Source organism: Struthio camelus, chromosome 1 (genome assembly GCF_040807025.1).
Source record: "Struthio camelus isolate bStrCam1 chromosome 1, bStrCam1.hap1, whole genome shotgun sequence".
NCBI lineage: Eukaryota > Metazoa > Chordata > Aves > Struthioniformes > Struthionidae > Struthio > Struthio camelus.
In genome coordinates, this window is record NC_090942.1 from 88,711,124 (window position 1) to 88,833,019 (window position 121,896).

The 121,896-nt window shown below is 42.6% G+C and overlaps 3 protein-coding genes across 24 annotated transcripts; 1 reads left to right on the top strand and 2 right to left on the bottom strand.

Annotated features, from left to right (window-relative positions):
- Positions 1-11,021: 11,021 nt before the first annotated feature.
- Positions 11,022-18,431, bottom strand: AICDA (activation induced cytidine deaminase). Its single transcript, XM_009687185.2, has 5 exons — positions 18,283-18,431; positions 14,647-14,794; positions 13,828-14,098; positions 13,518-13,633; positions 11,022-13,223 (listed from the first exon to the last, which is right to left on the bottom strand). The coding sequence occupies exons 1-5, from the start codon at positions 18,288-18,290 to the stop codon at positions 13,170-13,172; spliced, it is 597 nt and encodes a 198-aa protein (XP_009685480.2). The 5' UTR covers positions 18,291-18,431; the 3' UTR covers positions 11,022-13,169.
- A 7,881-nt stretch (positions 18,432-26,312) lies between these two features.
- Positions 26,313-51,570, bottom strand: MFAP5 (microfibril associated protein 5). 2 transcript variants are annotated; one of them, XM_068955484.1, is made up of 10 exons: positions 51,538-51,570; positions 41,890-42,018; positions 41,395-41,457; positions 38,582-38,629; positions 37,364-37,399; positions 35,938-35,973; positions 35,105-35,140; positions 34,311-34,398; positions 33,793-33,866; positions 26,313-33,174 (listed from the first exon to the last, which is right to left on the bottom strand). In XM_068955484.1, the coding sequence occupies exons 3-10, from the start codon at positions 41,453-41,455 to the stop codon at positions 33,053-33,055; spliced, it is 501 nt and encodes a 166-aa protein (XP_068811585.1). In that variant the 5' UTR covers positions 41,456-41,457; positions 41,890-42,018; positions 51,538-51,570; the 3' UTR covers positions 26,313-33,052. The 2 variants fall into 2 exon arrangements, with proteins under 2 accessions (XP_068811585.1, XP_068811579.1); XM_068955478.1 differs by lacking the exon at positions 51,538-51,570 and adding an exon at positions 50,688-51,007.
- An 8,292-nt stretch (positions 51,571-59,862) lies between these two features.
- On the top strand, positions 59,863-121,667 carry RIMKLB (ribosomal modification protein rimK like family member B). 21 transcript variants are annotated; one of them, XR_011143188.1, is made up of 12 exons: positions 59,909-60,516; positions 61,524-62,053; positions 68,455-68,675; positions 96,766-96,952; positions 102,408-102,638; positions 104,073-104,159; positions 106,983-107,186; positions 108,783-108,928; positions 113,654-113,834; positions 115,598-115,753; positions 121,141-121,212; positions 121,466-121,667. XR_011143188.1 is itself a non-coding variant. In XM_068955517.1 (9 exons), exons 4-9 carry the CDS (start codon positions 68,664-68,666, stop codon positions 109,244-109,246), a joined length of 1,185 nt encoding a protein of 394 aa, XP_068811618.1. In that variant the 5' UTR covers positions 59,910-60,287; positions 61,524-61,614; positions 61,736-62,053; positions 68,455-68,663; the 3' UTR covers positions 109,247-111,387. The 21 variants fall into 21 exon arrangements, 17 of the variants coding, with proteins under 17 accessions (XP_068811686.1, XP_068811632.1, XP_009685482.1 ...); XR_011143190.1 differs by having other exon boundaries at positions 59,988-60,287; XR_011143196.1 differs by lacking the exon at positions 96,766-96,952 and having other exon boundaries at positions 60,381-60,516; positions 61,524-61,614; positions 61,736-62,053.
- The last annotated feature ends 229 nt before the right edge of the window (positions 121,668-121,896 follow it).

Genomic DNA, 121,896 nt, shown 5'->3' on the forward strand with positions numbered 1-121,896 from the left:
CAAAAAATACTTTGTGCTATTATATTACTATTATTTTGTTACTATTATATCACTGCTTTTATTATATAATAATACTATATGACACAACTATATTACTGAGGCTAATACTGCAACATTTTAAGGTTTTACTCTGCCTATTTTTTCTAACCATATGGAAAGAATAGAATAAAGGGAAAATGTCTACTCTGTGGAAACTTTGCTTTTCTTGCTCAGTTCTTGCTATTAGTTTCAAGGGTGCACATCCTTCCCTTGTAATTCCATACTCTGGGGTTCCAGCTATTCCTTGCAAACTGGGAGAATGTTCGCAGAATGGTAAAAATTTCAGTGCTATTGCAAAGTACTACTTTTCCAACAGGAATCACTGAGTGCAATGGTGGTAGGAGTTACTGAAAACTCTGATCTATCGTGACAGGCAGAGGGCAAAAAGAAGATACAGGTGTGCTTGGCATAGCTGCAGTTTTCAGTTTGCAATGGAAATAGCACAAAACATCTGAATATTGAAAACCAGAATGGGAGCTCAAAGCCCCTCCCAGTCCCTGCAAGCAGGTGGCTCAGTGTGTGATCTGACCAGGCTACCAGGAAATCTGATGTTGCTGGTCTTTTAGGAGTTGCAATGTGACAGACACAAATAATTGTCTGAAGAATAAGGCAGGGACTAGTGGATGCCATGTGTATCTCTCCTAATTGATTAGTACTTATAGCATCCTTTGGCCATGCCAAGGTCTCCAAATGTTTAGCAGACAAGAGAGCCAGAAACGTTGCAGGCTGAGGAAGCAGCTCCAGCACCTGCTGTCTTAGGCAGTATCTAAAGTTGAGAGCAGCCATCTAAGAAGTGTCTCCTGCACTAGCCAAATAAAATTGCTCTAAGTAGCTATTTCTATCTACAGTATGGTTGAAGTTTTTTTCCCCACTGTCCAGGTCCTGAGGCTGGATGTCACATACTTTCTCTCTGGCCATCCTAGTGCTACATATTTGATTTCTTAGTGAGAAACTAAATCACTCATTCAACATATAGTTGAGTACACTAAAGTCTGTAACCACCCGGCAGCATAAAACTGTACTTGTAAATTACGGGTCTGCTGTATCATGTGGCAAACTGGCTTGGAGCTTCATCAACATATATGTATCTTCAAATGTCTCTGTGTTTGACTTTGAAACTTCATTATGCTAGAGAAGTTAGCTGAGCCACTTGGGAGAATCTAAAAACCACAAGTGTAAAACAACGCAACTATGTGTATCAAGAATGGCTGTCACAAAACGGAAATCTTTTACTAAATAGCTTTAAGAAAATCTGCTAGACATGAAGACTCATCCATGTCTCTTGCCATAATTATCCAAGCATCATAGGTCTCACTCACAAGCCTCGCATAGCACAGAGAGGGCTTTAACCATAGCAGTGTGAGAATTACTTAAACATTGCTATTTCATAAGAAACAATCTAAAAATGGTGGCAGCCGTGGCTGCGTTTCTGTACATCAGAATAAACATGCAGTCAGAATTTGACCTTGGAAAGGTCTGAGCTCAGTGTACTTAAAACTCCAAGTCTCTGGAGTAAGATGGCAGGTTAGATGGCCCAGGTCTTTGCAGTAGGATGATGGCATTGCTTAGGGATGAAATGAGACTTGAGTAACTAGGAGTGGAAGGCAGGCTGATGGGAGAGAACTGGCTTGAGAAGACCCAAGAGAAAGATAAGAGGCCTTCTGTGGGTAGCACTAGGTAAAGGGGTAGTCCAGAAGCTGGGGCTGTGTCAACTGCATTATCTTACACAGGAAAGAATCTGTAGCCCAGTAAGGTCTTTCCCGGGCCCACATTGCCCCGACCCTATAAAAGAAACATGATGACCAGCTCCAAATTAGCTGCTTTTTCCTGCAGTGTTGTCTGAAGGTCTGTTGTGAATCCTGCAGCTTTGCTCCTGGCAGTCCAAGACCCACATCATTGGAGCTACTGCCATGAAATAGCTTTCCTGCAGGCAAGGTAGGGAATAGTGCCTTTGCTGTGGGACAGAGAGATTATTTCTGGCAAATGGAAATGTAGCCTATTCTCCCTGTGAACTTCAGCTAACACTCAGCTGTTTAGCCCCAGACCAGAGAGCTTGAATGAGGGTGGGATGATGGCCAAGGGAGAGGAGCTGGAGTCAGGGAATACAGCAGAACAACATAGGACAAAATGATTGGGAAGAAGGAAGAAAATTAGACCCCAGAGGGAAGGAGATGCATTTGTAACACTGTGCTCCTTAGATTTCATTTAAAATGGGTGTCTGCGGCATTATCCAATGAGGAATGCCTCTGGGATTAATAATAGTAGAACAGCACTGGTAAGAATGTGATGCAGGTATGCAACCTGATGATTTTTGGACAGACATCCTGGAAGCATTTGGGTCTGCTCCTGTTCCCTCATCCTTTCTCAGAGCGATATTGGACAGTGTCTACTGACTCCTTGGACATTTTCAGAGAGCAGTGGATGCGCCACAGTACGGCCCCTTCCAGCTCCCTCTATTTACATTTTTGACTCTTAGACTCCCACCCCCAAAACAAACATTTTCATTGTGTTTTCCCCTGTAATTATCTGGTTTTTCTACTCACTCTTTTGTTTGTTTTTCCCTCCTTCTCAGAGGGGTTAATCAGTCTTGTTAGGAGATGTCCCAAAGGGAAAATCCAGTAACAACAGTTCCTGGAAAGTGAGCTACTAGAGAAGAGAAAGAACAGGGTGAGAAATGGAATACTTCTTGGCTGACATGTTCTGAGGCTCGAGCTCTCTCTTCCTAGATGAAATGTGGTTTCTGAGTATTCACTAGTCCTTTCTGAAGCATATGCAGCTTTACTGCTTTTCTAGGAGAGGAAATGAAGAGAAACTTTGCAGCAAATTAAAGGAGAGAGGGCATTTTATGGAAGATGTTACAACTGCAACTGACGTGATCAGAGTCTTGTGGCCTTGCCCCAGTACAAGTGACATTAGCCTAGGCTGGAGGAGCGAGGCAGAGATGTGCTGAGCAACAATTCTAGTCCATTAAGCAAGAACTTTGCAGTGATAATGGCACCATAGGAATAAGGGAGCAGGAGGACAGATGACAAAGGCAGAAATAGTGAAGGGGGCAGCATGAGAAATAATGTCATACATAAAGTGGGACCTGGACTTCCAAGTAAACACTGTCACAGTTTGGAGCCCCAGCCTCTCAAGATCACAGTTGGCTAGAGATAGTCTGTCACCATGGCTCAGCTCAGGTTGTGATGAGGCAGAGCTTTCTGGCATCCCCATCAACATGATGGGTCATAGTTCTGCCACTGCTGGTATCATCTCTGTGCACTACCAAGTCATTCAGCTGTGTAGAAGTGCCTATATTAATTCTTGTACGTGGCCATTTTTTTAATGAATTAGCCAGAATTCATGATCCTTTATGAAAGGTGGAGCACTTTCTGCTGATGGTAGGAGGACAAACCATCTCTGGTCCAATTAGAAGCCTGCCAGTTCAAAGTAAGTCCAGTAATTTTTTTTTTTTTACACAAATTTTAGCTGCTAGAGTGAACTTGCAATCTGCTGCTTCATTGCTGTGTTCTCAGTGAGATGTTAGGGCCCCAATGTGAGCTTACCACACCACTAGACCATGGATATAACCACAGACGGGAGCTGGTTTCACCTCACTTTCTGTCCCTTTGGACAGGTAAAAACATTGTTCTACCTTCTAGTGTAGACTGGATCTTAATTTTGATTAATAACAAGATAAAAGCATGGAGACATCAACGTCCTCTCTGCTTTGGAATTTGGATGCCACCTGCATTTGCTGCAGTGAGGAGACAGTCCTCTTGTAGGCAGGAAGATTACTTCTCTGAATCACAGAATCACAGAATGGTTTAGGTTGGAAGGGACCTCTGGAGATCATCTAGTCCAACCTCCCTGCTCAAGCAGGGTCCTCTAGAGCATATTTCCTAGAATTGCGTCCAGGCGAGTTTTGAATATCTCCAGCAAAGGAGACTCCACCACCTCTCTGGGCAACCTGCTCCAGTGCTCACTCACCCTCACAGGAAAGAAGTTTTTCCTCAGGTTCAGATGGAACTTGCCTCTTGTCCTGTCGCTGGGCACCATGGAGAAGAGACTGGCCTCATCCTCTCGACGCCCCCCCCTTCACATACTTGTACACATTGATGAGATCGCCTCTGAGTCTTCTCTTCTCCAGGCGAAACAGGCCCAGCTCTCCCAGCCTTTCCTCAGAGGAGAGATGCTCCAGTCCCTTCATCATCTTTGTAGCCCTCCGCTGGACTCTCTCCAGTAGTGCCATGTCTCTCTTGTCCTGGGGAGCCCAGAATTGGACACAGTACTCCAGGGGAGGCCTCCCCAGGGCTGGGGAGAGGGGCAGGATCACCTCCCTCCACTCTGCCTAATGCACCCCAGGAGACCATTGGCCTTCTTGGCCAGCAGGGCACATTGCTGCCTCATGCTTCACTTGTTGTCCACCAGGACTCCCAGGTCCTTCTCTCCAGAGCTGCTTTCCAGCAGGTCAACCCCCAGCCTGTCCTGCTGCCTGGGGTTCTTCCTCCCTAGGGGCAGGACCCTGCACTTGCCCTTATTGCACTTCATGAGGTTCCTCTCTGCCCAACTCTCCAGCCTGTCCAGGTCCCTCTGAATGGCAGCGCAGTCTTCTGGTGTGTCAGCCACACCCCCACTGAAAATAGTATTAATCCTATACCTTCAAAAGCACGAACAGTCCTTCAGCTACTGTGCTTAATAATAACAATGACAAGTACAACAATAATAATGGTATTTTATCTATCTCTTAGGAGGATTTGGAAGCCTCAGGGGAAACCTGCTGATCCCAAAAGTGCACAAGATTTAAAAGTCAAAAGCAGCCTTCAAAATCCCTGCTATGCTGTGATTCCTGCCCTTCCGCTCCGACCGCTGATCTTGCAGCAACCTCCTTTCCTCTTCTCCTCCACAGGCTCTGCTTATCCCTGCCAATGTTGTCATAACAAATACCATCCCAGCTGGAAAAAGAAACATTTGTTTTTTGAACCAAATTTTATTTCCATCACCATGATTACTTAGTACATACATGATTAAATCATGATTTTTTTGTCTCTAGAAACATTAAAGGGTGAGCACCGGTGAGAGGATAAAAAACTTTTTGAAATAAAGGTTAATGTTGACTATGCAACAGTCAGTTGATTAACATCTAGGCTAAAACAGATCATCAGAATGAGTAACAGGGGATTGATTTCTATGACCCCAACGCCCCTTTCTGTCCTGGTTTCCATGAACCAGCATGCAAGAGAGGGAGAGAGATGAAGCAGGAGAGAGAAAGAGAGACACACTTTGAAACCCCTCCTTGCATTTGTAAGGGCCTGGAACGTGTCTTTGCATTGTTTAGTGGTAATCTGTTTCTTATTACTGCAATGTGATGTCCAAGAACACTGCGTGCTGACCTGAAGTAATGCTGTGTGCAGCTGCGGGAATGATGTAAGTATCCTGCTCTTAAATAGGCATGTTTTAGGGGTTGTTAATAGCTGGACACTAGGAGCCATGCGCAACAAGTAATAGTATCCCTCCAGCTGACATCCTCATAAAGGGTGCCAAGCATTCTCATGTACCAGCAGGTGGCAGTCATGTCCACTTTTACACACTGTTCCAAAAACTGTCCCATTCCCCATTTCTCCTATTCATTACCCTGTTGATTCTCCTTTATTATCAAAGACCTATCTTGTATCCCTCTGGGGACTCGAAGCTTTTTCAGAGGGTACTGTGTCTGTATCTGAGGTAGCTAAGTGATAAAGCAAATGTTTGTTGTCATAGGGGTGTGGATGTGTCCCAAGGGCCTGAATGGCACAAGGTCATTCAGGTAACTGTATGCATAGAAACATAGGCTCATGTTCAGCAACGGTAATGTCCCCAGCATGTAGGTAGGCTGGATAACTCTCCAGCAGCACTGTGGGCTTCATGAAGGTGTGCTTACAGAAATGGGATACATAATTTGAGCATGGAAAAAGCACCCCAAACTGCACATCCAGTCACGGGGGCAGTTTTCTGAAGGGCAGGCCTGGCAAGAACTCATGTTTGCACCAGACCTGCTGAGCAATCTTTTGGATGCTCTCACTAATTGTAGCTGTAGTAAAGATGAGGGTAACAAGAGAACACAGAGGTGCACACTTTTGCAGAAAACAAAGTTTGTGGTAGCAGTTGTATGATGGATGGATACAGGCTCTTTAGGATACAGGCCAGGAAGGTGAGGAGGAGGAGTTGCCCTCTATGTGAGAGCAGTTGCAGTGCATGGAGCTCTGCCTAGAGTGGATGATGAGTCAACTGAGAGCTTATGGATAAGGATTAAGGGGCAGACCAATATGAGTGACATTGTTGTGGGTGTTTGCTATAGGCTGCCTGGTCAGGAAGAAGAAGTAGATGAGACCATCTACAGACAGCTAGAAGTAGCCTCACGTTTGCAGGCCCTGGTCCTCATGGGAGACTTGAACCACCCCGATATCTGCCCTTAGGGACAACACAGCAGGGCACAAGCAATCCAGGAGTCTCCTGGAGAGCATCGATGACAACTTCCCGGTACAGGTGATAGAGGAGCCAATGAGGTGAGGTGCTCTGCTGGACCTCATACTTAAAAAGAAGGAAGGACTGGTTGGAGATGTGAAGGTTGGGAGCAACTTTGGCTGCGGTGACCATGAGATGGTGGAGCTCAGGATCTTGAGAGAAGGGAGCAGGCAAAAAGCAGGATCACAGCACTGGACTTGAGGAGAGCAGAATTAGGCCTCTTCAGGGACCTGCTTGGAAGAATCCCACGGGACAGGGCCCTAGAGGGAAGAGGTGTTCAAGAAAGCTGGTTGATATTCAAGGGTCACCTCCTCCAAGCTCAAGAAAGGCCCATCCTATTAAGCACAGGAAGTGGAGCAAATGTGGCAGGAGGCCTGCATGGGTGAACAGGGAGCTCCTGGCAAAACTTAAACAGAAGAAGGAAGTGTTCAGGAGGTGGAAGCAGGGACAGGTAACCTGGGAGGAACATAGGGACATCATCTGAGCATGTGGGGATGGGTCTAGGAAAGCCAAAGCCCATCTGGAGGCTAATCTGGTGAGGGATGTCAAGGATAACAAGAAAGGCTTCTATAAGTACATAAGCAGAAGGAAGACTGGAGGAAAATGTGGGCCCACTGCTGAATCAAGCAGAGGCACCAAAAAAATGAGGTATTTAATACCTTCTTTGCCTCAGTCTTTACTGGTAAGACTGATCTTCAGCATTCCCAGGCCACAGAGACCGGGGGGAAATCTAGAGAAAGAAAGACTTTCTCTTGGTGAATGAAGATCAGGTTAAGGTTCACTTAAGCAAACTGGACATACACAAGTCCACGGGGCCTGATGGCATGCACCCATGAATGCTGAGGAAACTGGCCAACATCACTGCAAGGCCACCCTCGATCATCTTTGAAAAATCATGGCGAGTGGGAGCGGTGCCTGGGGATTGGAAGAAAGCCAGTGTCCCTCCAGTCTTCAAAAAGGGCAAGACGGAGGAGCTGAGGAACTACAGGCTAACCAGCCTCATATAAATCCCTAGGAAGATGATGGAGAAGCCAATCCTGTATATCCTTTCCAAGCATATGAAGGATAAGAAGGTGATTGAGAGTAGCCAGCACATATTCACCAAGGGGAAATCACGCTTAACCAACCTGCTAGCCTTCTATGATGAAATGATTTGCTGGGTAGATGAGGGGAGAGCAGTGGATGTTGTCTACCTTGACTTGAGCAAGGCTTTTGACACTGTCTCCCACAACATCCTCATAGGCAAGCTGATGAAGTACAGGCTAGATGAGCAGACAGTGAGGTGGACTGAAAGCTGGCTGAACAGCAGAGCTCAGAGGGTTGTGATCAGTGATGCAAAGTCTAGTTGGAGGCCAGTAACAAGCAGGTCCCCCCAGGGTCCATACTGGGTCCAATCCTGTTCAGCTTATTCATCAGTGACCTGGATGAAGGGACAGAGTGCACCCTCAGTAAGTTTGCTGAGGATACAAAACTGGGAGGAGTGGTGTTGAGAGAGAGCTGTGTTGCCAGAGAGCTGTGTTGCCATTCAGAGGGACCTGGACAGGCTGGAGAAATGGGCTGACAGGAGCCTCATGGAGTTCAATAAAGGGAAGTGCAACCTCCTGCACCTCGGGAGAAATAACACCATGCACCAGTACAGGTTGGGGGCTCACCTGCTGGAGAGCAGCCCTGCAGAGAAGGACCTGAGAGTCCTGGTGGACACCAAGATGACTATGAGCCAGCAATGTGCCCTTGTGGCAAATGGCATCCTTGCCAGCCTCTTTCTGAAGCCATGGCTGAGGCAAAACTAGTGAGACTCACAGTCTAGGGTGACACAGAGGAACAGCTACAATTCTTTTCCCAGGAGTTAATATTCTGGTTTCAGATTAATCACACTGTGGTCTTTCACAGGACACAAAAGCAAAGGCCCTGACATGTCTACAGATAGTGCTGGTTTGTCTATCTCTGCAGCCATGTTCCCGAGACTAGGAGCCCAGGGGAGCACAGGACAAAAATACCCAAATGACTCCCCATAGGCCCAGGAAGGGACCAGCTCTGGCTCAGGGTCAAGAATGCTGCACTCTTTGTGGCCCATGAGAGCAGGTTAGCTGAGGGTCAGGACCATACAGACACACAGAGCTATCTTAGATCTAGTACAGTGACAGAGCTAGTTGAACCTCCAGGAAGTGGCCTTGGGATTTATTCCCATTACCTGAGACATCTGAAGGTTGCACGAGTTGGCTGTATGAGGATTTTGGTCTCCCTTTCTCTTTTTCTGGAGTATCGGGAAAAAAAACTACTGAACTTTCAATGGCCCTGTCTCCTCTGAGGGACAAGCAACTCCGGTGCTAGATTCAGGGCTGGTGCTAGAGCTAGTGTCAGGTTGTCAAACTCTTTCAGCTTGAGTACTGGCTACCTCAAAAAACACCTTCATGAGGGACAGAGTGAACACTGTGGGCTCTCAATTAACAAATGCATGCCACCCTAACCTAATGGGCAAATTTTAAGCTTGGAAGAGAATGCACTGAACTGCATGACCAGTGTGTTCTTTTTGACTTGGTTTTGACTTGGTGTATGAATTGTAAGTGTCTGTGGCAGCAGAGCAACTTTCTGAGCTGAAAAGGATAACGTACTACCAGAAGAGATCTGCTGGGAATACGTATATGTGAGTTATTCAATAAACTACTTGTGTCATAAAAAGCATGAATGGAAGTTCATGTGGTGGAAAGTCATGAAGAACAAGGGTGTGATAAACTCACCTCCTTTGACTGAGAAATTTACATTACTAAGGAAAAGGCCACTTTGGAGACGTCAGACTGAAATACAGAGAACATTTCAGATAAGATGGTGACACTCAGCCTTTAATGGACCGAGTAGAGATTTAGTGGGAAAGTTCCCTGCAGAATCCTACGCAGCATATATTTGTTTATACAATCCATTCCACTGACCCTGCTCTGTCAGCAGTAATCTCTAACAGAGATGAAGTCAAGAAATGGGGTGATACTTTCTTACAATGCAGGAGATCTGTTCACTAGAATATATGCCTGTCAACACCTTCCTCTGAAGATGTAAGCCATATATGACAAGCTGACACTAAACAAGGCTGAGAGAGCTGGGCCTGTTTAGCCTGGAGAAGTGAAGAGAAGACTCAGAGGCGATCTCATCAATGTGTACAAGTATGTGAAGGGGGGGCGTCGAGAGGATGAGGCCAGTCTCTTCTCCGTGGTGCCCAGCGACAGGACAAGAGGCAACAGGCATAAACTGAAACACAGGAAGTGTTGTCTGAATCTAAGAGCTATTTTTTACTATGAGGGTGGGTGAGCCCTGGAATAGGTTGCACAGAGAAGTTGTGGAGTCTTCATCTCTGGAGATATTCAAAAGCTGTCTAGACATGGTCCTGAGCAGCCTGCTGTAGGGGAGTTGAACTAGATGATCTCCAGAGGTCCCTTCCAACCTCGACCATTCTGTGATTCTGTAATAGCACAGCCACAATCTCCATAAGGGGCAGGCTAGAAGCATAAGGAGTACATAACAGAATATAAGCAATAATGAAATATTCCCTATATATGTAATCTAATAAACAATTAGGAAACTATTAGGTTGAAAAAATAATGCTACTACATAATAGTCATCTTCCATGGAGTTATTCTTGATGGAGATGCCTAATGCAGTTGAGGCTGAATTACAATGCCAATTCAAAGAGTATCTTATAAAAAATGATAAAGGATTGGTATATGAGAACAGACAAAGTGCAGTTTAAAAAAAAAAAGTCTGTAGTGGCAGAGCTAAATTTCAATAGCTAAATCACGTAGATTAGCTAAACAGTCTACTCGCTGTTTAATCCTCCTTAGGTTGACATGAAACAGCCTAGGAAGTATTCTGAATACAGTGCATGTTTCTTCATACTTGCTCATTGTATTTATTCTCCTGTTGTATAATATCACCAATTTTCATGTTTTGACAGTCAATATTATTTTGACTATAACAGCATTTAACTAAAAGCCAGCATCTCAATTGCCTTTTTCGAAAATGCTATTTTTTCTAGTAGCTTTCCAACAACTTCATTCGGAAGGAGGGTGGTTTAGTATAGCCCAGTACCAGAAGTTGGAAGACAGAGATCCTTTTTCTATCTCTGCTTTTCCTCTGGTTTTGCTATGTATATTGTCACTACTTCTGTGTCCACTTTGGTCAATTACAAGTCATGAATTTGTATGATAGGCTTGTAATCAATAAATTAGTCATCTTGAACAACTTTTAGCATTTACATCACTGATTTTTTTATAGTATTTCCAAAGTAACAGTGGCCCGAGTGCTTTAACCACCTTGATCTGCTGGGTGACACTGTGAACAACTTCAGAGTTAGTTGAAAAGGATAAAGACTTTTTTTTTTAATAGGATATTGCTAATTTATCTCTTCAAAAATCAGAAGAGTTAGATTACACTTCAGTCTTTTAGGTCAGCTTTTACATCCCTCACCCAGTTAGTCTGAAAATAATGACAAAACCAGAGGCTATACACAAGACCTTTATTTATATATAAATAATGTGCACCATATCAAGGAAATATACAGCACCATGCTTGCAAATTAATGCTTTGCAAAGAACTAACACTGCTATTCCTAGCCCAGATTCCCTGAGATGAGAGTGCCTCAGGATCCTGAAGTTGTAGGAAGCTTGTGATGCACCCAGCTCTGACCTCTGCTAACAGGAAGCTAGCAGGAAGCACTGTGAGAGCAGAGCTCTCCACTGTCTTGATCCTGGCCCATCACCAGAGGAAGCATTGCGAGGAGTGACACAGGAGCCTGTAGCCTTACCCAGAAAGAGAAACAGGGTAGACTAGAGAACTTGCCCTTACCATGAAGGAAATGACAGAGCATCCCCAGAGCATGGGATGCTGACAGTAAGAGCAGGGAAAGCCTCAAGAGATTAAACCATAGAAAGCAATCCAGCTGCAATTTAAGTAGTAACAGGGTGGTAGTAGGGGTGTGGCTATCAACCAATGTCTTCGACCTCCTAAAGACTTTGTCTACAAGACCAGGCTTCTAGCAGTGCTAAATGGTTCCCCTAGTGGAAACAATGATTGTCAGACAGAAGGATGGAAGGGTGTTTTGATTTTGCACCCTACAAAAAGGTTCAGACAGGCTGTACAGCTTTGTTCATGCCAGGTGTTTTGCTGGCCAGGTCTTTGGCCAATCACCAACTAGATGTATCTAGCTAGGGTAGAGGTGGTAAAAGGCCTGAAAAAACAGGACTATGGGACTGCTAGGTTGCCTCCTGCGGAAGACAGCAGGCTAGAGAGGGAGCATATCTCAAGTCTGATTTAGGAGGAAATGCTCAGAGGCTGGAAAGTACCCCAGTAGTGGGAGCTGTGGTGTTCCACCCAGCAGTACTTCAAGAAACAGACAGTGCCTGATCTGGATGCCAATGCATTGTCTAAATGTCACAGCCTCAACCTACACGATTGAGAAATTAAGTTTAAGGGACATTACAATGTGGAAATGAAACATTTTTCCATAGCCTGAACCAATAGATGTATGATGGGAAAATATTGCAGTGGTTGGTGAGTCCTTTTCTGGCTTGATGACAGGCCCACATGCTGATCAGTACTGGCCCAGAGCTGCCATGGTTCCCAATATAGTTAACAGGAATTGAGTGGGCTTCCTATTTCTGCATGGAAAATATCTTACTGGGCGCTCAGAGTTGCAGTTCACTCTTGAAAATGTCATTCAGAGAATTTTTTACTAGTTTCAACCTCTCTCAGGGCATGAACCTGGACCTGTAGCTACTGAATCTCACTCCTTTCTGGGAAAGGGATATTATAGGGACTGGGCCTATGCAGGAGGTTTCGTGATGATTTGATGGATATTCTGATTTCAGCCTCTCCTGTAAGGGCAGCACTATGGGAAGATAATATTGTGGTAGACAAGATGGCAGATCTTTGGAAACTGACAGTTCAGTTGTGGGGTCTCTCAGCAGGTCTTTCATGAAGAGTTAGCCTTGGCTGCTGTTCATGAATTGCCTTCAGCCCACAGTCATCTTACAGAACCTGCTAGCTTCAGGTGAGGTTTTCAAGCTGAGCTAGCTGGGCTGTCCAAGCAAGGTTCTCAGTCAAACTATCCAATAACTGGCCAATTTTGCTGTTAGACATAGGCTAAACCACTTAAAATGCTGGTGGTCTTCAAGAGTCTACCTGCATCTACAAAGATAGACCATCTAATAGGGAAGGACGCTCAGTGCAGCTCTAAGAGACATGCTCCCCAAAGCCCTGGTGGTAAGTGCAGATCAGTGCAGTGTCAGTGAGAACACAGTGAAGCATGCAGCTTAGCAGTCTGTCTGCTCCTGGGCAAGGCTGAACCCAGAGCTCATGTGAGTGAACAACCTAAATTAGCTCTGCAGGGGCCAAAGGAGGGCAAATTGCTCTCTGGCAATGTCACTACAGTCCTGGCTGTTCCCAACTAGCAATGGATAAGGTGTGAATCTAGGGCAATGTGTCTTCAGAAGACCAGCCTAATTTTTCTTGGAAATGAAAAAGTAAGGATAGTCTTATCTCTGGACTTACGGCTGAAAGGAGAGATAAGAAGAGTGAAGATGAGAAAGATCTACTGTGAGGAGTAGAGATGGAGATGAAGTGTTTGTGTAATCTTCTGATTGTTGATGACTTTCACTTCAAAGTCCCAGGGTTTTAAAGGCATCTCGTAAATCATCTACTTCATACAGTGGCTGGAGGACAAAATAGAAGTGATGGGTCAGTTGTCAAGTGAGAAGAAAACTATGAAGATGGGGAATGAGGAAGGAATGGCAGGAGAGGTGAGAGGGAGAAGAGGATGAGGAGAGGGGGACATGAAGGAAGCTGAGGAAAAGAGGCATGAGAGACATGGAAGGTGAAGACACAGGAAAGGATGAAATGACAGATGGTTCAGATGGGCAGCAAGAGGAGAGAGGAACTATAGCAAGGAAGAGAGGAAAAAGCTGAGGGGAAGAGGCACTGGAAGGAGAGGGAGAAATGGCCCTCACCAAGAGGATCCGTCGGAGTTGTCTGGACAAACGGACAGAGTTTTCATGCAGCCCCTCCCAGGCTTTGAAGGTCTTTTCCCTGTTCTCCACAAATGTGTTCCAGCAGTAGAAGTAATCTGTGCAAGGCACAGGGGAGTTAAGAAGTGCTCAGGCCTGCCCAAGGAGAGGATATAGATCACTAGGATCTATATCCTAGGATGACTAAATCACTGCAATCATCTTTTCTGGCTCCTTATCCCAGCTTCTCCCCCATCTTATAGGTCTAACCCCCATAGCTTTCAGTCATCTCTTTCTCCCCTGCCCATCTCACCTTTGAAGGTCATGATGGCAATTTGGGCCCCAGCCCTGTGCAGGCGCCTCAGCCCCTCAGGCTCTGCCTTGCGATCCTCGCAGAAGTAGAGGCGGGCAGTGAAGATGCGCAGGGTCAAGTTGGGATAGGCCCGCAAGAAGTCAGCCACGTGTCGGGCGCAGTCGTAACAGGGGCTCCATGAGGTGAACCATGTGATACGGTAGCAGCGGCCTGGGTCCAGGTCCCAGGCTGAGATGTAGCGCAGGAAGAGCACCTCTACATGGCAGCCCATCTTCATGAAAGAGGGAAAGGGGCAAAGCATGAGGCAGGAGTGAAACAGGCTGTAAGGGGGTGAGGAGGAGGGAGGAATGAGTTGAGTAAAGTATGAAGGGAGGATAAGCAAGGTGGGGGATATGTCTGAGTGTTAGCGCATGGAGGAAGAAGACATTGGTACATAGGTATAGGACTGGCTAGAAAAATGCAGGGACACAGTGATCTGTAGGGATGTACAATAGAGAAAATGGATGGGGGCTGGGTAGGAAATTAGAGGGACTGGTAGAGCAGCAGGGAATATGGATATCTTGCTGGTAGGACAGTTGTGGGTAGCATAAGCTGCAGGTTTACCAGGAGACCACATCCCCCAAATGCTCTGTACCAGTGCAGTGTACATATTCTTGGACACGTGCACCAGTGCCTGCATGGCATTGCTGTTGCAGGCCTCCTCTTCCTGCAAACCAACGCAAAGTGGAGCTGCATCCACCTTAGCACAGGTGAGAACAGGAAGAATAGGAAGGAGAACAGGAAGAATAGAAGAACAGGAAATTGAGGTGTTCCTCATACCTGATTGCGCAGGTATCCAAAGTCCAGGGAGCAAGAAGTGGCACTGTCACGGCGCTTCACAACATAGCAGAGGTAAGTCTCACGCCGGCCCTTGGCCCAGCGCAGGTTCTTGAAGTTGTAGAGGAAGTTTTTCCTCTTCATCAGGAGGCTGCAGGAGAAGATAAGAGAGAATTTACATCAGCCCCATCCTGGAGCCAGCAGTTGGCCATGTCTCTGTTGAGGGCTCAGCACTAAAAATATCTGCATTATGTCCAGATCTCTCAGTACAAGAAGAGCTTTAGTAATTTGAATGGAACGGGCTAGGGAAAGGGTGCAGACATGAATGTGAGGATGAAGCAGGTGACCTTGTGAGTGGAAACAGTAAGAAGTGAATTAGTAGTGATTAGTCAAACAGCAACTACAACTGGGTGGAGTGTGAAACTATCTGCAAATATCCAAAGGATGGACACGAAGGAAGGCAAAGGATGAAGGTATCTGAGAAGAGAAGGTCTGGGAAGACGAGATGGTCTGGAGTTTGATCATCAAGAAATATTCTTTTTGCTGTATGAAATCCTAGCTAGGGAAAGATTAAAATAGACCCTCATTAGAGAGGACTGGACAGAATTTCTTCTCAGCATTGGCCAAAGGATGGAAGGATGTAAGACAGGGGGCTAGGGCAGGGTGCCATACTCTAGGTAGCAGGATACATAATGGGGGTAAACATATTGACATCTCTCCAGATACAAATGCTATTCCTCCATTGGACAAATACAGAGGCTGGCAGGGGCCTACTCCCATGCTTAGGATCCTGCTAGAGAGAGGTAGGGAGTAGGAGCACTGGGAGGATAAGGAAGTCATGACCCTCCTCTAACAGCCTGTTCTCCAAGTGGAGGTACAAAGGTAGCTGAGAACAGCTGTGTTCACTGAGGTGAAATACTTACGTCCCCCACAGCAATGCAAAACAGAAGTGAATGGGTTAAAAATAATCCCATCCTTTGTCATCTTTTCCCTCTGATAGGCTGGTGTTCAGCAGAGAGATGGGGTCAGTTGAAATAACAGGGGGCTGGATTTTCTGGGGGGTCCTCAGGGAGGTGTAGGAAAGGGGAATTTGGGGTTATTGGCAATTTCCTGATTTAAATCTGACAGTCTAAGCAAGGAAAAGTTTCATATGCAAATGCCCTTCATCTATTTGCCATTGTTGCCATAAAGCCTGAGCACTGCAGAGCAGTTAATCTGCAGATAACAGTGGCATCCTATCTACTTCTCCATGACTCTTTTCCAACGTGCACCCTCACAAATGGCCACCACACCAGAGGTGCTCATTCACATAGTCATGCACATTCTCTTGCCATTGTTACCTATTGCACAGACCTGTGTTTTGCTCTCATATAGCACTCCCAATTGTACCTCACGTGTTTCCTGTTAAAATGCTGGATTATCAGAGAGGTACAATCTTCCTTTGTATGCCTTTGCTACCCTGATTGTCTCACAGATACTCAGTCACTCACACACACAATCACTTGTTTGCACACATCCTCTTTCCTGCCATGCGGCCCTCAGCCTGCAGTGCAAAAAAACTGTCTTACTTACACAGAAAGAAAAAACATGCACATAGTCATTTATGACACTGTTTTTACACATAAGCTCTGAGAGAAGAAGATCACATGAGAGTTGTGGCATGTCTTCTGCTAACAGAAATTCCGTAGTGGAGACAAGGCCTTGCAGAATCCTGCATACACTCAGAAGGCAAAACATCCCTATTAAGCAGCTTATTCAGCCCTTCAGCAGCTTCAGGCAGTTCTTGGAGGTCAGTCACCTAAGCACTGTTCCAGTCCTGCTCTGCTGGGCTTGCAGGTTGTGTCACAAGTGGGGCACAAACTGATTTCACTACACTTCATCACCACTCTGGCATTCATGTTGGGTGTGTGGTTCCTCTTCCCATTTTCCTCTTGCACTGCACACTCCTCATCATTAGTTCTGATTTATTTCCCACTGGTATCTCTGACTCTTGGAGCTGCCCTAGTCCTCCATACCTACCACCTAGTGTTCATGCTGTTTCTCCCACTTTGTACAAACACATATGTGCACATGTATACATTCACTAAAACACATGCACACTCTGTTGCTCTGCTTTGGCTCATAAAGCTGTCAACCAGTGATGCATCTCAAGCATCTCCCTTTCAGATGCATTTAACTGCAGGAATGGCGGGGGAAGACTGTCCCTCTTAATACTGAGAGGTGCTAGAGAAGGGTCCCTCTCTATGTGTGACAGATCTCAGGGTGTTCAGAGAGAACTGCCCAGAAATCGTGCAGCAAATGAGCAAGTATGATAGGCCAGTTGGATTGCAAAACTCTTAGCTGGGGTGTGTCACAACAGGAGAAAACAGAGCAGAGAAATTGTGAAAAATGCAATCATTTGTTGAAGAACATAAGCCAGGTGAAAAACAATGAGAACTCCGCTGATGTTTCACCAAAGGCCATGTTGAAAAAATACTCTTCAAAATGTCCAAAAGTTTAGGGAAGAAGGATTTCCTTTTTATTATTTTGTGAAATTTTGGGCAAAAATATTTGCTTTCAAAATGTTTCTGATTTTTCTTCCCACTGTGCCCCCTTCTCCTCATTTTTTCTCTTTTCAATGATTTTGACTCTGCAGAGCAGTGTTTGGTTACCAAAAAAAAAAAAAAAGAAGTGAAGAATGAGAAATGTCCAAAAAAAGAAGAAAAAGAAAATAATGATCGCTTAGGTTATTTCTCAATATTAGAACAAAATGAAGACAGTTCAAGACAATTTTGAATCACAGAAGTAGTTTGTTCACCTAGAAATATTCATTTACATCAGTGCCTGTTTTACCTTCTCTCTGGAATTGACTACCCTAGAGTTTTTTTCCTAGGAAGAATTTCAGAATATGACTGGTCCAAAAAGAAAAATGAAGAAATAGATGTTACTGGGAGCATCTTAGCAGATTTGGAGTTAGGTACAAACAGGTGGTTATGTGCCTCTCCTGTAGCTACTGCCTAGCTCAAAGGAAAGCAGCAAGGATACAAGAGCTGTTATTACATCTAGGCACTGAAGTAGATTGAACAGAGATCATCTCTCCAAATCAAGATTCATGAAGCCAATGCTCAAATCAGAGTAAAGGCTTCTGGGTGTGGGAATGATATACAGTTGCAGAGAGTGATTAGTGATAACTAGGTTGCAGAGTAAGTGTAATGCAAGCAGAGATATCAGTTGTTGGAATGATCTGCACCTAAGAGCTAGGATGAGAGCAGCAGAAACAGAATGAGACAGGAATCTGGTGCAAGAGTTGAGAATGGGCAGGAACTGAGATACTTAAGTGGCACATAGCATCTAAATGTTCATCTTTCTGTTATCTCTCTTTCTTTCTAGAAAGAAAGAATGAAAAGGAACAGAGAATAATCTTGAGAAAGAGAAATGACAGAGAGGAAAAAGAATACAGGGTGACAGACAGTCAAAGAGAGAAAGTGTGACAGACGCAGAGATGGAAGATGTGAGAGCAGGACAGGGTGAAGGAGTTAGAAAGATGAGTCAGATGGAGAAAGGCAAAGGGGCAGTGAGCACCAGATGCGGAGCAGGTTAATTCTAAGAGAAAAACCCTAAATTCTGATTTGAACAAGTAATTGGAGGTACCCATTTTACCTGTCCATGACTGCCAGGGTCTCTCAGGTGATGGGATTTGCAGGGAAGCTGTCTCACAGGCTCCGTCTGTACAGCACTCTGACTTGATGTACAGAAACGTGGATTGCCCTATGTGTCTCTTCCCATTCACCACTATCTACTCCCTTGGCCTCCCCACCCCCAACAGAGTTTCAGTCAGGTGTGGTTAGGGGAGGAGTCAGAAAGGTCTCTGGAGCTGCAGGGACTGAAGAGCAAGGGGTTAGAATGTAAAGGGACATCAGTTCTGAAAGATGCTCAGCCCTCATTGGTTGCCTCCCCCCTACTGCACTTGTCATTGGGCCCTCTCAGCCTGAGAGATAATTCTGAATTAATGTCAATAATATAACGAGGCAGGAAGCATTGTCTAGTGGTTAGCGGGGGCCTGGGAGCTTGTGTACCACTAACGTGAATGTGGGCAAAACCACACTATCCCTCTGGGCCTCTGCTCATGCAGCTGTGTGGTGGAGATGATGACACTGACCGACCTCAATGAGGAGGGGGCAAAGGGAGCCTGTCCAGTATATGCACTGCCCATTACACACCCTAGTGGAACAAAATAGAGGGAACATGAAATTGTTGGGATGCTTCCACCCCTCTCCTCCAATTGCTCTGGAAAGGCCTAGCAGCTTTTTGGTGGCGTGTGGCAAACACCACAGCTGAAGAGAGGAGAGGAAATGGGACACCCAGCTCCAGAGAGAGGCCAGACTGTAATGAGGAAAAATGGAATTCTTGGCCCCAATTTGACACCTTAATACTATGGTGACTGAACCTGTATCAATAAAAAAAGAGCAATAATTAGACCAAAATCATAAAGCTGTATGCAAAAAGGCTACTGGAGAATGACTCAGGCCCCGATCTTGCTGTTTACAGCCAAACCTGGCACTGCAATCTGCAGACTGCAGGATGGGGTGCCAGGACTCTCTATTTGATATCTCATGACAGAGATGCTTGCGTTCAGCAGGCTTGTGGTTATATGCGGTCATGCCCATGTGCAGGATGTACACTCTTCGCTTCGCCAACAGAGCTCTCTGCCCTACAGCCTCCCAGCCTCTCCTCCACAACAGCTCTGCAGCACCTGCCAGAGTGGTTGTAACTTCTGCAGGGCTGAAGGAAAGACAAGACACAGGGGAGCAGCTTCAGCCAGGGAAGGGTGCTGAGGGGATATTCTAATCAGGGGAATTTAGGAGATATTCTAATCCATTTCTCCCTTAAGTGGGGCATGCTCAGTGCTAGGGCTGAGGGACAGGGCTTTTGTTTACCTTGCACTGGGGCAGTTCTTTATTTTTTCTCTGCTTGATGTACTTTTCTTATTAATTTAACTGGCTTTCAGCTTGCTAGAGCTGTGTGAAACCAGTATATGCAAAAACATGAAAAGAAGACATGAGTTGCCAGACCAGAGCGGACTGCTCTAGCCCAGTACCCTGTCTCTGACAGTGGCCAGCAATGCATGCTTCAGAAAAAGGATCTTTACTGGAAGATCTAGGGCTGGAATGTCCTACTTCCTGAATAAATGTCTTCCTGGCTCCACATGAGTAGGGGAGATGCTCGACAAATACACATTTTGTCAGCTGCAAATTTTGCAATTTTGGTCTCAACAGTTGTGGCAAGTATCCTTTTCAAGGACCTAATTCCTAGTGTTTTACTGAAGCCATAACAGTTTGCTCCTCTTGTGAATCTCTGTCCCATGTAACAGAGTCAAAGAGGACAAATGAAACAGATGTCCCTTTTCAGTCTTTGCCCTAGTATTACCCTAGTGACAAATCCCCCAGTTTCAGTCCAAGGGTCCTTCTGCCCCCCTTTCATGTTAGGCTTTTTTTTTTTTTTAATAATGCAAGAAGGATGTTTGTTACACAAGATATAGAAAATAGCAACACACCCTGGGAAACATGCTTCTTAAGATCACAACTGTTGGTATTTCATCAGATAAATTAAGCCAGCTTCAGCTGCATTCTTGTTCTGGCTCCTCATTTCCATAGCCAAGCACTTGCAGAGTTTTTTACATAAAACTTTCCATACTGAATGCAGTAAAAAAACACCTTCACAGCCAGTTTCATCTCTGCCATAAATGAAAGTTGTGGGCAATTATTTTCTCAAAGATTTAATAGACATCATATTTCATGAAATTTTTAACTAGATCCTTTTTCTGCCCCTGCCTGTGAGTGGAATTCATCCCTTCAGATTTAAAACATCAGCCCTGTTCCTTAATTGTTGAGAGTCTGTTTGCTCTGCATGGAGGTAAGAAGGAAAGAACAAAAAAATCAAATAGATGAACTATATTTATGTCATTCTTCAGCAGGGCTCTCAAATCTAAATACCTCTGTAGGCTTTCTAATGCCCTTTATTTAAACCAGTATCTTTCCTCACACTGGAGGTGTTAATGCATGAAGTCAGTGGCAACATTAGGATTCTCTTCAGGAAACTTCAGCTCTAATCTCAAGACCAGAAATGCATTGGTGTCAAAGTCAGCAAGTGGATATGTTTTTAGTGGCTCATAGCAAGTCTAGCGTTAACATTTTGAGAGTGACTCGCAGCTCCTATGGAGTTCTGCCCACAGTGGGAACTGCAGCCTCCTGCCAAGGCAAGAACTTACTCATTGGCAGATGTCACCTCTGCTTCCATAAAAGAAAATAAAGTTTGGCAAACTGCCATGGAAAGATTGCTGATCTCTAGTCTAGGGATTGCTGGTCTGGCTTCCTCGCTAGCTCTAAATTGCTAAATCTTTAATATATGGTGCGACCCTTTTCCCTGGGAACTAATAAACATGAGGAGAGATTCTGACCACTCTGATTTTTCTTTCTTTGTGCTCAGTGCACAGCTCTTTGGAGAAGAGATTGGGGGTGTGAGGGAAGGACAATTTTACTGAAGATGATTCCATCTCCATTTCTAACTGAAGCCCAGGCCAGTTAAAATAGGAAGATATTGCAATAAGGCTAGTGGGGAAGGCTAGGGATGGTCATTGTGTTGGTGTGTATAGAGTGTAATTTAGCAAGGGACACTACTCCAGCTTATCAGGATCAAAGAAGGATGGCTCAGCATCCCTTCATGTATCTTATACTTGGAACCCTGTGCTCTGTCTTAAAGTGAGAGCAGCAGAAAAACAGGAGCAGGCTGAGGAGTGGGGCTGGGATGAGGGGAGAATATCACCATCACTGTTACTAAAGATTCAGAAAGCAGAGAGCTGAGAAATCAGACAGCAAGAATGTGGTGAATAATTAAAAGTAATTATCTAGCCCCAAAGCAAAGGAAAGGTTGCTTGTTTAGTCAACAGGAAGTCATGTGCTCGTGTGTACTGATATAAATACATATTTATTTTTTCCATTCACCCCTTGCTCAGAAATCACATTTTGAAACGAGTGTCAACATTACCAGTTGGTTAGCTCTTACACTGAGCACAAGAAATGCAGCCACCTGCTTCCCGTCGCCTAAAGTGAAAACCTCAAGCAGAAAAACTTTCTCTGCTCAGCAAGTGCTGACGCACCATGGACACAGACCTGCAGAAACCTCGAGCAGGGGAATGGCAGAGAGAGTTCCTTGCAGTTACCTACAGGGAAATAAATAAGCAAGTGTGCAGTGATATTATGCTGTATGTTCTTTCTAAAAAGATTCATCACCCTATTTTGAATGAGACCCAACACATAGGTAATGTATGCCCTCACACAGCTCTGCCAGGCAGCCCACTCCCATTGTTCCAGTCCTGGATGTAAAGCAGAGCCCTTTAAATCAACTTGCCTTCTAAGACACGGGGCAAAGGCCTTGTCCCTAGACCTGCCAGCTTCTCTTGTGATGTGTCTGTGGATGCCATGCCTGGGGAGAAGGTTTTGCCAGTTGGCACAGCAAAGCACTGACTTTCATGGTGTGGAATATACAGCACCAAGGAGACAAACAAAAGCTATAAGAATGTGTGTGAGGTCTACCTGGGGTGGATGAGACTGTTGGAGGTGTGCAAGGAGGGGGAAACAAAAAAAAAGTTATTTCTTTGCATTTGCAAATGCACATTTAAAGTGAGTGCCACTGAGGCTGCATTTCTTTTAGACATGAGTAGAGATCCAAGCCCATGAAAAGAACGTAAGAGGGAGAGAAGGAAGGAATTTGCAATGTGTAGGAATGCCACTGGAGGCTTGGGTTATGAAACCTGGACCCCCACCTTGTGCACTACTGCATGCTTCAGGATTGTATATGATGCCACTGATACAGAACTGAGGGCATGGTTGCTAGGTGTGCACTAAAATCATACTTTATTATGCATTTTACTAGTAATTTGGCTTTCCAGGCTTGCACTGCAAAACCTTTACCTGGAGGCTCAACTTGCGGTTTATTTTTGTTCCACTGTTGAGCTTGTTTTGGCACTGGGGGATGAGGCAAATTAGGGTGAAACTATTGAATTGAGTACACATTTTTCAACCACAGTCCTATGAGTGCCTCTCATTCCTGCTCTGCAGCCCTCTGCTAGTCTAGCTCTGGGCTTGTTACAGTAGCTAATGACCCTTAATCCTGCTTCTGTGACCCCACAGTTTTCTTCTGTCCCTTCCTGTATTAATTGCCCCCACCATGTCCATAGGCAGCAGGAGGTCCATCGCTTGCAAAGAGTGACTGACATGCGCTGGGCTCACCACTTAAAGGAGAAAAGGGGCTGTGTTGGGTCAAGGAGTTTGAGAGCTAGTGAATAGCTTCCCCATCATACATGTGGATAAGAAATATGATTAGAGTCCAAGCACCTGCATGGACTCTCTTCAGGTGTCTTCACTAGCTCGAGCCTGTGATATGGTTGGCAGTTTGTCTCATTTACAGTAAGAAAAACACAGAGTCAGTAATCAAAACAAAATATACCTGCCCCGTGCGGAGAGCTGGAGGTAAGGGAGTACTCACCAGAGCTGCTTGCACCTTGCTGCTTCCCATAGCAGTGCATGCAGCTCCAGCCTCCAGCTTACCCTGCCCATCTCATTTGGCTTCTAACTTTGTGCTGAACAGACTCAGACAGCGTTCTGTTTTTGCACAGGGAGCTGCAGGCTGCATTCCAGTGTTATTCTATTCTCCTATATCCCAGCCCCATGGTCTGGGCACCCCAGGCCTTGCTCCCAATCACATTTTCCCCCTCCTTAGTGGAAGTCACCAGCTCTCTCTGCAATCATCTGCTAGTCACGGGGAGAAACTCTGCTTTGCACCGCAATTTTTCACAATGAGACTCACCTCCTAACTGTGGTTATGGTTTCACAGACCAAAGTTGCCTCCTATTAGCTTCTGTTTGTGCAGTTGCTGCAGCTCATGCTACTCGGTGCAAAAAGAGCTTGCACCTGGGGCCTGGGTGGTAAATCCTGATTTCAGTTTCCTTGCCCTTTTTGGAATAGTCCTTTGCCAGGAGATGCTGGGGCAGAAGTGCTTGGGAGCTCACTACAGAGCAACTTATTTCATGTTCCTTGGTTAGCTATCAAGTGCTGAGCATTCCCTGCAGTTGTACAAGCTTTCCCTGCCTGGAGGTCCGTATGAACAGTGTTCTTGAATCTAACAAAGTTTTCTTATCAACAAAGCAAGCATTTTCAGAAGATTCAAGATAGATAGCCTTTGTGGTTCTTGCCTTCTTCCTCCCCAGCATGCAGAGTTGCTTCTACGTTGTCATCGCTGGCAGCATCCAGAGGGTTGATGGGATGCCACTTCTAAACTCTACTTCTTAATGCCAAACTGGAGAAGGTCAGACAGTGGAATTAGGGTCAGCCCCTTACATCATGCTCCTCTTCCTGGGGGACCAGTGCTCTGGGCCACAAAGGACACCCCCAGGTTCCTGCTGTAAGCAGTGAAATCAGGGTTGTGAAACATTTGAGCTAGCTGCCCGGCCAGGGGAAGGTATCTAAGACTGTAAGAACTTTCCAGTTAATTTCATAGAGCTTAAAAATACTCCTTCATGGTCCAGCCAAAAGCATGGCTTCTGCTGGGATGAAAAGCAGCTCCTAGAAAGCAGAGGAGCAAAAGAGAAGGAGAAATCTGAAGGGGAAACACCCTGAGAAATTACTTGCTATTAATTATTATCATTATCAAAAACTTTAATTCACTTTTGGATTTAGACATACAGGCTTGTAGCTCAGCTTCTGCTGCCCCCTCAGATGTGCCAGGCATGGTATGTAATGTAGCACTCCCTGCATCCTCAAATGTGGCCCCAACACTATTCTTACTAAAATATACAGCACCTGAGTTCATACACAGCAGTAGTACCTTTCCCTTTGCCCAGTCCGTACTCAATGAGAGGCCTCCACGTCCACTCATTTATTCTATCATTTCCATGAAGGTACTTTACATTCTGTGAAATCATATGAGCTCAGGCTCTGGATGTCTGACTACTTTATCCTGGCTGATCCCTCGGGAAGGAGGGGAGATTGCACCCTCTGTTTCCAGACAGGAGGGTAGGGTAAGCAGGAGACCACATAACAGGAGCAGATTGGGAGTTTCTGGAGAGGAGCATGGAACTTACCTCAAACCAGGCCCCTGAGGTAACAGAGACTGGACTTCCCAAGAACACAGAGGGGACTGAATAGTTTGTGAATTACTCTGTTTCAAGAGCCACCTTCTCTAGTTTGTATTCTAGTAAAATCTAACTTTTTTTCACTTTTAGGGAGTGAAAGCCGATGTTGTCAGAAATTAGAAATCGACCACCTGTAAACTTGAATGGGGAGATCAGAAGGTGACTCTGCCAAGCAAATCTCAAGCATGCTGGAAACTAAGTGAGAAGGACAGGTAGATGTTTCAGTTATCTGGTTTTAGTGGAAGGGACAGGGAGACTAGGGAGAAGAAATATTCCACCAGTTGTGGTAGGAGCTGAAGCAGATCACTGTCCATATGCAGGTGATGAAAATTCAGCTGCACTATGGGACAATTTGGAGACTGTGAGACTGATCACTGCTCCAGAAAGGGCTGCAGAAAAAGAATGGTCAAACCTGAAAGCCACAGTCAGAGGCTCAACCAGTGACACCAATGCACCATTCTCATTTTTTGGCTGAGAAATCAGTCACTATAGAAGCATGGGAACTCAAGAAAAGGGTAAGAACTTCTAGGTAGCATAAGCAATAAGCCATACCTTGAGGCGATCTATGAAGTTAGAAAGAAGGCTCAGTGGAAAGAACACCCACACCACTTTAAAAAAGAAGATGGCAGAAGGAACTCACTCAGGCTTTCTGGGGATATGGTAGATGTTTGATAGATCCTTTGAAATGATTTGTCTGTGGTATAAAGCAAAGGGCAGCAAAGCCATTGCAAGGAGTTTCATAACACAACGCAGAAGTCAATAACATTTATATGAAAATGAAGGAAGCAAATGCATGAAATATGCATCAAGATGGAGCATATCATAAAATGGTGTCTTCAGCTCCAAGACAGAGGGACAGTCTCCCACATCAGTTTGGCAAGCCATGCTTGCAAGAAAGGATCCATAGAGCCAGGGACATCATGAATGAAAAGGGACACCTGAATGAAAGAGAGCAAAATGAGCCTTTCCAAAAGTTTCTATAGAGGGTTGAGACAACTGAGAAGGTCGCCTGGTGTTTAGCTTAGGTAATGTGTCTAGTTAGAGAGACCCAAAGCCCTTCTGGGAGTTACAGGCTGCTCACTTTTAGGGTAGGGCACAAGGATATTCACCCGAAAGTGGCTAGGTTCGTTCTATGCCAGTTTGGAAGATCATTGGCAAGACCAAAAGAGATTACAAATTGGAGGGGTAAAAATTCACCATGAAGAAGTGCCTCTGGGGACTCTCAGGGAACAGAAGAGGCAATGGGGCCTGCCAAGGCTATGAAGGTTTCACATGCCTTTCCTAAATCAAACCAAAGGGAAACTGCAAAGATATCAGGGGGTGTACAATGGATCAAACAGAAACAGTGTGGTGATGGTGCTTGGCTCAAGCTGACCTGATGAGGAAAGTGCAAGGAGTCAGGGACTGCTACATTCAGTCTTGCAGCAAGCAGAAAATAACCTTTTTGAACCTCTTTTCTGCAGCAAGGAGCAGGCTGGAGGCTAGGACAAAGCTATGCTTCGCAGTGGAAGAAAACATGTTTTATTTGTAGTAGAGTTAATCCATATGCTGCTTGCTCCAGTTGCTCTGTGACATTGGGTACCAATCAAGAAATATAGAAAGCATTTTATAGGGGGTGAATTTTCTAATATCACCTGACTTTGGTGTTGCAAGGGGAAGGTCAGAGCAGTAAGTCCCACAGGAATGCCTTGAGCATGGAAATGCTTTGCAGGTAAAAGAGATCCATTATAAGAGGCAGAATGCTCACGTTGCTAGGCTGTGCTGGTGACCGTGTCTAAAACAACTGCTGGTGCACCTGCCACTGCTGCCCCTGCCTCTAAGACACCTGCTAAGAAGCCAAAGAAGGTGAGAAAAGGATCCAAATCCTGCAAGCCTCCAGTCACCAGGGTGACTAAGCTGATTGAGTATGAAGGCAATGACTGATTCCCAGGAGCACAGAAGAACTCAACCTCACCACTCTGAAAAAGTGGAAACTGTGGAATAAAGAAGAACAACAGCTGCACCAGGCTGGGGCTCTGGAGCCCGCTGGACAGGAAAAGCACAAGAGAACTTGGTGCTTCTGGCTCCTTTAAGCTCAGCAAAAAGCCAAGGTGAAGGTGCTATGAAAGCAGTGAAGATCAAGGAGCACCTGACCGATGATCGGCACAGCCAAGAAGCCTGGGATAGCTGTGGCTGTGAAGATCCCAAGGAAAGCCAAGAAACTGGCAGCCACTGTGGCCAAGAAAGCAATCAAGAGCCTGAAGAAGATGAAAGCTGACAGGCCTCAAAAGGCAGTGAAGAGCCCAGTAGTGAAACCCAGGGCTGGCACAATCAAGGCATAGAAATTCAAAGTGGCTAAGGTTAAGCAGGTAATAATGCAAGAAGAAGTAAGCAAGTAGAGGAAAACTCTTCTTAAGAGAGATGCTGTATGAGCACATGCAGAGTCCCTGCCCCAGGGAAACTGTGTGTACATCCATGAATTGAACCATTGATTTTCTTTCTTTTTTTTTTTTTTTGCAATTTCCCCAAAGGAACATAAACTTAATTAATAATCTTTTAAATTCCTTGATTTGCAATTAAACATAAGCATCATATGAACTATGATGTTCCTTTCTGCTATTTTCTTCCACTATCTATAACTGGATTGCAAGAAAGATGGAGCCAGACTCTCCTCAGAGGACACAGCAAAAGGAGAAGAGGCAATAGACACAAGCTGCAACAAAGGAATTTCTGATTTGACGTAAGGAAAATATACTCCTTCTTAAGTGTGATGCAGCACTGGAACAGGCAACTAGGGAGGTCGTGGACTTGGAGATTTTTCAAAACTCAACTGGATAAGGTCCTAATTAACTTTGAAGTTACCTGTTCGCTAACTTCCACATAATTTTATCTATGATCCTAACTGGGAAGGTATACTATCTCGATATAGACATTTATTTCAGAAAATGTACAGTTTCATGTACATTTATTCTTACATTTAAGCAGGTGAGTTCTGCCTTTTTTATTATTTAGACACATTGAATTACATATGTTTATTTTTTACAGCTTTTTGTTAATGTCTAATTTGTGACAAGTTGTATTTGGATGGAAATTGAAATCTTATTAAAATGCTCAAAACAGCATTCTGAAAAGAGTATTTACAAGCTCTGCTCTGCTGATAACTTTCACCAGTTCAGTTGTTTGAGACACTTCAACACACTGGCAGCAAGTACATGCAGCTTGCATTTTAACTGATTTCATTTACATTGGTTTTAAACATTTTTATTTGGAAAAAAATAGGTTAATAGCAAAAATAGACAATTGTATTCATTCTTGTCATTTCAAACATGTTTTTTAATAGTTTTCCTTAAAGGACTAAAATCTAACTCTTTATTTTGTGGGGTTTTATTCCAGCTTGTTACAATTAAAAGGACAAAGGATGGGAGGAAACAGAGAGAAATGAGGCAATATGCTGAAGATCACAGAGCAGGAAGGTGAAGAGCAGATACAGAAGCAGAGTTCAGATCTCCTTTGCCCCTATCAAAGGCACTGTTCACTACTGGACACATAAGGAGAATTGCACACTCAATGCAATTCTCAGTTGGTCAAACAATGTCAGACCATGTGAAGCAGGAGTAAATGTTATGGAATCACGCACCTTAAAAATCTAAAGTCCTTTGTGATGTCAATAAAGCTATTCTTTATGTAATGGAGGTGCTCTTCTTGGATGGATTGCAGGCATCTCTCCCCTCTGTGAAGGACTAGCCCATTCCCTAGTCAGCAGCATGCTCTTTAGGAAACCCTCCAAGCTGAGAGACCTGATGACAACACACTTTGTCCACACTCTGGGTTCTTGTGCATAAGATCTATGCAACATGAAGCTTCCATGTGACGTGGCAGCCATTTCCAACAGCCTCCTTGTGGTTTCCCACAGCAAGAGCTGAGCAGTGGCATAGCAAAGGGTGGAATATGTTGGTGGTAAATACTTCCCTCCTTTCCTACTTTGCTCGTGTAACCTGGAGCCTACCCCTTAACACACACCATCACTGTGCATAAGTGACCTATACTGATATTCTCCCATCTCTGCTCTGACTGGCCACGTCCTTCCCTTTGGAAAATCCCCTGAGCTTTACAGCTTAGAGAGCCACAGTGCATGAGAACCAGAGTGCAAGATAAAAGGAGTGCTGGCATGGGCCAAGCACTACTCCCAATCCCACCTGGGGCTGCTGTATGCCACCTCGTTGAGCATCCACCCCACCTCAGTCCTCCTCACCTTGTTCCTCTGAGATGAACATGTGAACAGAGAAGAAAGACTGAGAAGAGGATGTGAGAAATAAAGGTGGAGAGCAAAGAAGAGGAGAAGAAATGGGAGGGCTGAACTCCCCTTGCTTTCTGGGTGCAGCACCTCTCTGTGTCATTGGCTCCCATTCAGGGGGGGAACTCCAGCTCCCTATGCCTAGCAAAGCAAGGTACCACTTCAGACTGGGGGCCAGGCACAAGAGCACTGGCTGCAGCAGCCTTGAAACTGACAACACTGATCGGTAACCAGGAAGGGTGACAGTAAAATGAGCAAAAACAGTCCTTGTGTGGGAAGTGACTTGAAGGCCATGTAACTTCAGCTCCAAGTTAGAAAAGTTTATGAAAATCAACCATGAACTCTAGGTCACACTTCTAAAATAGGACTCTGGCACCATTCTTTGTAGCTAGCTACACCTTATAAGAAATAGACCTAGCTGGAACTGTGTTTAAAACTATTTCCCCAGTTTACAAGAGAAGGCACCACAAGCAGGGTACTGAGAATGGGAAATGTCCAGAGATAGGAAGTTCAGCACCAAGATTGTTGAGGTTGGAATGGTGAAGGATTTAAATCAATACACGGGATAAATGCTAATGAAGATGAGGAAGACTCTCTGTGGCCTTCAGTACCATAAGAGAAGGGATGAATAAACTGAAAAAGACAACGGTGTTAAACCAGATAACATGTTGTGCTCTGCTCACACAGCCTGTGGAATGTGCTGATACCAGGACATTACAAGAACTCATGAGTCAAAGCAGGATCAGGCATGTGTGAATGGGAGCAACATCTATGGCCAGTCTGACTGAGGCTGTTATTATTATACTACTCTGAGATAGGAACGCAGCAGCATTAGCCAGGAAGAAACACTGATTCTAAGGGATAGTGTTGTGCAATGAGGTCCGTTGCATGCTTCAATCCTGAAGAACTATAGGCCACTGTTAGAAGCAGTTTAAAGGTAATTTGGGCCACAGCCACTTTTGTTCTAGAAATGCCATCTAAATGCAGCTCAGTTTTTCATAATCCTCTTGACCTAGATGTATAATTTTTAATGCGGTCAGTGGATTTTTCAGTTATCATTATTTCTGAGCTCTACTGAATAACTTCTTCTTCAGTTATGAGATGACGTATCACAGCTTTTGTTTTACTTCAGTCATCTTTCCATCTTACTTGGAGATGGTAATTCTCCACCAGAAAGGCAGGGCACATCCTCAGCGAGATGTGTTCTCAGCATGAATCTCATGGGCTAGGAGGAGTTATCCCTATGCTCAGCAGCTATCAACTGTTTGGAAAACCTAGCACAACCACCCCTGGAAAAGAAAATGCTGAGGGCAATTATCTGTAACTCTAGAAAAAATAATAGTCTCCCAGAAAGGCCTGTGATCCAGGAGTGAAGCAGGGGATGGCAGCCCAGGACTAGCTAGCAAGGAGTATAGATTCAGGCTGCAGTCAAGTCTGCCCACAAATCTGGAGGAAATACAGCTAGAGACAAATAAACCCAAACACATGAGAGTTGCCAGTAACAACAGGAAATAAATTTTCTTTTAATAATTTCTGTGTGCATTATATGGACTCTAGCATTAAAACAGTGTTCTCCTGGGAAGGAATGCCTCTTGCTGTCTCTGCTGGAAGCAAGCAGCAGAAAGATTTCTAACCATTCTCCAAACTGTATGAAAGATAAATTTCTATATACTGTACAGTAGCTATGTTATACAGTTATATATCTATATCTATATAAGCTTATATTCAACCCGAAGTACAGAGCGGAGACTCGGTCTAGCCCAATTTCCAAGAGCTCCTAATATCTCATCTCCACCCTACCTTGCTCCACACAGACAAGCTCCACAAGGCTCTCACCATAGAAGTTAGTGGCTGCCAGTGACTTGAATGGCTTTGAGATCAAGCTTGCAGTGCCCTCCTCTTTACAGGGATATTGCATATTCTCAGTGTAAAGAAATTCCTCCTCCACCCCTAGTCTCATGAGTTTCAAGTCCTCAAGAGCAGCACTGTTCTCTGTGTAGGAGCACTATGCCCCTATGTATAGGATGGAATTCCAGTCACTGCATAACTTGGAGTTCTTTCTCCTGTATAATGGATTGATACAGAGAAATTTAGCCTATCTGTGGCCAATCTTGTCCTTACATAGAACAAATCTGCCTCTGCACAGGGGTATCTTTCTCTACATAGAGGATGTAACACAGCCTCTTGCTGCATACAGCAGAAATCTGAGTTTTATGGAGAGGCTCTTACATTCATTGTTCTGCTCTTAAATAACTGAATTCTGCCTCTGCACAGCAAACTGCCCCCTGTATTGTATTACTCTGTCTCTGTGTAGCAGACTGCTGTTCCTGTAAAGCTGAATGCCAAATTCTGCAGGAGGGTGTATTATATGAAGGAGCTGAATGCCTATTCTAGCAAACTGGTTTTCTGTTAGAGCTGGGAAAAACGCTTGTCAGAGATCCTACAAACAGGGCTCAGCCCGCCTTCTGCAGTGGTGAGCTAAGCTGCTCAGCTGAGGTGCCCCACAGAATGGGTGATCATGCCACTGTGAGTCACGCAGAGTGATTAAGACACTTCAGACAGCTCTGTTCTTCCCCACTTACCCTATCCAATCTCATAGTAAAAATGCCCATATATCTGGAAAACAAAGTCCTCCAGCAGACCAGATATCCAGTGCTAGAAGAATGAACTCTTCTCCCAGCTCTTCTCCTGTGTTTATTCTCTATTATCTGCAGATATGCCCACCTCCCCACCAGCACCTGGCTCTGTGCAGGACAGCACAGCCACAGAACCTACAGGTAAACCCAAGGGTCCCAGACAATGGTTTTTCTCCCACATTCCTTCCCAGTTTGTGACTCCTTTCTGCTTTGTGCAGGAGCTCCAATGTCAGAAGGTGGGAACTCAAATGGAGGTACTGAAAGCGGACTCAGCAACTGGAGAGGGTGGAGTTAGTCAGACCAAGACAAGTCACCAGGACAAGCTAATTCATTGCCTCCTGCCCTGTCCTTCAGCCCAGAAGAATCAAGTTCCTAGTTCTGGCAGGACACACACATTCTTCTTGAGCTCTCCTGGGCTTAGAAGCTGAGGCCACCCTATTTCCTACTCCCTGGAATTTGCCTGGAATGGGCATCAAGAGATTTATTTAATGGCAGGGGAAGAATAAAATGTAGAAGAGGAGAGGAGGGAGGAGAGGAAGCATGTTGTTTCAACATAATCTCCTTTTCTTATTGAGAAAAAATATTATACCATATGAACTCCAGAATTCTTCTTTTTGGTAATATTTTTGTGTGAAAGAGGCAATGGGTTTGAGACAAAGAACTTCCCAGAGGTAGTTATAAATGAACTGCTGCCATACAGGGACAATGAGGTTTGTCTTGGATTGAGGACAGCTCAGTTCCCAGTCCTTTCACTTCTCTGAGGCCAGGAGACACAGGAGAAAGCTACCACTGTGCTACCGCACTGCAAACTCAGTGGTTCAGGAGGATTGGAGAGGCTAAGGATGATTAAGTATATCAGAACTCATACTGATGCCATGCAAGAAACCTAGGCCAAGAGTCCTAGGGCATAAAGGCTTGTGCTCCTCCACCTGAGACTCAGCTTAGGGCATCTGTACAACAGGAGAGGACTACATCCTGTCCCCGTTCTGGTCTCTCTGCAGGGGTAAAGCAAGAGAAGATGCAGCACAGTTATAAGGACCCCTGGGAAATGAGCTGATCATGGCCTGCAAAATAGAGTTTGGGAGAAAAGGGAGCATGCCACATCATCAGCAACAGATGTAGCGGGTGACAGCAGCCACCACGACAGAATAGGAGAGAGGGACTCTGTGTACTGCAGTACCTGAAGAAGAGGATGTGGGGGAAGGCAGAGCAGCAAGGAAATGGTGGGGAATCACCACAGGCAAGTGGGACTTGGGTTGTACACAGTGGATTTTCTGGGTGGATGATGATTTCTCTTCTTTCCCTTCCTTCTTCTCTTCTACTATTGGTAGCTTACAGAGCATCAGGCCTTCTGCGCTGCTGGTCCAGGAGTTGTCTGCAAGGGAGGTTCAGGGGCTGCCCAGAGCGGCGGAGACGTCGAGAAGGAAGGCCAGCCAGCTGGCGACAGATCTCATCTGAAGACATAGCAGATAAAAACATGGTGACAGAGCATCAAACCTTCCTTCAAACTCTTCACCACCAGAATAATTAGGAGTGCCTCTTTCATTCTGTCTGTAGAAGCTTTTGAATTGCTGAATCCTCATATACATGAGGCAGGTGAACAACTCCTCAGGCCTTTATTCAGTTTCTTCTGGCTTTATACATGCACAATACATATTAAAATTACTCATATATTGCTGCAGCAAAGACTGCATAAGAAATCTGAACTGGATCTTGTTTTTAGTCATGAACAGAAATATTGAGAGTCACTTTTTAACCTCAAAGGAATGTGATTTTGAATAAGGATGTGTCCAGAACTAGTAGAACATGATTCATTAATTGATCAAGACAAGGCAATGCCAAGGTAGACTCAAGAGCTATCAAACCTCTTGATAGTGCATACCTACTTCCCAGTGTTTCTCATGGCATGCATACTTGATGCAAGGCTACATTGTATTAGAGGTCCCCAAACTAATTCTACAGAATCTACTACATATGGATTGGGAGTGGGTATTTAGCTAGCTTGAAGATGGTGTTAGGTAGATGCGGCTATTCTTCTAGCCTGTTCTAGGCTAGCTTTTTCTATCACTCACCTTGCATGACCTCATTCTCCTTGCAGACAATGCGAGAGCACACCTCCTTGTTTATTATGTACATGCGACGCACACTGAACGGATCACCAGAAGCATGCCAAAGACAAGAGGAGACAACGCAGGTACCCAAGGAGACAAAAAAAGGGATAGAGGCAATGAACACGTAAGTAATCACTTGTGAGGAGGCAAATCCTGAGTTCTGTAGTTAGTCCAGAAAAAGACTGCTGTCAATAGAAAGGTAGTCTTTGTCAAGACTCCATGATATATGGCCAAATGTGTTAAATGATTACAATAATGATAATGAATATATGATCATTACAAAACCTTAGAGCTGCACAGATAACAGTTATTATGCTGCATTAATTAATCTCCTTAAAAAGGACACTCTGAGGATAGGATTCATCTCACCAACTGGTTCTCTGAGGGAACCTCTAGTCTCCAAAGGAAACAATTGCAGAACTGGACATGTTGTTTCTGAAGAGCGTTATGGCTCTTCTTAGGGACTGCAGATTTCTTACCTGGTAACACAGAGGTAGCTGATACACTGCTTCACTGGTTTATGAACAGAATAGAGGCGAGTGCAAGGGAACTGCTCTTCACGACAATCTGAGAACACACACACACACAAAGGTGTATCAAGCATCATTGGCAGGGGTACTCGCTCTGATGCGGAAAACAGAGGCCTTCACTAGAAGTCTGGAGGGCAGTACCTAGCAGCACCTCTATTTTCCATTCTCTTGTGAGAGATGGGGATGGTACAGAGAAGAAGAAAATAAGGCAGACATTTCTGAGTCTCTTGCTTCAAAAGACAAAAATAAGGGGACCTTAAGTAAAGTGCAAAACCAGTCTGGAGAAAATCCTTAATACAAGAGACACATGCTTGAAAGGGATGGACACAAATAATCAAAATGTAAATTGTAGTCATATGTTTAAGATACATATTTCTAATGGATCTGCAATCTCATGCTTCAGGACACAAAACCAGTTATTTTCTTTTGCTGGCGATCAAACCTATAGACCTATGACAGAGTTTCTTGCATTCCTCTCTGAAATACTGCCTCCTGGCTACTGACAATGACAGGATATTGACCTGGTGTGTCTGGTCTGGTGATCTGCCAGTTCCCCCCACCCTGGACATGACACCCAGTGAAAGACTTCAGTTTCCACTACTCTTATTCTCCAGTCCTTCTAATTCAAGGAATAGGATAAAGTGAATTTTCCAGCAGGCCTCAGAGAGCACCAGCCTGGAGAGGTAACAAGGTCGGTGAAAGCAAAGTCAGGGAGGAGCTGTGGACAGCAAGCTTAAATGTACCTGATGCAGCCGTTGTAGTTTCAGTGTCAGATTGAACTGGAAGACATAGGATAGCAAAGTTAGGATGATTTATCATTATTCCTTCTTAGACATCAGTTTATTTGAAACAAATAAGTGGAAAGCTCTTTCAAAAGCCCTCCATTGCAATTTCTCCTATAGAAGCATTGTTAACATGAAACAGTGAAAGAAGGTACAAACCCAATATGAATCTAGTGCTAGCTATCCAGCCAACAACGCTAAAAATCTGGCCAAGCTTTGCCATAAAGTGTTACTAGTATTGTTCAACATTACATTCTGTTTGTAATGGAATCTTGAGTTAGAAAGGAAAAGGTTGGGTAAATGTAGAGTTAGTTACTGTAACTCCCACCTAGACAAGAAGGGAAGGAGCCTGACTGACTCTTTCTAGGGGACAGTGACTTCTTTAAGAAACAGCATCCCTGGACCTACTGGTTCTTTAATGTCCATGACAGTGGGACAAAAGGAAGTTGATTTATTGTTCCCTTTGATAAAGCAACCCACATGTACCAAAGTAAAACAGTAATGTTTTATTACTTACCCAGTGATAAAATGGGAAGGAACTCAAGAGGACTGACTGCCAGACACAAGTTTTCATCAACTTTAAATAGAGGACTTGTACTTCTCTTGTTCATGTGCCATGGTGTTAACCAGAATCACAGACAAAACACATGACCATAGAGAAAAGGAGTCTTCTGGGAGTCAAAGTTCTGGGTAGGGGCAATCAGGGAAGGCAGGATTCTAAGTGCGCAAGAGACAAGGTGAGGAGAGGGAGGAAGGGCCCAAGTCATTCAGCTATGGACTTAGAATAAACTTACCAGGGCTAAGAAGGACAGGTGGTGTTACAGCTGCAGCTGGAGAAAGAGAAGATTTTTGAAATATTTTAATTTGAGTTTTCAGCCTCTTCCCCCTTCCACAATTGTGCCAACTGCTCTTCATTCCTGAATTGCAGCTATCCCACATGTTGTTCAAGTATCATTATAATCCGTGGGGTCTATTTGACTTGTCAGAGTAACAGCAAGCTTTCCCTGTGAATATACTGGGTGTCCTCAAGCTGGGGGATGCTTTAAGACAGAGATGAGTCCCATAGTGTACGCTCAAGATGAGGAGTTTCTTCTTGATCGCTCTACAATAAGCATTTCAAAGCCAAAGTCTGATGTCAAGGCTTCAAATTTAGCCAGGTTCATTTTTTTGCATTTTTCAGGTTTAGAATTAGGTTACCCACAGCCAGTTTGGTCTGGACACAGAAGGCCCTTAGCTATCCTTTTACAGACTGGCAGGTCTCACACATTGAACAACAGACTCACACAGCTCACTGTCATCTCCCATCAGGAAGATCATACACCATACATTATTATGCCTCAATTTTTCTCCTCTAGTGTTGTCCCATGTGCCAGTGACAGTCGGAGGTTGATTCACAATTGTCTAGCCAGCTGATGAGCAAAGTCACAGGGCAGAAGAGAGATCATGGAACTGCACTATCTTGGAGAATGGGACATCGCTCTCAGATCTCCTAACATAGCACACTTCCCAGGAACACCCTAGGATTGCTGCCTCTCCTTTGTTTTTTGAACTAATGCATGACTCCTCAAATCACATGACCGGAGGTATTCTCCCCTCTCCCTGCTCTATCTGGTCTCTTATCACCTCATAGGAATATATTTGAGAGTCTGCCCCAGTAGAGAGAAGCAATCACAGAGGTCAGCAGTGGGGGATTCCAAATAACAGTCATACAGAAAAAGGGAAGAGACTCCTTTTTGAGTCACTGGCCCTCTCCTGCATTACCCATTGTAAGCCTAGCAGGATAAGTCTACCTTGTAAAGCAGGATAAGTCTACCTTGTAAAGGCATACACTCTATCAACCCTTGCAGTTTTGCCCAGTAAGTGGTGAACCTGCCCAATTTTTTCCCCATTGTCATCTATTCTCTTCCTTCAGCCTTCTATGGAAGCTGAGGCTGTATGAGCTTCAGATTTCATGGCTTTCTGCGATGCAAACATCTTCAGCGAACCAAGTGAGACTGGCATTTCCTTGGAGAACACATCATTATCCACTGTAAATTCATCTCTCTCCATGGAGCACAGATAGGAACCCCAAATAGCTATGGAGGCTGGAAGAGTACTGCCAGATGTCAGAGGTTGAGAAGAGGGCTTTCTGAGCATAATGAGTATTCCCTGGGGCTATAAAGGTGAGAGCAAAGGTAAACAGGGGAAAAAAAGCCTGAAGTTGCAGACATATGAACTTACCAGAGGTGCTGATGAGAAAGTCAGTGTTAAGATCACCTGGAAAAGAGAGAATGTCCCGAGAGAGTGTACCTTGACTTTGTGCCCTCTTGCATAGCTAGCCATACATAGCTTGAACTATCTTGGCAGCCATGGTAGGCTCATGAGAGAGTGGGATCCAATCCAGTAAATACATAAACAGACACAGTGCCCCTGTTTCACCCATATTCATCCCCCTCATTAATGACTGGTCTGGGACTACATTTCTATATGGCTGCATACTGCACTAAACATTATTGAACTCTGGATTCATATTCCAACTTCTTGGACATGGCCACTGTGGACAGCTTGAGGAGAAAGAAAGACTTCTGAAAGCAAGCCATTGATGCCTCCTGCACCATGAGGACAGACAGCTGAGGCACCCGCTGTAGAGAAGGAACGAGGAAACTCCAGAACCTAGCTCTGACTGCAAAGATGCATTGGCAGCTAGAGTTTCTCTGAAAGGCAAGAGATAGCAAAACTCGGGGGTGTGTGATGGAGGGATAAAGTGTGAAGGAAAGGGATCTTTGCGGACACATTTCGGACTGGCCACAGCCACTGAACAATTTTTCAGGAAGTCCCACACATTGCACAAGACAGGAGTGTAGCTGAGATGTTTGACAGCTAAGTCAATGGCTTCAGTGTGAAGAAAAGGTAGGCCCTTGTGGTTCCTCTACATGCTGAAGCCTAATGCAAAGACATATTTGTTTTATCTTATCATGTCAGAGAAACGGAAGAAGTAAGACTCAGAGGGACAAAGCGATTCACCTTCAACAACATAGTTAGTCAAGTTCTCAAAATGAGTCAATATCCTTTCTCAGTAGCCCTACTGCTAGAGCACCCCACTCTTTGTGCATACTTTTGCTCAGGATTTTCCTGAGCAGCAGGAGAATTTCCCTAACTTCTCACTGCTAAAGAATTATCAGCTCTCATGGATCTCCCACAAACTTTTGCTGTGAATATAACTTCATGCAAATCAGCTAAGTGCTCAGGACTCCAACACTAGTGAATTACTTATGAAAAGCTCACAACACTTAGCAAGTTGTCTTCCAGGGCTTGTTTAATCTTCACTGAAAGGCAACCTCACAATGGCAGAGGCAAAGAAACAAGTAACAATATTTGCAATGAAACAGGCTGGAACTACATGGGACAACTGGGTCACATAAGCAAGTCTTTAGCGCCTAACACGCCTGTAATACTCACCAGTTACAGTTTCCAGTTCTTGCCCGTGTACCACCCATGGATACCAGTCTGCAAGAGAAGAGAAACAGAGAGAGAGATGGTTTTCTACAGGCTGGAAGGTTTGTGAAATTGCTATGAGATGCTTGTCTGTCCAGGAGACACCACTGCCCTCTGCTGAAGGGAGAGATGCTCTCCTCTTTGCCTCAGCCTCCATTGCCAGCAGGGCTTGTTCTTTAAAGACTTTTGGATACAGTGGGTCTAGATTCTATCCCTGCTGCTTGTGCCAGGGTCCAAGGCCAGGCACGGGGATGAGATTATAGTAGTTCCAGATCTGCTTCCATACTTTGCATTTCTGCAACACCATTTGATGCATTTTGAAAACAAATTACACCTTGCCTCCCTGCTCTGAAGACTTGCAAAAATCACTACCTCCATTTTATAAAAGAGGAAATGGAATCATGGAAATTGTTTACTTAGGGTCACAGAGTCAGTGGCACAGTCAGAAACAGACCGCAGAACTTGTAGCTCCTTAAGCAAGTAATCAACTAGTCCACCATCCTCCCTGGGTATGGAGCACAGAGTGGAAGATCTTTCCCTTTCCAGTCACTTGGTGCAATAGGAGACAGAGAATGATGAAGTTTTGGCTGTGCATGCTGTGTGAAAAAGGAGGAATTGAAACTTAGACAGACTGTTCATTTGTCCAAATATAAAGAGTGAGAGAGCTGCTTCCTCCAGCAGCCAGGAATAAGAAAATATTTCCTGCTAGCCGCAGAGGAGGGAAATGTCTACATAATTGGAGGTGGGATAAAGGAAAGAGTTGGCAGGAAAAATCTGGTGATCTGAGGCACTGCAGGATTGTGTGCAGGACCAGCTCAAAGCACAGTACACACTGGTATGTCTTATGAACTCAGCCTTTAGCTTTCTACTCTTAGTGGGAGCACTGCAAGAGTAAAGACTACAGGTCTGGAGCTTTAAAACCTTAGTTCTTCCTCATTCCAAGATCAGTTACTTGCAGGCTGCAGAAATATACTTAGGACCCCCACACAGTCCCACTCTGCAGCATTACATTGCTGGAATCACTGGACCTTGCTATTCCCTTCCCCACCCAGCTGCCAGCAGGGGCTCAGCTGCTGGCCATTGACCCAGGGAGAGCCAGACATGCATAATAACTTAAGTACACAGGGTAGTGCAGTCCCAAACCTTTCCTGTTCCAGCTAATCTCTTAATGGCAACATTCAGAGAGGAAAAATGAGATTGTACACTTCTTAGTTTGTTTCTTATACAAAAGGAAGGAATCAAATTCTAACTTAAAAACAAACTTTTTCTAACATTGAAAAGTCGGCTCTTACTAACCTTTTTCTTGTCTAGGAGACTACTAGAAAACTAGTCCAAATATTAAATGACAGGGCATAAGGAAGCGCAACTTCTAAATGTGAGGAGAGGAGGCAAAAAAAAGTGAATTTCAATCACTTGGATTTGTATTTGCTTGAGTACCCCTTATAGATACTTCATAAACGCTTGGGAGGAAACATTTTGTTGTCCAAGCTGCACTAACTTTACCCTTGGCTGAAAAAGCTGCCACCCTAACTCATCAAATCTGTAGCTGACCAGACAACAAAAGAGACCAGCTTGTGACTCCTGTTAAGTTTGTTGTTATTTTTATGTTAAAACAAAAATATTAGAAACCCTAGAACAAAACACACACAAGCAAGAAATCTTCCTTTCAAGCCTTCTTCATGCATCAGGCTATATCCTTTTTTTCAGGCTATAACCTTTTTTTCTCCCCTCTAACTTTGTAGGCCACCTACACGGTCATCTCTTGGATGGCTCTCATCCCTGCTTCACAGTCGTAAACACGACAACCTCTTTGTGATAACTACTATGCGTGTTCACAGGAAAAAGTGCTACCGGGAGTAGAAACAGGCTTCAGTTAAATTCCAGATGCAAGCAGTCTCTGAACACCAGAGGAGGTCCATCTGGAGCCAACCATTTCAGCTTGAGGGAAGGACTGAGGACAGTAGATTGGCATAACCTGATCTGAATGTGCAGTCGTCTGTCTCTTACAGTTTTTCCTGGGTGAAGCTTTCTCCACTCATTGGAATTAATCCTCTGTTGCTCTTTGTCCTGACTGATTCGACTCTAATGTCTGATGCTACCCTATCATTTTGTTTTACTCTATCGTTTTGTTTTATTCTGCAAATTTGATCCCACCTAAACTTTCACCAAATAAATTCCCAACAAAGATGTGAAGCAATAAAACAAAACAACAACAAAAGCAGAGAGGTCTAGACTCCTGAGCTTAGGTTTGTCCAAACAACTATACAAACTATACAACTGTACAAAAAAACTACAAAACCCTCTGGCAACTGAATGACTTGGAACTGAGGGCATTTCAGCATGAACCATTAGTGACAGCAGGTGTTTCACAACTATGACAGAAAAAGTTATGTGGAGCACTGGGAAGTGCTCTGCAGATCACAGAAACACAGGCTGTCAGCCATGTGAAGTACAGCACAGTCTCTAATAAGCATAAATCACAGCTAACACACTTTCTAAGATCTGGTCCTGGTTATTTTGCTTATCTAAATATCCCTGCTGTGCAAACCCTGGACCTCTGTCTGCTCTGACTCCTGCTGCTTACTAGGGAGTGGACACATATGGGAATGAATCCCTGCTTCCCAATCTTTTCCATATAACCTTATCTATCTCCACCATTCCTTTCCTGTTCAGCCCTTCCCCCTCCATCTACTTTCTCCTTAGGTCATTGCATGTTAGCCTCTGCAGAGAAGGGGCCAAGATGAGGAAGAAATCCTCTCCTTGGAATAAGAACTCACCAGCTGGGGACAAAGAAAGTGCTAAAAGACACAGCAGTATACAGGCTCCAGAGGTCTTCATCCCTGTGGAGTGGAGGACAGAAGTCAGAGCAAATTTAAAGCAGGAGCTGGGACACCCTTCTCTGTAGCCCAGAAACTCTCTTTGCTCGCTGCCTCCATTTCCCTCTTAAGACATTTTGTTCTTCCCAGCCTCCGTCCCACCTAGCTCTCTCCTAATCTGGCCAGTTTTACAGCTGTTGCTGAAACATTTTGGACTGAATATGGAACTCTATCTATCTGCCTTGTTTATCTTAGCACCTCCTTTCTTCCATCATTTTCTTTCCCTGTGTCCATCCTTTTTTTCATCCAGGTAGCTAACCACCTTCCAGCACCCCTACACCCCCCCCCCCCCCGGATACAAAGAAAACTTTCCCTTTGTTATCTTCCTCCATCCTCTTCTCCTTTTAACTTATTCTGAGGAATGTTGAGAGAACAGATAGGGTCCCCGTCACTTACTGCAGCCCTCAGTCTTTGCTCCCTTCAGCAGCAGACGCTCTGTCTTCCCCCTTCTGCTGTTCTCCCCACTTTGGCCACTGAGTAGATCATATACAGCCACTCCCAGAACACGTTCTACTTTCGGTTGTCCTCAAAATACAATTTTAGAGAAAAAAAAAAAGAAAGAAAAAGGAAAAGGCAGTGAAGCGGTGGGATGTGGTGTCATCATGCAGATGGAATGAGGGGGAGGGGAGCGAGGAAAGGCGGCCCACACCCTCATTCCAGAGTTTATTATAATCCAAAAGGAGCCTGCTCCTCCCATTCCCTCAGGATGGCCCAGTACCAGCAATGGATTCCTCTGTCTACATTATATATTCGTGTCCTGTTTTATTTTGCCCTTCTGTACAGTGCTGTCTTTCTCCCTCCTTTCCTTACATCACTACAGCTACCCTTCTTTTCCCACTTAGCTGCCTGTTTGCACCCCATTCCTTTAGCCCTCTTTTCTTCCTGTTTTTCTATTTCTCTCTTATATACTGAAAATCTGCAGAGCCCGCACCTGTGTTTTCCTAAAGGACATACGTAGTTTTCCAATCGTATCCACCTGAGGAGAGAACAGCCTTCCCACCACCAATTCAGAGACTTTGCAGCGCTCTGTCTGAGCAATGCCTTTAAAAAACATGTGCCCCTTAAAAAAACCACTCCATTTTGTTTTCTGTTTCCAGTCTCTTCTAGCTAAAGATAAAAAACAAAGAATAGGGGTTGTAGCTAGATTATCTGTAGTCTTTTGAGTTATTAGCCTTGCCATTATCAGCCTGAGATACATCCTGTGGAACGTCATACACATCTCTCACTATCTCTCCATTTCATTGCAGAGCAGGTAACCATGTCGAGCCCTACGATTGTACGCTTCCTGTTTGCACTGATGAACCTTAGCCTGGCTACCCCTTGAGATCAAAACTTTATACTTTAGAAAAGCAGAATTCAGGATACCAGCCAATAGTAGTACACTGTACTGGACTGTAGTACAGTGAGCTCCACAAATACTCCCTCCATTATATACTGGCTTTGGCCCATGTTTAGGAAATATGTGCTCAGATTTCCCTTGCCCAAAGTGCTCTAGAACTTGGCCGTAGTAGCAGATGCTTGAACGTGAACCACATGGGTGACTGGCAAGTCTAGACTTGAAATGCATTTAACCATTATTCTAACTACTTTTTGTCAGTCTTACATTCTACCTTTTTTTCCTATTGTTTCTGCTTTTTCCTCTATAAATCTTTTTGCATCTTTTTCCACTTCTGCCCTCTTCCCTTTCCCTCTTCCCCGCCCCCAGCACTTCTCTTGATCCTGCCTATTGCCAAATGCAAAATCTTTTTCTTCTAGAAATACTTTAGGGCTTGGGCACATCATAATTTGATTCCATTTGCCATGGTGACAGAATGAATTCTAGTCTTTCCCCCTAATATCCTATTGGATTATATTACTCCAGACACATAGCCTCGTCCAGCATGTACCGCAAGTGATGCTGTCCAGGAGGAATTCAAAATCATTCATGGAACAGGATTTAGTGCCAGAACAATGGGTGGGGACAGTGCATTTAATGAACAGTGAGAATGGACACGCCCCACCGCCCTTTACTCCAATGGGATTATTTTGTACTTCATATTGGGGTCCCTGTTGTACAAATGGTCAGTACTTAGGTTTTCAGAGTAGGAAGGACAGAGCTCTCTGTCTCTGTGTCTGCTATGATATTCCAACTAAGTGGGAGGTGCAAAGCAAGTTGAAATCCTAAGTGGTAACAGATGTATTACAAGAAGAGAATAAAAGAACAGAGACAATAGGATTGGATAAATAAAGGAAAAGGGAAAAAGCCCAGAAGGAAGACACAAGCTTTCCATGGATCACAGACAGATGGAGGGCCTGGCAGACAGCCCATCAGCTGGCAGCAAGGATGATGACATCACCCTGCAGTCAAGCGCCAGGAAGGAGGAAAGAGAGCATCCTCCCTCTATGGGCTGCGTTGGCTTGGGCGTCCTCCTGGCAGGCTGTGGAAGGGACTCACACCAGGACCAGGGTTATGTGCAATGCGGGTAGGGAACAGGGATTAGGACATGGGGCAATTTCTACAATGCCATTGCCATTCTGGCCAGTCTGAGAAAGATGGACAATAGGGGAAATGTCAGTCAAAAAATGTCAGCCAAAGGGGAGTGACATAAACTGAGGAAGGAAAAAGAAAGAGGAAGAACAAGATTTGACCATCATTTATGCCACCCTTCAAAATCCCTTGAGCTGCTTTGCCTCCAAGCACACTGCATTTTATGAATGAGGGAGTGGCAAGTCCACGAGCCCCAGTGGAATACCCTTTATCTCATATAACTCTTCTTCCAAGAGCCCTAGGATCTCCATTTCTAGTTGCTTTCTCAGTTATTTGTTTTCTCTTTGCTGCTCCTGGAATTCCTTCTCTGGGTATGAGGAGGCACTGGTTAGACAGTGCCCCTTCTTTGAGCTTCAGGGCACAATCTCAGTCCTGAAGACAAGGATATTGAAGGAGGAAGATAGAAAATGACCCAAGCTCCCTCCCTCATACAGCAATGAAAGACAGAAACCCTGCAGGGGAAAGCTGCAACGTATAGGCCTTATCCTGGTAGCTAGGTAACCCTTATTTGTTCTCAAGAAACAGCAGGCAAGGAATAAAGCCCAATAATTGCTAGTATACAGTTACTAAGGAAATCTTTACCATGTCTTAGCTACCATAACAAACCTAGAAAAGTGTTACCTGTATGTGACATAACCAAACCTAGCATTTCTTATCTAACAGTGGCTGACAATAGGTTGTGGCGGTGTTCATGAGAAAAGACTGATTATTTGCTTATTCTTGTTTCTGGTCCTCCAAAAACTCAGAGGAAAAGCACTGGTGCTGACAGGTAGCAGGAGATGGGTTGAGGGAAAAGGGAATGCTAGGCATTTCCCTGCTCACCAGAACAGCATTCTGAACTGAAGCACCATCAGCCTGTTTTACTGAAGTTAGACACTTCACACTTTCACACTTTCAGCAAATGACTAAAAGTCAGTCCACAGAAGACACTCAGAAGGTGATTAAGCAAACAGAACAACTGATGGAAGTTATAACTGCTTCCTGGTTTGAGAAATCCTCTCAGATCATTGGCTTTTTCTGGATGGCCAGATAGTAGTATAGTCAGGGTTACATCTTTCCACACAGCTTGGTTTTGTTTCCGTTCTTCTCTGTGCCTCTGTCTTGTCATTCAAGCATTGTCTTGTCATTGTTACTGTTTAATTGAAAACTACAACTCCACAGATGAAGACCTTGTGAATCCTGAAATATTTATTTGAAAACTTTCATTGATGCCATACATTTTGGTCTAGCAGTGTATTAATGTATCACCATCTCCCATAGACAGCAAGATTCACCTCTGGTCCTGGGCAAGGTTCCTTCAGAGTGCTTTTGAACTTTAAATCCTTTTTTCAAGCTGTAAGTGTGTGTTCTCCCCAAGCTGCTCAATGCAAATAGGCCACTTATGCTAACAACACACCTCTCACTTGGACAGCTTGGTGCAGATGGGAAGTTCTTGGTGAGGGAATTGTTGGCTGGGAGGCAGTTCAATATTTTATATACCAGACAAATCGCAGTGAAATAAATGGAGGTATCCTGCTGCTGTTGCTCTCTGTGGACACAGGAGGGAGCTGCAGCATATCAGCATATGAAACTCTGTTTTTTTTCTTGCATTCCAACTACATTCTTCAAGAGCTATGGTTCTGGGTCTGAAGGCCCTGATCTGGTATGAGTGCTCTCCTCCTAGTGCTCCTGTTTATTAGTGTCCCGGATCCATACCTCTTTAACCACTTTGCTTTTTTGGAAGGGAAAGGAAAGAATCTGTTATTTTTCCCACCATTCCCACCCCATGACATTCACAAAGATTGCAGGAGAGCCCTCACTACTGGGAGATTTCAATATTCAATGTAATTCTGCACCTTCCCTTCTCATTCACTTTGCTATCTTCTGCTTTGCACGCAGCCATCCTTCTCCAGCAAAGGGGAACTTGGAGACATCCATAAATACACTCCCTTTATACTCAAGGTAAAGCATTCTTCCCTCTGAAAAGTTCAGTATCACTGCCATACTATGGCCTGAAGAACTATGCCACAGTAAATAGCATGGGTGACTCATAAGGGAAACACTTCCGTACATATATACCCTAAGCTGCACTGACCCCAGTGCCTGTATGTGTTTACATAAAATGAGAAGCAGTGAGTGTGATTCAGCAAAAAGTTGCAAGGGATGCTATAGTAATGGCAGTGCAATATTTTGAATGAGACACAAAATCAGCCTTCCTGGAAATGAAAATCTCCTGGTGCATTTCACCCCAGAGATGACTGCATCTCAGCAGAAAGGCAAGCGATCCCAGCATACCTCATCTGTAAAGGTCTTGGAAAGGCATTTAAAAGCCAGTTGATTTCTTCCCAACTCTTTGTCTCACTGTCCTTCACATGTGCTCACAATAACTGCGCATTAAAGTACATCTGAGTGGTCAGAAATTAATGAACTGCTCTAAGATGCTTGAATGTACCATTTCAATAACGTAGCACTGGGTGTTCATTTGAATTGGCACTGTGAAGCGAATTTTCTTGGTACCCACACTGATGACTTCTCATTGCCAATTGTTTCCATTAATACCTAAGGTCTGACACCAACCTTCAGTTGTTCCACTGGTATATCTGAGGTTGCCAGAAGGAAGGGACATGAGTTCAAGACCTGATCCATCTTTCCCCAGTTTTTGGAGGTAAGGTCTGACTTTGTTACCAATCCATTATAGAAGTGGGAACACCACAAAGTTCAGGAACCTGTATGTGACCCACATCTGTCTGAAAAATGATCACGCTTTTTCTTGTCCCGTATATAAGAACAAGGAATTCTTCACCCCTTTATTTCCAAATCAGCAAACCAGTGGTTAGAAGGCAGGCAGCCTTGCAGTCACAAAATGCCCTAAAGGAGTCCATGAAACTAATTAATACTTACTCAACTCCTTCAAATCAGTTCCATGTTTGTGAAGAATTGAGTGCGCGTACAGCGAGTAAAGTCATCTTTGATGTTTTGTTGGTGTATTTGGCCACATGCTTCAGGCTTCGCAGGGCCAAGAAGCCTGCAGTGAGAAATTCTCAGCATCTTCCTTCTTTCCCAGCTCTCTGCTTCAGAGTTACCTCACGCTTCCTTCTCCAGTTCTGAATACCAAAATCATCTTTCCTTTCTGGTCCCCCACACTCTGTTAGGATCATTCTTCCTGGCTGTTTCACACATCTTGTAGCATCCTCCTTTCTATAAGCAGCTGAGCTGAACTATGGCTTGTCTCAAGACCCTTTTTCCAAGATTGCTCTCTCAAGGAGAAGTAGCACTTAAAGCTCAACAAATACATATATTCTCCCTGTTAGTCCAGCTAAGTGTGTCCATATAGAGTTTGGACCAAATGGAAGCACCATCTTTAGTAAACTGGTGCAAGTTTAATGTACATACAAGGCTCAGGCCACAAGTTAAATACTAGTAGCAGTTTAAGATGTGACTGGTCCTTCTCCCTTTCTCCCATGTCTTCTGACCACCACAATCCCTGCAGCGGTGTCAGCAGAATTAAGCTTCCCGTCTTAGTGTGGTGATTCTACAGTGGAGCATTAAACATAGCTGGCCAAAGAAGTCACTACTCCAAGCTGTCTGCCCCACATCTTACCCTATAAAATGTTGCCTCTACAGGTTCAGGAGAAAAAAACCTTCTCTTGAACTGCAGTTTGTCATCTAAACTATTAAACTGGCATGTATTTCTATTTAGTTCTCCAGACTATAAATGGAGTCATCCAGGTTCTGCTAAACAACTGGTTTGAATGTTCCTATTTGAAAAACATGACCTCTGACTGAGGAGTGAGACAGACATTAGGATGCAGTGAGGTCTTAAATCTACTCAAATAGATTCACCAGAGCTGATCTGGCACAGAATTAGTCATATCTGAGCTTTCCCATAACCACAGTATCTGTCTTATTGAGGTTCAGCTTTTTGTGCCATTTTTTCTTTTTGTATGCCTTTTTAAAAATTCTCATTTTATTCTCTTTTTCTCCAAGATTTTGGCAGGTTTGCCAGCCCTAACATTCCAAAACTATGAGTCATGCCCCTCCCCCCCAATACAGCAGTTTCAGAAATCACATTCTATATGGGCTATTCTGACTTTGAAATTTTGAACTTCTGAAGTGTACTTAGTACTGTGATTCTCACATAACCTCTTGATTCCAATAGTGGGATTTCAGGAAAGTACAAGATATGATATACTCATGACAGCTAGCAATACTTGAACTAGATATATCCTTTCAGTAAAAACTGGCACTAGAAAGAGGTATGTGCATGTATAGAGAGAATGGAGGTGGGAATGGTAATTAAAAATAAATTAAAAAAAAGAAGATATTCCTATAACCTTTAAACATAAACAGGGAAGGGGACAAAACTAGCAATTTTTAAAGAAATTTCCTCTAAAATCTGTAACATTTAGGAAAAGATCTATTGTCAAGTCTTTTTTTTTTTTTTTTTTTTTAAAGTGGCCACTTCCAAAATTTGCAAATTGCTGAAGTCCTTGGTGTCAACATTGACAAATGTTACCCTTCTTCTGAAAAGATGTAAGAAAGGGGAAGAACAATTGTACTGAGCAGGTATCTATAAAGAAATGCAAATGATGCTGTGCGTTAAGAAACAAATTGATAACAGTTCATATTGTGGGAAAAACTAAAAAGCACCACCTTTCCAGTTTTTATCCCTCTGTTTCCTATTCCTCCACAGGGACTGCAAAGGCTGACTTATCTTTTAAATCTTCAGTGATGTTTTCTACAGTTGACATTAGAAGAATTTGAGCAAACAAAAATTTCAGGCATTATTGCAACTACATTGATATAAATCACTGTCTCTCCTGTAGGTACAGCTGACTTTGACCAGATTACTCTAATTTTCTTCTGCCCTTCCCCATGCATAGTCACTTACTATTCTGATTTAATAGCAGATTGACATCAAGGCAAATGATATGAATATCTGTCCTAATGTGATGCATATATTTAAGGGCGTGCACTGATTTAGCTCATCTCATTTTGAAAGAGATGAAATCAGCATCAAATGTAGATCATTCGCACCAAGATAAATAGTACCTTTGCAGAATGCCTGTAAAAGGGTGACAACATTGGTAGCTAAAATACCTAATTTGGTATTTTTCTAATCATTTCTTGACTTTATCCATCAATGCGTCTGCCCTGATAAGCTCACAGGAATGCAGAGGAGGGAGAAAGCAGCTATCTTTTTATAAAGAATAATGTTCATTCATTATGTCCTGATTTGTAACTGTTCTTAGAACAGATAAGCACTGGAATTTCATTTGCACGCAGCTGTATAGAATATTTCTATCCAGATCCAAACATCCTGGGTTTGCTTGTCAAAATATCTAAACATTATTTTTTCTTATCAATCTAGCCTCTTTAGCCAGCCTTCTTTAGCTATTTACTGCATTCGTCTTCAGTTCTCTCTTTCCCCATCTGTCACCTCTGGTATTCCTCCCTTTTTTTTTTTTTTTTTTTTCATACATTCTCTGTTTGTTATCTGCATGTTCCCTCCCCTCCCACCCTTTATTTCTGCATTTCTTCCTCTGTTTCTCTTCTCTTCTGTATATATACATATATAGAGATTTTTTTTTAATTCTCCCCCCCCAACCGTGCTCTGTCTTTCTCCTGGTTTCTCTTTCTGCATAAGCTTTTCCGTCTCTGGCTTTCTCTCTGTCTCCCTGGTTTCCTCTCAGTCACCTTCACTGGAATGTTGGCAGAAACATTTTTTCCTTGAAAACAGAGACTAAATAAGTAAATGAATAAATAAAATAGCTAGAAGCAGACAGGAGGTTTCAATTCCAGAAGGGTCTGTATTCTGAGAGCTTTTCTTACTTCTTAGCAAAGGAGATAGTTACACTCCCTGCCACCCCCACCTCACAGAGAGCCAGGCTTCCCCCTCCCCTCACATGAAGACCTTGGCTGAGTGTGATGGATTGCACTGCAGTAAGGGCTGGGAGCACTGCAGGGAGAGGAGGGGGAGGGATGGAGAAAGGAGGAGACACACTGCCAGCGTCAGGATGGGAAGGATGTAGTGTGGACTGATCAAAGAGAAGAGGGGAGGAGTGGAAAATGGAGAAGTGGGGGGATGTGTGGGAGGGCGTATGTTTCTGCAGCCTGCATCATTCTGATTCTGGCTGAACAGACTGGAGAGCCAAGGTCTGAGAGAGACTGAGCCAAAAACCAGTACAAGGCAGTACGGGCAAGGCTGTCACAGGGGCACCAGGGGAGACAGAGAAAATGGAAAAGCAATGGGAAAAGGGAGAGAGAGGGAGGGAGGGAGGGAGGGAGGGAGAAAGAGAGAGAGAAAAAGCCTTAGGTGGTACAAAACTGATAAAAGAAGGCACAACTCTTATAATCTGCATTTCTTTCTGGAGCTATAAAAGGGAAGGCAATGTCAGAGATGAAGAAACATGTAAAAGGTCAAATAAGGCATACTGCAAAGCTTACTGAAGTGTATTTTCATTGAACTCTGAAGGGTGGTAACAGTATGACCTTTGGATAGAAGTGAAGTACATCAGTATCTCTGATGCTATTGGTGACAGTAAGCATGCTGGCAGTGTCTGGCTGCAGAAGCTCTATTGCTTTGTGAATTTTAGCAAGGAGGATGTGCCCTTTCTCTTGGGCACATTCAGGAATGCAGATCACCTTCTCCCCACAACACCAATTACCACCCCGAAACATCACTTGCCTTTGTTGCCTTTCATACTTCTCTTCTTCCTCTTTCTGTATTTCTTGTTTTCTCTATCTCTCCATCTGTTTCTTATTCATTGTCCAGTTTTTTTCTCCAGTTTTCTATTTCCATCTAGCTTCCTTTCTCCTTTTTTTAACACCTTCCTCCCAATTCACCTTTCAGAAGTATCATCCACCTTTCCTTCCTCTGCCTCTCCTTTTGCGGATTTTCTCCTTCTTATCCTCACGCTTAATTCTCCGCTGGCTAAACGTTATGACAGTGTATAATATATCACCCCTCCTTGCATGCCTGTTGCCTGGATCAAAAGGACAAACAGCATACAGGGCCATGGGAAAGCAGGCCCAGCACATCTTCTGCATGATGGCAAGGGGGAGGTGCCCCACACTGGTGCCAGGCACCCAGTGGAGGATACAGATGGTGAAGAAGGTGGAAAGGAGGATGAGGAGAGAAGAGGGGTGCCTGGTGATCGTGCTATCAGCCTACAGGAGGCTGTACCACCCCTGCAACTTCTCAGGGTGACTCCCTCACATCTCCTCCCCTTCCTCCAACACAGTCAGAGGCTTCTCTCACACTCCCTCCCTTTGGCTATCGCTCACTCTCTGCTCCACCCTCTCCCTCCCCTTCCCCCCCCCCCCATTGCACTGCACCAGTTGGAGTTTCCAGCTATGCTGACCTAGTTCTGACCTCTCTTCAAGGCACCTCAGCTCCCTCCTTCCTTTGCACCCGCACTGGCCACAGAAGGAAGAGAAGGGTGTGGTTAGCTCACACTCCAGAGAGCCCCCTAACCACTGCTACCATAAAGGTGACAAACCCCGCAAAAGGAGGAGGGAATTTGAGATGCGCTCACCTGCTCCTTAATCTCCATCTGTTTAACGCAGGCAAGCGGACAAGGGCAATGGATGTATGATCAGACGTGCTGGTGACAAGCAAAAGTGCTAGAGTATTAGATGAAGAAACACTCTTAAAAATTAAGTAAGTCCTAAAAACATATTCCCTGAAACACCATCTCATCCGTTTGGGTCCCATTGTCAGATACAGAAGTAAAACACCAAAACAACTGGGAGAAAGTCAGAGGCACCTTAACCTACCCTGTGAAGCTCTTTAGCTTGCAGGGCAGATGATTATCAATCTTTCTCCAATGCAGGACAGCAGTGAGTGCCTGCGAAGTATAGCTACCCTGTGGTTGCATCAGAGCTTCCCAACATGCACTGAGATCTTAAGTCATCACTGCAACAGCATTAATCAAAAGCCACCGGGGAAGAGACAAAAATGGGCAAGAAGCGGGAAAGGAATAGAAAACAGGAACAAAGGGAAACATAGACAAAAAAAAAAAAAGATAAAAGGAACCCTCTGGAAATGGAAAGAATCAAGGGACAGAATGAAAGACTGAGAAAAGCAATTGAGGAAGAGAAGGGCCCAGGCAGACTAATAGGCAGAGGGAGGCAGAGAAGGGATACACAGAGAAAGAAGCCTTTTCCCTCTAAATTATCTTTTCGATCAAAGGTTACCTTTCCCCTTTTCTCTAGCTCCTCAGTGCTATTACATGTTTCCATGAAGTATAACTGCATCTTAGCAGGCAGAGATACACTTCCTTCTTCTGGAACTGGGAGCTGATGGTTGTATACCAGGGTTTGAAGCCTACCAATTACAGAATCACAGAATCGTTTAGGTTGGAATGGACCTCTGGAGATCATCTAGTCCAACCTCCCTGCTCAAGCAGGGTCATCTAGAGCATATTGCCCAGGATCCCATCCAGACGGGTTTTGAATATCTCCAGCGAAGGAGACTCCACTACCTCTCTGGGCAACCTGGTCCAATGATCTGTCACCCTCACAGTCAAGAAGTTTTTCCTCTGGTTCAGGTGGAACTTCCTGGGTTTCAGTTTCTGCCCATTGCCTCTTGTCCTGTTGCTGGGCACCACGGAGAAGAGACTGGCCTCATCCTCTCGACACCCCCCCTTCACATACTTGTACACATTGATGAGATCGCCTCTGAGTCTTCTCTTCTCCAGGCGAAACAGGCCCAGCTCTCTCAGTCTTTCTTCCTAGGAGAGGTGCTCCAGCCCTCTAATCATCTTGGTAGCCCTCCGCTGGACTCTCTCCAGGAGTGCCATGTCTCTCTTGTCCTGGGGAGCCCAGAATTGGACACAGTACTCCAGGGGAGGCCTCCCCAGGGCTGAGGAGAGGGGCAGGATCACCTCCCTCCACCTGCTGGCAACACTCTGCCTAATGCACCCCAGGAGACCATTGGCCTTCTTGGCCACCAGGGCACACTGCTGCCTCATGCTTCACTTGTTGTCTACTAGCACTCCCAGGTCCTTCTCTCCAGAGCTGCTTTCCAGCAGGTCAACCCCCAGCCTGTCCTGGTGCATGGGATTATTTCTCCCTAGGTGCAGGACCTTGCACTTGCCTCTGTGGAACTTCAGGAGGTTCCTCTCCGCCCAGCTCTCCAGCCTGTCCAGGTCCCTCTGAATGGCAGCACAGTCTTTCGGTGTGTTAGCCTCTCCCCCCAGTTTAGTATCATCAGCACACTTGCTGAGGGTGCACTCTGTCCCTTCCCTTACTATTCATCCATCCCTTTGTTTCTGTTTGTAACTCTGCCTGCCTGAGCTTCTTTGTGTTCTTCTTTTCTCAAATTGTGCCCAGAATAAGGACAGCACAACCCTCTGACCTTCCTCAAAGTTACTTAGTCAATAGGATGCATGCTTTCCTCCCTTAAGCTCCCAAACGGTTGCTATCTGGCAAGACAAGTCTTGCTCTGGCCCTGCTAGCCCATTCCTTGGGGCAGGACTCTTCCCTGTGAGTCACTCCCTGGGGTTTTTCCAGTCCTCGCTTCAAATGCTGGGAACAACAGGATTCCTACTCCTTCCCTAGGTGAAATCTGTTCCACAAATTGAACAGATCTCTCCTTTGTCCCATGAGTTGTATGAAAAACACCTTTTTCCACCCTGGAAAATCTGCTTGCTCTCTTCCTACCACTAAGCATAAGAAATAGATGGTCACACCCTTCCCAGGCCAATTAGTTAAGCTCTCGCCCCCTCCCTAAAGAAAGACTAATCTCCATTTCAAGGTGGGGAAGAAAAAGGCACGCTAAAGGAGGAGGGGGGAACCTCTCAATAGAGACAAATCAGCAGCACCTTTTCTACGAGGTCCTCCCAACCTCCTCCGCCAGCGCCTCTGTGCCGCGTAAGCATTTTCTGATCTAGGTTAGCGGTACTACTCGGCATGGCCTGCGCTCCAGGGAGAGGTGGAGGAGACCAGGAGGAGGGGGCGGCCAGCCAGGCGGGCGTTCAGCCATTCTGACTGCAGAGACCTTGCTGCTGGGGCCGGTTCCAGCCGGCTGGCACCGGGAGCCGGGCTGCGGCTCCGCCACCACTACTGCAGGGATGAGCGCGCGCACCTGGGAGGCGCCCGCCGCGCCGCGCCGCGCCGCGCCGCGCTCCCGAGCGGCCGCCTCGCCGTGCAGCATCGCCCCCCACCGTCGCGCTCCCTGCACGCGCTGCGCCTGGCAGCGGCTCTGCCCTGCGCGCGCACCCCGCAGGCGGGCGCGCGGCAGCGCAGCTCCGCGCGGTCGCCGGGAGGTAAGTAGGCGCGTGCGCGCTGCAGTGCGCGCAGCGGGATGGGCACTCGTCTGCTCCGCCGCGAGCGCCTGAAGCGCGTGCGCAGTCACGTGCCCGCTGGCTGGCACGGTGGTGTGGCGTGACCAGAGCTATGTACGTTAGTGGATCGCAGCGCATGCGGCTAAGCGCCTGCTCCTAGCTCTTCCTCTGCGACAGGGCTCCCCTTGTAGCTCCCTGTATCTAAACCTCATTTTTACTATGCCTAGTCCGTTGCGAGTCCTGCCTTCTAAAGGTCTTGCTGTTTTCTTGGTGGCTTGCTGTCCGTGCAGGAAGGTAGCTGTCTCCTCCTAATTCAGGCCTGATTTTGCAAGTGAACAGCCTGTAGATGGAAGTGGGTTTGTCTAATGCATGGGAAATGCTGTGTGAAGAGGAGTTCAGCACTAGTTGGTGCCACAACAAGATGTAGAGTTGTAAATGGTGAAAAGGAACATGGGAAGGCCTTGTGTGTGTCGATAGGGTTTATTCAAAGGTGGTGAGGAATTAGATGTGATGAAAAGTTTCAAGTTGGGTTACATGCATTACGGGCTTGTGTGGAAAATTTGGATATTATGTTTTGGAAGGGGGCTGTATGGTGACTAGTTTTGGTGTCTCAGAGGTACAAGCCTGGAGCAGCTTGCTGAGGAGACAGAGATATGCATGGTGCTGGGCTGAAATAGTTTTTGCGTTGAGACAGTGAAACTAGCAACTGCTTGCAGATCCCTTTAGCTGGGAGACCTTTGTGCTAGCAGTAATTTCTTCATTTTCTGCTACCTTATGGCAGTTTATTGAGAACCAGAATTAATACTGCAGTCAGAACTCATCCTCAGAAAAAGAAGATATGTGAAATTCAAGATGATCTTGCCCCATTTTGCATAGCCCTTGTTTTACTTTGGGTGAAACAAGAATGATATGGCCATTTCCACTGAAAACAATCAAGAACTAGTTTCCCGTCATGGGAGCATCTGTGTTAATATGTGAACCCAAGCATTTGTGAGTGAACAAGGGCTTTTACCTTCTGATATTTTTATTTATTATTCATTCATTCAAGTGAAAAGTGCAAACATCACTGGGTGATTTAGCTGACTAAATGAGTAGCTATTGCAGACACAGGCAGCACACAGGCTTAGGTCAATTGGTATAAATAATTAGGCTTAGCAACATTTGCAGGCAAGACTTTCCACCGTTTTTCTTGTCACAGCCTCATAACACCCAACAGAGATAGCTATGAAACTTTCTGAGGTGAATAATGGAATAACGTCCTGCAGAATGGAGGCTTCAACTAAACTGCTGTTTTCCATTTTTAGTGCATTTGGTGCCAAAAGATTTTTCATAGAATCAGCTGTGAAATCTGATTTTGCATACATTAAGGCTTTGGACCTGTCCTTATATTATGCATTTCAGAGCACATGGGAAAAATTGCCAAAAAAAAAAAGGTATCAAGAATGCTTAGCATTCAGAGGCATCCATTCTTCATTAATCAGATATTACAATTATTTCTTTCCTGAAGGGTAAAACTGGCTAGTCCTCCCAACAGTTGAAACGGAGGGCACTACTAACCCTTCTGCTTGCACTATCACTATTTCTTTTTTCCTGAGAATGGATTTGTAGGTAATGGGAAAGACTTCATCTTCAGTGGCAAAAAAAAATTCTTGCCTTATTCCAGAGGAGAAGTATAGCATCTGCATCCAACTCAGCTATACTGGTATTTTTTAAGAAGAATGCTAAAAAACTTTTCCAGTAGTGGGCATACCCTGAGCAACAGATTGATACTATCTCCTATTCTAACCATATAAGAAATAGCACTTCCAGGACTCTTTCCAAACTGACTTAGTTTCAAGATGATGGGAAATTGCTCTAGAGATACACTGTCTGACCTGCTCTTTCACTGACTCCAGCATTGTTCTCACTTCAATACTCCAAGTTTGTTTGTGCTCAAGTTCAACATAGTACAACACCAGCAGCCCAATAAACAGTAATAAAAGGAATCCAGGGCTCCATTTTGCATGCAAGAGAGCTGGAAAGGCAAACGGTAGCTGGTCAAATAGATTAAATTCTTACTGAGAATCATAAGACCCAGCTGGAAAATCCTAAACGGTTTGAGACAGATCAAATGTCTTATCTTCACTGTGCTCAGTCTCTTTCCTTGCACTTATGGAATGACTGCCTCTCAAATTTCTCCTAACTGAACTCATTTTTTGCATGGCCAAAAATCTACATTTCAGGATTTCCCAGCTGTAGAGTTCTCTTCTGTCCATAAACTGTTAACCATATTTGGGATGCAGAGGTACTTGCCTTGGAGCTTGTCTAATTATAGGAATAAAACAAAAAAAAATCTAGTATTATTACATTACTGTAGTTACAACTACATAAATCCTTAGGTGGACATTCTTTCCTCTTTGCTTCATACTGTTTTTAAAGCAGCACACAATAATCTAGAAAAACTCTTATTCTGAAATAACTTTGTCCACTAGCTGATGTATAACGGTTACACACATCTTCAGTGGAGTAGTGATACTGCACTAGTTTTCTGTTAGTACATTCCTTGTGTATACAAACCCTTGCGCCTCACAATCTGAAACTACACCTTTTAGAAGTGTGAACTTGATGCACATGTGTTTTCTTTTCCAGAAGGCTTAGAACTTAGTAATTTTGTCAAATTTTGTTGCTGTCAAAGTAACAAAAATACTATCCATCATTTTGGTGTGGTATGTTTGCATTTTTTATTTATTTATTTTTAATTTAGCTTCTTGAGACTTGCCTAAAATTATCTCTTGCTCTCAGGTTGTGACACTTTTGTACAGTGTCAGGCAGATGGGAACCTGGGAGCCAGAAGTGGTCTCTGGCTTGCAGCCACGGACTAATGAGAAGCCAGAAGTACTGGCAAGCAGCCTAAACAGACAGGAGAACAGTGCATCACATGGTGTCTAGGTAAATAAGCATTTTGGCCACTAACATCATCTGTGGGGTGACCTTTTCCATGGCATATTTATTAGGCAGAAGTTTTGAGAACTGCCTAAATCACATCTGAGGTTTGGGGAGCAAAACTAGGATGTTTGGGGAACCAAATGAATATGCATACACTCAGGAAAGTCAGGCTTAGAAATGCTCAGCAATGTTTGCATTGATGAATATTTTAACTATCAGCTGTAACTTTGCAGGAAGTATGCCAAAGTGGGAGCGTATTATATAGCAGGGTGATGTATCATAGTACAAATGAATAAACATTGCAGCAGATATTCACAGAATTTATAGCTCATTACTGTGGAAAACAATCCCATCAACTGGGTACTGCATAAAAGGTTTGGATGGCATATCTTTATCCTGCAGGTGGGGGTTTCACAGCTTGTCTAAAATGGCTCTGGGTGTGTCATGTGTAGATGAACTAAATGTGGGAGGCAAGGTGTATGTAGTGCCTGTCATTTGGGGGACAGTGACAATGGTTAGGATGGAACCGTCGCATACTTAAAAGGCAGAGGAAAGCAGGCTGAATTTGCTATATTCATGACAGGATTGGTGTATGGGAGTATCACATGTGAGCAAGTGGGTATGTCTCTTATTTGAAGGGAAAAGTTGGGAACGTAACACAAATTGTTGAGCAATATGTATGTTGTTTCCTCATGACACTCAGCGAGTGTGCTGTATCTAGAGGTTATGAACGTTGGTGAGTGAGAATTTTATACAAGACAGAATCAGGGCAGTAAGCTGAATATATTTGGTTTGTGTGGTGAGACCTGGTGAGGCCAAATCTAGAGTACAGTGTCCAGTTCTGGTCTCCCCAGTACAAGTGAGACAGACATGCTGGAGTAAGGCCGGCGAAGGGCCATGAAGACTAAAGGACTGGAGCATCTGTCAAATGAGAAGAGGCTGAGAGAGCTGGGATTGTTTCATGTAGAGGAAAAGGAGGCTTGGAGGTCATGTTTTAAAAATGTATGTAAATATCTGAAGGAAGGGTGTAAAGAAGATGGAGGCAGACTCTTCTCAGTGGTGCCCAGTGACAGGACAAGAGGCAGTGGGTACGAACTGAAATACAAGAAATTCCATTTAAACTTCTTACAGTGAGGGTGGTCAGACACTGAAACAGGTTGCCCAGAGAGGTTGTGAGGCTCTATCTTTGGAGATGCTGAAGACTCGGCTGGCGACATACTGAGCAACCTGCTGTAGCTGATCCTGCTTTGAGCTGGAGGACTGGACAGAGTGATTGCCAGAGCTCCTTTCCAACTTCATCTGTTCTGTGGTAAAGAACGGAATAAAGTACAGTGTGTTATGTATATGAATGGCAATTTATGTCCCAGTGTCTGTGGGGATTTTCAGCATGTGTTGCTTGGTAAGTAGTCATATTTTGAAAGTAAATTCAACCATACATGAAAGCCTAGGAAACAGGAAGGAGAAAAGGTTACTGATGCATCAGGTGTTTTGTGTCAAAAGTGCTTGACATGTATTTTAGGGCAATGTGCTGTGAACACTGAATATGCAGCAAATGTGATATGGTGAATAAAAAGGGTATGTCTTAGTGTGCGTGTGGAGGAAACTGTGTTAGGTATACCACAGACACTGATAAACAAGGTGTTAGTTGGTACACTGGCTGTATCATAATCATTTATTGCCAACCGTTATTATTTTAGACAAATGATAGCAGTGAAGGATGATGCAGCCCAGGCTATATATCGGGTATGTCAGACATGTGATGGTACATAGCAGGTGGTGTGTAGGCTGTGTCACACATTTATCTGTCACAGAAAGGACAAAGATGCTTGGCTTTGTGTGCCACATACCAACAGCCCCACAGGAGTGAGGTGTGTATCATAGGTTTTTGTCATGCCAGGCTGACTGGAAGGCTTGGCACATCTCGCTGTATAACTGCTGGTTGCCTGTACTGTGCTGCAGCTGATATTCCACAGCAATGGGATGGTGTCTCTACATACCTGCAGAGAGCAAGGGTCAGGAGGATCAGTGTGTGACACAAACAGCATGGCAAGTCTAAGCAGTATTTCATTTGGCTGCAAAAGCTGCCAGGTGTGTCATGGTCAGGCTACTGTTGCCTGAGTCATTTTTGTCTCAGGCCTGAATTTGGATTAATCACGAGGGGAGTTTGGTTTGACCAAATCACTGGTGTGGGTCAGATGGAGGAAGAGAGAGAGGATGTCAGCACACCTGACCAGAGAAGGTGCTGCTCTTGTTTTGAGAAGAGATTCTTGCATGTGTGTCATGAGTGATGTCATTATCAAGACTCGGGGGGGGGGGCACGGAGTGACTGCCAGACGACTAGGATTGGCCATGAATAACATGGCGCCAAGGCGTTTGAAGGAGAGAGCGCGGCGTGACGGTTACCCCCTTCCCGCCCCTTCCCCTCCGTCACCTTCGCGCCCTGCGGCACGCCGGCCGCTGTGAGGTACAGCGGGCTGAAGCGGGGTGGGAGGGGACAGCCGCGAGCGGGCGGCCCTACCAGCAGAGGCAGCGGCGGGGGGTCGCCTCTAGTGCGCGTGCGGAGGCGCACGCGGGAGCGCGCGGCCTTCCCCAGCTCCCGCCCCATCCCGAAGCGCAGCGCCCCGCCTCGCCCCTCCCCCCCCCCCCCCCACAGCAGTGTGTCGGCAGCGGTCGGCCGTTTGCGCGGTCGCCGTTTCAGTCGGGCGGCGGGAGCGAGCGCAGGAGGAGGTGGCAGCGTTGTGGCTGGAGCAGCGGCCGCGGGGGGCGGGGGTCTTAGTGCAGGGAACAGCCAGCCCAGGCTGTCTGCTCTCCGCAGCTGCAGGGAGGAGGGAGACCGAGGAAGGAAAAAGGAGGGGGCCGGGCAGGAGCGTAGCCTGCTCCCCTTTCGGACTGCGCCGCCGAGTGACTCCAACCCCCGGGAGAAGAGGGAGAAAGGGGCGAGTCTCCCCGAAGCCCTCTTCGCCCCGCTGCCTCCTTTCCTCTGCTCGGCCCCGCAGGCAGTGCTGGAGGGGGGCTTCGGCCGGTAGCGCAGCCGCCCGCGGGTCCCCTCAGGCTCGGGCTTGGCAGTAGCCGGGGTGGGTGAGATGTCGGGCTGAGCGGGTACGAGCCCGGGGGTGGGGTCCGCCGTGCCCGGGGGTGGGGGGGAACGTTGGGACCATCCCCTCAGCCGTCCCGCCCCGCGACCGCTGCCTCGCGTTGCGCCCATGGTGATTGCGCATCCCTGTACGCGGAGACGGGGCAGCGGTCGGACCTACCGGCGCCTCCCCACCCCGCAGGCGCGGGCAGGAGAGGCGAGGCACCCAGGTTTGTGATTCCTCAACCACCGGGGGCTCTTTTTGTGTCTACTCCTCCCCCTCCCGGGCTTGAAGGCTTCGGATGGCGATGCTTTGCCCTCGCCCAGAGCTTTCCGCTGTTGTATCGCGCTCTGTAGGTCGTGGTGTTTGTATGTATTCGAGGATATCGTTTATTTACGTCCCGCCATGGTATCTGTGTTAGCACGCCTTGTGCGTTGTTCATACGCGTTCGTGTGTGTAAACAGCCGCTGGAACGCAACGAAAAACTGCTCCCGTGCGCCTGAGTGTAAAAATCTGCGTTTGCTGGGAGCAGTTTTTCACGTGATTGAGGGGTGTGTGTGTGTGATTGGGTCTTAAAACGAAATCGTTACAACCAGGTTTCTTTCCTTCTTTTGTTTTCTAATGTTTTAAGAGATAATTGCGTATTACTGACTTCTTAAGATCTTACCATGGGCTCCGTTTTCAAATTGAGCAAATGGTACTCTTTAATCATTTAAACGAGCACCTCCTAGACATGCTATTTCTGTTTTTCGTCTTTATGTATAAACGACCCTTTTTTTTTTTTTTGTGAAGTGGGGTTTCATTCATATGAATATGCTTCTTACCTGAATCATACTTTTCTTCAGTCTCCTCACTTGAATTCTAAATGTTCTGAAGGAGAGGTTTTAAAGAAGCACACAAATAAATGCGAATACAGTTTTCTTCGATTTTAAAACCTAATTTCTTTTGTTCACTTGTGGTTACAGGCTTATCTTTCCTTTGAACACACATTTTTCCATAAATAAGTATGCTACTTGACTGTCTAGTTTCTCTCTTAAAAATGCGTTTCTATGGTAGTAAATTTCTATAAATTATTTAAGGTCACATTGTTCCCCTAATTGTGTTCATCTGCTCCTTTTCTTCTGATTTTGCTTGTTGTCTTGTCTATTAGCTTTTCTTTCTGCTGAAATGTAATTTATTAGGTATCTTTATGTGTTTGTTTATGTATAATATGGATATTTCTCTCTTTCTCCCTAGGTGTTGGTGACTTAAGACTCATTTAGGTATTTAGTTCTCAGGAAACAGAGACATGAGAGGCTTACTGGATTTACTCTATTTTCACTGAAAAGTACAGCTTTGCACTAGTATTTTTTTGCCTCCTTTCCATCCCTCCTCTCCAACAGGAGAGGATAATTTGGGTAATTATATTAGCCCTCACCTACTCCCCCTTTCCTCTATTCCACCCTCAGAAATCTACCCTGGTCCCTGAGGCATCAGCTAGAAATTGCTTGCGTAGTACCAGGAGAACGCTGTCCTCATCACCCCTTGCTTGATTTGGGGGCTTCAGTAGTACATTTCCATCCTTTGGAGTGCAGTGCAGGGAGGTGTCCAGAAGACACTATTGCTACCCTCTTTGGGTAGTAGAGGATCCTAGAAAGAGGGGTACATAGCAAGACGCGTGATCTCACTGAGGGAGCCAGATTGAAGCGGCGCTTACTCGGCACACTAAAAGAAGCACCCATCTTTGGCATCTTTTCATCTTCCAGTCCTTTCTCATCAAATTTCTGGTAAGTCACATCAGTCCATTCATTCAGTGCTTGGTTTCCCTTCCCCCATTCCAGGCACTAGGAGAGAGGCATGCAGAGAGACTGAGAGGAGGGTGGGGGAAGGGAGGAGGGAAAACTAGCTGTGTACATGCAAATCAGAAAAGAGAGGGGTGTATTATACCTCACTGGAGAGGAACCTGGGCAGAGATGGGATAACTGCTGAAGAAACTATGTTTTATTTGCACAGGAGTGCACACAGACAGAAGAGGGGTGAAAAACCTGGAAGCCTACTGTAGGAAAAAAAAAATTGTAAGATCAAAGTAGAAGGAGAGCTGGTGTTGACCACTATCAGCCTTGTGTGGCAGAGAGGGAAGAAAATAATAGATTCACTGAAGATCAGAAACTGGGATGTGTGAATGAGGAATGTTATCACCTACTTACAAGCATGAAGATGAGTAGAGACTGGGGGTGCGGATGTCTGCTTTTGAGAGGCAATTGTGCGGGAAGGATTGCTACTAGTATCTTCAACATTACTCAGTGCAAGGGTGGAAGACAGCAGATGAAAGCCATAGTAGGGAATGCAGTTGCCCATCTGTGGGAGTGTGGGGGGAGAATTGTTTTTGGAAAGAATGGTAGCAATTTCCTGCTTTACTATTATGCAGTCAGTTTAAGACACATTATACTTGAATATATTCCCTTTTTCTTTGACTGTTGCAGTCTCTACAAACCTCACAGGGAAAGGGAAGGGAGTTGAATACCATGCTGCACTTTAAAAAAGGCATGCTGGGATTCACCTGCCTGCAGTGACTTTAAATTCTAGAGTGCATGTACAGAGGGCAGATGATATGCAGCAGCACAGGACAGATTGCACTGCTATGTTATATAAAATATATTTAAATAAAGACTTTTATTTTTCAGAGGGTCTTTGTTCTTACCAGAGGTTCCCAACCAGTTATGGGACAGTTTTATGAAAATTACAACTTTAAAATTTTAGTTTCTGTTAGGAAAGAGATTTTTTTTTTTCTTGAGGTTGTCCCTCATCACCATGAAGTTGCAGTGTCAGGAATAAGTATTGATTTATGTTGAGTTTGATTTATGTTGAGTTTATTTTTCTAAAGCAATTTTAATAAATGGTTCAAGATATCAGTTTTTGTTATCTCTGCATGCCTCACCTTGGATTATACTCATAATTCATGAGATTTTAAGATTTTTCTTTAAGATTTTCTTTAAGATTTTCTTTAGATGATCATCATTCTGGTATCTGTGTGGGGAATACAGAATTAATTGTTCTTTATACTAAGAACAGTGCTGAACTGTTTTCAGATCTGTTCTCCCTACGACACAGGAAAGTGATGTTTCTGGGATGTTTCAGTTACTGCTCTATTCTCCTCACTAAAGTGAGGCAGAGACATTAATTCCTTGACAATGTATGATGGATCATATGCTGGACAGCACTTCATTAACTGTTTAACCAATCTGATCCCTAACATTGCCATTATAACTCAAATCTGCCTTGAGCTATCATCTTTATTGTAACTTATGAGCATGTTACAAATATGCTTAGATCTTCAGTATCTTGAGGTGTGGCCTCCAAAACAGCATTCTAGAAACTGCCATAATAGTAGAGACAATTGGTTGACCGGAAATATATACTCAGTTTTAAAACCTTAGCTAATTTATGATAAAAAGGAAAGCAAAATGCCGTTACCTTTTCCCAACCCCAGTAACAGTGTACTGAATTCAAGGCATATGCATTTTGTTAAGAATGATACATAAGGCTGCAGTTTTTTCATAGTGAGGTAGGTGTTTGGAAATATGTTTTTCTTAGTTCTCCATTTCCCATGGCGATCATGGCTTGCTACCCTTCTAGCTCTTTCCTACTCGCTCCCATGAGATTTTTATTATCATTACCTGAGCTGTAGAGATTAAACATTCCTAGAGGTATGCTAAACCTATGATTAGATTTTACCTCTCTACTAATTACTAAAATCCATGGAGTTATGTTAGCTGCACAGTGCTGTGACTGAAGCTGGTAGTCTGAGCCAAGGACTAAAAGAGGTGATCCTGGGAGGGGCTTGTTTAGGTAACTTGTTTCTCAGATCTCACTACAGGCAATAGGAGTGTGCTGCAATATCATGTCAAAAGTCAAACAGTTAAGATGGCTAGATCACATTGATTCCTAATGCTGCAAAACATCTGGAATATCATTTATCATTCCCATAGGGAAGAGACAGCCTAGTCTTTTCAATATACAAATTCATTGGGCAGTTGCATTTTGAATGGAAAGGATATGGATCTTTTAATGAATTAGATACATTTCAAGTCACGCATTTGTCAATAATACATAAATGGATTTGTATCTCATAATTGTTTTCTTTTTTCAGCTTAGGGGAAAATACATTATGATAAGGAAAGAAAGAGACTAATCCATCTTTCTCCCTGCTGTTGGGTGTTGTAGACAGAACAAGGAATAAATGGACAATGGACACCAGTCTCCCGTTCTTGGAGTCAAGTCTCTAAAACTCTCTCCATAGTGGAGAGAAGACCTTGTTTAAGGAAGTGGTCTTCAGATTTTGAGAACTGTCTAGACAGCTGATCGGATTGGCTGAATTCCCTGTTATATCCGTAAAATACATTCTGATACGATTGAAAGTAGAACAGTAGCATAGTGAATACTCTTGTTAGAACAGCTGCAAGAGGTGTATTGCAGCTTCAGGGCAGGCAGGAGGAAATACAAATGTATATAATGGGAGAGAGGAAGAAACTGCTGTGTGAATGCTGAAATGAAACCAGGCTTAGAAAGTGCAGTAATGCTACATTTTTAAAATTGAGGGTTCTATTTTTCTCTATAAATTGCTGATAAATTGTTCCACACAGCATCTTTCTGAAGCAGATGCAGCAATGACTGCTTGGCTAGTCTGACACAGTTCGACTTTTATTGTAGAGCTTTTGCTTTGACTCCACCCTTTTACATCTTCTGGTCCGTTTTATGCAGTTAAGTGTCTTTCCTTCTATTTTTTTTTTCTTTTTTGATTTCATAAGTCCTTGGCTTTTGAAAATACTGTACTCAAACTGATCGTAGTAGCTTTGAGTGAAAACTTGATTTTTAACTGCTTTCATTTTGAAGACATGTAATCATCTCCTGCTCTTTCCCTTTCCTTGTACATAGACACTTACTTCCCAGTCTATGTGAGCATCTGTTACAAAATATTTCATGCATGCCCAGCATTGTCTTAAACTGTGTCTCTTTTAGATTGCAATGGGTGGAGTTGCTTTTCGGGGAAAAATCTGGAAATAGCATCCAACTTGAAAGCTTAATGCTCTTGTGCATCTGACTGCAAGGCAGGCTTTCCTCCTACAGACCATTTTCTTGAGAATGTGGGAGGGATTGTTAAGATATTTGGGTTAATAGGGTAAATTGCAGGTTTTGTTCGGTGAGGCTCCTTACACAATCAAAATACGTATTAGAAGGAGAGATTGAAACTGACAAGTGAATCCTGTTTTTAGGAGCAGAATGCTGGGATGGTGGGGATACTTCTGGTGAAAAAAATGGGTAATGGGTAGCAGGTCAAGGGATCTGTAGTTAAGATTACTACTTTCTATTTCTATCTGTCAGGGACTTGTGCCTTGATCTAAAGTGAGTTTCATTATTTTTGTCTCCGGAATTGATGCTTCCTGCCTGCTTCATAATGAGGTGTGAGCCTTAGTATGTGCCACATCTATAAAATATTTAGAGGAAAGAAGGCAAAGTTTTAGGAGGCAGACCAATATGTATCTAAGGCATTTTTCGTATGCTCATTGGTTTAGTGTGCTAGTTGAGATACCTAGATGGCTCTTCCTGATGATGCTGTAGTTCCTTACAAAAATAGGAGAGGAAGAAAAAGGCTCTTGTGCGCTCTTTTTCCTGTGCACGCTCTCTTTCTTGCTCTTTCTCTCTCGCCCTCTCACAATCAGAGAGAGATGGCACAGTTGCTACACATTTAAGGGGGTGGAAGTGGGGCAATGTAGAAAAGAGATTTAAGAAAATCCCTACTGGCAAAGAAATCAAGAGTTGGTAGCAAGCAGAAATGGGGAGAAGGCTGGAGGAGAGAAAATACTTTTTCCTTTGTACTAGTATTAAAACCAGTACTGAGGGAAAAGGAGAAAAAAAAAAAAAAGGCTGAGAATCTGCAATGGCTTTTGATTGTCATAGTCTTGTGACCCCCCTGCCCACCCCCCCCCCCCCAAAAAAAAAAAAAGAAAGTACTCTTATCTAGGATATTCTTTATGCACTCAGTGTTCTATAGCTCTTTTTAATATGTAATAGACCAACCTTACTGTTAGGTAGGGCATGCTTTCCAAAGAAGAGACAGTAGGTGGTGCTGTTTGGTCTCCCCTGATGATTTATGCAACTAGCAGAATAAGGGTAAATTGACAAGAAGCCTTCTAGACTGTGCTGTGGCAGTGCCATTTTTGAATAATATAGCCTGTTGCAATTCTTAGCTAAGTGTATTGCCCCAGCAGGTTTTCTGTAAATGGCCAGGTAGAAAGATCCATTTTTGAGAATATGAGACCCAAAAGTGAAGCAGAATCTGGCAGTTGTCAGCCATTGAAGCCCAAGCCTTGTCCTGCCCTTTTCAGTTTCAGCTGCTTTGAAGGAAAAAAAGGGACTCTTAGGTACAAAGGATGTTCTTACAACCATCTCCCCCACCCCCTCATTTTTTTGCAAGGAGCAAACAGTCCTTATCCTGCTTTCCCTTGGGCATCTTGGCTGCTGTCATAGGCTGGACTGTGTCTGTGATTGCTTTTCCCCAGCTTCTGTTTTCATTTGCTGTTATGAAGAACTGTAGTGCCTGGCATTGTTGTTGCTCCTAATTACCAAAGCAGAGGAAACAAAGTCATAGATTCTTTAAGGTTTGCTTGCTACCATCAGAGTTCTCAATACCAGGAGTGAAAATGGCTGTTTAAAATTTTATCTTGTTGTTAGTTAATAAAAATCTTTATTGGTAGCAAAACCATTGTTTTTAATTACAAAAAATCCAGCTTATTCTTTTGGTTGTAGCAAAACAATCCTTTTACCCTGATACCTGCTGCGGAAATCTTAACCCAAAACAATAGAGAAAACTACAGAAATTCTTCTGAGCACAAAATGAAAGAACTTGTTACAGATCTATGGCCTAATCTGCACTTAGATTTTCTGTTGACACTGGATCCAGTCATTACAACTACCAGACAGAATTCCTGTTTCTATCCCAGAGTTCAATAATGCTTGAATCCCATGCAAATCATATTGGTGAAAATAATGATTTCTACCTATTTGTATTAATTTTAAGATTTTAAAATGAGTGGCAAACAGCTATGTTTTTCTCTGGAATTTTTGCCCCCTATACTGTGCTGCTTCCTGTTGTTACTTAAATGGAAATGATGACTGTATCTTTTTAGTCCATTAACATACCTGTAATTGTTTTGCAGCTTTTAAAATATGTTAGAATACAGTAAAAAATAGTCTGAGTTCTCTATATTCAAAGTAAGGGGAATAGTACCTTCCTGATTATCACTTTTAACACTGTAGACATTCTGTAATTTGAACTGAATTGTGTCTTTGATGTTGAGTCCATTGGTGCTGCTTCTGTGTAAAGGTGATTGGAGGTGAGGGGTTAGGAAGAGGGCTAATGCTGATATTCAAATCTTGATTCTGCTTTAGGCTATGTGCATTAATTTTGGGTATTCTTAACGTTACATTGATGCTCATTGTTCCACTGGTTTTGCATTAATATCTGTTAGGTAGTACTAAATATTTTTCACAAGTAGATGTTAAGCATTTGTCAGAGCAAATTACTGTCTTAGAAATTTCCCTGAAAGGATTTCATTTTAATGCTTTTAAAGCTCCCTCCCCCCGCCCCCAATTTTTCCTTCTTCTGGAGTGCTTGCTTAACGTAAAGAATTTGGCACAAGCTGTCTTTCATAGGTGGTAAAAAGGGAGATATCATGTCTGTCATAGGTGTTTTAGCAATATGTAGGGAGGGGCTGAGTCCTCCTCAAGTGCAAGGAAGTATCTCCATTCTGAAGCTAAAATTGTGGCCTTCAGAGATGGACATTGAGGGTCTTTTCAGTCCATGGCATGCTTCCTAGTACTGTCCAGATACGAGGTGATACTGCCAGTACCAATAGTTTCATCCAGTATGAATTTCTTTTAGATGAAACTAGAATAAGGACCAAAAACTGATTTTGAAGTTCAATAGGTAGCCACTGAATGTAAATGGATTTATTCTTGTTACTTACGCTATAGATAGGCATAGACATTGTTTTCCTACTTGGAGGCTTTAAGTTATACCCTATTGGAAAGGGCAGACTTGTGCAAAGGGAGTAGGACTCAAGACAGTGAGGAATATGAGGATAGGAGCCTTTGCACTCTAACAGTTCTCCTCTTCTCCACCATCTAGAAGCTCCACTGAAAGGAAACCTTGAAGGTTGCAAGACAGGACCAAGATGTGCAGTTCAGTTGCTCCCAGGCTGTGGTTCTTAACAGACCGTCGCATCAGAGAAGATTACCCTCAGCAGGAGATCATGAGAGCGCTGAAGGCCAAGTGCTGTGAAGAGGAGCTAGATTTCCGGGCCTTGGTGATGGATGAAGTGGTGCTGACCATTGAGGATGGAAATCTTGGTGAGGATGAGCTAAGGCTGGGAATTAGCTGAAAGAGTTCTTGTAAAAAGATTATAAAATGGAGCCTCACTACTCTTTGATACTGAATTCATGTGTGCCAGACAGCCATATCTAATCTGAATCATGTAAACATACATGATAATATGTTCTTTAGCATTTATCATGATCTAAGGAGGGTTACTTTAGTTTGCTGATTTCAGGATAAGGACTACAGGATCTCTGAGTTAGGAATAAATTACTTAGTTTCATTTTTGCGTGGAAACTTTAAGTTTATGGATCATATTTAAGAGTTTCAGGGATTTTTTAAAATTCTGTTTGTGTTCTGACCCAAGATAGCAAACGCATTTGAAATAAACTAAAAGGAATTTTCAGTGGACAGTACAATTTGTCATGGAGCTAGAGGCAGTAATGTGACATAACTAAAGCATGCAGCTCTACATATGTTAAGTTATGTACATGCCAAAAAACAAAGGGATCTAAAATTTGTGTCATAATAATTTGAACTACTACTACAAATAACTGTGCTTTAAACAAAGTGGTAACACTTTGTTCTATTTTTCTGTTAGCTCTTTTTTTTTTTTTTTTGAAATAATTCTGCAAACACTATGCTTGTGATAGGAAGAATGTTAATACCACTGATGTTAAGTTGTGTTAACACTTGAAGTTGAAAAAAAATATAGTAAGATCTTTTTATTTGGCTTCCTTAAAGAAAGGAGACAGTTACAGTTGTGTTTTTTCCTGACTCTCTCTTCCATTTCTCTTCCCCATTATATCACTCAAAAAAAAAAAAACAAAAAACACTGGATATCTTGGAAAGAATTAAGTTCCTGTAAGCTATGTTATAGAATAATTCTGTATGGGAAGAGAATATATAAAAGTACCCTCAGCTTTGAAGGAGGGGCTGCCGCATGAGCTTATACCTTGTTCTGTACTGGGGAATCCATGCAGATGGAATATCTTAAAACTGACTTTATGGAGGAATTTTGGTCAACATTTGTACCTTGTTACAACATGAGTCAAGCATAAAAAGTGAATCCATAAAACCCAGGAATTTTGACTCTGATATCACTGAACTTTCATTTTATTTGTTCACATATTTTATCTTTAATTCTTTATCTTTAAAAACAGCAAGAATGATATGTGGGCCTCAGGCATCCAATTTCTGCTCTCTTCTGTTTAATGCTTCTCAGTGCTCTATCTGGTGCAAGATGAAAAGAAAAGATAAAATATTATTTGAGTCAGAAAATTAATTTTGAGAGATTTATAGTGCAAGAATGAGGAAAAATTAAGGAATTGACTAGGAAGAGAGCACAAAGGAAATAATTTTCATAAAAAGTGTTCATTCAAAACTATATAAGTAACTGATGTTTTCAAAAGCAGTGAGATAAAAATGTGCTGAAAGATTGTAGGTAGAAATTTCCTTATAACTAGTCTGGACTGGCTAATTGTGTGTTTTTGTTTAGTTTTTTTTAATTTTATTTTATTCCTTTCCTTACATTAAACAAAATTACTTCTCCTGGAAAGACATGAGGAATCTTCCCTCTAATCTTCTAGTTTTCTTTTTCCCTGTGTTTACCCCCATGTATTGGTATAGAGTTTTTGTTGAGGACACAGGCAAAATCTTTATTCATGCTTCTTTTTCCTCATTAATGTATTCACTTGGCCTAGAAAAAAAGTGTCCTGGAACAAAATTCAGGAGGTAATACATTCTGTACCTTTTCTGTTACCTGGTGTTGTGTGAGGGGTCCAGAGTGAGTAAAATTTTGTACAACAGAAGAGTTAATGAAGAGAATGTGTCTTTAGAGGATAGCAGCCTGCTTTTGCTTCCAGCTTTATTCTGTTACTTGTGTTGAAAGTGTAGTGATACAGGGCTTAAACTTTGAGGATAACATGGTATGGAAGGAAGTAATGGGTTACATTTTCACAAACTCAGACTTGTGGTTAGTCCTTTTTTTGTCTTTTCAAAGCCAGGCAATTTTGTAAGTAAATTGATAAGGTTAATTTTAGAGTCAAGTTGGAAATTAGAGGTTACCATTTAAAACTTTTAAAATGTATTTTTATATATGCAATATATTTAGTGATATTTTTCCGTTTGGTTTTACTGACTCTCAGAAACATGGCTAAAATAGGAGTTCAGAGATCAAAAATTCAGCAGAAGATATTAAAAAGGTTCAAGTGATTTGCCTTACAGGGGGAAAGTGGATAAGATGCTTTTTTACTTACAAAAAGTGAGAACAATGAGCCCTTGTCCCAATTACGTGGTGCATACAGTGTGTACTTCCTGTACTTGTACATACCTGCATACTTAGGCATACCTGATAGTAGAGCACATTGATGTAAATATCACTGAAGCCTTGAGCCAAAGAGAGGCATGGACAAATTTCTGTGACTGACTCTTGCAAAGTCTGCATATATCTATGAATTACATGATTTACTGTGTACCTGACATGGCCAAATGGAGAGGGAGTGAAAGGCTCATTTCAGTAAGGAGGCACTAGCAGTGGCTCCTTGGGGCCTTACTGCTGTATTGCAGGGTTGGATTGGAAGTGTGGCTGGATCCCCAGGCAAGCCAACAGTTCAAATCCCCAGGGATCCCTGCTGATCAATTTTCTTCCACAACTGAAAGTTTGGATTAGCCAGCATTCTTAGCACCTGCACAGCCCCAGTATTACTGGTCACATGATGATTTGTCAACAGTGCCACTCTGGTCTGCTGGAGAACTGTATTCAGCTCAAGAATCACAAGTTAGTTGCCTCAACAGAGCATGATTCCAGAAGGGATTGTAAATGCAAGCTAAGAAATGTAGAATTAAAAGTTCTCCTTTAAGTTTAGAAGGGAAGAAACATGCCTGATTTTCGACTTAAAACTTTTGAAAATAATCTTAGACTGTGGCTTATGTGCTATCTAAGTGCTGCTCCACGTCTGCTCACCCAGGCCATGCATTCTTGTCTCCTTCCCTGTACGTTGGTGGTACTGCTCTGTAGATCTCTAAGGCAAAAGCTGAGTTAAAATTAGCAGAAAATTGCTGCTGAAAAGAGTGAATATTTTTCTACTGCTTTGGTGGGCTGAACCTGCTGAAATGGTTACTGAATTAGACATGCGCAGCATTGGCATGCAGGAGCGGACAAGAACGCATGTCTGGAAGAATGTGTGTGGGGGGGGGGCTATTGCAGCTGTTCATGTTTAAACTGGCTCAAACTATGGTACATCTGTAGCCTAAGAGTCTTACTTGAAGCTAAGTAGTCTAATAGTAATCTGCTGCTGAAAGGAGTAGCCCTGTTCCTCTCATCTCTTTCCAGCCTTGTTGCTTGCCGTGCATGAGGACTTCATGTCCCTTTGGGTTTGTGTTCATGTTATAGCTAACCTAATATATTAGAAAAAAGTTTGACCAAACTCTCTATTGGGCAGTGTCTGGCGTTTGTGTGGCTGTAGGGTGACTTGGGTTGGCTCATCTGATGGAAAACTAATCCCATCCAAATAATTAACAACTTTGTATTGGAATAGCCTGCTACATCAACTCATCTTGCGGTCATACAATTGCTAGCTGTAGGCCAAGAGGGCAGGGGAGAATGGGGCTGCTCTTTTTACTTTAAAATAGAGGAATTTCCTTATGAACAGGATACTTGGTAGCGTCAGCTTTGTGTGTGTGCGTGTGTATTTTCCTTTGAAGCATCTGCTATTTACTGCTGAAAGAAAAGCAGTAGATTGCTAAAGTAGATGGCTACTAGTCTGATCTAGTTTGACGATTTTAGATTCATTTAAAGTAAATAGTAAGTACGTTAACAAAACTGTGTAAGACGTTTTCAGACGCGCATCTAAAGTCTTAACAGTGAGAGTCTGCTTAAATAGGTAACTTTAAAAAAAAAATTGTCTGTGTTTGTGAACCCAGTGGTATAACAGCCTTGGGAAATGTCAGACAAGACAAATCAGAGCCTTGTGGGGGAGGATGAAGGTGAAGCCTGTGGAGAATGAGTATGCCATTAGAATAAGTGGGCAAGAGACCAAATATAATCCATTGCTTGTCTTCTCTTTCTGAGTAGAGTTGATTACTTTTTTTCTTCTCACCAATGAGTAGGGCTTAGCAATGACCTTCCCCCCAGAATATACACCTTACCTAACAGAGAAACAGAGTTTAAGAAGTGTTTACTGGTGAAGGATTCCTTTTGGAAATTTAAATTTTTCTTTCATTAAAATTCTTTACAAGAATTTCCTACTAGTAATGCTTATGGCTCAGTAAGATACTGAGTCATATGGGAGTGGGAATAAGAATGGACCAATGAGAATATTTCAAAGATTTCTGTAAAGTATAGTGAGCTAGGGAAAAAGAGTAAAGTTGAACTGTTTCAGCATTTTCTCTGGCACTGGTTAGTCCAGCGGTGCACCTTACTGTGAGAGCTTTTCCTGCAGCGTGCAGCAAATCGCTCTGGGAGAGATAGCACCTTGTCCAGCATTGCAGATTGGCTTGTTTCCTGCTATTAAGAAAAGCAGCAGCAGCCATTGCTTCCTCTGCAGACTGGGGAAGTTAGTTTGTAACTCTATAGTAAGAGCTGGAAAAGGAACTGCACTGTGTGCAAATGATTACAAAATGATAAGAAATGAAGTGAATTTGGTGTTGGTGGAAGTGCTGGGCTCTGAACCCCTCAAAACCACTGAACCTGTCCTGGGCGAAAGGAATTTCTACCAGTCAGCATGTTTTGGATTTGAGCTGATGGGATCATCTTGTAGAAAAGGATTGCAAAGTTGATCTCTGAAGTTTATACATTCTTTGGTTTCTTTGACACTACTAACAATAATTAGTGTTATTCCATGCCACTAGTCATTCTTTCATGTTAAGGAGCTAGACTGGAACTAGTCAACTTTGTGCACGTATGGACTCTGCCAGATATTGGAATAATAATAATAATAATTTGTCAAACTGAACTGAACCTGAGCCAATGTTTTGATTTAATTAAAAAGCAAACAAAAAAAACAAGTTTCAGATTCTGGAATAGCAGCTTGCTCTTTATTGCTAAGGTTGTATGTTTCTGCTTCATTTTTATCTATGTACAACTACTGGCTTGAGTCTGACAGACTAAACATACCTGTTCGCTTACAACTAGTAACTGGACTTTGTTCCATTAACTTTGTCTCTGATGCTGTAGAAACCTATGGCTTGCCAGTATGATTCATGTTAAATCTTACTGAGCCATAAGCATTACTAGTAGGAAATTAGGGAATACAGAGGGGGTTGCGGATAGGAATATATGGGTTGTGTTTAGGAATATATGACTCTAATTGTCCCAGTGTTAGGATACCTCAGACAAATGTCCTTGACAAGAAACTGCAGTTCAAACATCTCCTTTATTGTCTTAGAAAGGTATTTTAATAACAGTGTTTTTCAATAGTAACCACATATTTTGGCAAGAATTGCTATTTTCTTTCAAACCTGTGAAGTCAAACACAACTTTTCTTATGCATATATGAAGAGAGGATATATTCTCTGCGTGTCTGAGTGTCTTTGCACTTTTCTTATGTTCAGGAATTTCTATTCTTAAATGACCTCTTGTTACCTGAAGCCGATGTTAAATAATGAAGACTAAAAATGAATTTGGTCGTCTCAAAGTTGTTCAGTGTTTTCAGTAAAAGTCAGTAGGCCATCAGTGGTAGATCTGGGTTCAGTCCAAAACATAACCTTTGCAAGGCATAGAGATAATATTTCTACTTAGAAATGTTTTATTATAGTCATTTCAGATGGATATGTTAAGGACTGAATATTTGCACTTGCATATGTTCTAGAACACTCAGCTGGGAGACTGAGTGGCACCTTGTATGACACCTCATCTTGAACATACGTGCATGTTGTCATATCTGAAAGTGCTAGAGAACGTTGTCAGGTTTGAAGTTATTGTAAGAATTCTCAGGAATGACCATCTAGGGGAAGAATAGTGTCAAAAAAAGACAAAAGCAAGGTTAGAGATGTTCCCGTACATCACAGTCAAGGGATGAAATTTAGCCTAATGTTTCCTGAGATGTTTTTCAGCAGGAATACTGGCTGATGTTTCCATTTCATTTTCCCAACAATCTCTGTTCCTATGTCAGCTAAGTGATTTGTGCAGGCACAATTGTCTGAGCAGTTGCGCTCTAAACCAGATCTGGGTACTGATCGAGTTTTAAACCAGATCAGCCTCTCTTTGATGCTAGGTGTTTTTTAAAGCTGGATGAGTTCTGCAAGACAGATTATGACTGCACACACAGTTGCATGCCACAGACACTAAGTTAGAAGGGGAGAGTATGCATTTGGGGCTGAGGGATTAGGAGATACTACAATTCACTATTGATGTGAAAGACTTTGTCTCACAAAAGTGACAGCTGTGATAGATTTACTAGATTTGGCATCAGAAATGTACTCTATTACTTGTTCTTTAAGAATGGCAATAGCTTAGTTTTTTTCCAGCTTTACTTCAAGTTGTCATCTGTTTTTGAATGACTGATATTACTCCTCAGTGACAGTGAACACGAGAGTGAGACTGGTACTGCTGACTTTTGCTCAGTCTTGGGACAGGTCTTCCAATGTGCAGACTTATGTTTTAATTAAGTTGCACTCCTAGGAGTGCCAGTGACCATGTGCCTTTATTTTCTTATGCTTAAAAACTATCTATAAAATGTAGTGAAAATAGTTTACCTCAAAGTTCTGAATATTAGATAGGATCATTTTAATCAATTAATAAAAAGTATAATTAAGGACAATAGGCCATAATTGAAAATACTAAGTTTATTTTTTTTGCTTTCTAGAATTACACTTCCCTTTTTATGTCTACCCATTGCTACATGAAAAGACTAGAGTGAATAGCAGAACCAAAGATAAAAGGTGTCTAATGAAAGTTATCACTCTTATATTTTACTTATTTTTTGTTGTGATGTAAATAATTAACACTTAAAAGTTGTCATAAAAATATGTGATGTTGTCCTTTTAATGATTGCTCTTTGAATGAAAGCACTTCATGTGTCTGCAAATTTTTGTACCTGTGTTTAAATGTCCAGCACATTTTAGGGTTAAACTGGAATACTGACAAAAGTTTTAAAATGCCTTTGTAGTTGTCAAAAGTTTAGACTGGTAAGGTAGAGGGAGATTGGTTTGCTTGAGGTCATTGGTAAGCAGCATGTATTCTAGATTATTCCTCTTTTTGCTTCAGTATGTGTTACCAGGTTGGTAACTCCCTCCTGGGTAGGGTCCAATCTGTTATCCTTTATGAATTCTATATGCTAGGCCCTGAGCTGGGAGGAGGATGACTTACTGCGCTAGTTTTTTCATTTGAATACAAGAAATCTGCCTGACAAAAAAAGAAGAATCACAGTGGGCAGGTGAATAGTAGTTTTCACAAACTCTTACTTGGTCATTCATAGCTAGAACTGACTCTTTTGGTTTGGTAGCCAAGACGAAATTACTTATTTTAAAAATTGTAGTGCAATTCAAAATGTAACATTTTATTTTGTTGAATTTAAATATTTGTTTTTGTTCAAAGGAATTGTTTTACTTTTTTCCACAGATGGCTTTTTTTTTTTTTTAATTTGGGGATTTTTTAGTTGCTCTTTAAAATAAAAAGATACCTGAAAGTTATGGGCTAAATTTACAAGAGGGTTTTGTACTACTCACCAAAGAGAGAGAGAGAGAGAGGAGTTGGCAGCATATAGGCTCTGGAGTTTTGGGCATTCACCTGGGTGTGAGAGACTTCTGTTAAAACTCCTGCCTTAAGTGGAACAGATAATGGATTATAAGTGTATTTTCTCCCGAGTTCATGCCCTGAGCTTTGAGATGTAATACTTTCATCTTTGACCTGTTGATACTTTATATTATTACGTAGAACAGATTCAGCTGTACAGAGACCCAACTTTGGAATACCTTTTAGCTTATAGAATACCATTTACCTTATATGGTTGTGTCAATATTTGGGTGAAATTTTCTATATCCAAGTAACAGTGCTTGAATGACAAGATACAGGAATATCTCCACTACCACCACATATTTACTATGAAAGGTGCCACAGACTTTTTATGAACCTAGTCTGAAAAGGCAAGCTGCTGCTTCCAAAAGTTTCTTGTTATGCTTCAGGTAAATTGTGAAGGTCTTGAACTAATGAGTTAATTCTATTGCTTTCCCTCATCTCAATAAAAATAACGGATTTACAGTCAGCTCTTGAAATTGCTTAGACCACCCAGTTAAAGATCATCTGCGAATGTAAATTGTTTGGTGCTTAAGGGAATGATGACCTTCAACATTTTGTTAGTTTGTTTGAATAAGTGGTCCCAGTAGAGTTTTAACAATATTTTATGAAGTGACAATGCCAAATATTAGGATGAAACATGGACTTAAATATTATTTCAGTGCAGAAGATTCTGACCTATCAATAGTAGATAAATAGCTTTCAGAGGTTGAGGTCATAGATCTTTTCAGTTATATAACTCTCAGGTTCAGTAGTCCCCACATAGCATTAAAATTTTCAGGTGAAAGTTTTTTGGAAACAATGATTAAAACCTTCTAATATTCTATAGTGCAAGTGCAATGGTTTGCCATATTTACCAATACAGAGTAAATATATAGGTAAGTTAAGAGACTTGTCTAAGTCACTACAGTAAGTAGAAGGCTTGATCCTGTGACTAGATTGCTAGCTGCTTGCTTGCTTCTATATACTAAGACCAGTGTTTCTAATTCAAAACACAATTTTTGTGTGTTAGGCGGCTGAATGAATGATCTAACTTTTGAAACCGCTGATGTAGCGGCATTAGGTTTACCTCTTGTTAAGTCAGGGTATTTATTTAGAAGGCTAATTTCAAACACGCCGGATGATAAATGGATGAAATATCCTAATCTGTAGTGCCTTTTCCCCTGCTTTTTAGTGATGGAGGCACATTGCTCCCTTTTTCTCTTATATCTGAAGCAAAACAAAAAGATAGTTTCATTTGTTGGTCAGGGAATTTGTACCCATAAAATGGGTACTTTACTTGGTTTGAGCCAGAAAATCTTGTGTCTTATTAATGATTCTGTACTTAGTGACATACTGTATCTTATGGTGCGTTGTTTAAGGTATTCTTATGACATTGCAGATGGGTCTGATACCACCACCGATCTTAAAACTAAAATTGACTGAAACTTCCAATTATAAGATAGTATTTTGCTGCTTATAATTTCTTCCCCCCTCCACCTCCCCCCCCCATATGCTAAGATGTCATTTGGTCGGAGTTTTGGAAGCTTTCAGCAAAATGATTCAGTTGAAGGAAAATAATTCATTTCAAGGAGAAAATGGTTATGCTTTTGTATTTGTCTCTAAAATTATTAAGGATGTTTTTGAGTTCCTGTTCCAAACTAGTTCTTCCAAACTTTGGCTGAAGTGGCCTTTTCTTGTTATATCTGTGACAACAGACACAGATTTGTCCCAAATTATTACCTTTTAAAAATAGTATGTTGGCATCTTTAAGAGGCTTGTCAGAGCTTCACATCTAAAACTTCTGAAACATACCCCTGCCCTATGTGGAAAAAGATTTCCTGTGGATGTGGCTTTGTCTGCTATGGGATGGATTACAGTTTGGTCCAAGTGCGCAGCTTAAAACAGGAGATTCTCTCATGTTCTTTATGCCTCCTCCCACTGATACACAGACCTTATGAAAGAGTAAATTGCTCTATTCAAATGTAGAGGAAACAAGAAGAGTGAAAATATTCTGGGATTCAGAGGGTGAAGAAGAGATTGGGAAGTGCAGTATCAGTGGGGAAAAAAAGATGGTGAGAAGGCAGGGTACTTTTGCAAACATGCTGGGACGAGAAATGGAGTAGCAGGAAATGATTGCAGTGAAACTGGATAAGAAATTGCCTCTCCCCTTCCCTCAAGAAGGAAATTGGAGCCGGAAATGAGTGGGAACATGTTTTGTGTTGAAGCTTATTCAGGAAGAGATGCAAATGGAACAAGGAGCCTCAAAGGGAAAACAACTTGCAAGGCAGGAAACTGAACAGGGCGGTATTGAAAATGGTAGGCAAAACCAAACCAAAAAATAACAACAGCAATCCTCCCCCCCCCCGCCCCCAAAAAATCTAAAACTTGGAAATGAACAGGATAGGTAAGGAGAATAAACTGAAGGTGGGACAGAAGGGAAATGGAAGCACAGGGATTATGTTTGGCGAAGGCGGGGTGTGTGTATGTGAATCCTATGAGGGTGAGCGGAGAGTGAAAAATTAAGGCAAAATAAGATGCATGTAGTACTCACTGACATCCAGAGCCTGGAATAGAACCCAAGTTTCCAGAGCTTTTTTCTCCTGCAGAGGAGCATTCCTCTGCAAGTGGGTTTCACTGATACTTGCAGTAGAGCATCCCCTTCACCTTAAGTGCTGGTCCATATAGGGGCTGGGGGGCTGTGACACTTAGCTCTGTCTGCTTAAGTGTCAAAAGTCTGTATGTTAGATTTAAGTGTTATAACCCTAATGCCCTATTCTACTGCAGTGGCATGCATGCTGTTTAGATGTTAAGTGCTGAAGTAAGATTTTGGTTATCTGCATAATATAAACTATTAGAGTAGTAACATTAAATACCAAAAAACTAGAAATAGGCAAAAATAAGATTAAATTTTTGTCTCTTCTGTGCATTTATTTTATGACACATCTTAAATTATTTGATCACACACAATTTTTTTTCTGTAGCCTCTTCTAATGTACGGGATGGCTCTGCTCTGGGAATGTAACTTGTCGCACAGTGAAAGAGAAGACAGTTTGTAGGATCCCTTTGTGGTTACAGGCACTGGTGAAAATTGAAGCAGAGCACTGCTGGAAAAGAAGGGTTAGTCTGGTATGGGACTGGTCATAAATTGCCTTTAAATGAACGTTCTTCCATTTTCTGAGTGCCCAAACGTCGGATTCTAGGATCAGCTGTGTGAAAATGCTGAATACTTAAATCCACGAATAAAATCAATTGGAACAGTGTTGGAAACTGAGAAATTGGTCTCAAAGTTGGCATCCAAACTTCCTTCTTTAATAATATCACTGAATTTGTCTTCCCCATATAGAAAATCAGTGTAATACCCCCTGATTGCATAGGGTATCATGAAAATATAATAGGAATGTGAAGCGCTCAAATACTTGTGAAAAGCACAATAGAGAAATTTCATGAAGAAATTAATAGTTCTGTGTTTCAAGCAAGGATTTCAATATACCAGTGATCCATGGACTACACACTGAACAATATAGGAAAAAAATACAATGCTGAGTAGCTGCTTGTTAAGTGAGTGCTATACTTCCTGTGCACTGCATTAGGTAAGTTCTGTGGGGTGAAAAATTAATATTTGTTAATGTAGTTGAAAACAGTATATGGATAGAGTGGCAAATAAGTGCTAGAAACATATCCTTAATTGTTACCTTTTCTAACCTTCACGAATATGGTACACATACACGTAGTTTGTAAATAACGTATGTGCAATCCCATAGGGACTAGCTTGAAGTGCTTCCGTGTACTAGATATATCAACACTGTCTACTACGTTCCCTACGCTGGAAAATGTAAATGTAGGGAAAATATTAATGATCAATGATAATCTATTATCCATTGTCCGTGGTTATATTTACATTCAAGATACATGTGAGCTCCTGTCACTGAGGATTTTTTACCGACTGAAATTTTTGGAGAGGTTATGCTTGTGCCCTGTACTCTCTCATGTGTTACATGAATTTGTAAGTTGGTGTGCCTCTATTGTTACTGTACTTCTCAACTCTTTTGGGAAATGGCTTATTCCATAACTGGAATTTTTTTTTGTTTGTTTGAACTTTTTGACAGCACTGCTTTCAGGGCTTATCCTTCATCTTTTTTTTATAAGGTGCCTTGCAGGCCATTTTTCATGGTTAAGAACGTCTTCAGATTATATATGTACTTTTTAAATTTGGGTATCAACATGAGGTATTGGACCTTCTGTTTCTGGATAGGGAATGGACCCACAGGGCGAGCTACATTCTTAGTTTTGTGGCCAGGAAGGACACAGTGCTTTGAGTTGGAGTTTTCCTCAATAGGGAGGGAGGAATAGTAGGAAGGGGAGTACTAGTGAAGCAGATTGTGCCTGGCATAGTAGAGGCAGTCAGTTGTTTTGGTCTTGGGATTACTACTTTTATGCATGTTTTAGCACAGAATTTTAGGATGTAGAGCCATCCGAATCAGATTGTGCTATACTTTCTAATATTGTTGAGGGGTGGCTTTCATTCCTGTAGCATGCCTTTTTCTCATCAATGAAGAAAAAGATTGCTAATAACAAAAGAGACCTCATCAGGTTCCCCTAGTGATTCAGTTTGGTTCCTGGTTCCCTGACTTAGATCATATTCCCAAATATTCTGCTTATTGGGATTAAAATTTTGTTTATCCTTTGACTGAATTGCAGTCCATCTATTGCTGTCTCTGCTTATTCCTAGTAAAATAGAGTTTCAGTAGTTCTACCTTAAAATTCCTTAAGGGGTTGGGATAGTTCTTACTTGCTTCACAAAATCAAGCTTATCTCTCTGGGACCTAGGAGGACTACCCTTTGGGCCCCTTACAACTTTTTGCTTCTGTGTACTTCTGTGAAGGAGTATACTGTTGGGTGTCTGCTTCTGTCAGGAGAATGGGGTAGTGGTGAAAAACAACAGTTATCAGTTGTTTCTGTGCAGCTTAACAGCAGCTTTATGATTCTTTCTTTCTTTCTTTGATAGTGCCTTTTCCAGATAGGGTTTGTCTGCATATCTATACTAAATTTCTTCCTAAATTGATTTGAGTTTCATTGTGGTCAAGGAATCGGCTCTTTTATTTTTCTTTTTTCCTATTTTTCTTTCTCCTCAACTCAAACCTCAGGAGGCACTTCACAATATAGTTAGGTCAGCTTGCTCAGGGCATATACAGTTGAGTTCTAAACAGCTCCAAGGAAGAAAACCCTGCAGTGTCTCTGGGCTGCCTAATACAATGTTTGATCACCCTGGGGATGGCAGGAGAAAAATCCTGGTACACAAGTCACAAATGTGTTTGCAAGTTATATCTATTGCCCCTTGTCCTTTTCTTGATCCACATCCCTCCACCCTAACACACACACAGATTTTGGGTAGTGGAGGACTGCAGTTTGTCCCCCCCGCCCTTTTCCCCCCAGCATTTTGTTCTTTTGACTGAACAAATGCAATTCTCTCTCTCAATGTATGTCATGTGCTTCAAAACCATGACCATCTCGGTAGCCCTCTGCTGAACTCATTTCAGTTTGCCGGCATCTTTGTTGTACTGCAGATTCTCCAGATTGAACCCAGTTCTCAGGTTGCAGTCTCAGAAGTGCTGAGTAGGGGGGAATACTTTAGAAGGCCTATGCTCTTGTGTAAATAGTCTAGTAGGTGATTGGTCTGCCCTGCTGTAAGGGTGCACTCCTGACTCATGCTCAGCTTGTCCACTGAGACTCTCAGGGCCTTTTCTGCAAAGCTGCTTTCATCCAGTTTATGCCCAGCCTGTACTTTTGCATGAAGTTACTCCATCTCAGGTGTAGGACTTTGCATTCCTTTTGTAGAACTTTTGAGATTCCTGGAGCCTATTGCTCCAGACTTTTGAGGTACACCTGAATGGCACCCTTGCCCTCCAGTGTATCAGTCACTCTCCTCCATTTAGAATAATTCGCAAACTTGCAAATGGTATATTTCATCCCATTGCTGAGGTTGTTAATGAGGACACTGCACAGTATCGACCCTGATATTGACCCATGTGGAACACCATTAGTAATACAAAATCCAACTGGTAGCCAGATACTAAGAATAATCCCTGAAGATAAGTGTGGCATTTGCCTTTTTTCAGTCATCAGGAACTTTCCCTGATTGCCATGGCTTTTCTAAGATGACAGAGACACAGTCTTGTAGTGTCATCAGCCAGCTCCGTCAGCACCCTTGGATGCATCCCATTTAGTCTCAAGGAACAGGTTGCCCAGAGAGGTTGTGGAGTCTCCTTCCCTGGAGGTATTCAGAAGCCACCTGGATGTGATCCTGGGTGACGTGCCCTAGATGACCCTGCTTGAGAAGGGGGTTGAACTAGATGATCTCCAGAGGTCCCTTCCAACCTCAACCATTCTCTGATTCTGTGATTTGTGTAAGTCCAGTTTGTTTAAGTGGTCTCTACTACCCACAGTACAGAAAGATCAGGGTATCCCAAACTCTGCCACTAGGCTTCTGAGAGACCCAAGAACAGACCTTACCAGTAAAGATCAAGGCAAAGAAGACAGCTGAATATCTCAGCCTTTTCCATGTGCTTTGTCTCTAGGACCCCTGGCCTGCTGAGCAGCAGACTTGAATTTTCTTCAGTTTTTCTTTTGGTCCCCTTGTAACTGTAGAAATCCTTCTGTTCCCCTTTTCATTCCTCACTAGCTTCAATTCCAGCTGAGCTCTGACTTTCTTAGTTCTCTGCCTAAATGCTTCAATAGTGCCTTAGTATTACGCTTGGCCATTGTCTTCTCTGTACTTCCTTTTAATTTTTAATCTGAGTCTGCAGTTCCCTGCTCAGGCAAGCCACAGGTTCCTTCCAGCCAATTCCCCAACAAGCTGTAATCTGCTTTCCTGAAGTTCAGGGCTATAATCTGCTATTAGTCTCACTTGCTTCTCACAGCTGGAGCTGCCATTGACCCTAATATTTTTGACCAGTTCTTCCTAATTTGTGAGCAGCATGTCCAGCAGAGTAGCTCCCCTACTTAACTTTTTAGTCAGCATTGTCAAGAAATTGTCCTCAGTGTTTTTCAGAAATCATCTGGATTGTCTGTGCTACCTAGGATGTTGGGATGGTTAAAGTCCCCCATTGTGTGTACCAGGTCCTATAACCATGAGCCCCCTTTCAATTCTCCAAAGGTTTCATCTGTTTCCTGCATCTGTAGCAGATGTCCACCACAGAGTCACCCATTTTGGTCTCTTCTCTGATCCATGCCCATAAGCTCTTGACTAGCTCCTTCCAAAGCAAAACCACATGTATGTACGTGATCTGCTTCTTTATGGGGAGCCCAAACACTCCTCACTTGCACAGCCTGTTCTTCTGAAAGAGTCTTTATTCTGCGTAGAATCACAGAACCGCATTCATTGCAGCACTGCAGACATGCAAGCTGTCCAACCATGTTTCTGTGTTCCCAGTGAGATCATAACACTACAGCTGCATGTGGTCTTCGTGGTGTTCTTTTGTTTCCCATGCAGCATGCATGGGCTGGTGCTTTAGATGAGCTTCTGATCACACTGCTTTCACAGGGAAGGTGTGAGAGCCTCCCCAGTCATGCTGTCTCTGGAGTGCTTTTTCAGTGCTCCTTGTGTCTGCACTTCTCTTCAGATTGGTCACCATCCCCCCAGTGAACCTAGTTTAAAGCCCTCCTCACTAAATTAGCAAACCTAGATGCTCTTTCCCTAGTTTGTCAGAGAGATTCTGTGATGACATCACAGAAGAGCATCTTGTGATGACAAAAGCCAAAGCCCTGCTAGTGACAGCAGCTGTGCAACCAGGTGTTGACCAGCAGGATATCTCTGCTCCTGCCCAGACCTTTCCCTTTCACTGACAGGATTGAGGAATATGACCCTTGGGCTTCGCTACAGTCTCTAGAGCCCTGTAGTAGTTTTTGATATGTTCTGGTTCTCCCTTGGCAGTATCACTGGTGCCCACATGAATATGCAGTAAGATACAATAGCCCGAAGGTTGGACTAACCTCAGTAGTCTCTTTATAACATCACAGATCTAAGTGCTGCTTGTGACACAGGAAGTTTGGTTTGCAGAAAGGAGTCTGTAACCATTTCCATCTGCTGTTCTCTCTTGGTGATACTACGTGAAGAGGGCTCAGCTGAATTTGGTACTGTCCCTAAGGAACTTGTTTCTTGTCACCTTTTACTGAGAGGTACCTTTAGATCTGTTGACAGTCTTCTGTAAGTCTGGATGTCTTCTTCAGGCATGATACCATTGCAGATGCACTAAAGATTGGTCATTCAAGTACTGGACCAATCACTACTTGCTTGAAGGATTTAGAGACCTGTCCCCAGAGATTTGTCAATGAATAGAGATTATGGGATAGAGTCACAGTGTAAATATAGATTAAAAAGTACAGAGAAGTTACTTAATAATGACTGGAGGTTTCTGAGATGTGCATGCTCATGTCCTGCTTCCTTTTGTTTTCTCCTAGCTTTCTCAGGATCATTCTGGCCTAAGTTCTTTGTGCGCTCCCCCTTACGTTCCTTTGACTAAAGGTGAGGCAGGATTTTGAAAGTGCATGCTATTTGTGGATGCTTTGAGATGAATAAGTTCTGTGGCTTCAAGTCATAAGGATGCTGTACATATAAACTGCATATCTTAATGCTTATTATTGTTTATCATGCTAGAATGAGGCTGGCAGCTGGGCCTTTACAGCAATTTCGCAATTTCTTATCTGGCAACATGGGAGCCACTGAGAGAACGTTCTACCTACTGAGGAGAGGAGAGGAGAGAGTGACAACTGGAGAAAGAGAAATCTGGCTAAAAGTAGGCATGCATTTACAAAATTGGAAGATGGGCTAGGGTAGTGACCATAGACCTGTACGTACAGGGAGAATAAAATCTCACTATAGAGAATTCTATGGTCTCAAAATGCAGTATCACAATCCGATTTTTGCTGGTATGATCCCACCTCCTCAGTTGTGCTGACACTTGGATTCATCTGATTCTATAGTGAGCTGGTTCAGCTTGCAATGCTTGAAGAAATATAACCCAACGAAAGAACAAATAGACTTCAGCTGGTGTAGGAAGCTTACCTACTCACTAGTGAGTCACATGACCACTAGTACCATTGCTATTGAGTGGGTGTCCCTGCATGGCTGGAGTGTAGAACTGCTACAGCAGCAGTTTAGATTCACTTAAATTTTCTTAGAACTACAGCCTTAAGTTTTATCTAGCATCATTTCACATGGAGATTGTTTTGTCTAGCATCATTTCACATTGGGATTTCTAAGAAGGTGCACATTTCTCTTTGTTTCTGGCTTGGGTCTTCCAAGGTGCATTATGTGCAGATGAACCTTTTCCTCTCATAGTTCCTCCCACCATAGGGAGTGGATCAAGAGCAGCATTTTGCATTGAGATTTCTGTGATTGTATTCCTCTAAAGTGGAGGAACTTGAAGAAAATGTAATCTACAAATATTTAAAGGAGATTCTTAGAGGATTCTATCCAGGACTGAGGTAAATGAGCTAAGGAAACTTTACATATCTGATGCTTGTAATTGTATTGTAATACTTCAGTTTCCCAGCGCTGCAACTAATTTGTGATCAGATCAGTAGCCCCTCAATGGTTCATGTTTCTTTGTAAGTTGGGCAGATACTTTAGAAGAGATTAAGGCAAAGGGAGCTTCTGAGTTTAAAGGACAGACAGAAATCAGATGATAGTATGTACCAATTTATAGGGATTGCTAAGCTCAGGGCGGCACTTGAATCTGAAGGTTACTGGTAAGACAGCCTGCTTTCTTGAATATATTTTTTTCAAAGGTCAAAACAAACTGACAGTGAAGGTTATCTCTTCTGCTTGCTTTAGTTTGCCCTCTGTGAATAGAATACTGTGACTGCGTGGTTTTATTTATTTTACTGATCTGCTTGGACAGACTGTATACCTGTGTAATTCTGTGTTACCTTAAAAGAAAATAGTTATGGATTGTGTGGAGGGCAACTAGGGAACATCCTAAGCAAATATCTTAATTAGCTAACACCTTTTTGGTGCTACCTGGAAGCTCCTGTGTCTAGAACAGGTGAGAAACAATACTGTGTGGCTGTAATTGTGTTTTCATTACCGTACTAGCGTAGAGCTCACGTGCAGCTACTGCACTGTAGTTTCAATGCTGTAAACTGAGAAGAGCCTTCTCTGGCTTTGCGTTGTCTCTGTTCTTATAATACTGCTTGTCAAAACTAACAAAGTTTAGTTAATATCTTTTGGTCTAGAACATTTTTCCTTTTTGTTTTTCTTGGTTCAGGAAAATACTGTATTCTTGGAGAGGACCCAAACTGTTGTTTAGTCCATACCTGAGTAAATTAAATCTTTTTCGGTGTGACAGAGAAGTAAGTGAGATAGAGAATCTGCCTGGAATGAGGGAAGTCGATGTATCTCTGCAAGCTTTAGGGTCAGTCTTTACCCAAAGTTTTTCTAAAATCTCTCTTAAATTTCTACCTTTAGAAAGGATAAATTTGTCTCTGAAATAAATGCCTACACTTCATTAATTTAATGCAGGCTTGTCTAGATAGTCCTAACACCAGAATGACAGGTCAAAATAGTAAGATAGGGGACCTTTCAATTCCCCAAAATGCTGTGTGAATGAAACATACTTAGGAATGTTTGGGAAGGACAAGTAATTGGATATAATTTATTGGAAGTTTCTGACAACGTAGAAATGCTTCTTGTTTTTTTGTTTGTTTGTTTGTTTTTTGATATGGGAGAAAGATTTGAAGGATATATGCCTTTGTTAGCAATTGGAAAGTCCCATGGGATGCTTCCATTCAGCAATTTGCTCAAGTAACATAAAGGTGCATTACTGAGGCGAAAGAAGAATTAACGATAGAGCGAGATGGGTTGTCCAAGTTAGGCATTGTAAAGGTATTTAGGAGATTTTTAGCATTACAGAGAGAATTGTGGATTCATTTTAGATGGGAGGAAAAAATCCTTTTTCAGGTGCAGTCTTATTTTTTTTCTTCATCTGCTGTTTGAAATTAACAGAAATTAGACATGCAAAAAATAAGGGAGAGATTAAATGTTGAAGTGGAGTGAGATTTCGGTAACGTAACATATATACATGTCTCTAGTCTTCTATGATATTTGTAATATTTAAGTAGTCCCACCCTAAAATGCAAATCTTAAGGCTAATTAATGCTTATGCATTTCAGCATCTACAGGAAAGAAAAAAGTCCAGTATTTGTTATTTCTAAGGCTCTTGGGGTTGGTGGGTTCTGGATAAATGGGTATAAAAGGACAGAGATCTGCCACAAGTGGATTTTCTGTCAGTTGAGCATGCTTTAGAAGTTTTTTAGAACTTCAGAACATGGCTATTGGACCCAGGAATGTTCTGAGATTTCCTAGTGGAAACCATTTTAAAAAAGATCTTAATAAATGAGTTCCAGAAGATCTCGCCTACAACCATGTAGAAACCAAGAGATCAAGTCTAGATGATAGCACAGAAGCTGGCTCAAAATGCAAGCAATAGGGAACAGAAATATTTTTCTTTTGATGGCAGGAAAGCTGTTATTTCTAGCTACTTTGAGAAACCATGCCCTGCAGCTGTTGTTCACAGGACAGTTGAACTGCTGCTGTCAAAAGAGGAAAAGCGTGTTCCTCCTGGGTTTTGTCTCCTGTGTACTCACTTTTCTCTTATGTTAGCTCTGGCGATTACTAAGCCACTGTAACTCACCATCAGGAAACAATCCAGTGTTGGCTGGTTTAAATCTCTGCTGCTTCTCTCAACTAAAGCAGGTCAGACAAGTGGTAGTAATGTATGCCCAAGAGCATGGGGGGAGGTGACAGCTTTTAATTCAGATTTCAAGTAATCATTCTCTTGATCTTAGTTTTCCTCCTCCGCTTACTGAGCTATGGATGGCCCACTCCAACCACATCTCTTTTTTTTCAAGATGGATGACCTTCCCTTTCTTTCTTCCTCCTGCTTTACTCTTAAACCTGGCTTATGTTGCCTTTGAAATATGAATATGATAATGTTATTGTATTTGGGAGTGTTAACCTTTATTTTCAAAATGGTCATGGATTGTTAAAATTTCTAAAACCATTACAACTGTATACAAATTATTTATCATAATTAATTTTGAAATAGTTGTGGTGCTGTTTTGAAATGATTCAGTTCTTGTTCAGTGAGATCGTGTTCTGTATGATACATATTCTCAGCAAATACAGACAGATGCCTGCTCAGTTGTCGCACTAGCTCCACGCTTGGCTCAAACTTTTTTATGGCTATGTAATGAACCAAACTTATAAATAGGTTCAGAGTTAAAAAATAAGTGGATTCTGTTCCTAGTTTAGTTTTAATTCAGAATAATTGCCTGATTTGATTCACTTTACAGCCACATGAGTGTTGTCGCTAACACAAGAAAAGGATGAGCGTGATTATGCAGAGGAGAAGAGACCACTTTTTTGAATGCCAGTGCAAGCCCAGATTTTATGATCATGTAGCTGCAGTATTAGGTGAAAAAAACCAAGAAAATACTTCCTGACAAAAATGCAGACCATTGCTGACAGGAATGGTCTTGTTTGCCCCCTTCCCTCACACAGAAAGCCATCCATACTGTTTTTCTAGTGAGAAGTTAATTTCTCCTTTCATTTAGCCAAGAGTTTACTCTTTCCCTTTAGACAAGGAACAAAATATGCTTTTGGTTTTGCTTTTTTATTTTTACTTAAGTTAGACTATCTTGTTTTGTTTGTTTTTGATTAAGATTCCTTCAAGAAAGCTAAGGTTACTTTAAGCATGCTGGAGCAAGCCTGGTAATAGCAATGGCTGATGAGTCTGTTGCTAATCCAAATAATAATCTCTAAAATTGTTGACTGCTGCATAAGTCATCTGACGTTTTTTAGGATTGTAAAGCTATGTTACAAAGGAGCAATATGTCTGGAGATACCTAGCTTTACAGTATGAAAGACTGGGCATAGTGGTTTCCCTTTACTGTGAAGCTCATCATAAATAGTTAGAATGCTTTCAGTTCAAATTTTAAGAAACGTTCATCTGGATATTCTTCCAGGGCTTTCATAAATGTTTTAATTTCTGTAAAGTATCCTGCTGACTGTTCTGAAGAGGCATCCTATGTTGGAATTTTGGAGAGCAGAATGAACTCTCTATATAAATGTGGAAGTGCCCACTCTCTCCAATGTTGAAGATTCAGGAAAAAATTTAAGCTGACAGTCCTCCTGAAAGTGGTAGTTCTGCCTTCCCTATTATTCCAGCCTACACATTCTTGTCTCTGTGTTGCCTTCTCTTTTCAGCAGATCCAGATCATTATGTATGTGTGCAAATACTTGGACAAGTACAGTGGGGAGGGGAGCTGGCAGTGTGGCATCTAGAACAAGCAGCTGCAATAGCGTGAGGGTAGGACTGCTGCTTTCAGTGGCAGTGCTGATTGGTGCTGGTTTAAAGTGTTCACGTCTAAGTGTTGGGATTTGATTGAGCTGATCTAACTTTCCACACTGATTATCTTATCCAAGATCTATAACATAAAAGGTAATGTAAAGGAAGTAGTACAGAGTAACCTGTAAAAAAAGAATTCTTAAACATTACATCTGTGTATGAACTCTCTATGTGGAAGTACCCACTCTCTCCAAAAGGCAGTCTTACATCATCTTAAACTCTTCTAGCTGTGCAATCCCATCCCTTGCTCTTGCGATCTGAGGTCTTGCCTCACAAATGTATCTGGTAATTAACTTAGTGTGGTTTTTTTTTTAAAAATAAATAAATAAATAAAAAGGAAATCTGTAGAGCACTTTATCTAACCTAAATCACTGAGGGGATCAGAAAAGTACCAGCAAAGGAGAGAGTGGAGCTGTATGGCCAGGACAGAGGAGTGAGACTGCCTCCTTCAGGATCAGTGGTAAATTCGTTGTGTTAGATATCTTGTGAAACCTCACTCCAAAGTTACAGTTTCACTTAATAGCTTAGGCTGATCTAAGATCTAAGCCTTTATGTTGCTCAAACTGGCAGTGTTATACTTCCTCTCACCATGCTTCATATGTTACTTTACTGTGTTAACATTAAGAACCATGAAGGTGCTAGCTTACATAGGTAAGCTACAAGCTGTTTTTTTGGTCATAAAATTAGTTGCCTGTTGGTCACTAACACCTGGACAAAGGAGAGCTGATGGGTACACATTGCTGGTAGTGTGGTAAAAGACAAGATTGTCCCTATCTGCGGCAGTTCTGGCTTAGATCATATCAAGCTGATTGATAACTACTTTTTTTTGGTATTTACATTAAAATAAAAGTATTTGGCGTGCAGTTGCTAGAAATACACTTTTAAAGGCACACAGTGAGTGAGAGCTGGACACCTAAATTCTGTTTTGTGGAGTCTAAGCTTCTTTCTCTCAATTAAGAGAATCATTTTCTTCATTAAGGGCTTTGGGAAATCTAACAGACAAAGAGAATCTAGCAATTGCTTATGCAGTGATTATATAGCATACATGCACACACATGCCTATACATGTATAAGTATTTGGGGAGCTTTTTGCAACAAAGTCAAAACCAGTTCTTATGCACTCAGGACCTTGGTTTTATTATGACCTAATAATTTGAAGTTTTGATCAACAGCTACACTCAATTTATTTGAAGAAGTAATTTCAGTAGATTCAAATCTATCTCAACCTGCATATTTTTTGTTTGGATTTATGCTATGGAAAATATTTTAAATTCTTTTAACTTTGCCCAGGAGCAAATTATAAAAACAGTTGTGATGTGAACTTAAGAAAATCTCATGAGAAAAAGTAGGAACTACTTTACAAGGAGGCTGAAATTGCATCTTTTCCAACACTATGTAGTTCTTTGTATACTGATTGGATCTTTTGGTTCCAGTTTTAATGAATTTGTGATTTTACAACACTCTATTTAAAATCAAGAGTGATCATACTAAAGCATCCCTACTTGGCCACATGGTTAAAATACAGTTCGTTTCTGTCTATACTTGTTTGAATGCCTTTTAAGTAGGTTGTGCCATAACCACCCTAAATGTCTTCCCCCTTCCTGAGATTTTTGACTAATTTCAGTAGCCTGTGCATTTCTAAGAATGCTTTTATGTGTTGCTTTCCAGAGACATAAAAGGTCCTCTAAGTCAAGGAAGGGAGATAAAATAGAACTGATTTAATTCAGGTGCCTGCTTATTTTTTCTCTTTGGAGCTGTAATAGTGGCCTTCCGTAAAAATTTTCACAGTACATCACAGAATCACAGAATTGTTTAGGTTGGAAGGGACCTCTGGAGATCATCTAGTCCAACCCCCCTGCTCAAGCAGGGTCCTCTAGAGCATCTTTCCTAGAATTGCGTCCAGGCGAGTTTTGAACATCTCCAGCGAAGGAGACTCCACCACCTCTCTGGGCAACCTGCTCCAGTGCTCACTCACCCTCACAGGAAAGAAGTTTTTTCTCAGGTTCAGATGGAACTTCCTGTGGTTCAGTTTCTGCCCGTTGCCTCTTGTCCTGTCGCTGGGCACCACGGAGAAGAGATTGGCCTTATCCTCTTGACACCCCCCTTTCAGATACTTGTACACATTGATGAGATCACCTCTCAGTCTTCTCTTCTCCAGGCTGAAAAGGCCCAGCTCCCTCAGCCTTTCCGCAGAGATGCTCCAGCCCCCTCATCATCTCTGTAGCCCTCCGCTGGACTCTCTGCAGTAGTGCCATGTCTCTCTTGTCCTGGGGAGCCCAGAATTGGACACAGCACTCCAGGTGAGGCCTCCCCAGGGCTGAGGAGAGGGGCAGGATCACCTCCCTCCACCTGCTGGCAACACTCTGCCTAATGCACCCCAGGAGACCATTGGCCTTCTTGGCCAGCAGGGCACACTGCTGCCTCATGCTTCACTTGTTGTCCACCAGCACTCCCAGGTCCTTCTCGGCAGAGCTACTTTCCAGCAGGTCAACCCCCAGCCTGTCCTGCTGCATGGGATTATTTCTCCCTAGGGGCAGGACCCTGCACTTGCCTTTGTTGAACTTCAGGAGGTTCCTCTCTGCCCACCTCTCCAGCCTGTCCAGGTCCCTCTGAATGGCGGCACAGCCTTCTGGTGTGTTAGCCTCTCCCCCCAGTTTAGTATCCTCAGCCAACTTGCTGAGGGTGCACTCTGTCCCTTCCTCCAGGTCATCGATGAATACATCAATGGGCAGTCTTGGACCCAGGACTGACCCCTGCGGGACACCACTAGCCACAGGCCTCCAACTTGACTCTGTGCCACTCACCACAACCCTCAGAGCTCGGCCATCCAGCCAGTTCTCAATCTACCTCACTGGCCACTCATCTAGCCCACACTTCCTGAGTTTACCTATGAGGATGGAATGGGAGACAGTGTCAAAAGCCTTGCTCAAGTCCAGGGAGACAACATCCACTGCTCTGCCCTCGTCTACCCAGCCAGTCATTCCGTCATAGAAGGCTATCAGATTGGTCAAGCATGATTTCCCTTGGGTGAATCCATGCTGACTACTCCTGATCACCTTCTTGTCCTCCAGATGCTTAGTGAGGACCTCCAGGAGGAGCTGCTCCATCCCCTTTCCAGGGATGGAGGTGAGGCTGACAGGCCTGTAGTTTCCTGGCTCCTCCTTCTTGCCCTTTTGGAAGACTGGAGGGACGCTGGCTTTCTTCCAGTCCTCAGGCACCTCTCCTGATCTCCAGGACCTTTCCAAGATGATGGCAGGACCTTTCCAAGATGATGGAGAGTGGCCTAGCGATAACATCCGCCAGCTCCCTCAGCACTCGTGGGTGCATCCCATCGGGGCCCATGGATTTATGGATGTCAAGTTTGGCCAAAAGATCTCTAACCTGATCCTCCTCCACCAAGGGAGAGTCTTCCTTTCTCCAGCCTTCCTCTCTTGCCCCCAGGCTCTGGAATTCCTGAGGGCTGGCCTTCGCAGTGAAGACTGAAGCAAAGGCAGCATTCAATAACTCTGCCTTCTCTGTATCCTTTGTTACCAGGGCACCCGCCCCATTCAGCGGCAGGCCCACATTTTCCCTAGCCTTCCTTTTGCTATTGATGTATTTGAAGAAGGCCTTCTTGTTGTCCTTGACATCTCTTGCCAGATTTAATTCCAACTGGGCCTTAGCCTTCCTTGTCGCAGCCCTGCACACTCTGACAACGTCCCTGTATTCCTCCCAAGTGGCCTGTCCCCTTTGCCACATTCTGTACACTTCCTTCTTCTGTTGGAGTTTTGCCAGGAGTTCCTTGCTCATCCATGCAGGTCTCCTGCCCACTTTGCCGGACTTCTTCCTCAGAGGGATGCACCTTTCTTGAGCTTGGGGGAAGTGATACTTGAATATTAACCAGCTTTCTTGGACCCCTCTTCCTTCTAGGGCCCTACCCCATGAGATTCCCCTAAGTAGGTCCCTCAAGAGGCCAAAGTTACCTCTCCTGAAGTCCAAGGTTGCAATCCTACTCATTGCCCTGCTCCCTCCTCGTAGGAGCCTGAACTTTTGCCATCTCATGGTCACTGCAGCCAACGCTGCCCCCAACCTTCACAGCTCCAACTAGACCTTCTTTGTTTGTTAGGACAAGGTCCAGCAGCGCAACTCTCCTCGTTGGCGTCTCCACCACCTGGGTCAAGAAATTATCATCAATCCTCTGCAGGAACCTCTTTGACTGTTTGTGCCTAGCTGTGCTCTCTTCCCAGCACGTGTCAGGGTGGTGGAAGTCTCCCATGAGAACCAGGGCCTGTGATCGTGAGGCTACTTCCAGCTGTCTGTAGAAGGCCTCATCTACTTCCTCTTCCTGATCAGGTGGCCTGTAGCAAACCCCCACAACAGTGTCACCCATGTTACCCTGCCCTTTAAGCCTTACCCATAGGCTCTCCACTTGCTCTTCATCCACCCCGAGGCAGAACTCCATGCATTCTAGTTGCTCCCTCACATAAAGAGCAACTCCACCACCTCGCCTTCCTGGCCTGTCTTTCCTAAAAAGCACGTAGCCGTCCATGACGGCATTCCAGTCACGTGAGCTATCCTCACCATGTCTCTGTAACTGCAATGAGATCATGGCCCTGTGACCACACACAGATCTCCAGATCTTCCTGCTTATTCCCCATGCTGCGCGCATTGCTATACAGGCATTTCAGAGAGCCAGTCAAGCACGCAGGTTTCCCAGGAGAGGTGCAAGAGGATCCTCCGTAGCCATGTTCCATGCTGTCTCCTCTGGCTGCATGCACCCGCTGGAGGAATCCTGACTCGAGCGGTGTTTTACTGACTCCCCTGCCACTATACCACTCCCCTTCCCCCATCTTGCCTAGCTTAAAGCCCTCCTTTCCAGGCTGGCCAATCTGTTGGCAAAGACGCGTGTGCCCCGCTTGGTAAGCTGGATCCCATCTCTCCCCATCAGCTGTTGATCTTCAAACAGGGATGAATCAAAGGACTTAGAAGAGCAGCTTCAGTTTCTACTTTTGTTTCTCTTTTCTGTTTCAGAAGAGAAGACTGGTGTGGATAATGTTCTAGGGAGATGTTTTGTCTCTTTACTGCATATGGTGTCATTTGAACTGCTGAGCGGCAGAAGTGCATGAAAGAATCTTAGTTTGTGTGGAGAGGGCAAAAGAGGACATCTTGAACCAATAGGGTAAAATTACGGTACTACTTTGCTTTGAAAACCTAGGAGATAAGTTTGTATTCTCTCCTGTTCTACCTTAAAACAGCCAGCATGAAGCTATTATAAAAATCTGTTTCTGTGTACAGTAGAGTCAATAATAGCTTGGTTGTACTAGATACCAAAGGTTATACTGGATCTCAAAGGGACTTTTGCATGGGAGCAGAATTTTGGGGAAAAATGAGACAACTTGCAATGTTCAGATTAATAGACTGTGGCTATCAGGCGGTGGGAGTTTTCTCCTGTGCAACTCCAAGGGGGGATCTTGTGTAATGTTAATAAATGGGTGATTTTCTCAAAACTTAGTGCTTTGCTGCTCTTTCAACTTAAATTTGAGTTTAAATAAAATGACATTTAAAGTGCTAAACTCAATTTAGCATCACCCAGCTGTGGCTGATTGACTTGCAGTATATTTGGCTTACAAGCTCTACAAGTTATCATTTTAACTGCCCATATTTGTGGACTACTTGTCCCAGTCATGTAGTGAGATTCATTGTTCTAAATCTTGTCACTGAGGCTTAAGGTCAAGTGTTTTGTTGTGTATTTTGCTATATACTGAGAAATCTTGATCATGATTGTCCTGGGGAAGAAGACAGAAGGTACTAAGAAAAACTGTATGGGAATAAAGGATGTAGGGCGGTAATGAGGGGGGTCCAGAGGCTTTTGGGGATTTTTAAGTACACACATCATAAAATAGCACTATAAGTCCATTTGAAGAGAGGAAGCTGTCATCCTGCATATCTTGCTCTCCAAATACGCTCTGCCATGTTAGATGCTACTGTCTTGAGGACTTTCTTAGGGTATTTCTTTGGGCACCAACGATACTGAAGGTGACTTGGAAACTATCAGATGGGATTTCAGAGCTCTGGGGATGGTGGTCAAGGGTCTGGGAGCCCAGGTCATTTTTTGCTCGATCCAGTCAGTGAGGGGGAAGGATGGGAGGAGGAGTGGATGGATTCTCCAAGTAAGCAACTGGCTGTGCTGCTGGAGTTGGCAACAGAGTTTTGGTTTCTATGACCATGGGACCCTGTTTGAAGATGGACAGCTGATGGGGAGAGATGGGGTCCACCTTGCCAAGCAGGGCATGCGCGTCTTTGCCAACAGATTGGCCAGCCTGGAAAGGAGGGCTTTAAGCTAGGAAAGGCAGGGGAAGGGGAAAGTTATAGAGACCATACAGTCAGCAAAACAGGGCTCAAGTGGGGATGTCTCCAGCAAGTGCATGCAGCCAAGGAAGTGCCTACAAGGCAAGACTATGGGGAATCCTCTTGCACCCCTCCTAGGAAATCAGCTCGAATACTTCTCTGAAGTGCCTGTGCACCAATGCATGCAGCATGGGGAATAAGCAGGAAGATCTGGAGATCTGTGTGTGGTCATAGGGCCATGATCTCGTTGCAGTTACAGAGACATGGTGGGATAGCTCACGTGACTGGAATGCCGTCATGGACGGCTACGTGCTTTTTAGGAAAGACAGGCCAGGAAGGCGAGGTGGTGGAATTGCTCTTTATGTGAGGGAGCAACTAGAATGCATGGAGTTCTGCCTCGGGGTGGATGAAGAGCAAGTGGAGAGCCTATGGGTAAGGCTTAAAGGGCAGGGTAACATGGGTGACACTGTTGTGGGGGTTTGCTACAGGCCACCTGATCAGGAAGAGGAAGTAGATGAGGCCTTCTACAGACAGCTGGAAGTAGCCTCACGATCACAGGCCCTGGTTCTCATGGGGGACTTCCACCACCCTGACACGTGCTGGGAAGAGAGCACAGCTAGGCACAAACAGTCAAAGAGGTTCCTGCAGAGGATTGATGATAATTTCTTGACCCAGGTGGCGGAGACGCCAACGAGGAGAGGTGTGCTGCTGGACCTTGTCCTAACAAACAAAGAAGGACTGGTTGGAGATGTGAAGGCTGGGGGCAGCGTTGGCTGCAGTGACCATGAGATGGTGGAGTTCCCGATCCTGCGAGGAGGAAGCAGGGCAGGAAGTAGGATTGCAACCTTGGACTTCAGGAGAGGTAACTTTGGCCTCTTGAGGGACCTTCTTGGAGAAATCTCATGGGGTAGGGCCCTAGAAGGAAGAGGGGTTCAAGAGAGCTTGTCTAATATTCAAGTATTGCTTCCCCCAAGCTCAAGAACGGTGCATCCCTCTGAGGAAGAAGTCCGGCAAAGCGGGCAGGAGACCTGCATGGATGAGGAAGGAGCTCTTGGCAAAACCCCAACAGAAGCAGGAAGTGTACAGAAGGTGGAAGGAGGGACAGGCCACTTGGGAGGAATATAGGAATATGCAGGGATGCGACAAGGAAGGCTAAGGCCCATTTGGAGTTTAATCTGGCAAGAGATGTCAAGGACAGCAAGAAGGGCTTCTTTAAATACATTGGCTACAAAAGGAAGACTAGGGAAAATGTGGGCCCGCTGCTGAATGGGGCAGCGGTCCTGATAACAAAGGATACAGCAAAGGCAGTGTTATACTGAATACCTTCTTTGTTTCAGTTGTTACTGATAAGACCATCCCTCAGGAATCCCAGACCCTAGAGACCAGGGAGAGAGCCTATAGATAGGAAGACTTTCCCTTGGTAGGGGAGGATCAGGTTAGGGATCACTTAAGTAAACTTGGCATCCAAAAATCCATGGGCCCCGATGGGATGTACCCACGAGTGCTGAGGGAGCTGGTAGATGTCATCGCTAGGCCACTCTCCATCATCTTGGAAAGGTCCTGGAGATCAGGAGAGGTGCCTGAGGACTGGAAGAAAGCCAGCGTCCCTCCAGTCTTCCAAAAGGGCAAGAAGGAGGAGCCAGGAAACTACAGGCCTGTCAGCCTCACCTCCATCCCTGGAAAGGGGATGGAGCAGCTCCTCCTGGAGGTCCTCACTAAGCATCTGGAGGACAAGAAGGTGATCAGGAGTAGTCAGCATGGATTCACCAAAGGGAAATCATGCTTGACCAATCTGATAGCCTTCTATGACGGAATGACTGGCTGGGTAGACGAGGGCAGAGCAGTGGATGTTGTCTCCCTGGACCTGAGCAAGGCTTTTGACATTGTCTCCCATCCCATCTTCAAAGGCGAGCTCAGGAGGTGTGGGTTGGATGAGTGGCCAGTGAGGTAGATTGAGAACTGGCTGGATGGCCGAGCTCTGAGGGTTGTGGTGAGTGGCACAGAGTCTGGCTGGAGGCTTGTAGCTAGCGGTGTCCCTCAGGGGTCAGTCCTGGGTCCAGTCTTGTTCAGTGTATTCATCGATGACCTGGAGGAAGGGACAGAGTGCACCCTCAGCAAGTTTGCTGATGATACAAACCTGGGAGGAGTGGGGGTCCAGTCTTGTTCAATGTATTCATCGATGACCTGGAGGAAGGGACAGAGTGCACCCTCAGCAAGTTTGCTGATGATACAAACCTGGGAGGAGTGGCTGACACACCAGAAGACCGTGCTGCCATTCAGAGGGACCTGGACAGGCTGGAGAGCTGGGCAGAGAGGAACCTCCTGAAGTTCAATAAGGGCAAGTGCAGGGTCCTGCCCCTAGGGAGGAAGAACCCCAGGCAGCAGGACAGGCTGGGGGCTGACCTGCTGGAAAGCAGCTCTGCAGAGAAGGAGCTGGGAGTGCTGGTGGACAACAAGTGAAGCATGAGGCAGCAGTGTGCCCTGGTGGCCAAGAAGGCCAATGGTCTCCTGGGGTGCATTAGGCAGAGTGTTGCCAGCAGGTGGAGGGAGGTGATCCTGCCCCTCTCCTCAGCCCTGGGGAGGCCTCCCCTGGAGTGCTGTGTCCAGTTCTGGGCTCCCCAGGACAAGAGAGACATGGCACTACTGGAGAGAGTCCAGCGGAGGGCTACAGAGATGATGAGGGGGCTGGAGCATCTCTCCTCTGAGGAAAGGCTGGGAGAGCTGGGCCTGTTTCGCCTGGAGAAGAGAAGACTCAGAGGCCATCTCATCAATGTGTACAAGTATCTGAAGGGAATGTGTCAAGAGGATGGGGCCAATCTCTTTTTGAGTGGTGTCCAGCAGTAGGACAAGAGGCAATGGGCAGAAACTGAACCACAGGACGTTCCGTCTGAAGATGAAGAAAAACTTCTTTCCTGTGAGGGTGAGTGAGCACTGGAGCAGGTTGCCCAGAGAGGTGGTGGAGTCTCCTTTGCTGGAGATATTCAAAAGCTGCCTGGATGCGATTCTGGGAAATACGCTCTAGAGGACCCTGCTTGACCAACCCTGGGGGGTTGGACTAGATGATCTCCAGAGGTCCATTCCAACCTCAACCCTTCTCTGATTCTGAGAGGCAATGGGCACAAACTGAAACACAGGAAGTTCATTTTGAAGGTAAAGAAAAACTGATATGCTGGTACCTGACAAAATTCTATTCCAAGGCATTGCTAAAACTCCCTTTTCACTTTCAACTGAATATTGTAGTATTTGCTGCATGTCTAAAATTATTGTGTAATAAGGATCTGCCATATTCCATTTTGGAGACTTCATCTTGAAGAGAGGGAGGACAAACGAAGTTGGTACTGACCGAGGGAACAGGTCCTGTACAAGTGTAGGATGTATATTTTTTTATTATGTGGTGATGTTCCAACTCCATGAGTCTACTTTCTTATAAGGCCAAAGAATGCTCAGATGCTTTATAATAACATAAAAAGAAGTTCCCTAGGCTTTGCTATGATGAATGGTTGTTTGATAAAAGGTCTTGACATTGGAGAGGCAATGAAATCTCCTTCTTTTGGCCCTGAATATTGTATTCGAAAGGACTGGATAACTGCCTATTATTTCTGTCTGTGATACCATAGGCATCCACTGGGAATGCCAGTGGATTGACCCACTTAGTATTTGTCTAGGTACTTTTGTATGACCTGAACATCTGTCTTCTGCTGTTTACGAGGTCCGCTCCTTATCCACGGGGAATCATGAATATAACTTGCTACTACTGTTCTGGGACCAGAATGGTACTTTTCCTACAAAGAAAAGAGAGCCTATCTCTGTTCTCAAAAAAACATTGATGTCCTCTTAACCACACTATAATATTTCTTTTTTTTATTTCTCCCTCTTTGTATTCATGAATTGGTTCTTTGGAGAAGAAATTAGTTGTGTGCTTTGATATACTGCTTTCAACACATCTTAAGGAATAAATATTATTTTATGAGACCCTTCAACAAAAATGACCGTTACTCAGATTGAATGCTGAATACAAGCTTATTTTTCAAAATGGTAGAATCTCACTCTCCTTTTACTGTAGTAAAGGTGCTTCTGTTTGCAGCACTGTGTTGCCGGGAGGCTACAGCTAATTTTTACAGCGTGCGTCAGTAGTGGTGACTCAGATTATATATTTCATTGAGTGTCTCTTTTCTTTGTTCATAACCTGTCTTCTATGAGGGGAAAGAAAAAAATCTTAGTTTGGGGAGAACAGTATCCAGATCAGAGAAAATATTTTGATCTGGAACAAAAGGTCAAATTATTCCATTGGTCGCATGAATGTACTTCCAGAGTCATCTCAGGGTGACTGGTGGCCTGACTGAATTTACACCAATGTAATAGTCAAGTCTAATTCAGATATTCAGGAGAATTCTAGATGAGGCATATGCTTCCCTTCAAATTGCTATTTTTCTTTTTCAAACTCCACAATGCAAAACTTCAGCATGTGGTATGACTTTAATTAAAGGAAAATAACTAAACAGATTCTGAGAGATTATGAATTATAAAAGTGTGTAGTTTTGGTTCACAGCAGAGATGCACAATGGCTATTTTTGGGCTCTGTAGAAAATGCAGTTCTTTTTAAAAAGGATTACTACACAACTTGCATGTGGATCAGGACGTGTATGCAATTACAGTGGCAAAAAGTGAGTGTAAATGGGCATATGCACCTAAGTGAGAAAATGTGTAAGAGAAAAAATTTCGCTTACCAGATCAGAACTCCTTGACTGGCTAAAGGAGATGGTAGTCCATTTCCTTACGTTCACATTCTACTCAGGTTTTTAGGAATGTGTTTTTTATCTTGCTTGAGATGCTTCTGTAAAATGGTGTGTGTCTGTGTGTCTGAAGCCTGCTTGTTTAAACACGCAAGTCGTGTCAGCTGCAATGCGGCAGTGCTTGGTGCTAATGAGGTGAGCAGCCAGAGCACCCGTCTGCTTACGTTTTCTCATTCTCTGTACAATTATGGCAATGGGGATTGGGAAGAAAGGATTTACGTAGGATATGGTTCTGTTTTGGCCTTTTTAGAGCATGGTTCTATGTCCTCATGAAGGTTGGGGCACATATTTTTACTTCCATTTGGGGATTTAGGTGGTTGCTTTGTTATGTTAAATGCAAACTCTGAGATATATCCTGGGTGGGAGGAGAAGAGAAAGCAGGAAGAATAGAGGAATCCCTCCCCACCCCCCTCCGTTAATTAATTCAAGCGCGCCGTGAAATGAAAATAAAAGGAAAATATGTTGCTTGACTGTGTGTGTGTGTGTCTACAGGTTCAGTAGATGCAAGTCTGTATTTAAAAGTAACATCTTTGAAATAGAGCTGATCAGGTAATTAATTTTGGCTCTACCTGGAGAGTTACAGCTGGCTTTTCAGAGGCACAGAAATCCAGATGCACTGTGATTTCTCAGCCCACCTTCTTTCTCCTCTTTAACCCTTAGGGTGCTGACAGCAGTTTGAACTGTATATTTTATACTGCAGTCAGAAGTTTTACTTTGAAAATAATAAGGCAAATAAAGTGAATATCAAATACTTCTTGTCAATTCCCATCCTCAGTTGCCAGACTGTCTCCCTACAGCTTGATGCCTTCCCAGCCAATCCTATCATACTCTCCTTCTTACAACTTAAGAATTTAGGTCATGATTTAGTAATACATTGGTCTTGATAGCAAAGCTGGCTTGCTTTCTTATTCCTGCTTCTGTGTTACAGGGTGCTGCCCTCCCAGCTGTATTGATAAAATTATTTCTTGGTACTTATTTAATATAAATCAGATTGTTAAAATGATCTATGTTAAAAAAAAAAAAAAACTGCTGCTTTTTAAATGTTATGTCTTATCTCAGTCACTTCTGCAATGTTATGTAATGTGATTCCACAAACAGTTGGACCAGTATGACTGGGAAGGGAAGGATATGAACTGTAATGTTCACAAGAACTAGTGGCGAGAGGCAGGAACTTCCTGAGTTATTGTTACTGCCAAAGTGAAGGTAGTGTGCAGTTAACACTCATAGAAAGGATGATGTGTCAACATAAAATTAATTCTTCACCCTGGGAATGAACCTAGGATTGTGTGCTTTTCTGGAGATTGTTCTTTGCCTAGCCATTGTTTTAAGTGTGTTAAGTATAGCATGTATGACATAGTATAACTGACAAGACACATTTTAGGGAGAATTATATGTTGTTTCAACAGTCACCATTGAAGTCCAGTATCTCTTTTGTGATCCCATATAGTGCAGTATTTCTTTGCGTGTTTACCTTTCCCTGAAAACCTTGTAGTTGATTGGAATGGTTTTCCCTTCCTTCTGTAGGTCTCCGGGTGAATGGGGAGCTCATTACTGCTTACCCACAGGTGGTGGTTGTGCGTGTGCCAACACCTTGGGTCCAGAGTGACAGCGATATCACAGTCCTCCGCCATCTAGAGAAGATGGGCTGTCGATTGATGAATCGTCCCCAAGCCATCCTCAACTGTGTCAACAAGTTCTGGACTTTCCAAGAACTTGCTGGTCATGGCGTGCCTCTTCCAGACACCTTTTCATATGGTAAGGTTTTTGGATGAAAAGGATAGTAGACTTGGCTAGGGTAATTTGTGCTTTTGCAATACAAAAGATACGAGTCAAGTTGTGGGACTCCTTAGAATTGAGTAGCACTATGGTAGTACCACAGTAAGTGTTTAGTAACCAGAGGCAGAAATTAAAGTCAAGACACTCAAGTTCTCTTTTTTGGCTTTGTTGATTAGCTGTGATGCTTTCGGAAGAGTGCTTTAAATGTACCTCAGCCTCCCAAGAACTACTTTTTGCTGGTACTGAATCACTTTGAACTCTTTAAATAATACACTGTTCCAGTTGTCTGAAACAATAGACAAGAACTTGGGGAGCTAGCTTTCATAGGATACTATTAAGTTCAAGACTTCAGTAAAATCGAAAAATAGATTAAAATTCTATGTGAATAAAAATATCTGCAGATATATTAGTTACTATAAAAGGGTAGAAAGAATACAGGTTATCATGTTTAACTACTAGCAGTTGTTTGGGGTTTGGAGTAGAATTTCCTTCTAGAACAGTTAATAATTAATATTGTTTCTTCTTCATGCCTCTGGAGTATCTGGTCTCTAACACAGTGCTAGATTAGAAGAACCATCTGTCTGTTCTGCCCTGATGCTTTCTGTTCCGTGGCAAGCCTTAAAATCCATGGCAAGGTGGTAGCTGTTGGCTGTCTGACCAATGTCTTCGCTTGATTTCTGTGCTTTACTGCACATGATTTTAGAGGAATCTCATTCCTTTCTCACCTGACTCTCTCTTCCTTATTGCTCGTACTATGTTAAGTCTTTTGTGAGTTGAACTGAACTCAAATAACCCGAAAACATTGACCTTAATCATGTGAATGGTGATTAAAAGCTACTTTCTAAGGCACTTACAAATGCAATGAGACAGAGATTGAATACTGGTTCAGGAAATAGGGAGAATGACATACAGGAAACTTAGGCCTTGGAAAGTGGGAAAGTGGAGTGACAAGATTTGGGTTGTTGAAGTTTTCTGGATTACACCTTATCTTAGTATTCCGTGTTGCTTTCCTGGTTAGTAGTTTGGATGGAACTGTGGCTGGGGTTAAGTTCATGCTAATTTCCTGCTAGAGATTTGAAAGGTAGGAGTTGATAAAGTAAAAGGGATAAACTGGAACAAGATGGTAGAATTAGGGCATACAGATTTGGAAGATTGGATTGAGCGTTTTGAGGTTGTGGTCAGGAGGACTTTGACAATTTGCATCTTCCATTCCTAAGGAAGTAAGAATTATTATTCCACAGATTACAGGTACCTTCAAAGTCTGATCCTGCTCCATGACCAAGTTCGTCTTAACAGTTAGTTTCTTCTGCATTATCTAAGCTGGAAGGGTGGGAGGAATATGTGGCAATTACATCCCCAATTTGGCCACACCAGATTGTTGGCGCATAATGTTGTTGGTTTTCTTTTTGCCAGGTGGTCATGAGAATTTTGCCAAAATGATTGATGAGGCGGAAGTGCTGGAGTTTCCTATGGTGGTGAAGAACACACGGGGTCACCGAGGTGGGTGTGAGGTCAGGGGTGAGGGCAAGGAGTATATGCTTGTGCGCAGCACTCCTTAAGATTTTGAGTTGCCAAAGAATAATCGTTAAGAAGGTCTTCTGTTAGGTGTTGGACTTTTCTGTATGTCTGAATTCTACCAGCCTGCAACACTGAGAAGCAATTTTAATAGAACTTAGTAACTCAATTAAAAGACCTAGTCTTGCAATAGCAGGGGGACAGAGGTTCAAAATTATGGTGCATTGGTGACTTCTATGAGAAGAGAGTTGAACTGGAATAATGGGAGGTCTAGCTTTAAGGATGTAGAGATGAGCCCATGTGGATTTTAGAGATGTTTCTAAATAGGCATAAGAGAGGAAAACTTAGTTCGGTACATCTTAATTTGATTTTTCTTTCTACTTGACTTTGTCTATAATTAGGATTCTGAGTTAAATAAATTCTCATATATTGTTTGTCAAACTGGATCTCAATTTTTCAGAAAAATCTCTGACGCTATTAGTGATAATGCAGCAGCTTCAGATGAAGTTTTTCTAATGCCAGTCTCTATTTTGGTGTTGAATGTAAAATGCTTCATCAATTTATTTTAGTGTTAGATAGTGATCTACTAAAGAAAACCAGGTTTAAAATCAATTTCAAATGTTATTTACACAGGGAGTCACACCTGTTTTAATTTACTTTAAAATCAATTTAACCAATACTTTAAATAAAAACAGCCTTAAACTGAAGTTCCCAGAGCACACAAACCAGCAGACAGTGCTCTAAAAGGAGCACTTCTGCCTTCTTATTGTCCCTGTCTGCTTGTTTGCACTCTGTGCTGTCCCGTCTCTTCTGCTGGTAGAAGTGTTTCTGTAGCCATGTAATAAATAGATTCAGGAACTGGTTTTAGCTAAATCTTTTCTGGTTATTTAAACTTAGATTAATTTCCTATTCGAATTGTCATTTACTTCCACAAATCTATGTGCTGATGTAATGGAAGAGAGAGAGCAAAAGGCTGTGGCAGAAGACGATCAAACTTGCTTCTTTTGGAAGTAACACCTATTTAAATGTTCTTAAAGTGCTTGTGGAGCTACAGTGTTAGGTTAGAGTTTGACTTTGCAGCAAGCTAAATTAGATAATTTGATAAATGAGTAAATATTTTGCAGCTATTGAGTTTCTTTTTTTAATCAGAAATCATGTAAATCTCTGTTTACAATTTGTGCTTTAGGAGCCCATTTAATCCCATATGAAATTTATGTACAACACATAGCCTTGTGCATTAAGACAGTTGGGGAAATCTTTTTAGGCGAATTACCGAGCAGCCATTTGCAAATAGTATTTAAAAAAATGAGGCAATCATGGTTATAGGTGTTGCCTGCTGAATAAAAAAGACTTACGATTTTAGGCCAATTTAATGTATAGTTTGCTGTTAGTGCAAATGTACCAATCTTATTTTTGCCAAGATGTCTTGATGCTGCATATCTGTAAGAAATAAGCAGTTCTATTTCAAGGCATCATTCTTCCCATCCTCATTTTAGGAGTGCAGTAAGATTATTAAGGGCCTGTGGGATAGCTAAAGTTGGGTCTGAGAGAGAGCAAATGAAAGTTCTTGTTTATCTGTTGTGATCTTAAGTCTACGTTCTGATGCTCTGTTTGTTATGAGAAACACTTATGTTTCGCAAGCAGTGTTTTGTGTTCTGTAGACCTTAAATCCATGTCGAAATGTTCAAGTTGGACTTTGGAGCATTTGTTGGAATTCCTCCTGACGCATCATTTTTCTGAATGCTGCTGCGTTTCTGTTCAGTTAGTTAAACTAGGCAGTTTATTAATTGTTTTTCATGATCTGTTAACATTGCAGCATAATTTAGTGACAATTCTGCCACAGGAATTTGTTGCAGCCTTATTGCAAAACGTAAATCTAGTATGATTCATTTCTTTTGTTAAGAGCCCTTAACAAAGGGGAAGAGCAATTGAGAGATGTAGCTAATAGAGGAAAGGGGGGCATTGGTGTGAGACTAAGAAAGAGGTGAAGAATGGTAGAGTCTGTTTCGGGAATACCTTTCGTCAGTATTAGTAAAATTGAAAAAGGGCAGAGAGGAAGTCTTCGAGGTCATCTAGAAATAAAGGGGGATGAAAATGACAGATTTAAGGTTAAATGCAAAAAGTCTCCGAGATGTTTGCTGGCAAAAAAGGCAGTGATTTCTAAAAGAGTTTTTTTTTTAAAGTTGAATTACTTTCACTTATGTGTTTAGTGGAATATTCTACTAAATTTATCTCATACCAGATACTTTGGAGTCTCTTTGTAAAGCCTCATTCTAGAGTTGTGAGTTCTTGCAGGTATCAGAAAGAGCAGCTCTTGGTCACTCCAAGTAGTAAAGCAGTTCTGCCGCGGCACACTAGTGACTTAAGAGTAGAGGTGTTTTTTTTTTTTCCCCTCTGTTTTGTGCAATTGGTTCTTGTGTGTCGAAGTAGTAGGCTGTGGTTCCCAGTTTTCTTGGATGAGTAAGCTGTGCAATTAAATTTCTGCTGCTCTTTTAGTATTTCTTCCATTTTTTCTCTCTAAAAGGGGTTGAAATCACAGGTCACTTGCTTTATCTAAGAGCCCTATTTATTTGTTTGTATTTTAATACTTACTGGCTCCTCAACTCTTTCAGTACTTTGAACACTGAGAAGCACTGAAGCAGTGGAACACTGATCTCTACAGAAGAATGTGTAAATGGGTTTTAACTACAGATAGGGCATGTGAGAATGGGCAGCATACTGGTCAGATTTTTTTACTTGTGCAGAATCAGCAACGTGGATCCAAATTGGTAGCTTCTTCCAATCCCACAATGTTCTTTCTTCATACAGGCAAAGCTGTGTTCCTGGCAAGAGACAAGCACCATTTGGCAGACCTGAGCCATTTGATCCGTCACGACGCCCCTTATTTATTTCAAAAATATGTTAAAGAGTCCCATGGCAAGGATGTACGAGTTATCGTAGTAGGAGGCCGTGTGGTGGGCACCATGCTCCGCTGCTCAACAGATGGGAGGATGCAGAGTAACTGCTCACTTGGTAGGAAAAGTATTGTTTATAGTTTTGATCAGAACTTGTGAATGCAGTGGGACTGAAATGACAAATTCAACTGAAATAAGCTGCAGGATTTGTTTTGTATTTATTGTGCTTACAGTAGGAGGTTTACAGAGGGAAAAATGAGAGTGAGGATTAAGTGAGAAGGGCATTGTGTAAACATGGAATGAGAGATAATGTCTGCCCCAAAGTGGGCAGACATTTAGGACAGACAAAAGGGAGGGGAGAGCTGTAAGAACACGCAAATAGAGCAAATGCTAATGTCATGCCAATGCCACGTTATTGTTGATTTAATCCTGTTTTAAAAAAAAGGAAGAAAAAAAAAAGACAGGGGAGGGAAAGGAGAGAGCCAGTTGGCAAGATGATAATGTTAAGAGAGAAAACTGTTGAAGGCAATCTGTCTTAAATATGCGTCCTTTCTTGGATTGTATTATGCAGCTGCTGTGTTGGCCTCAATCTGTCTGGCTCCTCCCTGCAGCTTTTTTCCTCAGGACTGTGTCTGGGAGGAAGAGGAAGTTACTGCATAGATTGTAGTATGCTCAGAACTGAGTTTCTGCATAGCTTTGAGTGTAGGAGGGAGGGTTTTCTGAGGGCAGGAGGAGGGAAGGAAGAATTGGACTTGCCTTGACTGGCAATTTAACTGAAGCTGTGCTAGATAGACATGAGCAAGTATAGGATAAAATGTGTACATGTGTAGTACAGTTTTGGTTAGTCAAAATGCTTGAGAAATTTTTGCTACTCCTTTCTTTATTTTGAGCAAATGTAGCCTGAAAGATTTCTCTGTTAAATGTTTTTTTAACTTCACTATTGTAACAGATGAAGTCTGGGAAGGTTAGTACTTAGATGATGGGCTGTGAACTGGAGCAACTGAGGTTCAGACCCAAGTTTTCCAATAGGGCAGTAACCTCTGACAGGAAGGTGTGAGGTACACAGCAGATGGTAATGTCTTAAGCCCACCCCCCCAGTTACATCTGCCAGAGCTGTAGTCATATCAGGAATATTTTATTTAATTTTACTGAAAGGTTTCTTTGAGAACTTAGAAATACATATTCACAGCCTCTACGTTACACGAAGAAACAAGGGCGATTTTATGTCAACCTGTATTGTTCATTTTTCTTGCTTCTTATGCCATTTGCATCATTAGTTTTCTGTAACAGGGAGACTGATCCTAAAAAAGGGAAACAAATGCCCTTTACAGAATGACAAGGTGGTTAAAATTGTTTCATACCACTGTCCTAAAGTAAGAAGGAAAGAAATTTTTGTCTCTTTGGTGATTGATTTGTTAGGTTATCTTTTTAATGGCCTTCCTTCTTGACTGGAAAAGTCATCACACATCGTTTTTTAAACAAGTCATAAAATCATCATAAAATGAGTACTTTCAGTAGGTCAGAATCTTTTGAAATCCTGATGGATCTTTAAGATCATTAGTAGCCTGTGTCAGTCCCTTTCTGAGTCATTAGCAATATGCTTGCAGGTCCTTTGATTGCTTTGGAGGTTCCCAAACAAAAATCACTGGCCTGTCAAGGAGGAGGTCACCTGTGACCAGATCATAGACAGTGAGTTTTTTTTCACTTTTTCCAGGTGGTGTAGGTATGATGTGCTCACTGAGTGAACAAGGCAAGCAGTTGGCAGTCCAGGTGTCAAACATCTTGGGGATGGACGTGTGCGGCATTGACCTACTGATGAAGGACGACGGTTCATTCTACGTCTGCGAGGCCAATGCAAATGTAGGTTTCATTGCCTTTGACAAGGCTTGTAATCTAGATGTAGCTGGTATCATAGCGGACTATGCCGCTTCTCTCCTTACCCCCGGTCGCTTGACGCGGCGCATGTCCTTGCTCTCCGTGGTGTCCACGGCAAGCGAGACTAGCGAGCCAGAGCTGGGCCCTCCAGCTAGTGCCGCTGTCGACAATATGAGTGCTAGCTCCAGCTCTGTCGACAGCGACCCTGAGACCACGGAGAGAGAGTTGCTCACCAAGCTCCCGGGGGCTCTATTCAACATGAACCAGCTATTAGCCAATGAGATCAAACTTCTTGTGGAGTGATGCCACATGTAAATACATGACCAACAAAACTCTCTCTTGTAAATTTTTTTTTTAAAAACCAACTTGCAATGCTGTTTATCAGAGAAGCTCAGAGAAATGGAGGGGAGGGGTCAATCAAGGGAGCAAGATTAAAGGCATGTATTCTGAGATTGCCCCTACTTTTTTGTGTTGCATAAAATTGTTTTAATTCTTCAGCATCATTTTTTTTTATTGAAGATGCTCAGTTCACAGCCTGAATGGAAATTTTATTTGGGTGCTGCTTTGGACCCCAAACGTATTGCAGTGCATGTGTGTTCACAGGAAAGCATTAAAGCATGAGTTACACTTCAGAAAAGCTGTCTAGCAGCTCTCTAGAAACTTCTGTGCACCAGCTAAGCCTCTTCTACCTCTGTAAGGCTTGATTCTGTAAGTTGCTGAGTGCCTCTAATTTCAGTGAGAGTTGACAATGTTTAATACCAGATATTTCAAAGTTCCTGGACGCCTGCTTTTCTGACTCTAGTAAGTGGGAGCTGTTAAGTTCAGCATCCTGTTACGGTCACCCCTTTTTGACTTTGTGGGATATGGCCCTTTAAATGATGAGGCAGAGAGAAGTGTCAGTTCACTGAACTTGAGCTTTCAGTACAGTCTGTAACTTCTGCCATCTTGCCATGTTTTGTTTATAAAGCTTTTGAAGGAGGATTTTTAATATTTGTGTTTTTCTCATTTCAAATCCCAGCTTTGGAAGGTATGTAGGGAAATTGGTCATATTCTATTTGTGGTGGTAGTGGCACGTTTTAACTATTTTTTGCATGACTGGAGGAGATAAGCAGCACTGTAGTGTTTGGTGTACAAAATAATGTTTAATCCAATGTGAAAAAGAATTACACTAGTTTAAACAAACGTGCATTGACTTGTATTTGTTAGTGTTTTAGTCTTTTTGAGAGAGATCTGCTATGTTAATGTTCCTTTTTTTAATACATGCTAGTCCAACACTCCCTTCTCTATGCCTGCATCTTTAACAGTGGCCAAAGTGAAAACGCTGCAGACTATTTGTTAACAAAACACTGAGTTAAAGCCTGTACCTTTTTTTTTTTTTTTGGTGTGCTTTTGGGAGGGAAATGTGGTAGGGTGTGGAGGAGGGAAAAGTTGGTTGAAAGTGATTAGACATCTACAGGTACTTCAGGATAAAGCTGCAGTTCATGTAATATCAGTATTGCTAGGCTTACATTTTCCCCACTGAAAATACTTAAAAGCTGATGTTGGCAGAAATCCAAAGAGTACATCCAGGGAGAAATACTCAATTCTTAGCTTTGGGAAACATGCAGCAGATTTAAAAACAAAACAAAAAAAAACAAACAAAAAAATCCCCTCAACCAGAATAAAAAAAAAATATATATATATATAACCTAGGTCCATAAGCAATTAACAAATTGATTCTGGACCCTTATGTGTGTATGGTGTGTGTGCACACACTTGTGTGTGTTCTCGTGCGTATGTTTGCTCTGCTTTATTTCTTTTAAGGGTTTTGCTGTTTAGCTCCTAATTTTTTTCCAGCCTGCCTGATTTTCATCAATCTTTCTGGCTGTGCATTTTCTCATTAGCTTGATCTGTTTTGGAAAACAGAAAACCAAAACAGAGATACTGAGTCCATTTTTAAGTTGCTATCTTCCCCCTCCTCTTCCTCTTCCTCCTCACCCTTTCTCATTCTTTTCCCATATTTTGGGTTCGTAAAGCCCTGGAACTATAGATTATATATATATAAATATAAGCCTCTTTTTAAAAAAAAAAAAAAAAAGAAAAACGTTTACAGCTGAAAAATAATCTTGTGAAAAATAGGGTTTGTTTGGAGGGGGGGTTGTCTGTGTGCAATGCTGCTGTTACCTGGATACTTTAATGGAGCATGTCACATGTACCCTCTGAGGCACTGCCCACCTCTGGCCCCTCCTCACCTCTCTGCTGCTCTGCTGTTTTACCTTCACTTGGACCTTAAACACAACTCACGGACACTATGCAGAGAGTCTTCAAGAGGCAATAAACAGAACAGTATTAACCTGCTTTCATGGAGGTTTGATCATGCTTCTTTGTACAGTTTGTTTTTTTTATTTTGAGGAATGTAATAAAATGGCTTTTTTTGTAGAATTAAATATTATTATTAAAAGCAAGTGAAAGGTTGACTGTTGGTGTTAAGCAGGTGAAGCGGACCAGCTGGTCTAGCAACCAAAGGAGCTTCAGCAGTCAAGGTATTTTCAAACGCTTTACTCCTGAGCCTTCCAAGTGCATGGGTTATAACAAGAATACAAACGTCTTTAACTTGCATGAAGAGTTGCAAGCACACACAACACAAAAGCAATCTAATTTTCTAGTCATTGTGCAGTAAGCTGCCTCTCCAGAGACTCTTCTCCCCTTGTTTGCTTTTTAAAACTGGTAGTTGCCTCTACTCCTTGAGAGCCTGATAGGGTTGATCCTTCCCTTTTCAGCTGTAGCACACATTGAGCACACGTGGAGTAACAGCAGGGAGTAAACATAGGCTAGTTAGTACAGTAGAAAATCTGTATTTTTATCACTGGAAACATCTTTTAGAGCAAAGAGCTGGTAACTGAATGTTATGGGCTGTTTTGTGAATCTCCTTATTGTTTTGTGGAGAAGTGCTGTTGCAGTCAGGAACTTCAAATTTCTATCACCCTTTCAGAATGTCCTACTTACATGTCAGTATACTAATATTTGCCAAATAAAATACATACACATGAACTTTTTTGAAAGGCGAACAGTGGATTGGAGAACTTAAAGAGTTTGGCTCCCTTGTGTTCAGATGCTCCCAGTGTGGATGGTACTTCCTTTGCTAGTTTGGAGAAGAGTATGTATAGTGCTCAGGGAGGAAGAGAAAGGATTTGAAACAATTGCATGCATGCATTTGGACATTAGGTGTTAATATTGCTTAGGAAAACCTTACTTGAGGATTTGTTGATATAAATGGACACACCTATCTGATAAATTTACTCCTTACGTATTCATCGCTCCTGAAATAGTGAGATGTGTAGAGGTTGTGTTGGGGGGGAAGATTTCTTGTTTTTACTTTAAAAAAAACAAAAACAAAAATCCCACTAGTGTGTGGTAACGAGGAAATATTTCGCACTGAACGTGAACTTTACAGACATCAGCTTTATATGCTCTATTTTCTTTAGTTCCATTTGCTAAAAAACACATGCTGAACTTTCATACAGTTGCACTAACACTAACTGGGTATTTGATTTTGGAAGCTTGTGTTGAAAAGGTAGTCAGCATAACTGGATTAAAATAGTGCTAATACAGCTTATGCTGACAAAAGTATTTTTGTATTTTTTAATATTTGAGAGCGCCATTTAGAAACTCTTGTTTGCAAAAATAAGTTTCTTAAAACTAAATCTGATGGACTATTGGTGATTATAACAGTAGAGAATTCCTTTGTTCAACTGAACTTGTTTACAATTTATGTCTTACTGTGTCAATGTATAGATTGTATCTTAAGCTCTGTATTTAATACTTTAATGTGTTTTATAAAATCTCCTCTTCTTGGAATGCTACAACACCTCGTCCAGAACACACTGGAAGGCCAACGCTTGACGCCTCTGTGGACTGTAATATTTTTGTTCTGAGCTAAAGGTCGCTCTTGGAGGGTTTTTTCCACTTCACATGCTGTCGTTCATGTGTGATACTTACTCAGGAAATAACTTCGGAACTTCTGTGTATGTCAGACACAAAGGAGACACTTCTTCAGATATTATACTGGACTTCAAATTCCTACACATGAAACCAGTGACATTTGCTAAATCTTTACTCCCCCTAATTGGAAAAAACCTGCCAGTAAAATATGTAAGGGACCTTAAGGGCTTAGAGAGACTTTGTGAAAGCAAATTGCATGTACAATATCTTTCTCATGGCTCGCTCTTTTTGAGAAGGTTTATGGGCTATATGGCTGGTGTGAGACAAACGACCCACTCCTGTTCTCTCTATGGAATTGTAGGTGCTCGGACAGGTAACCTCTGTTGCTACTGTTTTTTTTTTGTTTGTTTGTTTTTTTCCATTTTTAATTTTTTTTACTATTCTAGGAATTGTTTTAAACTGTAACACTGCAGGATTTATAACCAGGTGTTTGCTGCCTTTTCCTTTGTTTTATTTCTTTAAGTCTCTCTTAACCTTTGAGGGTGACTTTTGGAGCATTCTGATGGAAGATCTTGGCCTGCTGTTGGAAATTTCCAAGCCTCTCGTATTTCCACTTTGAGTTGAAAAGTTTTGTTTTGTTTATTTGTTTACACTGATGTTACAAATTTGATGTGTGGATTTTGGGTGGGTACTGTTATTGCTCTATTTTGTGTGACTTCTCTCCCTTTTTTTAGAGAAATGTGTTCTAACAGTTCACACTTTCTCACTGTTCTTTGCAAAACTTTTCAGGAGGCAAAAAAGTCAAACAGTCCAGAGAAAACCTTCCCTTCTCCCTTTTCTGATGGCGAGAGTGAGAACTTATGAAAAGTCCTTGAGAATGTTCCTTCCTAAACTTTCCCCCCCAGTAATGCAAGCGGGTAAAATGGTAAACGCAGCAGTTTGGTGACATCCAAAACCGACCTGTTGTCAGGTAAATTGACTGTTTTCTGATCTTATTGTAACCTTCATAAGTTTGCTAACTTGTCTACCTTCCTTTCTTCCCATTTTCCCCATCAGTTCATTCTGGTGAAACTTCTCGAGTGATTTCTTTAACAGTGATATTTAGGAAAAAATCCTGCTTTTCTGTTTCCCATCTTTATACATGCTGACCTTTAAGAAATCTGTCATTATCCTTTACTTTGCTCAGGTGAAACAACAGTGAGGGTAGATTAAAAGCTGCCTGATGTAGATATATGAGGGATAGTTTTCTAATACATTAATTCTGTCTCTTCTTTATCACTTTTAAATTAATTTTCCTTCCAGTGTGCTATTTTAGTTTAGGTATTAGAAAGATAAGATACTTTTCAGTTGCAAAGTGAGCATAAAATTTAACTGCATCAATTAGGAGTTGGCAGGTATGAAAAAACTAGCACCAAGGTTAAATTAAATCTAATAAAATTTGATAGAGCAGGATCCTGTAAAGAGGGCAGATGGGAGAATATCTATGCTAAAGAAAACAACTGTGGGGTTGATTGCATCTTTTGGGGGCGGGGGAGCATTTTATGTTTTCCTCACTGCTATATCTAAATACTTGCGTACTTTGTCCTTCTCTAGTACCTCCCTCCCTTGATCTCAAACTATTTTAAAGGTATTGGGATCTTATATTTTCTACTTCCTCTAAGGAGGAGAAGCTATATTTTACACACAGAATCTGAGGCAGAGACAAATATCAGACCATTGGAATATCATTCGAAATAGGAAGTATATATAACTTCAGATAGGCTTTCAAATTTTGCAGTGTTTTATTTCCCAGTACACCTGTAAAGAATTAGCATTAGTTTCAGATTTTTTTTTTTTGTGTGCACCAAAAACTCTTCTAGATCATCATAAAATGCTTTTCATCTTTGCAATCGGTATTTTCTTGGAATGCAGCAAATTTGCCAGCAGTGCCATAAAGTGCAGCTTCAAATTAGGGTGGAACGGAATAATTTTTAGAGCCAAATTTTGCTCTCAATTACACTGAGGTAAACCTGGAATCACTCTATGAAAGTCAGTGGAGTGATATCCAATTTCACTGGTATAATTGAGTGTATAATTTGTGTCTTTAATTTTACTTGCAAGGTAATTTTACAGACCTGTTGTACTTATTTTTCCAATGCTTTTTCCTTTCAGACGTACCCACTACTTGCGTCTCAGCACTGGGCAGGCCTATACCTTTATTTCTGTATATATTTGTGCATCAGCTGCTATAGGACACGGGTGTAACACTTTCAGGCATGTGGTTGGGTGACTTTTTGGGGGAGAGATTTGTGGGTTTTAATAATATCTAAAAAAGCAATTTCTTTTCCTCAAATATGTTCAACAGTTTCATGTTGGCTCACAGTTTTGCATCGCGTATTTGATTTCATATGTATTACTTCAACATTTTCTTGAAGGTAGAAAATACTAGTGCTCTGCAGTGTCTGCAGGCAAGCTTTGGTGGGGAGAGTAGATCAAAATTTACTGCAATCTGCAGAACTTACTGTCTTAAGCTTCTTTAATATTGATTGAAAGATGGCTTTACAGATCATGCTCCTTCTTCTTTCCTGGAATGGCTTTCAAAGCCTGATGTTGATCTTGATTGTGCCTAGTGCTTTGCATAATGTGTGGGGAAACGTTGTACAACTTGAATAAGCCATGACATTTTAGACAAAGGATGATGATTATGTAAGTGCTGAACAAGAACTTCTTCTATATGCCCTTCTGCTGCAACAGAATAATAGATCTGGTAGGTGGCAGCAGTAGCAGAAGAAACTCATGTGGCTGTGACCTGAGAAACCTACAGTACGGGGAGAAATGGATTGCAAAATGGTAACTGAAGTAAGGGGGACGGAGGAGAGAGGCAGAGCCCCTGAACTGTACCTTTGAATGGTGAGTCTAATTTACTGAATTATAACCATCAGAAGGCTAGTTGTAATACAGTAGACAGATTGATCTATATAATTTACTGTCTGGTTACCTTATGTCCCAATTCTGACCTTTGCTGGAACATTCTGGTTTCCCCACTGCCTCTGTAAGTTACAGTATGCCTTAGAAACTTCGTGAAAATTACCAAATCTTAGATTTGTGGAAAGTAGGAAAGGCTGGAAGAATTCATCTTGTCCATCTCTCTGCCCCACAGGAAGATTAGTCCTAGTTGTGCTATTTGTCACGTGTTTGTTTTAATGTCTTCTAAAAACCAAAGATAGATGAGGAAGACTCTGCAGTCTGCTTAGGCTGTCTTTCTCTATGCTTATATTGGAATTTTATTTTATGAGGAAAAAAAATGTCCTTATTTCCAGCCAGTGGTCAAGTCTATGGGCTGAGAGGCTGGCTGCCTTTTTTTTTTTTTTTTTTGGTCTTTTTCTACAACTTTTTAGACTGTTCTTATATGTATTTTTCTTGCACACATCCCTCTTGGAATGTTCTTGAGTAATTTATCACAATACTACTTGGTGATAACTGACATGACATGGATGTATACTTACATTAATTTAGCATTTAATCTCAAATGTAGTTTCCTTGGCATCTAAAGCTGGTTCCCCTTTGCATGTGAATTATACTAGTAGTGTCAACATTCATTCTTTTTGTGCGTAGAGCATAGTTTACAAATGCACTGTAGAAAGCAGTCAGCTTTATGCTCTAGTGGCACTTTAAGAAATCAAAATTTTCACATGGTACGTTGTGGTTACTTGAGATTTAGGTACAACAGCAGGGATGGATCCACCTGTAAAAAATGAATAGGCTTGGCATGAGACTCAATCGTATCATGAACCATTCTGATTTTGTCCAGTAGGGTGCAGTGTGCACATTTATGTAAATAAGTTGTTTTTTTTTTTTTTTAAATTCTGATGTGATTAGAAATTTTTTCTATATTTAAAAAATCTCTTTGAGGCTTTCCCTCTCCATTTCTGAATCCTGGCTATTTTTTGATTTAGGACATGTTAATTTACCCAGTCATTTCAGTAAATCCAAACTGTTAAATACAGAAGATAAATTGCTTTCTAAGTTGGTACCAGTTGTTAGCCCATTAAAACAATGAAAAGGTTTTAAGGACTTTTTTAGTTATTTGAGATGATTAAATGTCTTTACAAAACATTCTTTTTAAAAACTTTGGTTCTATATAATGTTTAAGTATTTTTATTAAAAAAAAAAAAAAAAGGGCAGGGGGAGACGGAGGAGAGAAAATTAATACAGGTACAAAGGAAAAATGCAAAATGTCTGCAGGCAACCCCAATGCTGTCAGTCCCAAATTTGGACATATTAAGTAAGAGCTCTAAACGAGGAAAAGCAGAAAAGTATATCCATTTCCCCCCGTGCGAATTTTATGCAGGTGTTAATTACTTGTTTGAATATTTGCAGAGGACCACATTGATTAAATGATAGTTGTCTTAGAAATACAGTGACAGTAATGGGACAGTATTCTTTATAGAGATCTCATATATCTCAAGATTGAACAAATATTCAAAGCATCAACAGTCAGAATTGTGTTTGAAAATGGGGAAAAGTGGCATGTGCAGAGTATATAGTGTTTCTGACTTACAGTTAACAGTAGTTTCAGTCACCACTTCTAGATGTAGAATTAGCTGTTGCACTAGTCATTAGAACATTCCATAATAATAATACCTCAATTTTAAGTCAGTCTTTTCCTACCAGAGATGAAACTGCTGACACTAGGACAGTTTATCTTTCTGCAAAGAGAGGAAAATGGGAGAGAACAGCAGGATATGGAATCACTAATGAACAGTCTAGCATGGAGGGTTTGAATCTGGATCAGTTGAAAATGCAGAGAAATGTGACAGTGTAGATTGGGAAGAAAGTTCTCTTGTTAGTCCCAGTGTATACCAATATAGGGAATAGCACAATGTTTTTTTTTTTTTTTTGCTTTCATAAAAGTGTTTCTAGTTCACTTTGCAGCTGAATATTAGTTGATTAATTCCAAATTCTGTTTCCTTTAGTTATCTGGGAGTCATATAAGTCAGGAAGAACACTTGCACATTGCAACTAAGCAGAATTTGAGTATTTGATATTCAGGTCACTAAATTGTCTGCACATACCATTTTGGATCACAGAAAACTGGTTTGCTTTTCTTAGTTACTCTTCACTTTACATACAGCCTTTAAAAGTAATATCTGGACCTCAGACTGGAATCCCCGACCTGAGTTACTTCAAAGTGAAAGCAGATCAAATGTGTGAAACGAAAAATAGTTTGGGCAGAGAGACTTGAAAAGAGCCCTGTTAAAGAGAGTGATGAACGACGACTACATGGGCGGTGAGGCCCATATAGAAAGTTTCTAACTGCGGTCAATGGTGAAGTGAAAGAAGGAAAGCAGCTTGTGGTAGCAGAAGCAAAGGAATCTAAGCATATGTCGGTCTGTCAGCTGAGATAGAGATGAGGCAGAAAAACAGGTCTTGCTGATCTTGAGCATTCCCTGCTTTCTGCTGCATGGAGGAAATCTTACTAGACTTTCTGTACATAATATATGCTAGTTATGCTAGCCTGCAGGGACTAGATATTAAGGGAAAAAAGCTGAATATTGACATAGAAATGGGGTAGAGGAGAGTGTGGAAACTAGTTTTAGTACTTGCCTACAAGAAGGGGTGGTCATATGGATTAAAATATTGCTGTACTTAGGTTAGATGATTAATACTGTGAAGGAGAGTTGGTTATCTGACCCCAAACATGGGCATGTTTACCCAGATCCACCTGTAAACTTATGCTTCCCAGCAATTTTTGGAAGCCATGCTGAGGTGGAGAGGCATAGAAAAGTTTGTAAACCCTTTTAATGAGCAAGGGAGCCATTTTAGGTAACTCTTCAATCGTTCAAGAAAGATTTTTCAGGAGTAAGACAAGCAGGGATTAGAGTACTCTCTGCTCTTCCACATTTTTACACGGGCCTGCCAATACGTGATGTTACTTCTTTTCTACTGAATATGACATAGCAAAGCCTTCTATTTATTGCAACTCTGATCAGGTAGAGAGTTTCAGAAGAGGTGGGCAGAATATTTTCCTTTCTTTTAAATAGGCTTCCAAATAAAGGCAAGAAGTAGGTATGTGAAAGGAAGGATGGTTTTCAACTTCTCACTCTCTGATGGAGAAGCAGATTATGAATTAGTCTGATACAAAAGTAGCATTTACATTGCACTCGGGCAAGACATTTTCAGGGCATTTCTCCATTCCCCAACTATATTCAACTAATCTTCTCCTCTTCCTTTCTAGAACCTCAAGTAGAATGTTGGTCTGCCCTAAGGAAGAGAAGATGATACCGGATCAAAATTAGGCTCTTAGGTCACATAACAAGGCAGTCTAGGTGTTATTAGAATACACAGAGTCTGTATAATAGTGTGTCAGCACATTAAGCTCTACCTGGTGTGGTGAGGAAGGGCTCATAAAACGACTTATGTGGATGTGTGTGTGCCTGCGTCGTCTACTTTTTATTTGGAGGCAATTTGCTATTTGTAGTTGCATATATTAATCTGTCTTGGTAATAGATTTTTTCCTTGGTTTGGAAAGGAATGTATTTGGAGAGTTAGATGCATCGCTCTGTCCATTCCTATAGGAGGCAAACTGGTTAAGGGAAAGCAATCGAAGTGCATAGGATCTAAAAGACTAGTTGCATCCAAACTCTGGTCTGAATTGGGCACCCATTGATGTTGCTGGAGAGAGGGATTTTTGGGTCTGTTGTTGTTGTTGTTTTTTTTTTTTTTTTAATAAAAGAACAAGAAGAAACATTTGAAAAAGGACTTTGAAAGTGTTGCATACATTGAACTACATCTTTAGTGGCTTTTTTTTGCTTTAAGAGCTCTTTGTGCTTCTGTATATGTGTCTTATTAAAAGAATGTTGGCTGTGGAAATATCTCTGGTTTTTAAGGCTGAAGTCAATTTTAGAGGAGGAATAGGCTTGGGTTGCTGTCAAACTGACAACCAGGAGCTGTGCTAACCTGAACCTTAACTAGATGGCAATAGATGGTTGTGATCCATCATAAATTTTGCTAATTTATATGTATATTTTTATTGTGATATATACAATACTAACAGAAGTCTTTTTTGTCAAATAGTATACTATATAGCTGTCAGTAGAAAGTGTGGTTGCTTTTAGTGGACTTTTTTTTTATTTCTCTTGTAGTGCTAAGTGTTTGTCCCCAAGTGCAGATACTATATTTTAGTAAGTAATCTATGGTTTATCATAATATAGCTATGTAAGGACTACATTTTGTCTTAAACAAATTGCAATATAATTGAGGTAGCTTTTTAACATAGGAATAGAACAGAAATGGAATGTTATTAAATGTGGTTGGAGTTTTTCTGAATAAAGAATTGTAATCAGAAAATGATAATTTATCAGATTCATAAGCTTTCATGGGTATGTATTAGTTCTAGAATTTACTGGGAAGATCTTTCCAGTGCAAAATATTATTTCTTGTTGAGAAAGGGAGGAAAAACCCATACTAGATTGGTCAGGAACCCAGATGTTGCTAGCTCTTGCCAGTTGTTCAGTTTTTCTCTGCAGACTTCCTGTTTATGGTAGAAGTAATGATATTGAGCTCCCTTGATGCTTAGTTTATTAGGGTTGAGAAGTACTTACATTTTGGGTAGGAAGGAGCTAGAGAAATAAATACAGCATACAATATTACATGGATAAAACAGGAAGGTGCCATGAAGCAGAAACAAGAGGCTGAGCTGTAGCTGTATATATGCCTTCAACTCTGTCTTCTCTGCGTAGTGAAAGGTCAGGAGTCAAATGACTGTTTTGGTTTTACCATGATGGGAAATGGGAATGTCATGTTCACTTTTTGTGCAGCTATAAAGATTTCCTGCCTGGTGTTTACAAGAGGTGCGGTTTGCCCAAGGATATGTATATGGAGTTTCTCGTCTTCACTACTACTGTGCAAAGCACTGTCAGTACCATTCTCTGATGGATTCTGTCTGTTCAGTGGTATTGTTTATTATGCACAAAACTTGTATGATATTTAGGAGTTTCAGAAGGAAATTTGGGATGTTGGTGTTTATTTTCCCCATCTATCTAACACATACAAGAACCACAGAAACAACACGTTTTAGTTACTCTCTCCACCCACCTCTGCAGCAATGCATGGGAGAAGTAGCCCAAATGTAGCATGGTTATAGGATTGTTTGTCCCTAGCTGAATGCCAGAAACGTTTACTTCCCAAACGGCAGATACTGAAGTTTCATCAGTGAGAGAACTAGGCAGAAAGGTTGCAGTTTGAGTTTGCTAAACTTTTACACAAATTTTCCTCCGCATGAAATATTTCCACAGGAGTGTAATGCTTGTGAAAGATGCTGCTGGATCAACTGTTGCAGAGGTTGAACTCCTCTACCCAAAGGAAAGGTAACAGGAACTAGATTTCATCTTTAGAATACCACCTTCACCGTGTCTCACTCCTTGACCTGGAAAGACCTTTTCCAAGGTCAGAAGAGGAGTTTGGTATCCATGGCTCAGTCCTTGGTGCATCTATAATACAGCTCTCAAGGAAGCCAGTTAGATGCCAGTTACAGAGTTCTTTTTTATGATGCCTGCTTGAATTTCGGATATTACTATTTTCAGGAGAAAGACTGACTTTTTCAATGGTTTGTTTCTCTAGGTTTTTCTACATCACCACGAGATCTTCCCTTCCCTCTAATGGGGACACTGCTCTCTTGATAATGTCCCCTTCACAGAGAAGGGAAGAAGGGATGGATCAGCAGCAATTTGAAGTGGGGTGATGTCCAGACTTGGGGTTAACAGTCATAATGAAGAATGTCTTGCTAACCTGGAGAACCAAATAAAGGAATTGTGAATTATAATTCCTGTGAGTGTGATGTTCTTTTTGCTGTCTTCTGATACAGTTAAGCCAGAAAAGTAAAAGCTACTGGATTATCTCCATCTTCTTATCTCTTTTTTTCTCCAGCAGTTTCGTTCTGAAGGATTCCAAAATGCTTTATGCTTGCATCAGTAATTTTCCCAAGTGCTTTGGTAACCCATTATCAGGCCTTCAATTTCATTAGTCATGTTATTAATTAACCTAACATACCA

Bases quoted from the DNA above. Each gene is read 5' to 3' on its own strand.
- AICDA (XM_009687185.2), bottom strand. The intron at 14,099-14,646 runs GTATGAGGAACA...TCTTTCATGAAG, and splicing joins TTGGATACCTGCGCAATCAG to ATGGGCTGCCATGTAGAGGT. The intron at 13,224-13,517 runs GTGAGGGCCATT...TTTGTCCTCCAG, and splicing joins AACTCCGACGGATCCTCTTG to CCACTGTATGAAGTAGATGA.
- MFAP5 (XM_068955478.1), bottom strand. The intron at 34,399-35,104 runs GTACATTTAAGC...GTGTGTTCTCAG, and splicing joins AACTACAACGGCTGCATCAG to ATTGTCGTGAAGAGCAGTTC. The intron at 33,867-34,310 runs GTAAGAAATCTG...TGATCCGTTCAG, and splicing joins AGCTACCTCTGTGTTACCAG to TGTGCGTCGCATGTACATAA.
- RIMKLB (XM_068955497.1), top strand. The intron at 102,639-104,072 runs GTAAGGTTTTTG...TCTTTTTGCCAG, and splicing joins TCCAGACACCTTTTCATATG to GTGGTCATGAGAATTTTGCC. The intron at 107,187-108,782 runs GTAGGAAAAGTA...CACTTTTTCCAG, and splicing joins GCAGAGTAACTGCTCACTTG to GTGGTGTAGGTATGATGTGC.